The sequence below is a fragment of the Elgaria multicarinata genome, chromosome 18 (genome assembly GCF_023053635.1).
Source record: "Elgaria multicarinata webbii isolate HBS135686 ecotype San Diego chromosome 18, rElgMul1.1.pri, whole genome shotgun sequence".
NCBI lineage: Eukaryota > Metazoa > Chordata > Lepidosauria > Squamata > Anguidae > Elgaria > Elgaria multicarinata.
In genome coordinates, this window is record NC_086188.1 from 1,342,408 (window position 1) to 1,484,382 (window position 141,975).

The following is a 141,975-nucleotide window of genomic DNA, read 5'->3' on the forward strand; positions in this document are numbered from 1 at the left end:
CTTAAGGTGCAATCCTATGCATGTTTAGACAGGAAAAAAAGTCCTTTTCAAAGTGGCCCGGTCGGTCTAGAGAAGCAGTTGCCCCACGTTGGGCCTTCTACGACTATGTCAAGACAGTTGCCATAGTAATGGCTTTAGTGCTCTTCTCCCCCCCCTCCCCGCGCCCCATCATGCCTCAGGCGCGACGGCGCTGCTCTTCACGGCGCCGCAAGGGGGAGCTGCCGGCTTCAGTCTCCTACAGCGGTCGCTCGGCCAGACTCCCGTCGTACCTTGCGCTGTCTCCATAGTTACCAATCCTCAGGCGTCTAGCTGTTGCCTAGGCCGCAGCGGCCTAGCTGAGCATCGGACGCCTGAATGGGGTGGGGGGCCCCACCGCCGCCGCCATTGCCGAGGCCGTTCGCGGTCCTTCTCTTGCTGCTGCCGATTTCCTCGTGTACCGCCGTGCCGACGAGCGCAACCCCGAGTCCCGCCACTCCACCTTCGGCGACTAGCCGGGATGGGACCACAGTTTCGGGGACGGAGTCCGAAGGGACCCCCGGTTCGGGGGCGACGACAGATCTTCCTCTTCCTTCAACCCCCGGGCCCAGCCAGGGCTCCCCGGGCCTCGGCGAAGAAACCCCCAGCGGGGCATCCATCCCGGTCCCCACTAGCCCCATAGTGCCTGCCACCCCCGGCCCCACTGCGGAAGCCGCCAGCTTCGGACCCAGCCCGGCAGGGAGTCCCGGCCCGTCGGGGGCAGCAGTTCCAGAAACGACGCCCCATCGTGGTCCCTGGCCTGCGCCCGTGACCGACGGTGAGCCCCGCCCCAGCACCTCTTGATGGGGTGGAAATGGGATCAGCGCGTAGGATGTAACCCGGAGGGAGGTGCGGGAGGGAAAGGCGAGAGAAGAGGCAGGAGAAGGGAGCGGCCCTCACTGGAAGCCAATGGGTGCTGGGGCAGAGGATGGGAAGGGGCGCTGGCACTTCATGGGCCTTTGGCCTGGCCGGCAGGGCAGCCGGTCCGGTGGCTGAGAAATAAAACGTCAAATGAAAGGAAGGGCTTCTTCACACAGCGCATAGTTAAGTTATGGAACTCACGACCACAAGATGCAGTGATGGCCACCAATCTGGATGGCTTTAAAAGGGGGTTGGATAAATCCTTGGAGGAGAAGGCTATCCATGGCTACTATCCCTGAAGGTTGTGTGCGATCTCCAGTATTCAGGGCAGTAAGCCTGTGTGCACCAGTTGCTGGGGAACATGGGTGGGAGGGTGCTGTTGCACCATGTCCTGCCTTGTTGGTCCCTGGTCAACCGCTGGTTGGCCACTGTGTGAACACAGTGCTGGACTAGATGGACCCTTGGTCTGATCCAGCATCAGGGCTCAAGTTAAAGGAAGCCAGATTCCAGCTGGACATTAGGAAAAACTTCCTGACTGTTAGAGCAGTACGACAATAGAAACAGTTCCCTAGGGAGGTTGTGGGCTCTCCCACAGTAGAGGCATTCAAGAGCTGGACCACCATCTGTCAGGGATGCTTTAGGGTGGATTCCTGCATTGAGCAGGGGGTTGGACTCGATGGCCTCGTAGGCTCCTTCCAACTCTGCTATTTTATTGATTCTATGATTCTTATGTTCTTAAAATGCTGGGGACAAGCAGCGTACACCTTGCTGCCCAACCTCATGGTTTTAAACTCAAAGGCAAGGAACACCTTTGGGAATTGGGAGCATCATTTCATTTATTACATTTCCATATCGCCCAATAGCCAAAGCTCTCCGGGTGGTTTACAAAGATTAAAAACCTTGAAAAAGACAGAATTATGTATAATATAAAAACAGTTTAGCTATAGACATATAAGCAGAGCAGACACACACACACATATCAAACGCTTCATTAAGAGTAATTCCTATCTTATTTTTAAATGGCTTTCGTCCCTTATTATAGAGCAGATTTATATAAGTGCAAAATACTGTTTTTAATATAAGCGTAAATAATTGCATAGTGGGAATTCATGAAGGAAGCCTTTTGGATGGCTATCCTAAAAGCAAGTCCTTGAAACTCCCTGTTTTTGTGGATCTGTACATTGTAGTATAAATCCAAGGTAGGCACCCTCCAGATGTTTTGGATGACAATTCCCATAATTCCCGATTATTCTCCATGCTGGCTGGAGCTGATGGGAGTTGTAGTCCAAGACATCTGGAGGGTACCAAGTTGCTTACCCTTGGTATAAACAAATTAATTTTTGAAACAGTACACTCCTTAAGAATCAGTACTATTTTGCTGTCAAAACCTCTTTGTTTTCAGTGGCTAAATTGTGTACTTGTGACCTCCTGGTGGATCAGTGCGACATAAATTGCTGCTGCGACCCCGTCTGCACTGCTGCAGATTTTAGCCTCTTCACTGCATGTTCTGTTCCTGTTGTCATGTAAGTGTTTGTGGAAATATCATGCAATTTGAAGGTGCATTTTAGATGGATTCAGATGCTCAAAAAGGGTTTGTGGTGCAGCCCATATGTGACTGTACCGCCTCAGAATGTATGGCATAGAGTTCACTTGCCTGCTTAACCAAACGCACAGTATCTTAACCCTGCTGTAGTGCTTCTTGAAATAAAACCTTCTGAATGGAATGGAAATAAGAGCTGGTTCAAGGATACAGCTTTGGATGTGGCACAGTCCTCTCATAGGACTGTGGCACATGTTCTCTATGCCCCCAGAATATATGGGAAGTAATTTCTCTAGAAGATTCCCCACATCAGAACGCCCTTGAATGTGAACAGCCAGGGCATCAGGGAGATGGCTACATTAAAAGGTTTCTCTCTGATGTGTGAGCTTTCTGGGTGAAGGGAGACATTGATGTGGAGATGCTTTTAGAAAAGTGATTCCCCTTCCATTGCACATTCTGAAGTTGCATACAAGCCCATGAGAGTCAAAAGCTACATCTTTGACTTGGTTCTTATTTCTTTTCCATTCAAGAGCTTTTTCTTCAGGGTAGAGACTATGTTTTTAGTTTGCTTGTTAAGAACTGCTTGCTGGATCCATACAGACACCGAGGACTTTATATCTGAAGTGTCTTGATCATAAGATTGTTTTTCCCTGGAGGGCATATTAACAGGAGTGTGTTAAAAAGAAAATCCAGATTTAGCAGCCTGAATTCTGGGCTATAACCTGAATTCCGTATGCTGAAAACCAGGCAAATCCAGCAGAGTTTGCTCATGTATGCGAATGTTGCCAAAAGTCAGCTAACCAGGAGAAGAACGGTGTAGCTCCCTCAGCCTCCTCTCTGGCTTCTGGCCTATCACTGGCCATTGCCCAACAGTTTTCAGTCTTGTCTTGGAGCTGTAATGGGCCAAGAAACTCTATTTTAAATTAAAATGTAAAATTTAAGCTGAAGTTTTTTAGCTGTGTTGCATCCTGTGTTTGCACAATATGATAATGGAAGCACCAAACCCCTTGCAATTAAATGCCTAATTTGATGTTGCTGAGCTTTTTAAAAGTGCATTCTTTCAAGATCTACTTCTGGAAAGAATAATTTTAGACCCACAGAGGTATTTTTAAGGATGTAAAATATATACGGCATGTATCATTCATGTCCCGGTAAAGTCCCCATTATGTGCCAGACGCTGCTCATGTGGAGCTTCCATGTTTTCGTCTTGCGGCATTCGAGCTTCGCTCCTCTCAGCAACTGTTTGTGCTTCTGGTAGTTTTGTGCATTGTGAATTTGACAACCGAATACAGCTATGCTGGCTGGTGGTATTCCTGCTGAATACAAATATGTCAGCGCGTTTCCAGTTGCCTCTTTCACATTGTCTTTTCAAGTGCGTTCAAAATAGCAGTGTGAATTCTCAGGACAAAAGGCCGCCTTTATCAAACTGCTTCCCTCCCCTCCCCACTGAAACATCGGGCCGATCTCGCCGTGGAGGCGTAACCTCCACTCCTTGGAACGTGACTCACTCCATCACCTGGGATTGATACTTGCCTTTGTTAAGGCCCACAGTGCCAATGTGCCACCCACGTTCAGGTACTTTCAGGATTCTAAGAGACGTCAAAGTGAATGCTTCCTGAATTTTAGATGAAAAGAAACGTGGCCTTGCCGACAGAGAGGCAGCACATCACGTTCTGCTGTTCCCTCTGGAAAGCACTGCGAAAATGTGGCCCCTCTATAATGCCAGGGTTCCTTGTTTTCAACCTTCGTTTTACTTACAATTATTTAAGATGTACATATGGCACGTTCCTGCCTGACAAGAAACCTCTGAGGCAGCTGACAATAAAAGACATTTAAAACATAATAAATGTAATGTGTTTTTAAAAATGGCAGTGGTGATGGGTAAAAACACTACAGGGCCATGAAATGTAAATGCTATCTTCTGATTTCTGCTGAACTCTCCAGCGTCCGATTTCTTTAGGCAGTACCTCCCATTTCATGTAAACATTTTACCAAGGATTCCTGTGTGCTATATCATCATCATCATCATCATCTTTATACTGCCCCATAGCCGACGCTCTCTGGGCAATTTACAACAATTAAACCTACAGAGGGAATGTCTCCAAATATGGCTGCTGCAATATTACAGCAAGCTTCAGAAGCGTGGCCCTCCCTGTGTTCCACATTGTAAAGATTTCCTATGTGTAAATAGATTGCATTTTTATAAAAACTTCTTTTCCTCCCCCCTCGCTCCTTTGGAGAGGTGACAGGCAGCTCTGCAGGCAGGAAGAAGCTCTCTATTCAATAAACCCAGCCGCGCACCCTCCTGAGAGGATATTTCAATTAGCCGACAAGGTCAACCCCAGCGTTTTCTGCATTCAGACCGCCAACTGTAAGTAGAGCCAAGTCAGGTGTAAGCTTCTTGTCAGGCTGATTCTTCAAAAGCCTCGTGGCTGGTTGTGTTGAGGGCTGAAATGATGAGGGAGATAGAGAAAGGCTGGGCGCTGCGTGAATTGACAGAGAGACACGTGCGACTCTCCCCTGCGCTCCCCCCAGCCTCGGGCTTATGTGCATCTTGAACAACGGTAAAAGAACATGCAAATGACCACATAGTGACTGAGGGTGCTCTTCAGCAGAATTTAATCTGAGCCTGAAGTATTTTTGGTGTCGCGTCTGAGACTTGCAACATGGAACATAGTACGGTTCATTTTATCTGTTTGGTTGTATAGCTGGCCCCATCCTGAAGGCTTGAAGGGTGTTAAAAAAACCAAGTCTTGGGTCCGGTTTGCACAACAAGCCAACTCACCGTAGGTGATGTGCAGCACATGCCAAGCTCTGTTTTGAATCTGCAACCCCCAATCGGTGGGTTGCTGTATCATGCAAACCTGGTCACTGTTGGTTATTTGAGGGTCAAACAACGCACAACCTTCGGTTTGTAGTAGGGTTAAGCAGTAGTTACATTTAAACGTGGACACCTGGCACACACTGCCGCCCACCAGGGATTAAACAGCGCAAGGGGAGCCCAAGGAAGTGGGTCTCAGTCAAGTAGGATACGACCTGAATGCATTTGTGTTGGCTTCTGCGGCAGTCTTGCAGCCCCTGTTAAGCCGTTTTCCTAGCCACAGATTCCGATTCTGCAAGTGTCCATCGGGATATAAAATAGCACCGCTCCCAGTGGAGGCTGGTGGCTCCGATGTCAGTGGGGTGGTGAATCCACCCTGGACTTCAATCCGAACTCGAAAGGAACCATTCAAGGTGCGGATAGTTCCCTTAAGGGTTCTGACTGAAGCCTGGAGTGGATTCACACACACACACACCACTGACAGGAGCCACCAGCCACTTACAGGTTTACCAGGGAGGGGGCATCACTTACCCTCAGCTTGAGTAGTGTGACCATTCGCATTTGCTTGTGAAACGATCTGTGCCTTATTTCTGTCCCCCTTGTCCCAACATATGGTTGGATTTTCTCCATGTGATCTCAAGCATGGAAGAACTTCTATGGATCCCAGTCTTTTTTTATTGTGAAAATCAGTCCCAGAATGCCATTGTTAATGCAATTAAATGTTTTCCATTGAACTTTTTTCTCTCTCTCTCTCTCTCTCTCTTTTTTTTTTTTTTGGGGTGGGGGGCAGACAAAGCTGCCTTGTCCTTCCAGGATCCAGAAATCCCCACTTCACAGAACTTTGGTCAGCTTCTTCAACAGTTTGGCGGGGACACCTTTGATGCTGAAAATGATCTTGCACCGACACTTGAATCACAAACTCAGCGTGCCGCTGATGCAAACAAGACCAGCAGATACGAAGTAAAGAGGAAAAGATGTTGCATGTTTCCGCTTTGTGGTACCTGCAATTTCTGTAAACCGCCCAGAGAGCCCTGTGTAATAAATAAATAAAATAAATAAAATAAATGTCCGAATGTGTTCACGGCAACTGGAACAGTGCCATTAAAGATTAGAACGTTTGGCTAAAACGTATTGGTGGCCAGAGGCTAACTTGTATCTTGTCACTTCTTACATGGAGGAAATGAAAGCTGTGTGTTTTCTTTTGACAGTTTAAGGATCCGATCCAGACTTCAGATGGGTTTCTAAGGCTCCCGGCGCCTCTCTTCCTCTCCCAGTGTGCTCACAGTAACCCTGCAGGTCAGAAAGGACGCTCTGCCTTGTGCTGGCTTTTTTCCGCGCGACAGCTTGGGGGTGTCCATCTGAGCATCAACTTTGCCCATTTTGGAGAACCCTGTGCTTGTCCAAGCGGGCTCCAGCCCATGACGGCCCCTGCTACAAGTCTTTAAGCTGCCATCGTGGCTGCTCCTTTGAAGCTTTGTATGGGACTGACAGTTTTTTGGAGAATGTTTTCTTTCCAAAACTTGGGATCTGTTCTTGTTCCGGTTTTTTGTTGTGTTAGGAATTTGGAACTCTGAAACTGGGTTTGGTGGGGAAAGAGAGGGGCAGAGGGGTAGAGAAAGGGAGGGAGGTTTTTAGGAGCTTCAGCTTGTTGGTGGAGTGGATGCTTCCCATATAGGAAGTCATGGATTGAGTTCCGGGGTTCATCTTTTGCACCTAGCAGGGCTAGGAAAACCTTCCGGGCCAGTTCAGACATAACAGTAAGCCAGAATTGCGGTGAACCATAGCTCAACACTCATGAAGAGTGCGCTGGTGTGTGCTGCCTGATTGCTTATGCTTGTCTTCTGCTATCTAACGTGCGTTTGTTTTGGGTACCTGCTTTCTGCCAACATATGAAGACTTTCTGGTGATTCTCTTGTGTTCCTGTGGTTTCTTCAGGGTTTTTACTGAACCAGGCTGTGAAATGCAACACGGTGATCGAGTCGGACAAATGCACGGCCATTCCAGCGCTCAGCATGCAGTTCTACACCAATTCTAGCATTTTGGCTGTGAGTGTTGATTTTGGGAGTCCTCAGAAAGGGGGATTTTGTATGTAAAGAAGAGAGGAGCGGCGAAAGAAGTCAGGATCGCGGGTTTATTTGTTTTTCGCTCGGAAAGCAACGCTCACGCCGTTTGCAGCTGTAGGTATAATTAAGACTTCTATAAACACAGATACTTGGGATGGAGGTTTAACTCATTACCACTTCTGCAAAAAGGGTGGGGGGAGAGGGGGAAAGGCCATGTCTGAAATGCTACTGCTTCTTCTGTTCCCACTAGGTACCAAATTCCAGTCAAATGGTACGTGTCTCTTTATTCTGGTTTTTGGCCGATTTGCTGTTTATTTGTGGAAACATTGTATATGCGGTCTCTTGCCACGTGAATGTTACAGTTAAAGGATAGCAGGTTAAATCTCTGTTTCAGCAGATTGATAGTAAACTTACATGTTAAACTGCTTTGCATGTGTGCAGGCAGGTGTGGGCACAAGGATGCACGTAGGTGTGTGTGTGCAATGAGCTAGAGATGTAAGATGCCTGGGAATATTGAAGCTGTGGGGGGAACTATTTATTTCCCCCCCCCTTTTTTAGACCGCCTTGAGGCCCAGTATTGGGCAAAAGGCAGGATACAAATAAATATAATAATAATACCGTATTTCTTTGATTGTAAGACGCACACTAATTTCAGTACCACCAACAGGAAAAAAAGCTTTGATTCGAAGAAGAAGAATTGCACTCGCGATTCTAAGACGCACCCCGTTTTTAGATATGTTTATATGGGGGGAAAGTGCGTCTTAGAATCGAAGAAATACGATAATAAGTGTGTGGGGTGGGTGTGTAGGAAATGGACATTTTGGAAAAGACTGAAATGGAAGTAATTCTTTATCAAACCTAAATTTATTTTACTGTTTTAACTCACAAAATGCAGAATTTGTAACTTAGCATAGAAAATTATACCATTTGGCATATTATTGAAATGTACAGAGCAGCCCTATGCATGTTTACTCAGAAGTAAGACCTACTCTGTTTAGTGGAACTTAGTTCCAAGTATAGGATTACAACTTCAAGAGCAATGCTGTTTTACAATGCTGTCTGATACGTGACTACTCAGAAGTAAGCCTAATTGAGTTCAGCAAGGCTTACTACCCGGTAAATGCATAGGACTGCATCCATAATTTTATATAAGCCAAAGGACAGCAGACAGTAGTTTCTAGCATCTCAGGGCACCAGTAGAAAGCAAGAAGCAATTTTTGGAAAAGGAAGACCCCGTATGCTTTTCCCCTGAAGATGGCAGGACCCTTTCTGCAATGTCATGCACCTTAGATTTGTCTGTGTTGTGTGTCTACAATAGACACAAGTGTTACTGTTCTCTAATGCCTTGCATAGTCTCTCATAGGAATCTTGTTTCACACTTTGAAGGCGTAAAACGTTATCTTAAAAAGGATTTCACTCATTCTAGGATTTTTTTTCCAGTGCTCCCCAAAATGTCTGACTTTTCCATTGGAACAGATTTTTCTGTGGGGTTTTATTGGGACCCCTCGTATCTCTAGTAAGAGTGTGTGTGTGTGTGAGGGGGGCGTGAGGCTGCATGTGTGGATGCATACGAGTGTCAGTTTGGCCCTGTGTGGCCAGGGCTGTTCTAGATGCTTTGGCCACGCTGCTACCAAATAGCTTTCACCCTCCCAGCCTCAGAGCTGGGGATGTGGCAGGGGTCAAAGCTGGGAGGATGCTGGTCACTCCTCATGTTCGCCAGAGGGTGGTGCCATGAGTCACTGTGGTGAGCAGGGATGGCCCTGAGGATGCACCCCTTTACTTTCTCCCACGTAAGCGAGAGGTTGCTGCTGCTGCTATCTATGGGGGAAAGCAAATGGCCACACTAGGGGACACTGCTATAAGGGCAAAAGCGTCTCCTTCCCCCACACCAGGTGGCCCAGGGCACAGTTTGGAAATGAGCAAACCATCACTGCGTCAAGGTCTGTTATCATAGCTTGTGTAGAAGACAGTCAGGTGTCTCATCAACGTATAAGAAAAAGCCGCCGCTCTTTGTCTGGTGAGGCTGCCGGTTATACTTTCAGGTGACCATCACCATCCAGTCTGTCACTGTGCAGACTCCGGAGGGGCTGCGCATGCGCCTGGCCAACGAAGGGGCCCTGCTGCTCCCTGAGCTAAATGGCCAGTTCTGCAACAACTCGGTCCTTGAGGTAGGTGTCCCATTTCCTTTTCCTCGGTGCATGTCTTGAAAGACAAGAGCAGAGGCTCCTACTGGAAGGTGGAAACCGAATGACTTGTAAGGCTGTGAACAAGTCTTCCATCCAATTCAAAAGCTGCGGGAGGTAGACAGGCCAAGAGACTGTCGGATCAACTCACAGGGCGTTTGTTGGAACAGGTGCTCCTCTTCCCCCCAGATTTGCAGCGATGAGCATAAAAACGGCAGGCGCATTGCTAGCAGTGGTGAAGAGTGTCAGTTCCAATGCATAGGAAAGGAAAGGAACCTCTCGTGCAAGCACTGAGTCATTACTGACCCTTGGAGGGACGCCAGCTTTCGCTGACGTTTTCTTGGCAGGCCTTATAGCGGGGTGGTTTGCCGTTGCCTTCCCCAGCCATGATTACCTTTCCCCCAGCTAGCTGGGTACTCATTTTACCGACCTCGGGAGGATGGAAGGCTGAGTCGACCCGAGCCGGCTACCTGAAACCAGCTGGGATCGAACTCAGGTCGTGGGGAGAGTTTCGGCTGCAGAAACTGCTGCTTTACCGCTCTGCGCCACATGAGGCACAATTCCAATGGATAACTGGTCTCTAAAAAGCCCAAACCAAGGCCTGGAATGGATTTCCAGGAAACCCACACTGCCATGCCTTCACTCAGTTAGTGACGTGCCCTTTCTCCACCGGACAGTGCCCAAACCCATTTATAATCTATCAGATTAAGAACAATAAACATAGCAGTTCAAAATCTAATGTAAATGATCAAATGTAATGTAATGTAAAAGAGAGCTCCAGCTATTGGGCGGTATAGAAATGTAATAAATAAATAAATAAATAAATAAATAAATAAGCCCCAGCTGAGAACAAGCCTACCTGCGTCTCCCATGAAGCATTTGCCTTGCCTGCAGCTGTGAAACAAAGCCTGAACACATGGGAGGATCTATGCTTTTCTTTTCATCCCTTGTTACCTGGGCTCCTCTCTCTCTCCCTCCCTCTCCAGCCTTCAGGTCTAACTTTAAATTGCAAGGCCCTTGAGACAGGGACGTGAAGTTTTCTGGTAAAGCAGGATGGACGCTAAGGGCATAGTATCAGCCGTAAGCAGGGCTTTATTATTTATATTCCTAGCTGTTCCAGAGTTGTTGACCTCCCTGCTTATTCATTTGCATAACGTTCTTGGTTTTCCAGGCGCGCTACCTTGTCACCTTCACAGAGGCAGGCGAAATAATCAGCGCAGCTGTGTCTTTGGTCCTGGGGACCGTTAACATGGCGGCATTTTTTGTACAGCAGACCTTTGAGATCCGTTTCATTCAGGTAATTTCCCAAAGTATTTTATTGTCTTCCTTGGGAAGCCAAATTTTGAAAATACAGACTCTTCAGAAGAACAGGTGACAGCGCTGGAAGAAAATGCAGCTTTCTCAAAAGAGGAGGGAGTTCCGTAAACCGTGTTAAAAATTCTCCCGAGTTTGTTCCTGTTTCCTTCACAGCCAAAGTCTGAAAATTGTTCCTATCTGTGTCAAGTTGAAACAACAACAATAATACGAAAACAGTTATTGGAATAGTTCAGTGCTTATTAAACAACGATTGATGGGGTGTTTATGATCCTAAGAGAGAATTTTCATATTAGCTGCTTTGCAAGTAGTGTTAAATGTTGTATGTTGGTTTGTTTTTTGACACAGCAAGATACTCATCCTGTTTCTCTCAGTGGAAGCCCTGGTTATGTTGTCGGATTGCCCATAAAGGCTGGAGTTCGATCAACTGCATATCCTTTTCTCTTTATCCAAGCACGGCTTATAGAAGCGCTGCAAAATTCCCCCTGCCTGGAAAAATGATACTGAGAAACGTTGCCTCGCTCCATCTTGAAGGGATGATGGCAGGTGCAGACGCTGAACAGCCGTTTCTGATTTTTGCCCTGGAGAAGAACGGCAGGGAAGCGAGCGCAGAAACACAGTATCAGCAGCACCCCTGCTGCTGGTCTTCCTGGATTCTGTGGGGTACTTGAATACGCTCTGGGACTTTGCAAGGCTTACAGTCCAGACTTCATTCTCAGCCTCGCGCCTTCCTTTTTCTGAGCTCTGTTGCCAGACCCACCATGCAGCTGGGCTATAGGAACCCACCTCGTGTGCCCTTATTCCATAGAGTCCAGGCTCACTCATAGAAGTTGGGTGGGATGATGGAGAGCAAGCTGGGTATTGTGGGACTGGCCGGTTGTTCCAGCACGGAGCGTGAGCTGGGGAGGTTTGCCCTGCCATAGCTGTCTTCTGCACTCGGGGGAAGGGGCCGCATCTCAGTGGCAGGAGGTCTCCGGTTTGATCCCCAGCATCGCCAACTGAAAGCGCCAGATAGCAGGTGAGGGGTAAAACCCTTCTCTGGTGGACAAACGGGCTGACGACCTGGTAAAGGCCAGCATCTCTCAGTTCAACGATCCAGAAGTTCTCCAGCTTGTTTCCCCTTAACTCTTTGCCTTTACCTCTGGAGTCATTCAGAGTGCGAACGAAGGCGGCCAGCTCACCATAATGAAAAGCACATCCGGCCAGGATTGCTTAGCTGTAGAGGGAAGCAGAACTCCGGTACTGTTCGGGTACAACATGATGTCTGGCTGCCTGCTGCGGTAAGGGTGGACGGATTTTTTTAACACTTAACATCCTGCTCAGCAAGATGGCAGCGTTGCGTGCCAGTGGGGTTGTTGCCGTCTTGAATTTCTGGCACGTATCCGTTGGCTATAACACAATCCGACACATAGGATGACTTCAGTCTAAAAGCCCCAGGCCCCTCCTCCTTCTTCCCTCTCTCTCTTTTATGAACGTGAGACAAGCTGTCAATTGGGGTAGGTCTCACCCCGCAATTTCAGATAGCAATCATTTTTGGGAAGCTAATGGCTAGTAGAGCGTGCACACACACACACACACACACACACCGGGGGTGGGGGTGGGGGTGAAAGCACTTGCCACCCTTCATTCAAAGTGGCCTGCCAGCCAGCCAGTATTATCTTATGTTTGGGCAGTTGCTTAACAGCCCATAGATTCCCTCTTCGTGTTTCTACTCACTTGCTTGAAACAAATATAGCTCAATTAGTGACTCAGGCAAACCAAATGAAAGGCCAGTAGTCCAAGTCCACCGTCCCCAACCTTTCCCACACCTCCCAGCGTGCCCCAGCTAGTTGCAGAAGCCTGGTCTAAATAATTTCCCCCCTCTACCCCGCAAGTTTTTTAAAAAATCAAAATGTATCCCCTCATATTATCCCACTGAGCGGCAGAAGTGCACAAGATGGCATGGCCTGCTAGCGTAACTTCTCTACAGGCTGTGTGTTGTGGCCAGTGGGTGATAGGTTGCCATGGAGCAGGGCTGACTTGGTGACTTCCTTTTCCAAAAGAATTACCAAGGATATGGACTGCAGGCTCGTGGCCCCGGCCCTCCTGGACGTGCTGAAGGGCCAGACCTTTCCGGACTGCGTGGCCTCCTTTGGCGATTCTCTGCCCCAGAATGGACTGGACTGGGTGCAAATTTATTACAATGTCACCAAACCGGTAAGGAGTCACCCACCCTGGCCTCCATTGACATGGGGTGGTTCCTTTCCCTCTACGAATTGTCCTGGGAGAAAAGCACGCCTGATCTCCTTCAAGAACTTTGGCTGCTGGGTTGGAAAACCCAGGATCTCTTCCCCTCTGATTAAGAGACCTCAGATTGAGGAGGTGGTTACGGATTTGTGTGGAGCCCCAGGCTAACCATGACACCCAAGGGTGCGGTGATGTTATTTATGGCTCAGCAAGATTTGAATCTCTTGTTCTCTCTCTCTCTTTCTTTTTTAAAGACCACCTGTGAAATTCCTGTCTCATTTGATTTAGAAGTGAAATGGACTAAATATGGCTCCCTGGTTAACCCCCAGGCTAAGATTGTGAGCATCACAGTGACAGTCGTGACAGCCGCCTTGCCCCAGGTGGGTGGTGATCTCCTGCGCTTGCAGGGAACATAGCAAGACATTGGGTGCATTTTTAACTGAACTGGCTCGTTCCAAGCATGCAAGGAACCGTGGAGGTGTGTACATGTACGAGACACGATGTGTGGCTAATGAACCCCGTTTTTCCCATGGAAAGGGAACCCAGGGAGCATTGCGGGATGCTGAGGGCTTTTTCTGCTTGCTTCGGCTCAAAGGGTGGGATTGTGCCGACTGCCACCCACAAGCTGCGAAGGGAAGCTTCCTGGGCTCCGTAGGCGGCCCGCTGCGAAGCCTTCGTCCGCCTCTGAGCCTGAAGGGGGTCTATAAAAGCCTGACAAGCAGCCTGTGAGCTAGATGGGGAGAGGGAGGGCGGGGACGGGGCTGGAGGGGGGCAGAGCCAGGCTGGCCGGCCCCAGCTGCTTTGGAGTGCACGCCGTGCGCTTCCTTGTCGTGGAATCCGCCTCTGTGCTTCCCCCTTGCAGGTCGATCCAGGAAGCCCAAGAACCATCCAGATACTCAGTTCTGCTACTTTCAGCGATGTCTCCGCACCTGCTGAGCCGGGTTACAAAGCGCGGCCGACCATCGAGGCTCACTTGCCCTTTGACTTTTTCTTTCCATTCGTTTAAAGGAAGTGTTGGGTCAGAGGGAGACGTCCTGCTTTGAAGGAAAAAAAGAAAAAAAGATGCAGCCGGGGGGGACGAGGGGGGACCGCTTTTCCAACCAGCATTGCAAGAGGATTGACGTTTGTCTCCCAAAGGGGATGAGCTGGCTCCGTGCATGCATGTATGAAGGGAAGGATTCCAAATAAAGCCGAAATGGGCCTTGGAGCTAAGGGGAAAATTCGCCCTGCCTCTCAGCTTCATCAACCAAGCTCTCTCATCTGCTGCCGCAGAGAGAGAGAAGCAGCCCATTCTATGCTACCCTGGAAGTCTGCTGCAGAGGAGTTCAGCGTTTCTTGGGCCTCGGCTTCCCCCCCACCCCCCTGCGGCTGCAACACAGCCATTCCTCCTTGCCCTTGTAATATGGGAACTGTCACTGTATTCTGAGGTGCAGGGAATTGTCAAGGAAAGGGCCCTTGTGCCTAGATGGTCACAGACTTCCTTCCTCTGCTGCGACGCTCCAGGTTCCAGTACCTGCTGCATATTCCTTCTGGACTGATTTTTCGAGGTTTACTGTAATTCAAGCTATTACTCCAAACTTCACTTCAATGCTCTCTGCTTGAGAGAGAGAGAGAGAGAGAGAGAGAGAGAGAGAGAGAGAGAGAGAGTGAGAGAGTGAGTGTTCTCAAACACCCATTTGATGTCCCTTAGCAGCCAGCTTTATCCTGTGAAGGCTTTACTGGGATAGGGCTGACGGGCAGGAAGAAGAAGGAACAGCTTTGACAGGACCCACGCCGTTTGGTGCTTTCGTTGCCAACGGTGAAATCGCTCTGTGTTTGCAAAGTGCTTTCCTGTTCTGTAGAATCTCCTCTCCTGATGTGCTGCAATCCCCGCCCCCCCCCCCCCAGGATTACTTCTCCTCATGGCAATTCGGGTTTTGTTTGTGTGGGTTTTTTAATTATTCATGCCACTGTAAGCTTTTGCCAAAGCCAGTTTGAGGGTGGGCAAGGAAGTGTGGGGGGGGGGAGTGGAATGCATGAATGGGGTGGTGGAGTGGAAGTGGGAGAGTGGCTCAGTTATTACCTTCCGGACAGCCGAAGCAGCGAACATCAGAAACCCCAAGGGAGAAGAAAGCCAAATGTGGAGGGGGTGAGATGCTTGGGGAAAGCGGTCTGCCCTTCCAAATGCGCGTCTGCTCCCTCTTTCCTTGTGTTGCAGACCTTCTCTCGGTACTAAGAGTTGTGACTTGAAACTTTGTGAAACCAATCAAGGCCGTCCTGCTATACAGATCTGATTTTATTAAATTATATATTTTTTTGCTTTTTTTTTTTTAAACTGTACATCTGTACAATTAAAGATTGGAATACAAGTGGTTTTCTAGTTTGTGGACCGTTACAACACTGAGTCTCAAAGAGCAATAGGGCAGGAGTTGCCTATACAAAAGCATATTTTCAAAATGTCACAGTATGAAAAGAGTCGGGCTTCTTGGTGCTGGAACTTACTCCTGGGAAGGGGTTCGCTCCAGTCGGGGCAGCCAGGCATCTATCTAGGCTGGCTGAGAAGCCCATGTCGCTTCAAAAGGTCGTTAAGCCTTTCAATTTCTACCTCCTGTTGAACAAGAAAAAATAACGTTAGTTTCCTGCATCTCTCAAGACTTGGCCTTCTAGTTCTTTCCCCAGCTTTGAGGTGCTTTACAGGGTTGGGGTGGAAGCAAAGGTCAACAAAAAATTCTAATAACCGCTGGTCCAACAGCTTTTCAAATGCTTCCGATTACTAAAACAGACCACTCTACATAAATGCACAGCCTTGGGTTCACCTCCCCTCCACTTCATTTAGGAACACTGGAAGCGGTCTTCCACGGAGTCAGACCCTTGGTCCTCCAAGCCCAGTATCGTCGACACCGACTGGCAGCCAGGGCTCTCCAGGGTTTCAGGCACAGGAGTCTTTCCTCGCCTCACCTGGAGAAGCTGGGGAGCTTCCGCATGCAAAGCGTTAAGCTCTACCGCTAATCCACGAAGCCCTTTTTGGAGCTTGCATGTGGCAATCGAGAACAAGCGACGCGCTCGACTGCATCGCCCACCAGCCCCGTTCACACTCTGCAGCACAATCGTAGTCCAGGTTGAAGGAGGCAGCTGGTTAATTCTATGCAAGTCAGAAATGCCCGGCCTGGTGGATGCACATGGGTTACCCCCGTGAGTCCAGCCCATTTCCTTGGGCACAAAAAGAGGTGTGTATTAGCAAGGCCCACCTAACTCCACACCTGACCTACAACCATATGTTGCATGTCAGAACTCTTCCCTGTCATGCAACCAAAAGCTTGCTTAGCCAATTATCCTAAAGAGGTGTTGAGCCTCAGGCCTGTGGGCCAAATCCGCCCAGTCGGGGTTCCCCAGGTAGCCTGGGTCCTCTTCCCCACCAATTGCTGGACTGGAGGATTCCTGGAGGTTGCATGTTTCTCACACACACACACACTTCCTAAAAAGTAAAAATGCCTCTGCAAAGGCTCAGTCCCTGGCACAGAGAGCTTTGCCCGTCCTCCTTTTGCATCCAGCTCTGCCCCACTGGAATGCAGCCTCCCACCCCACCCCCCAGATCTCTGAAACTGAATTTGGCCTTTGGGTGGATAATGTTCCACACCCTCCACCCGAAGGAACTAAATTAAGGAGTTGCTGGGGAGCCCCAGGTGAATTAGGGGCTCTTGCCCCCCCCTCCTCTCACGAAAACATCCCAACGTGCTTATTGTACCCTTGTGTTTTGCTCACTGCCTTTTCACTATCATTTGCCCCCGTTCCATTCCTGGCCTTGCTTGTCCTCTGCTGCACTTCACTGCAGTTGGAAAAAGAGGGCCCTCCGGCGCTCACAAGGGGAAAGGAAAGAGTTTGGACAACAGAGTGACACATTTGGAACCGAATTCCACTGAGACCAAACAGGCCAAGTCCATTGTGACTGGCTGAAGTGCCGTCCGTTTTGCACCCAGCGCATCGGTCCCACCTCAACGGAGCTGGTTCAGAGCCCGTGCCGCTGAAGGGATGGCCTTACCTTCTCCGCACAACTGCTTTCCAGCTGTTCAACCTTTACAGTGAGCTGCAGGTTGGCTTGTTTCAGTTTGGACACCTGTTGCTCGGATCGCGTCTTCACCGACAAGATTATCCCTGCAGATGGATTCGGAAAACAAGAAGTCATTAAGGCTGATCGGTCAAGCCCCAGAGATCCCTTCCGTAGTTGCTTCACGGGAGCTTTGCAACAATTATCCACACATCCAGCCTGCCAGGTAGGTCACCTTTAGCCCCGTGTAGAGGTACGTGACCTGGCAGACATGGAAGCTTCCCAGTTCCAAGTCCAATTCTTCCCATTGGTTCTCAAAAGGTTCAAATATCACAAGGATTTGGGGATTCCTGAGGGCCGTGCTTGGTCACAAGGGTGCAAACAGCAGGCCTGAAGGAAGCACAGACCAGAGGGGGCAGAACAGGGGAAATTGAGGGCAGTGGCAGCAAAGAGCACACAGAAACAAGGGAAGGAGGACATAGAAGGTCCAGTGTTTCTGGTAGGAGTAGCGAAATAAAGAGATTGCCAGGAGGGGATTGACGCGTGGAAGTACGTAGGTGATCCGTGGACAGAGATGTAGCTTGGATCAACTCCCACACATGTGCACAAGTGCCCATGCCAAGCAATCCAGCACATGGTGACATGCATCAATCTACCCCGTTTCAAAGACTTGCCATTTATAATCCTGGCCACTCGCCACAGTCTGAGCAGAATCAGCAGTCCGAGCGCCTCGAACACATGCTCCTTGAACACCACAACGATGTCGAGAACGAATGACACGATGACAACAACAGCGTCCAGGACCTCGAACTTGTGGTGGAAGAACTCCAGGCGGTAGGCAAAGATCTTGAAGCTGACTTCCACCAGGAAGAGCGTTAAAATGGACAGGCTCAGGTAGTGGAAGACCTGGGAAGGAAGAAAGAGGCCAACACAGCAAGGTAGACGTTAATGCCCCACCAGCCTGTGCTGGAGAAAAACACAAGATATGCCACGCTTTTGCACACAGGCCATTAAATTCTGTTACTTGTAAAGAACCTGATGCAACTTTGCAATTCTCTTTATTTTGCAGCCCACGCCCCGATTTTGCAGAAGTAGGAAGGGCACAAGCCTTCTCCTGCAACCACTAAAAATTCATCAGCCACCTCTGGTTTCTGGTTTCAGGCGTCACATACAACCCTTTCAAGTTTATCTTTGCATGCATTAAGGCAGGGAACAGAATGTGTGATCATACAGATGTTGGACTGCAGCTCCTATAATCCCTTGTCCATTGGCTATGTTGTCTAGGGATGATGAGAGTTGCAGTCCAGCAACATCTGGAGAGAGACACATCTGCCTCACCCTTTTTTCTTTTTTTAAAAATGAGACATTGAGATTCTTCGGAACCTGAATACCATGCTCACAGTCACATTCTGCACCTCCACAGAATTGCAAGACACTGAGCTGAACATAAGCACAGTGTGCTGGCTGGGGATAATGGGAGCTGTAGTTAAACACATCTGGAGGGCACCAGGTTGGGGGAAGGCTGGCATAGAGATTCCCTTCTAAGCCCCTTCTTGCCCACCCTTTTTACCTTCAGCACAATCTCATCTTTATCGGGATGGATGATTTTCAAATCCAAAAGCAATTCCCCAAGGACCAGCACAGCATCCAAGATAACTAGACCGACCACTAAGATCTGAAAAGAAAAGAAAAAAGGACCAAACCCCAAATATTATTTGAAACCGTCAGATCTTGGAAGCCAGGACTAGCACACACCAGCAATGGAAAAAGCAAGAGTCAGTTGGAGGCTTTAAGGGGGATTCCTGCATTGAGCAGGGGGTTGGACTTGATGGCCTTAGAGGTCCCTTCCAACTCTTCTGTTCTATGATTCTATGCGGCGGTGGGAGAACGAAGACGATCAACACGTATAGCTTCTTTTGCTGTTTGCCCAAGGCTCAGCAAAGGGAGCTCTAGCATGGTGTTGGGTCTGGAGCTTTGCACTCTGGCATGGGAAGACCTAGAATGAAATCGCCCTACTTGAAAAGAGATCATGGCCCGGCCAGGGGCAGCTCACTATCTTTTAGCCTGGGACACCTGGCAGCAAACTTGTGCAGCTAAACTGAGAACTCCGTAAATCTACATTGAACCTTCTGGAGACGGGTTACAGAAATCACATCTTGTGCTCTCTAGCTGGCACTGAACCCAGAGGGACGGCAGGGCAGTGGCAAAGGCCCTGTTTTGCAGGCGGAGGGTCCTCGGTTCGATCTCCGGCTGTGTCTCCAGGAAAAAGAAACAGGCAGCAGGAGATGGGGGAAAACTCTTCCCTGCCTGAAAGCGTGGCATCACTGCCAGCCAGAGCAAACAATCATGGACTAGATCCGCCTAGCCCACCATGCTGGCTGGGGGTTAAGAGATGTAGTCCAGCACATCTGGAGAACACCAGGTTGGGGAAGGCAGATCATGTTGGACCAATCGGCCTGGCTTGTTCTAAGGCCACCTCCTATGTTCGTGTGGCTACTGCTGTAGCCTCCAGTATATGCAAAACAGAACTCAAGACAACTCCAGGCACTCTTGAATGAAACGGATTATCTAGATCCATTTCATAGAATCATAGAATAGCAGAGTTGGAAGGGGCCTACAAGGCCATCGAGTCCAACCCCCTGCTCAATGCAGGAATCCACCCTAAAGCATTCCTGACAGAGGGTTGTCCAGCTGCCTCTTGAAGGCCTCTAGTGTGGGAGAGCCCACAACCTTCCTAGGGAACTGATTCCATTGTTGCACTGCTCTAACTGTCAGGAAGTTTTTCCTGATGTCCAGCTGGACAATCGGGTTTCAGGCCTGGTTTTGGAACGGAAACTGCCTTGGTCGCCCTGTGGGATGACCTCTGCCGGGAGAGACGGGGGAGTGCGACCCTGTTGGTTCTCCTGGACCTCTCAGCGGCCTTCGATACCATCGACCATGGTATCCTTCTGGATAGGTTGTCTGAGCTGGGAGTTGGAGGTACTGCACTGCAGTGGTTCCGCTCCTACTTGGATGGCCGATTCCAGAAAGTGGTGCTGGGGGATTATTGCTCTGTGCCGTGGCTCCTAAGCCATGAGGTTCCACAGGGCTCTTACCTTATCCCCTATGCTGCTTAACATATACATGAAGCCGATGAGGGAGGTTATCCGGAGATGTGGACTGAGGTGTCATCAATATGCGGATGATACCCAAGCTCTACCTTTCCTTTTCATCAAACCCAGGTGAGGCAGTGGCTGTTCTGAACCAGTGCCTGGGCACGGTAATGGACTGGATGAGGGCTAACAAACTGAGACTCAATCCAGACAAGACAGAGGTACTGTTAGCAGGTGGTTCATCTGTCCGGCGAGGTGATGTTTGTCCTGTCCTGAACAGGGTTGCACTCTCCCTAAAGGATCGGGTCTGTAGTTTGGGGGTGCTCTTGGATCCAGAACTGTCACTTGAGGCACAGGTGAACTCAGTAGCAAAGAGCACCTTTTATCAGCTCAGGCTGATATACCAACTACGCCCTTATCTGGACAGAGATAGCCTAGCTACAGTTATCCATGCTCTGATAACCTCTCGTTTGGATTACTGCAATGCGTTATACATGGGGCTGCCTTTGAAAACGGTCCAGAAGCTTCAGCTGGTACAAAACAGGGCAGCCCGTTTACTAACAGGGACTGGCCGGCAAGACCATATTACGCCAGTCCTTTTACAACTTCATTGGCTGCCCGTCCAGGTCCGGGCCCGATTCAAAGTGCTGGTATTGACATTTAAAGCCCTAAACGGTTTGGGGCCAGGTTATTTGAAGGAACACCTCCTCCCATATGTACCTGCCTGTACAGGAGGGCTTTCTCCGCTGTGGCACCCCGGTTGTGGAATGAGCTCTCCAGAGAGGTCCGCCTGGCGCCTACACTGTACTCCTTTCGTCACCAGCTGAAGACCTTTTCATTCTCTCAGTATTTTAACACTTAATTTTAACTTAAATTTAAATTTTATTGTTCTAACTCTGTATTTTAATCTTATATCAATTTTGCTGCGTGGTTTTATCCTGGTTGTGCTTTTTATACTGTATTTTGTATTTGTGCTTTTAACCTGTTGGTTGTTTTATTATGGTTTTAATTTTTGTGAACCGCCCAGAGAGCTTCGGCTATTGGGCGGTACAAAAATGTAATAAATAAATAAATAAATAAATAAATAAATAAATGTCAGACATCTGGAGAACACCTGCCCTGCCCCCTTACCTGAAATCTGTGTGACTGAAACAACTTCTTCATGATTTCCCGGAAGGTGGGAGGCCTGGGGGCCGAGTCTACTTTAATGGCCGTCTCCGGCGGCTTCCCGTCCCCTTCCTCCTCCATCTCTTCTTCCTCCCATTTCTTGTAGTCATTGTTCCACTGAGCAGGATCGTCTCCCACAACGGTGAAATGCTTCAGGTACATAGACATGGCTGGAGTCTAAATGAACATCACCGCACCGTCAAAACAAGCCACAAAAGCAGATCACAAACCAGCACAGGCTATTAAGGACAGAACTGAACTCGCTTCTAGGGATGACAAAACTCGAGGAAAAGCATGTATGCTCACAGTGGAATGGTGAAACAAGCGTCTCTTTTTGGCTTGGACACACGTGTACCTGAAACGGAAAAATGATACCCACTTCCCCAGTCAGCGGTTACCAGATCAGAGACTGGGACATGTGAAGCAACTTTCAGGATAATGGCGTGTGATTTGAACAGTTTTTGAAACGCATCAAGTTCCCAGTCCTCATTGCTGACAAGGAAGATTCAGTACTGCTGTTCAGTTATGCAGCATTGTTACAGAGGTGATTCCCTGCCCTGCTGCACCAGGTGTTGTTATCTGTCCTTAACAGGTGCCAGTTCTCCATGTTCTTACCTTACTTACAATAACATGGATGTGTTCTGCAATTGCATGATTATACCACACCGGAGCAGAATTGCAGCTTCCTAAGAAACTCTAACCCTCGCTTCTTAAAGCAAGTTTATAACCCTTGAAGGTGGTCGTGTGTAATGAGATCTTAAGAAGTCAGAGGCAGCTGTGGCTCCTTAGCAGAGTGTCCACTCTACAGGGACATGGTCTCAAGTTCGTTCTCTGGCACCTCCAGTTCAAAGGACCTCAAGGATGGGGAAGAGCCCCAGGTGAGACCTTGGACAGTTGTTGCTGCAGCAGACAGCGCTGGCTGCTCTCAACATTCCGAAGAAGGGCTGCTGTACAGGTTTCCTGGGACCAGGAAATAAGTGGTAGCTGGTGGCTCCAGTCTCACCTAAGCCTTAGATACTGGCAGTCAGAGCTTTAATCTAAAACAGGCTGGTATTTTTTGCTCCATCTGCTTTCCCCCACAGACCCACCCACCCCTGGAATGCAGCACCCAAGGGCTTCTCCAAATCTGAACTTGGTGCATGGGCTGAAAGAGATTCCGCACCCCCGGAGTAAAGAGGCAAAGTGATCAAGGCACAAATGCAAACACTGTTGCAGGCAAGAATGAAAGAAGAGCCCAATGGATCAGACCCTGCAGCCCGACATCCCGCCTCCCACAGTGGGCCGCCTCTCTTGAGAAAGTGGGCTGCCTCGCTTTGCCACCATCCCTCATAATACTAGAACCGCCTTTTCCCCCCAACCTGGTGCCTTGCCGATGTTTTGGACTTCAACACCCATCAGCTTCTGCCAGCATGGCCAATAGACAGGAATTCTGGGAGTTGTAGTCCCAAACTTCTGGAGGTTACCAGATTACGGGGAAGGCAGGACTAGAACTTGCGTCATCCAGTGAATCCAGGTAGGATCATCCAGCAAGGTTGTCGTTCTGATTCAAGATAGACAAAAAAGTACTTCCTCACACCCTGTTCAATTAATCACGTGCTGCCACAACATTTGGTGCTGGCCATTATATTGGACAAATTCATGGAGGACGTAGCTCTTATCAATGACTACTAAACCTCCCAATTAAATCAAGCATCTGCGTACCATCTAAATACCCATTATACTGGGGGCAAACCGCCAGGAAACCGTAGTAAAAGTTCTCACTTGAGACCCAACCCTTTGGCAAGCCATTCTCTCTTAGCTTCAGCCCCTGATCCACACCTGGAAGATGGGGAGAATACTCTTGCCCCTCCTTCTAGGGATGTAGGGATTACTTGGGCCATGTGCAAGAACAGCTAGTGCTGCTCAGCACACAGAATGTTGGCCTTGCCCTGGGTTCTAATCTCTGTTCTGACATGGAGCTCAATGGGTTGTGTTGCAGCTATCACTTGTTCTCAGCCCGATACCTCACAGGGTTGCTGTGAAGAAAAAAATGGAATTAACTCCCATTTTTGCTACACTAAGCACCGCAGAAGGCAGCAAAAACCTAAAAATGCAGCATCAAGGCCAAGTATTATGAAGACGCATGGCTGCCAAATCGCTCACAGGACTTACAATCAGAGTAGTAGATAAAAATCAATGATTTAAAAAATTTATATATATAAAAAATCATTTTTTAATTTAAATCGGATTTTTTTTAATAAAATGCTTTTTGAGGAAAAATCTCTCTAAAAATAGTTTTCTATTTAAGATACATTACAGTCCAAAGGTTATTCATCATGAAATAAGGATTAGTTTTTAATTATGTAGCATGAGGCTGTATATTCATGCAATGTTTAATTTTTTTAGTAAATGAATTCCATTAATCCGTTCAGGTAATGATTACTTTTCTCCTTCCAATAAAGTACAGCAGAAAAGTTGTCCAAATATGAATGCTTAACCTAGTAAACTGGAGATAGTTCACCTCGCAATAATTTCATAATTATCTATCTATGATGTGTTTCTAACAGTATAACCAAATCAGTATTTTTTTTTTTGATATGACTGTAACTAATCTGAAAAGTTGTTATTCTAAAAATGAAACCTTCATCTGGTTGTAAATATTAAGATTATATGGAGTCTTTGGTAACTCTGAGTTGTGTAAAACATGTATTAAGCTTATAGCGAGGAAGAGTGCACTTTTTTTGAGGGGGGAACTCATATGATGAAATAGAGTCTTTCTGAGTAGTGATTTTAATCATGATTTAAATCAAATCCACCCTGCTCCCAATACACCTAAAAGGATAAGCAGTCCCTAAAGCCCCTGGCTCTTACCTTTCGGAGTCTCTCTCACTGGAGTTTCTCTCAGCCCTCTCAGCTCTCTCTCTGGCTGTCCTCTGCTCTTCTTCTTGGCAGCTGCAAAATAAATAAGTGACCCTGCAGTCAAGAGCAAGGGAACAAAAGCATCGGCCTTTTCTAGCTAAATGCTTGCAGGAAGGACAAAGAGATGGTGAAGTGAACCACATTTCCTGCCTCCCCTGTATTTTGCATAAGATTGTTCTGAAATGCAGAACAATCCAGCCAGCCCCAAAGGCTTCCTGTCTACCTTGTCTCTACAGCCCACCCCCAAGGAAAAAAACGCAGAGGTGGGGGAAACCCTCCACTTCTGATTACAGTCAATACTTAGCATTACAAAAAAAAAGGTCAACAGCTCCCAATGTGTTTGTTATGGGTACAAGCTGCTATAAGCACATTCTCCTTGCCGTGGGGCACAGTATGGATGTAGGCTGGGATGTAGGGCCGGCTCCCATTGAAAACATTCCCTTGATGAACAGAGGGGAGGGGCAGGGGGCAAGCCAAACCTGGCCCAAAGTAGAACAGATCCGGTTGCAGCGAGCCCAAAGCAGACCGCTTGTTGATACTACTTAAAAGAGAACCAGTTGTCACGCAAGGCTTTCTGTTTGTGTGGCCACACACAGGTCAAGGTTGCTTGTAAATCGCTTGTTCTGGAGTGCTTTGGAAGTGAAGTTTCATTCGTAATAACTCCTATGCCGTTAAGTACCTGGGGGTGATGAGTACCTGATGCATTAACCGGGGCGGGGTGAGGGAGACACCACCACCACAGTATTTGTGCCTCCTGGGTCCCTTAGCCCATTGAAACATTTATAATAATGGCGGCATCATGTGCAGAACCAATCAGTGCTCAGACTAGTAAATCAGCAAATAACCGACACAGAGTTTTAATAGTCAGCACGTTCACAACATATGAATATTGACAGCTGGAGAACAGGAAGAGAGTCCAATGGGCATGACAAAAGCCCATGATGGATCTCCACTCCATAACTGGATTCTCCTGAACGGAGCTCCAACCAGGATCCTTGTAGGGCTGCTTGGGCTTCAGTGATGTTTGGGGTGGGGACGGGAAAAGACACCCTTTTTCCTTTCCCACCCTCATGAAACTTCACCTGTGGGTTACGAAGCGCTAAAGGGCTGTGGTGGAGGCCTGGCAGTCAGTCTTGAACCAAACCACTTTGTTGAGAGCTATTGTAGTGAAGCAGTTCCAGTGTACCGATTTTTAAGAATTTTTTTTTTTCAGCCACAAGAATAAAGTATGTTCCAGTTGTCAGGAGTCTGGGAAACCCTTGACTTTGCTTTAAACAAATGAGAGTCTTGTGCCACCTTGCAGACTAAACAGATTGACCGTAATGTAACAACATTGTTTCATTCTATATAACACTTTTTCAAGTATTCAGAGCGCTTCTCGGCTGTCTTTATGGCAGTCCGATAAAGGATGGCAGCGTGGTTATATTCCCAGACTGCAGACAGTGAGACTGAGGCTGGGAAAGAGAGCAAATTGTTTAAAGCTACCAAGTGAAGTTGTGGTCTTTGTGCAGATTCTGTTCTTCAGTCTGAGAACTTCCTGCTGGATTGTGGCCCCTGTTACTGAACATGTGGTGGAGGAGGGGGGCGCTTGAATGTTCTGCTCCCAAAGCCAACGTCTCTTGGCTCATGGCAACCAAGGATTTCCTTGGACTTTGATACAAATCCCAGGAGTCTCTTCCCTTTCTGCTTCTTTATTAATACGCTCTTGTAGACGAAACTTTTAACTTTGCTCAGCACATCTGAGCACTCCCAGTCTTATTCATACACACACTGAAGCCCACAGAAAGAATCCTGCCTGGTTAAACATTCCCCACTCGCCATCCTTCTGACCTTGCAAAAGATGAAAAATCCAAAATGCAAGTCCCGAGGGTGGCCACACTGATAGTCTCATTTCTGATTTCAGATGTTTCCTATAAAAAAGCCCATTTACCAGTGCTAGGAAATCTTTTTCAAGATGGTAGGACGAGAACTGCAAACAATATTCCAAAGCCATGATGATAAAAACTTATTTCAAATCCATTCCAGTCCAAGTTCTGTCTTTTGCTTGTCTCACGATCAAATTACTTTTCTTTTGTTGATGTTTGTGCTCTTTGTACTTTCCTCACTTGGGCAAGACTTCCACTCTTTAATGCAACACTCCTCATCGCTTCCTGTTCACAATGCAGGCATCCCCCTGTGTTTATTTGCTATTCAGATGTTATCTAAGTGTCTTTAAAAATTGCCAAATGTCTAGATACTCCCTTCCAAGTTCCTTTTATATATGTTCCCTCTTTTATAATTTGTTGGGCTGATCTCATTTCCCCCTTCCAAATACACTGAATGTGATAGTGTTGTGACCACTGTTCTCATGTGGCGTGACTTGACAACTATTGCCATCTTTAACCAGGTCCTGCCCAGGACCTGGTTAGAGTATCCAGCCAAGTCTTCCTGCCATCTGTTCATCTCTCCAATGAATTGTTCTAAGGCACAATCATTCGTCATATCTAGAATGTTCACCTGAAAGTTCATATTCCAGCCAATGTGAAGATAACTGAAAGTCACCCGTTATCATTGCATTTCCTCTTTTGCCTCCCTCTCTGATTTCTTCATTCATCTAAAGGCCAACCCCATACATGTGGAGAGCAGAAAAGACACAGCATATGCACCCTAACATTTCTATCCAATTTGTTCCATAACAAAATATTTTCAATCACACCTGTATTTACTCATGAATTCTCTCAATACTGAAAACTTGGAATGAGACAGGGTGGGGGGAGGATCAACAGCAAATTGCTCTGCCTTCGCTTCTCCCAACATAACAACACCAAGAGTACATCTCAATCTAATGTAAAAAACCAGAAAATCACTCACTGTCATTATGACAGGACTCCACACCTTAATCCAAGTAGCACTAAATTTAGACCCTTAAAAATTGCAAACATACTCAGATGTTTCAACAGTCCTGTTCAAATACAGTGACGTATGTCTCCCATAAAGAATGAGCTTTGCATTGACTAGCAACAGTGCTTTTAACATTTCCGAGCTAGAAAGGCAGGTGAGCATCTTAAGGTGAAGACTGTGGGCCACGGAGAGCGGTGAGTCTATCCCAAGTCCCAGCCTGGCAACACAGCACTTCGTGCAGATGAAAATGAGAACGCCACAATCCTGCTTCGACTCCGAAAGCTCAAAAATAGATCTCAAGGGAGACTTGCGGCATTTCTGTGATGTATAAAGTTTATTTACACACACAGGCTTAGCATAAGATGAGGGTTGCCAGTGTTAGCACTCCAAGCGATTCCATCACATGTCTAAGACAGAGGTGTTGAACCTCCGGCCCACAGGCCAAATCCAGCCTACCTGGAGTCCCTAAAATGGCTCTCTTAAGTTTTCCCTGGCTCCACCCTTTTAATAAATAATAATAATAATAATATATTTATTTCTTACCCACCTCTCCCTTTTCCTCCCAACCACCAATCATTTCATGGTTTCCTGGCTTCTGTGCTATTTATCCCCTCTTTCTAAAGGGTTGGGAAGGTTTCCCCATTCTAAAAGGTAGACCAAAAGCTTCCTATGGCTTAGTGGCAGTAAATGCTTTAACCTAAAATTTGCTGGTATTTGGGCCCTTTTACCTTTGCGTCCCCACTACTAGAATGCAAGCCCCCCAGCTAAGCACATTCCTTAGGGAGGAGGGAAAGCGAAGCCCCCCTTCCAGGAGTATCTGTTTCTGAGCACAGCTACCCCTCCAGCTAATCTCCATACCAGAAGGGAATCTGCCCAGCTAAACTCGCCCAACCAGTCTGACCCACTTTCTTAATCTCTTTTCAATCAGAGTTGGGGGGATCATTGAGAGACCTTTCAGACTAACCCCAAACCCACATCAATATCCCTGATTCAGCAATCCACACCACAGCATTCCTGAAAGACTGGAGTAAAGATGCCAAGGCAGGCATGAGAGAGACTGTTATCACTTGCTGGTCACCAGAACATGGTCTTGTGAATTTAACCTGCAGGAGGGCTGCTTGGATTGTACTGCACTCATCATGACTTAGCTGAATCAATAGCAAAACGCCCCACAAGGCACCCTCCCCACTCACCGGATCAGACCACGCAATCTTTGCTCAACAGTTATGCAATAAATACATCTTCCAGGCTTCGAATCCTAGAAGCCGCCTGAGAAGGAACTAGCTCTACACACAATTCAATTTCCCCAGGAGCCAAGAGTCCTTGAGAGATGAGCATCTAATCCCCTTTGTTTTAGAAATTTTCTGCCTCTGGGGGAACCTTTCCCACATCAGCTCATCTGCTGAGGAACACGCACAACCATCACAACGCAGTCCTTTGGGGCATGCTCTAGGATGCATGCAGATATGCTGAGCTTCATCATTAACTGCCATGCACCCTGGAGCATAAACTCGTCTGTACCTGCACACAGCAAGAAAAAACTGATAAGGCAGACAGATCTTTTGGGATACTCATCTGCCATTATCTATTTTCTAACTGAAGAATCTGGTTGGTTTATATCCCAAAGGCTGCCAAGAAAGGAGATTCCCTGCAGCTCCTACTAAACTGTTTTAACTGCAAAATCTGCTCCTAGAAGAGGAACATGAACGACAACATGCGGGAGTCCAACAATGGTTAGAAAATGATAAAGAGAATAGCTCTCTATACAGGCTCACGCTTTACATTTGCCTTAGACCAAGAACCCCGGCCTGGAAAGACCACAGGTGAAACACCATTTCTGAACAGGCCCAGGTTACATTTATCCCAGCAGCGAAGAACCTACTGCCTACCACCTCTCACCTAGAATTAAGACAAGATAAATGTTTGCAGTGCGAGAAACCTTTGGGTTACAGAGAACTCTTCTATATATCTTGAAGATTCGCATTTTCAGCATTCAGGGCTAGAGGGGAGGATGAGACAGAAGTTAAAATTCTCAGGGCTCGGACTTGAGACCTGGGTTCAAATCCCCACTCAGCTGTAAATCACAGTGGATGGCTTTCCAGTGAAGTCACACCCACATTCTGTCTTTCCCTACTCCAGAGGTTGCCTGTTTGGATAAAATCAGGATAATTCCCCATACACCACCCTGGATTCTTGGAAGATGCCTGGGATGCAAATGTGACAAGTGTTGAACAGAGAAGTCCTACAGTCTGTGACCACCCTACACACAAAAAAGCACACATTATTCATCGATCCTCCATCTCCCCCAATCTAGCCTCCATCGTAAGCATTCTGGGCTTGAACAAGATTGATCCTGAATTCTGTAGCATCCCTAGAAATCGACTGTAAATGGTGATGGGTGGTATAGATATTTTAAAATATTATATCTTAGTAGTCAGCTATTTAAAAAGATATCTCGTCCTGACTTAAGAGCTTTAGGGTAGAATGGGGAAGGGGACCAAGAGGATCCTGCAAGCCCATTTTAGCCCCTCAAGGATATATTTGCACAGGGAGGGAAGGAAAAGAAACTTTTTTTTAATGTTTTGCAGACTTTATGTGAAGACAGCACCCACAATTTTGCTGACTAATCATGCAATCCTACGCATGTTTAGACAGAAAAAAGTCCTACAACTCCCAGCATTACAACTCATCTCCAAGTAGGACTTTTTTCTAAACATAAGCATAAGATGGCATCCTAACCACATAAACCTGCTTCTCTATATACATTTCTCAGTCCTTATCTAAGAGAGACTTTTGTTAGACATTTAAAGGGGGGAGTGTTCTGCGTGTGCGTCGGGGGAGGGGATGGTGGCAGGGATGTATGCTAAACCCCCTTTTATTAAAACCACATAGACCACCCTCGACTTCTTGAGAGAGGGATAAATTAGAAATATGAACCATTACAATAATTATTCCCACCGTCCTCTCTGGATTTTGGGACTCAGGAGATGAAAAGGGAGGGGGAGAAGAAGAAGAGGGAGACTTTGGCTTAATCGCCATGGGCTGGTTCCACTCAGATCATCAGTTTTATTTCTTCTCTTTTTTACGCCCCCCCCTCCATACACACACCCGCAGCCCCCCACCCACCCGGAAACCCTGCCTTCCTCCCACCCACATCGTGGGAGCCAGGAGCGCCGGAACGCCCCCTGCGCTGAAGGGGAAAAGGGTGAGAGGCCTCGGGGCTCAGCCACCGAGAGGGAAAAGACCCCTCCCCATATGCCTTCCCCCTCCCTTACTGGTACAGTAAGAGAAGGGGGAAGAGCCCCTCCCCCCGCCTGCCGTGCAGCTTTAGGGCCAGGGGGAGGGTCTGCAGCAGCCCTTCCCCCTCCGCAAGGACCCTCCGATCTTCTCGCGGCGCCCCGCAAAAAGAGCAGGCGGGCTTTGCTCGAAAGCGCCCCCCCCCCCAAATAGCATCCATCGCAGACAGTACCGTGCCTGGCTGCTGGGAACAAACCGAGAACCGCCAGCCCGGATGCGCGGCGGCGGCGGCGGCGGCGGCTAAGATCCCCGTCGCTGCCTCCGCCTCTTTCGCCTCCTCCGTTCCCCGCCTTCCAGCTCTCTATTGGTGCAAGAAAAGAGAGTTAAAATAAATAAAATAAAAGAGGTGGGACCGGGAGAGCGAGGGGGGGGGGCAGGCAGGCAGCCAAGATGTCCCGTGATGCTGTTTGGGTCTTTTTGGAAGAAGGAGCCAGAATCCCGGGCAAAGACAAATTGAAAACTAAACCAATTAACAAGTACCTTCACACACACCCCCGATGCAAGGGGGGACAGAAGAGTGCAGAAGTCGCTGGGGGGGGGGGGGGGCACGCGGCGGCGGCGAGTAGAATGGGTCTGATCCAGCAAAGGAGCCGCGGCCCGCCTCCAAACCGGAGTTCCTGTTTTCCAGAAGAAATTTCCTGTCCCGTTTCTCCCCCTAGACCGCTTTAGGTTCGTTTGCAAAACCGGCCTTTTTTCTTTTGCCCCGCAGCGGGGAATTGGAGGCGCGGGAAGAAGCGGGGCGGGGGAGCCCTCTTACCCCGGGGCCCAAGGAGGGGAGACTCCCGCGGCCCTTTCGCAGGGGCGGGCTGCTGAATCCAGGCAGCCAGGTAAGAGGACAGCGGCCGGGCGGGTCACGGTTTCTTTGGGGTGGGTCTTTCGGGGGAGAAGCAAGGCCGGCTGCCCCCCCCCCCCGGAATGGATGTAGCGCTTGTGTGTTCAGACGTGAAACCCCGCAATAAGTGCGCACCCCAACCCTGTGCCTGTTTACTCAGAAACAAAAAGCCCTGCTGGTTCAGTGGGGCTTCCCTCCCCAACGAGGGTGCATCGGGCCGCATCCTGCGTGAGCTGATTGCAAACTAGGGAAGTCCCCCTTTCACAGCTTAGTCTGTTAGAAATCTATATTTAAAGTGAAGTTGGTTTCTGCAAACTATTCGTTATGATTTACACATCTTATGATCTGTGGGTGTTCCACGAGTGTCTCTTAACCCCTTCCCCGCCCATGTATTCCTTTCAGCCGGACCATTAGGCCTTCGCCTCTTTCTCATATATACCAAGAACTTAAAATGCATGGACTCAAGGGTTTTTGAAACAGAAGCATGCCATGGCTGCAAAGGTGTACATGCGCCGTCCACACGAATATTGCCTTCTATAATCGCAGCTGTGCAATGGGTTCAACAGGGCTGGCACCAGGCAGTGTGGGAGCTGAAGCTGGAAATTTGTGGGGAGGGGAATAGCTCAGTGGTAAGGTACAGAAAGGCTCAGGTTCAATCCCCACCATCTTCAGGCAGGGCTGAGACCTGGAGTGGAAAGCCAGAGCAGTGTGGACAATACTGGTCTGATATGGCTGAGGTTGCCAACGTTCCTGAACCCAGCCTGGAGCCCTCTAGATGTTTTGAACCAACTCACATCAGTATACTATTCATTTAGCCACTTTCAGATCTTTGTGCCACATCATAGGGCGTCACGAGATCCCGCGGTGACTCACCTGCCAAACCAGGCTTCAGGGCAGTGCTGCTAGTCCACATGAAAACCTAATTGGGCTACATCACTAATTGCAGTACCCACTGCATAGGCTAGGCGGCGCAATGCCAGGCCAACCACAAGGCAGCTGCCAGGAAACAAGAGATCCACTCTCTTCCCCAGTGCTACATGGGAGGCAAAGGAGTGGGTCTTATGTATTCATATTGTGCTCCAGGCTCAGCATGAACTAGGAGATTAAACAAACTAGGCATGCATTAACTGTTGTCAATGGGCTTATCAAGCCTTTGTCTTCGGCCAACAACGGCTTCAGGCCCAGCCTTGTGAAGAACCTGATGACTTCTGGAGAGTCTCTCCACAGACAGAACCCAGCACTAAGCTAGGAAGGTTGGAGAACAACACACAGCTGCAACAAGAGCCAAGAACTCCTGGGAGTACTCATCAATATTTCAGCACAGGAGAAAGTCACGGCAAGAAATCCCATCCCAGCAGCTAACGTGGGTAGGCAGACATCTCTACAACCCTTCCCCTCACAGCTTTGACCTCTAGACTGGATACCCAAGCCAATCCTACGGAGGTATACGAAACTACTCCCCAGGCTGCTTCTCTTTGCTGCCCACAGCAAGGGCTGGAGTGAATAGTGCATCTTGGCGCATGTGTAATAGATTTTCCAGCTCGCAATACAGGGTTGGACTCCGCTGTGTGAAACAAGTCATGCGCACCCCCACATGTAATGCTGTAGCCTACAACGACAGTGACTCTTGGGCAGGGGAATCTTTGTTGATAACCCAACCTGCTTCCTGTGGGAACTGCCACACTTCTGGTGGGCATTCTAAAACCGGTGCCTTTTAAGCCTTAGACACACCTTGGAAAACACCCTCTCCTGAAATACACAGTTCCTTACGGAGCCTCCCATGCAGGCAAGCTGGCCTGCCCTTTACTCATCTGATTTGTGCTTGCATCAGAAGTCATCCCCCCCACAAGGCACCACACAAAACCCACTCTCTTGAGCACAGGGGTTCACTCTTTCCACCAAAGAAATTGCAGGCTTTCTAGGCAGGCCCCATTAGTCATTACTGGGGCAGTTAGAGAACAGGAGTGGTTTAAAGATGTATATCCTGCCCAGTCACCTTGAGCAGCTGCCATTCAGATGTGATTCCTGAAGAGGAAATAACCTTCTTAGGTTCAAGCCTCTATGTTGCACTCTGCATGCATGTGATGGTAATAAAATTTAACACTGAGAATATTTAAGAAGTTATTCATTTAATAAGCATTTTACCACATTGTATTGTACACTGTCATCTGTTCAAAAAGATTACAGTATTTTTTTAAAAACAAAAAAACCAAAACAAGATACTGTGTGAAATTCATAGAAACAGGTGAACAGTGTTCACTGTTGTGGCTGGTTGCTTTCTAAGCTTTGTAGAGCAAATCTTCAGATACAAATAAAACAAAACCTAAATGAATTTTAATTCTCAGGCAAGTCTCTGAACCGCTCTTCACAAGTTACAGCTTTCTGAACTGGCTAAAATAGCACAGTAGTAAGCTTCGACATTGAATATAGTGTAAGTATCAAAAGTCTTTAATCCTGCATTCCAGCTGACCACAGCATTACTCTCTGCTAGTTCAAGCCGTCCTTCCTGCAGAGGAAAAAACCCAACTTAGACACCTCCAATGCATCTCTATGGGCCGTGCTGATACATTCCCCCTACGCACTTTGGTTTCACAAAAGAGACACAAACCTTCAAAATAATGGCTTTTTAATTGTCATTTTAAAATATATGGGAGGAGAAGTGTGCTCCAATTAAAATATACATCATACCAGCAAAACTGGCAAAGGTTGAGAAGTGGTTTCAAAATGTTGACAAGGTAAGTTGTGTACATGACAAGAAAAAAGCAATCCCTCCAAAAAACAAAAAAATTAAAAGACATTCACAGTGGTTTGTATAAACAATATGTAATTTGACAGTAATAAGTTTCCTAGTCTTGTGGGCACAGTTGTGCCTCTTTAAGTCTTAAAAGAAAAGCAGGCATCACACACCACCTGGTCTGTACAGGTTCAAGGAGTCAGTTGTACAATTACCCGGAATGACAGGATAAGTTGCTGTGAAGTACACAGCTGGAACACCGATAAGGAAAAGGGTTTTCTCTCTCTCTCTCCAAACAAATACAGAATCTTTTAAAACTCTTCTTGAGAAGGGAGAAAGTCTCATTTGCTGTTACAACCAGCAAATGCCATCCATCAAAATGAACAAAAAAACCACAAACACGTTAATCTAGTCTTAGCAAGCTGACCGATACACGTTACCGTTTTTCTTAAAAATGGAGATTATATACTATAGTACAAGTCCCAACTAGGCAGGGCCAAGAGCGATTATTTCTTTGCTTGTTTTGTGATCATACCCCTGGGTGGCGTTACAGGTCGGCTAGCATTGGGCTTCTTTTTCTCGGCAGGCTTCAAGATCTGAAATGACAATTGACTGATTTAGCAGGGTAGTTTTGAGCACGCACAGCTAAACAGACGGGAGTACAAGGAAGCCACAATGCACAGGAGGGAATCACAAATGCCTGTCCCAAAACAGAACCATGCGTAAACTTGTTTAAAACCCACATTTCCACCCAACGGGCAAAGCGGCAGAGTTGTAAATCCATTCATCGAAAGCAGGCTTCCCCAGCCTGGTACTTCCAGATGTGTTGTGACTGCAACACATGCTGGCATGGGAATCGGGGTCCAAGGCATCTGGACCCATGTCACAAAAAATGCACACACAAAAGTGTTTAGTTCAACGCAATGCGCTTACGTCTGCAATACAGCATTGTAGGAGAACAATTACTTCCTGAAGGCCGGACTGAACAGGAAGCTCTTGGTGAGCCTCTGGCCAACAGGGAAGGAAGCCACATGGGCTTTGTAGGGGGAAACATCTGACAATGGAGGGGCGCGTCCCTAGTGGAAGCCAGCCTCACATCAGTTCAGGAGGGAGCTGGAGCAGTGCAGGGTCCCAGCAGAACCTTCATGCCTAGGAAGGCTCACACGGGTGAGGACGGTCTAAATTACCTCAGGCCAAGTCCATCTAGGGCTTTAAAGAGCAGCACCAGCCACGTGAATTTAAATGCAGCTCTGTCTTCCCTCTTGCAGTCTGCAACGTTTGATGCCTCCTCCGAGATCACCTACTTTAGAGGCAGCTGGAAGAGCCGTGGTCCTTCGGACAATCCAATTCAAGGTGAAGAGATTAAGGCTGCCCTACTTATTTTATGGCAGACTGGTGCCGCAGCACAGATTAAAGAGAACGGAATGCATTTTCAAACAGCTAGCACTTATGGTTCTGAAGGTTTAATGGAAGGCAGACTAGCTTTGAGTGAAAACATTAGATGCCATGGGGAAAGCAAAGCACCCAAAGCCTTAAGAGTCTCGTACCTGAAAGGAACACATTAGAGTCTCGTCCACACTCATCATGGCGCCCGCATTGTCAAATTCCCCACAGTAATTTGGGGCTGAAAACAGAGTTACCAGCTGCCTTTTTGCAAAGAACTCATATCCATCTTCAACCACCTTTAAAGTAAAGATAGTGCTGTTAAGTTTAGGGAGGGGAGACAGAGAGAGCAAAGTAGCAGACAAAAACAGTATTTTTGTTGTACAATATCCTTTGTAATTCTATCTGCCAGACTGCTTTGTCAAGTGCATTCCCAATTTATAGAGGGGAGCAAATGTTCTGGTACAAGTAACCCTGGCGGGTGGGGTGGAGAAGAGGAAGGGACCGATCAACACCCTGAGTTGTGGACAAGGGAATTCTGCCAGGGTCCAGGAGCTCACAGCTCCTTCCACATGGCTCATTCTTAGCATTTAATCTTTACCTGATGAGCTCGGCATATAAGATCCAAATCATGCTTATGGAGGAACTTTGCAACCACTTCAGCTCCAAATGTGAAAGAAACTCCTCTGTCATTTTCACCCCATCCGAGGACATCCTTGTCAGGGTCAGACCACAGCAGATCACAAAGGAGGCCTTGATCTGGCACATCAGTGGGGCGCATAATTCGTCGGATTTGTTCCATTGATTGGAGGTCTGGCGATAAGCCTGTTGGGGATTAAGATACAGCCAGTTTGGATTTTGTTCATATACTGGGCACTAGGTGCATGCTTATTTAGAGGAGACAGCAGCTATTCGGTTTTATCCAAAGTAATGCTGAAGATGAACTGCCTGACCCTAGGATCTGTTGTTCTGCTGAAAAGCAGGGAAAGGAGTTCTTTGGGTATGTGGTATTGGCCCTGCTGCCATATAAAGAGCTCCTCTGCTGTTAGTGGAGGGTGGATCCATAACTGATTAAGAAATGTAAGGAAGTTTTCACAATGGAAAGAAGCAAACAGTGGGGACCCCCCAAAATCTGTACTGCTCTGGGTACTAACTTGTTCATAAATCATCCAGAGCCCCTGAGGTGAACAGTGTGGTAGCCAAGTTTATATTATATTATTATTATTATTATTATTATTATTATTATTATTATTATTATTATTATTATTTACATTACATTTATATACCGCTCCATAGCTGAAGCTCTCTGGGCAGTTTACAAAGATTAAAAACAGTGAACATTAAAAAAAATACAAATATACACAATTTAAAAGCATAAAAATAGACAATATCCATTTTAATCCATTTTAGACGAGACCCAATGATTCAGGGTGGTAAAAACTCAAAGCAGACTAAAGAGCTCCAGAAGGATCCTTCCAAGATACACACACATGCAGATACGCATGTGGGCACACGCACAAATACACACTACAAACAGTACTGGAATCTGAACTGGAAGTGACTAATCAGAAGAGAGAGGGAGCTGTGGTACACAATTTACTGAAAACGTCACCTGCATGCAGTGATAGGCAAACTAAGTAGCAGGGACAAAGAAGAACAAGGCTAGCATCACAATGACTTCACACAAACCTACGAGGCAGATGCATTGGGAGCACTGAGTACAGGTTTGGTCCACCCTTCTCAACAAGGTTATTATAGAGCTGGAAAAGGTTCGAAGTGCAACCCAGACAAGCAAGGGGTTCATTCTCTTAGCATGCCATAAATGTCTTTCACAGAGATATATAAGCTGGTAAGAGCCTGAACTAATCTGCAGGATGGGTTTGGATGAATCCAGTCTACATAACGGTGGGCTGGTACAAAGATTAAATTACTTCTGCAAGGTGGAGCTCAGTGCTTCCCTTTTCCAGTACCCCTGCAGGCTGGGAATGAAGGAGTTAAGAAGACTGCAGGCTTCACTCCTCTTCCCATCCCAGCCATCTCCAAATCAAGCTGCCCATTCACAGATAGCCAGCCACTAAGGCAATCTAAGCTGCTCTAAAAGTAGGACGTTTTGTTGGGCTTAAAGCAGATGCCTCAAATTAAAGACGGGTGACCCATCCTTTCTGCAAGGCCATAATATTTCATTTTCACATCTGTTCAGCTATAGCCTCCCACTCAACTCCTTCAACACTGTAGTAAGCCTGGTGTTTCTGCCTTTGCTAACACACTGCAGTTTCTTAAGACTACAGAAATGGCAAGTCTAAATATTTAAATTAAAAATGGGGTCAGGAGATGCCAAGTTAGTATAACTTCAGTATTTATATAGCATGTCACTGGGAACTGTCTGTATAATCTGTAATTACACACAAGCGATACACAGATAGCCAGCATTTATAGCATCAGATTTCAGAGGAAAGAGTCCAGGCAGCTACCAAACTAGGGACTTTCAGCAAAGGCCTAGTTCTCACACCCTGTGTCTGTCCATATACTTAAGATGCACCACACAGCTGCATAGGGGAAGTCACGTATGAGCCACAGCATCCATGCCAGCATCTGACTCTCAGGATGCTCAACCCAGATTGAGGGGGAGAAGTCACATAAGTAGGGCTTCCAAAAAGTGGGTGCCTCAGCTCGTACAATGCTCCTCCCTTTGTGCCAAGTAGCCCATACTACATGGGGAGTCCAAGGGTGTGACGTGGGGCACTAACTTCCATTCGTCACCTCATTCTCCCAGGTGGATTCACCAAATCTATTCAGGGTTATCTTATTATTTACTGGAATTGTTGCTCTGTATTCATTCCCCATGACTGAAATCATAGTAATGTGTGGAGGATTTATACCCAGGCCTGCTCTGGCATGTAATTCATTTCCCCACCACTTGGTCAAAGTAGTTTGCAGAGGCTCTCCTACAAAATCACAGGTTCAAGTGAAAGAATTTTAAGCAAGCTGCTTGAACTAGCAACCTCTGCAAATATCCATGATCTTGTTACGCTGCAAACCTGTTGACATCTGGACACATTTCCTCCATTATATAAGCTAGATACGATTGGAAGTGAGGTGTGGTGAACCTGTGCTTTAGCACCTGAAGAACTAAACCTACTGTCCTGCAATACAGAGAAAGCTCCACAGTGCGCAAGTTCACCCAATATGTTCCGTGATAAGGCATCAAGCCAGCATCGCTCCGTAAACCACCTAGCCACTTACCGCCATGGCAGCAAAATATTTTCTCATCCACAATGGCTGCAATTGGTAAACAATTAAAGCAGTCTGTAAAGGTTTTCCACAGCTTGATGTTATATCTTCTTTTACCTATGGAGACATTTTAGTACATGAACTCTTAAAAACAAAGGCTATTGTATTAGGTTTCAATACTTATTATTTTATATTCTATGATTTTATCTGTACGCCACCCTGAAATCCTAGTGTTATAGGGCGGGATTCAAATGTTTTAAATAAATAAATAAATGTATACATTGTTGTACGCCACCCTAGAATCTGATTTAATAAACAATGGCACAGAAACGTTTTAAATCAAAGAAGTCCCACTCTTTTGAAACAAAACTTTCATTTTGAATCTCACACTGGGAGGGGGAGCATGTGTCAAGTTTTTCGCCAATGGGGGAAGGCACAGGATGGGAGAAGTCAGTCCCTGACTGAAATTGCAGCTGGAGAAACTACAGGTGCTGCTTTCGCTGTGGGGCTTTGCCCACCACCTCACCTTCCCAATGGAGGTGAGGTGCTCCTCCACCCTATGCCTCAGCCGGGGCAGCTTTGCTATGTGCTGGCTTTCCATCACCGGGGAAATCAAGTGGCGCTTTGCATGTTGAGCTGGCCGAAGAAACTCCACCCGCCGCTTTAGCTGGCAATCCACTGAAGTCAGGGTGCCTAGCCTGCAGAGCCCCCCCCCCAAAAAAACACTCCAAAATGCTCTCCCACCCTTGCTTTAGAGCATCTGGGGCAAAAATCAGTCATGATCTTGGTGATGATTCCCAACCCTCTGCGCCACTGCACCTTCACCACCAATGACCGACCCTTGGTCCAGGCCCAGCAGTTGCAATCCAACCCCCTGGGATTGGCTTGAACACTACCCTTGTTTTACTGCAGCACATGTGGTCTAGGGTGGTCACAGCTTCAAGAGCAAATCCTCTTACCTCACATGAGGCAGCTTTGTAATTTGCTTACGAATTCATATTGAACCCATTATTACGAACTTGCCGAAGTGTAAAGTTTACCTTTGCACTTCAAACACAAACTGAAAATTCTCAACATGGTAAATTTGAGGTTAATTTAACACTTATGTATTTATTTATTTATTTATTTATTACACTTATATACTGCCCCCATAGCCAGGGCTCTCTGGGCGGTTCACAGAAATTCTAAAATTAAGATAAAAACGAGTATACAAAATTTAAAATTCTAAAACACAGAACATACACACATAAAGCATTAAAACCTGTTAAAAAAACCCTAAACATGTGGGTGATTAAGATGTGCCACCATATGCCTGGGCAAAGAGGAAAGTCTTAACCTGGCGCCGGAAAGATAGCAGCGTTGGTGCCAGGCGAGCCTCATCAGGGAGATCGTTCCACAGTCTGGGGGCCACCACCGAAAAGGCCCTGTCCCTCGTTGCTACACTCTGAGCCTCTCTCGGAGTAGGCACCCGGAGGAGGACCTTAGATGTTGAACGTAGTGACCGGGTATATTCACGTTGGGAGAGCCGTTCCGTCACTTATTGTGGTCCCAAGCCGTGTAAGGCTTTATAGGTCAAAACCAGCACCTTGAATTGGGCTCGGAAACATACAGGCAGCCAGTGCAAGCGGACCAGAGCAGGTGTTATATAGTCGAACCTTCTGGTTCCCGAAATCAATCTGGCCGCTGCATTTTGCACAAGCTGCAGCTTCCGAACCGTCTTCAAAGGCAGCCCTACATAGAGGGCATTGCAGTAATCTAACTTGGAGGTTACCAGAGCATGGACAACTGAAGCCAGGTTATCCCTGTCCAGATAGGGGCGTAGCTGGGCCACCAACCGGAGTTTGTAAAAGACACTTAACTGGAGAGTACCAGCGCAGTGACTAGATGAGAACTGGAATGCAATTGCATCTATGTTTTGAAAAGAACACAAGAGGGACTGAGAGACAATATTTCACCCGTCAGAACAATCCAAGATGCCTCTTACATGTGCAAGTCAGAGCTGTCATCAATACACAACTCACTCCAAAGCTAGAGACCATTTTATAGTTTAAAACAAGCACAACTATTTAATCATGAATCACCCAGGACCCAGAAATACTTACATTCATCATAGAAGCCATAAATTCTATTGATGCTGGCACATTCATGGTTCCCTCTAAGGAGGAAAAAATTCTCTGGATATTTTATCTTGTAGGCCAGTAAAAGGCAAATTGTTTCTAAAGACTGCTTCCCTCTATCAACGTAGTCACCAAGGAATAGATAGTTGCTTTCAGGTGGAAATCCTCCATATTCAAAGAGTCGAAGCAAGTCATAGTATTGTCCATGGATGTCCCCTTGAACAACAAAAAAAGGGTGTTTGCAGAGTTTGATAGTTTGGCTCAACTAAGAGGCACAACAATATTCAATGCATGCTAATATAAGAGCAGCTGTTATGATCATCTGTATCAGTAAAGTCTACTGCAATTAGCAATTCCTGTTGCATTCATTGCAACTTCTCAAAGGATTGTGCCATCGATTTCTCCAACCTTCACAGCATTACTGGTCCCTTGTCATGTTTAGTAACGTAACAAACCAAAAGCCAAAGTTGGCTTGAAGTGTGAATTTCGCTTGCAGTTTTAGTTCTAAGTAGGACCTAGGTGGTCACGAAGAGTCGGAAGCGACTGAACGAATAAACAACAAAGGACCTGTTTACTCTCAGAAATATTTAACACACTTACTTCATAACTCCTGTGAAATGCATAACTACCTCCCCACCTCATATGGATTCTTCAAGATGAACAAAACATCATTTTTGGCATACAAATGACTATGGTAATTACTACCAATACCACACCAAAATAGAATAAGCTTCCTCTTTGGGGATTTGTGCCCTAGTTGTTCTGTCTACTTCAAGCAGCTCCTTTCAGCATTCTATTAATCGCCTTCATGCAATATGATTTGCATAGAATGACTGAGCTTTTGAACTGCAATGTTTTAATGGATTTACCACTTTCAGAAAGAAAACAGCTGATATCACCATCTACGAAGTTTTACCAAATCATTATTAGTTAATTAAAAGGAATAGTTGGAGAAGCCAATCTCAATGCTTACCACATATTTTAAGTGGTGCTTCAAGTTCTAACAGAATGGGTTGACTGAGAAAGATCTCTCGAGATTTCAAGCACAGTCCTCTTATTTCGTTCTCTTGAAGTTGAACATTTTTACCAGGCTTTGACCCTCTTACTGTGAAAGAAAAAAGGATTGTTACTCGTAATAAATGAAGTAAGAGTCACTGAGTTCCAAATCTATTATATTCAATACATATAGATACAATTATAGAAAACTGAAGTGGCCAGCTTTGGGGTATTTTGAGTTTCTTCTGAACGCTTGCTGAGAAAACTCGTAATTACTAAGCCACATCCAAATCAAGCTGAGAGAAGTTCACTCATTGCTAGAGGAAAGGAAGGAACTGGCAAGTAACACAAATACTGCCTGTCAGAATTGTGGCCTTTTCCTAATTTCTAGTGGGCCAGAAAATAAATGCTTCACACTGGACGCTCCAGTGCATTTTATACTGGCAGAACATTCATGATGCGGGACTTACAATTTTGATCATAGTCCTCTGCCAATGCATTCTACAATGGCAGTGTTCTTTTTCCAGGAGCATAATGCATCTGGCCTAGCCCACAGCTCGTGCCAACTCCACCCTCTAAAAAAAGAAAAGCATGCATGCTAAACTCTAAATAGTCATATGGATTAATCAGTGATTTAAGGCACTGCTCCTTCTGATGGGTTAGTAAGACTGAGAAATGCAGCCAACAAGAATTTATCAGAGAGGAAGATGTTTTAAAACAGCACACAGTTATGCTTCTATTCTGAGCTTAACTTGCGCACAACTTCTAAGCTGCAGTCAGCTGACAATGATCACGGTGCATAGGATTCCAAGAGTGTTCTCTAAATGTGCCTTAAAGTATTTCCAATTACGCCAAAGTGAAAGGATTTGCAGCAGCTTCTGATTATCAGAACCGAGAGAGACTTGGAAGCCTTATGGTTTCCTAGCTATACTGGTAGATGATAAATCTAAGGCAGAGTTAACTGGAGATCAATTAGTCCTCCTGGCCATATGCTCCATTCTCATCATTCAAGCCTGCTTCCTCATGCTTGCTGAGCAGTAATAAACCAAACTTTCCCAGCACCTTCCCCAATGATTCTGTCACACCATGTTTTAGGTGCAACATGCGCTATTTCAGTCTAGCTATCACCTGTGCATTGGTGTCATAAAACAAGCTGAACAAGCACTTAAAAGTACTTCTGTTAGCAGCTTCAAAGAGCTCAAAGGTTATATTTTTAAGAAGCTTTATTTTGAAGTTCAGTATCAGAAGCGTGTTGCAATTACCAGCAGATTAGCTGCCGGGCAAAGGTTGTGACCTGAGCAATACATGTTTCAATTATTCTTCCCCATCAGACATGTTAGCATTCATCGGTGACATTATCAGTACCAATAGATATTGAGGGCTCAATTAGAATGCTTAGTACAAGTAATGAAGCATAAACCCATTGAAATCTTTCCCCATCACTGCAGTGCAATTGTTCCATGGCTGAACGGCCTCATGCACAATTTCCCCAAATTCACCTCCTGAGCTGTAAGCAAGTAACCTCAAATGCCAAGCGTCCAGCAGCAACACAGTTTATAGAAAGCAATTCAAGATAATTATATTATAAAAGCCAATAACACAAAATTAAAATGGTTTAACATTTGCTTTTAAGCAGCTAACTGAAGCATGCTGGATCGTTTACAGCCTCCATAGATAAGACACAGATTAAGCCTTTCAGACATGATGTGCCGAATAATCTTTTAAAAATTGAATTAAAAGCCTGAAGGCAAAAGTTTACTCAGCACTTCCATTAGCAGTAAGGTTTGAACAGGAAGGGGCTGAGAAAAATGTATCCTGGCCTAGAGATCTGCATTTCATGCTATTCTAACTTTTACTAGTCATGATCACTACTGAACTCACCCTGTGAGACATGTGTCAAACACCCCTAAAACTGGCATGATGAGACTTAAAATGAAAAAAGATTATCACTAGAAGGCATGTAGAAGGCATGCTAAGATTCACTTGAAAGCAGCATTTCAAGCGCTGGAATTTCATACATTTTTGCAGTTTTCAGTCTAGAACCCTGCTGGATGCATAGCAAACAAATGCTGAACCAAAGCACACTTAAAGAGGCTGAACTCAAAGAAGATCTAGGAGTTCAACAATGTAACACAGAATATGAAATGTGCTCCACCGCTGAACTTCTGCTGATTTCTAGGGCGTTGTGGGGACTATACATATTCAACAGAATCAAATGGCTATTACTTTTCCTAGAATGTGCAAGGGTCTGTTGGGGATATTTATACGTTTGAATCCTCTCCCTATAAAAAAGAAAGCCTTTAATACAGAAATATAGCAAGTGGAGAGAACATCAGACTAAGTCATTCTCTCCAACATGCTAATTTTGAGCGGGATGCATTTAGATGTGTGCTCTCCCCTGCATCTAGAAACAATAGTCCAGGAAGAACATTACTACTTAGTTCTGTTTATATGAAGCTGCCCTATTTCTCACAGGCCACCCAGGACCCACACTTCTTACACAGAGCCTGACTGTTGCAGTGGTCGTCTTTGAACACTAGGTTAAGGAGAACTTGACACTTATACTTCTGTTTAGATTCTACTTGTTAGAGTCTCTACTATCAAACTTTTGATATTTAGCATTTATACAACAGGGCAGTCAGCTAAGGACAAAACAGCAGGATGCCCATGCCATCATGACCAAAATTGCAACCTTGTACTGTATGTGCCTGCAATGCACAGCTAAACACAACGCTAAGAGGTTATTTTAGGGCTCCAACTGGTTTTAGTTGATTAATTTATCAATTAAATGTGGGTATAGGTAGAAATTTCTGAAGCAAGCAGCATTATTTCTTTTAAAATATATGATCAAGAATAAAGGGAATGCCTCTTAAGACTGTTTCCCATCTGCAGTTTTTATAAATTCTCACATTAAAATAAAAACTTGCTTTATAAAAAAAATATGTTGCCTGATGAATTGCAGTACCTTTTCAGTTTATTAAATTCTAAATCCAAGCAATTAAAACCAATTAAACATTGCACCACTGGTTACTTTCATATTTGACATTGACAAGTAATTGTTGAAAGTTTCAAGTTCGAACTAGATCAGAAAAATTACAACTCTGTGTAGTTACAGTCAGTTGTATGTGAAGTTCTTGTAAGCAGACACTCCAAAAATTAATAAATTAAAGAGATTTGTTCTAGGCCCAGCTAGGGAGCATCGATGTCTTGCCAAGAAAAACCTTGCTTAAGGCCCTGTGTAAATAAAGCTTCACTTACCGAATATTTTGCATCCAGAAATATATACAGTGTCAGCAAGAATCTGTTTTACAAGTACATATTAGCTGGGGCTTAACTATTTATAATGAATCGTAGAAATATGTACATTTCAGAAGTTGTTGCATCTTAGTGAGCCTTGGTTTATGAACACACTCAAAACAACAGTAAGGTACAACACCCACGTGTTGGAGCCAAACTCCAAACCACCATCTATGATGGAGAGGGAGGATTTCAGAAATGAAGTAATAAAGACTGATCTATTCCGGCAAGCCTATCCAGTGAAATTTTAGAATGTTTTAAGGATGCTTTAATCATGTATACTATGTTTTAAATAAGTTTTCATGTGTTTTATATTCACTGTTGTTCCCCGTCTCGATCCAAGTGGAAAGGCGGGTAAGAAATAAATTATTATTATTATAATATTTATTTGCTGGCAGAATGGAGGCTGCCAGGTAAGATCTCTCAGGGCAGAGAATTCCAAAGAGAGGCTACTGTGGCAGATCTAACCTCTGTAAGAGAGGTTACTGGGTAAGACTACCTGGCTGCAAGGGGAGGGGGGAGAGGGAGATAGCAGGGCCCTCACCTTTGGCTCAGCTGATATCTAATGCCATTTGACTCCTCCCCTCCCAGAACGGTCTACTCTAGCGGCCATTATATAATTTTTATATAACATTGTCCAAGAAATGGTACCTGAATTCACTTGCTTCCTTGTTCCCGCTCCAGCCTTTCCCACCTTTTGTATCTGCTCTATCATAATGTAAGCCATTATTTTATAAACCACCTTAAATGGATTGGCAGAAAGGTAGAAGTACAGTGCAAAATAGATAGACCTCATCCAAAAAAATAAGAAGGTATTTGCACATGGGAAAAGCACACCACAAACAGGAAAGTGAACTTTGTTTAGTGCAGCCTTCAAACACTCCCATTTGCACATGGGAGACATGATAGCACTCTTCAAGTTCTTAATAGCACTCTTCAAGTTCTTAAAAGGCTGTTACACAGAGGAGGGCCAGGAACTCTTCTCGATCATCCCAGAGTGCACGACACGGAATAACAGGCTCAAGTTACAGGAAATCAGATTCCAGCTGGACATCAGGAAAAACTTCCTGACTGTTAGAGCAGTGCGACAATGGAGTTTGTGGGCTCTCCCACACTAGAGGCATTCAAGAGGCAGCTGGACAATCATCTGTCAAGTATGCTTTAGGGTGGATTCCTGCATTGAGCAGGGGGTTGGACTCGATGGCCTTATAGGCCCCTTCCAACTCTACTATTCTATGATTCTATTGATCATTGGCTCACACATGGTTATAATTTTATGTAGAAACTGCATGGCCATCACATTACACCATTACATGTAACTGTACGAACATCTCCTTCATCACACCCACACACTCTTCTTGTCACATGCACATATGGCTAAGATTATTTATAAGAGTATTGTGGCAGAGATAGTTTCCTATATGGAAGTGATATCAGCATTAAAGTTAAATGATGTAAAGCATCTTTAAACATACTCCTGATTTAACAAAATTTAATCAGCTGAGGGGAAAAAACAGAAATTGGAAAGTACACTAGACCACCTTACACCAAACATGTGATGAACGTTCAGAAAATTCTATCTATGTAATTTCATCTAATAGCAAATTCAGATGTGGATGCCAACAGAAATAAAGCTAAAAGAGGGCTACTGAGAACTAAACAGGAGGTATTAGTGTGGTTGACGAAATCATGAGGGTTTCAGGGGGGGAAAAAAAACCTACGCTGGAAATCCTGCCCTCTAGAGCACACTCAATTAACATAGAATGTTGAGTGTCACTTTGATCAGTACAGTGATGGCTTTCCTCTGAAAAAGCAGATAGTAGTTGTCTCTTGAATAGCAGGAGACTGTTCAAAGACCCAGTTTGGACAATGGAACAACCCACAGTTTAGTAACTATGGGTTATTTGCACGCAGTCGGGAATGAGTGGGCTGGCTCCTACCCACTTGACTGCTTCTGCTTTGCTAAACAACCCAGGGTTCCTGGGTTGTTTGCCATGACATCCAAAACTGGAACTCTGGGTTACTGAGGGAGAAACAACCCAGAGTTTGAACTTAACAATGAAAAACTCCGTACTGTTTCTCCCTCAAAGATTTGTTTAGCAAAGTAGACAATGGTCACTCCCACACACTCACAAACAACCTGTTGTGTGCTTTGTTCAAACAATAAACATCTCTTCCCACCTGAAGAGAGTCTAATCTCTAGGAACTTTCCCCTAGGCAAAACTATGCAAACTAAGTGAGACAATTGTCTTTTCAAGAAGAATGGAAAGCCTGAGTTAACTTCAGAGAGACTAGTTCTGAGGCAGCTTCTGCCAGACCCCAGCCGGGTTGACTTTCTCTCGCCTTCCTTTAGCTCCACCCATTTGAGTCTGTGGCGTACTCTAGGATTGGCTAATCTCTCTGCACTCTCTCCCTCTGAAGAATGTTGGCTTCTCATTGACTGTGTATTATTTGCCCTTGACAAGATAAGCTCTGGAGAGAGTTCACTCCCAGCTGGTGAAGAGCCCGTGAGAGCTTTCTCCCCCACAGTTACAGGCTGGCCTGTTTCTGGCGCCGACTCCTCTACTTCAGAGTCTGATTCTGATCAATCACCTGAAACACCTTCTTCCAACCCAGGCAGAGCAGGGCTAGACATGACACAACCCATAGCTTTCCCCTGAAAAGCAGAGAACGCAGATAGCAGTTCTCTCTTGAATAGCAGGAGACTACACTGGTAAATGACTGCTCGGTCAAAGATGCAGTTTGGACAATTAAACAGCCCATGGTTTGGTAACCATGGGTTGTTTAACTCTCAATGACCTGGTTCAGACAATCACTTTTGCAGACTCAGGTTCACTCCCCTAGCTCACTAAGCACTCTGACTACTAGCTGATGAGCTCTGACAAGCCTAATAGAAAAATGTAGGAAATAAAAAGCTTCACCACAAACATGACATAGCAATGATGCTGCAAGAAGCAAACACTTAGTCACTTTGTCATGTTTGTAGAAACTTTAAGAAAAGCCAGTAAAGTAGTCAGCTTAGTTGATTACTCCTTAAAGCAAGTAAGACCCATTACTAGAAAGAGGTATCTATGGGAAGTATTTGCATGCTTAATGTCTTCCTTCAGATCTTATGAACTTGAACCTTGTTGTAGCAGGAGCATCATTGGCTGCACCAAGGCAATGGCGAATTGGGAACCTTAGTTTACCAACAACGTAATGTTTGTTTTATAAATCTCTCTAGCTGAAACCTTTCCCTTGGTCTTGCAAGCTCACATTCAACAAATGCTGGAGTGCCTGAATTTTACGCCAGAGTCCACAGTTGAGAATATGCAGAAGGTTTGAGGGCAATGTTGCAAAGAAGACTGCAAAAAAAATACTGGTGCATCTCACCACATTTACCTATGTCAGACTTCTGTGGTCCAACACAAAAAAACAACTTTACAAAGCTTCAACTGCTGCTCACCTGAGGCAATTCATACTTAACACAGGGGACCAGTTCCTCCTGACATCCAAATTTCAGGGACTGTGGTTCTTTTAAATATCGCTAGTGAGAACAAAGCAGCATCAAAACATGCTTTTAGATCGTAGTTTGTTCTCATTAACCATACTTTCAATGAACCACAGTTTGAGTTCAAATGTCACAGGGAATTATGGTTAAAAGCAAAAGCACCCAATCTCCTTATTGGCATGAGAGAAAGGAGCTTGCAAGCCTAAGCTCTCCACAACCTTTTCTCATAGCTGGAAACCGTAGTTTCCCATTGAATTGAACTAAGCCTAGGTAATACTAAACTTGTGTCATTCTACTGTATGGTTTCTTTTGTTATTTTAGCATTCACTAATTTACTTCTTAAATTGTATTGGCCATGTGGATTTTTAGTCAGAAAAATGTTCTTTGTAGACCTTCAACAAGCACACAATTCTCACCAGAGTCAGCAGAAGTCAACATTCCTGTTCAGCTGTCTGGGTTGGGAGACCATATGTAAGGTACTCTGAGCTCTTTGAGGAACACAGTATAGATATGTGATCAAGAAATAGCCCCACCCAAGATGCAGACCAACCAAATGATTATAGATTGTCTGACATTAACCTGTTTGAAGTCTTTTTATGCATAGGGATCGAGTTAGCCAAAACTAGAATAAGTGCAGCTATTTGCCAAAGCAGATGAGATACTTTTAAGTTCAAGTATAGAGAATCAATTCCTAGTGGAAATCTTTTCAAAAATCATCTCATTACTGCATCATTTTAAATTATATTAATACAAATGTGGCATTAAATTGCCATAGGATTTCCATTATCTTCTAATAGGTGTCAATGTGCCCCATTTGTCCCCTGAAGTTATGTCTACACAACCAATTCAAAGCTTATTTAGCAAGAAATGTAACATTAAAGCTACTAGAAATCAATCTACACCAAATCCATGTTGTTGGCATTTGAAACTTAAGCTCATTAAAGAAATTGAGACAAATTATGAAATATCTGTTCCAACTGTATCTATTAAGCATGTGTAAAAAAGCCTAATACCAGAACACTGGAAGCAATTTCTCTTTAGTTCTATTTTAGCCAATCCCAAACACTCTGAATTCACAACTGTCCCTTTTCCATGGCCTTTAAGCAAACCAACAGAAAAGGGCTTTTTTGTAAGCACCTTACAAAGAATGGAAGGGTAGATGAGGTAAGAAAAAAGAGCGAAAACATATCTCTTTAATTTACTTTGGACGAAATGAAAAAGTTAATTCCCTGATTGAACTCTTCAAGTGCAAGTCCTGGATGGACTCAGACAAAGCTAGATTAGTGCAGCCTCTTTCCCTAGATAAAGATGATCTTGTTTGCTGCTGCAAGTAGTATTTGTCATAAGCTACTTCACAATGTTTCACCCTAGTTAAGATTAATAAGCAGTTTTAACAAGGCTAACCTCCTGCAACCATAAGTGGAAACAAAAACCAAATAGTATCCACAACTTAGGGAACACTAGGTACAAACAATCCCAAAGCACTAGGGTCGGACAGGCAAAAATGTTCAGATGAAAGGACATCCAAGCAGCCCGCCATTATATTTTAGAGTAATCAAGGTTTCACATGGACGTCATAATACTTGGGATTTAATCTGTAATTTATCTGCAAGGAGACTTTTCGCCCTAGCCTGAAGAAACTCAAGCCTATTTTTAAAGATAATGGTCATAATAGACAGGCACAGGAGGGTGAACAACATTTTCACGCCCTCATGATTCCCCGGGCCAACAATCATGCAGTGTCAGTAGGAAAGCTAACCAACAATCTGTTTCTCTTTCCATCAGACCAAGACTTCACCTTTGTTAAGGGGAGGGCAAAACTATGAAAGAAGACCAACCTAGACATAGCATACTGCTTATGCTTTTACCATAAGAAACAGCAGAATGAAGTATTGTATATACATAGTTCACCCACGTTCACCCCAACCCAAAATTAAAAGCAAAACAAAACTATACACAAAAGTAAGGGAAGAAGGGACTCTGTAACCTGGAAGGAGATCACTGAGGCACAAACAAAGCTCCTCCAGACCCTCCATCTTGGATGCAGACCCTCCAGGCCTGCCTGCCTCCCTCCCACCTCTCCCCAGGGAAAGAAACCCGGGCGCCCAAAGACAAAGCCAAGGCCGAGATGAGGAGGGCGGCACACAGACCCAGCATTACAACTGTGAAATCATCTCAGATACCCTGAAGTGTTCACTTGCGATGCAGATTTGGGGGCAGGGTGGTGGTGGAGGCAGCGGCATTTACCCAAATTATATTCCACACACTTTCTCTTCCCACCCCTAAGTAGTTTGCTTCCCAGTCCTCTAGCTGAAACTGCATTAATCTTGCCCCCCTTAAGCAGAATGACAAAATGACACTTTCTAAATGAACCAGCTGCAGACAGAATCCATTCCTAAATGGGTTTAGCAGTTCTCACCACCACCACCCCCCATCGCGAGACCCTCACAAAAAACCTAGGAACCTCTTCCAACTCTCCTCCCTTATGGGAGCACTTCTTCCATAACAAGCAATCCACACCACCTCCCAAACAACCCCTTGATCTCTCCCCCCTCCTCCTTACCAATGCAAACATTTCCAAGAGACCCCAAATTCCACTTCAAATGCTGCTCCCCACTCTCATTGCCCCCAAACACAGCCTATTAAAAGATCCCCCAAATCCTTCCAGCGCAGCTCACTCCCCAGTTTGCGCTGCAAGACCCCCACCAAAAATCAGTAACACTCCCTAAAGGAAAGCCCCACCACTATACCACTTTGACCTTTGCATCTCCTAAAAGACTCCCCAACATATATTAAAATATAGACCCGCACACACACATGCCTTAAGGTACGACCGCTTCCATTTACTCCAATAATCTAGAGCTCTTTAAATAAATTTAATCCTATATCCCAAGTGATCCACCACACAGACACCCCATGTTTAAAATATGCACTCTCCCTGTGGCACCCTCTCACACAGTTTAGCCATAAATTTAAAGAAAATAAGCACCACAGAAAATAAGCAGCATATATAAGTAAATAGCACAACCACACATAGGGACATTTCTTAAAGCTAAATAATCCCATGATTTACTGACATCCACCCCAATATTGTTGGTCTCCACGACCCCCTCCCGAACCCGCAACACCCCTTACATTTAAAAAGAAAAAGCACATCCTTCCTCCCAGCAATTCCTCCCGGCCCCTTAATGAAGCCTCCTTTGCCCCCATACTTTGGAGTCTGCTAAATAACCCCCTGCCAAGCCCCCCCCCCCACCAAATTTAGGTGCACGCAGATTTTAAGGAGGGGGGGTGTTAGGGTGCCTAGATTAGGGTGCCTTACCCATTCTGGCACCCCACCCCCGTAGTTTGTACTGTAGGAAATTGTTTTAATTTGGCGATGTGTGTACGCAACCCTGGGTCTAATAGAATAAAAATAAACATTGAAGGGCGGGATGTAAATCTCGGCAAGTCCATGACCAAAATAACTCACAATACTCCCATATTTGACATCCCCCCTCACTTTACGACCGACCCTCCCTCTCTTTTCCAGCCCCTCTCCCCGCAGGAGACCCCCCCCCACTGTCGCCCCCTCAAGGCTCTGCCCCCCCTCAGGATTGCGCCCCCTTTACCCCCACCTCATTATTTACGCCCTCCCCCCATATCCCACCACACGCCCCCGCCCCCATTTCTCGGCCCCCTCCTCACCCTCCAGCAGCCGTTGGATGATGCTGTCGATGTTGAGTTTGTCAATATCCGCCATCGCCTCTCAGCGGCTGGGGAGGGAGGGAGGGAGCGAAGCCGGAGCCCCCCGGGTCGACCTCCGCCGCCGCGGCTCCCCCGCCCCCGAGCCGGCCCTTCCTTGCCCCCTTCCCACAGCGCTTCGGCGTCCGCTCTCTCTTTCCCCACCGTCTTCACGATCTCCCTTCCTTTTTCTCGCTCGCTTCGGCGGAGAAAGACCGGCGGCGGCAGCGGCGAACAAAATGGCCGCCTTTCCCCTCCCCTCGCAGGAGTTACCTCCTTCAGGCGCGCACGGATACGAGAGGAAACCGCAGCTGGGGACTTCTTTCTGAGGCAAGAGCGGGAAGATTGAGGCAAGAGTCACGCGCCGCGCTTCTTCGGCTCCCGCCCGCTCGCGCGCCCGCGCACACACAGCTCTAGTACACGCGCGCGCGAACGCTGGTTGGCTCGCGCTCGGATCCTTCCGCATCCGAGAGGTTGAAAGAAAGGGAGGAAAAAGTCCCCCTTGCTGAGGTTGAAGGGCGCCGCTTGTTATGGGGTGGAAAGGGGGCAGGGGAAGGGGGCGACCCTAATAAGAAGGAGGGGAAAATGATGAGGGCTTGACGTGAAGCTTTACGGCTTTCAGTGACAGAGTGCTCTCAGCCATGTCTACTGGGGGATATGAAAAGAAAAGAGCACACTGGAACATGGACAGAGTTCTGCGTGTGTTTTAACGAAGTCATCACAAACAGCCACCCACCTTTGGGCTGCCGCCTTTGCTCTTGAACTAAAGGATGTGGAGACATCTTGGAGGTGTGAAAAGTACATCATTTTTTTAAAAAAAACATTCAAATGAGGGTTTCAAGGGCTCAAAAGCTTTTCTGTGTGAGGGAGAGGAGGTAACAAAGCTTGAAAGCCTTATTTCCCCACTCCAGGTGGGGAAAGGACAGGTGCACAGTGCTGTTGAGGTGAAAGAAAATCTACACATGCTCAGAGACGCTTTCATCCTTAGAATTACTTCCAGTGCAATAGAAAACTATTTTCTGAGGCAGGCCTAAGCTATTATAGCCTTGGCTATTGGAAGACAGATCTATATGTTCTCTTCCTAATAGGACTTGTTCCGCAGTGTCTCATGGAAATGCTGTCTGAATGTGGTACTTCACCACCTTATTTGATTTCTCTTAAGAACAGACAAGCTAGCCGAGCATTTATACTTGCAAGAATTAATGCTCTGGCGTGGGCTGGTCCATGAAGTCATGTCGGAAGCGACTGAACGAATAAACAACTAATGTTCTACCTATACTCTGGGGCAAATTTTCTGAAAATTTAATTTCTATATCGATAGTTTCCATGTAAGGCATGAGTCCCTGAAACTCTGCCCCATGTACTTTAATACTCTTATTTGTATTCTGATTGTATAATATATTCTGTTTTGCGTCCAGATGAAAAACTGGTTATGCATTGTCTATCAGATAAGATCCCATACATTACTGAGCAGATGGCTAACTTTTTTTTCTAACTGCCATGAGCATCATGGCTCAACTGGATAAATTGTGTTGTTATGTTATTTGTGTTCTGAATTTTAACCAGAATAGGCCGTATGGCCATAATAAAGACTGGTTGTTTGCTAAGTTTTGAATCAAAAACTTAAGTCCCAGCACCTGCCTTTTTATAAATTACACATAGATGAAACCCTTTCTCTTAAAAGAGGGGCAGGATTGCCTTGAAAATTGATGAGGTGGGTGTGGGAGAGAGTATGACTACATGCACATGAGAATTTCAGGTAGAAACTTCCCTTAAAAAAAAGTAATGTTAACAAATATTTAACCCTACAGAAGAAATCCTAATATTTAATTTAAACATAAACTTCTCCCCATTTTGAACTATTCTGTTTTAATTTATATAGAGTGCAACAGGGTTTTTTTTCTGTCTTTCTTCTTGGACATAGAGTCAACTGCTTATGGATCCAGGTGGTGGCAGTTACTCTAGATCAGTAAATCCAGAACATATTCCAGAATAGCTGTTAGTGTGACATGAGCTTTTATAGACATCCCTCTACTTTATAAAATGCATGAACCCATGGGGTATTATATATTAGAAATGGGATCACCCAAATGTTCCCCCCCCCCAAAAAAAACCTTTCTTCTTTTGTACCTAGGTATTTCCCCTGATACTACCCTCTTTGCATGGATGGAGATGTTTTGGCAACAGCAGTCGGGATGCATTCGCTATTAGTATGTATGTGATTACAATAACAAAACACGTCAAGGACATACGCTTGTGTTCTTTCAAATTGACCCACTACTGAATATGTTTTTAATCCACTTTGTTTTTATTCTGGAAGCTGCAGAAATCTGTCAGGGACAAGCCAAGGAAAACCCGAAGCAATTAAAATCAGCTGAGTGTTGATAATGAATATATATAATTTCATTGGCAGGGAGAAAGAATGCAATGTTTAACTGCTTCTGTCTTTTTTAATTTTTGGCTTGATGGCGTTTCATTAGCGTATTTATTACGACCTTAATTGGTAGGGTAGGGTGTGTGTGTGTGTGTGTTTGGAATAGAAGTCAAGTCAGCACTGCCTCTCTTTCTCCTCCAGGGCAAATGCCTGTGTACACACACTAGATCCTTAATGCTGGCAGTTATATAATAGCATTAACCATAACATCTCATTAACACTGGTGGAGGTAGCAAGTCTAAGAGTTCAGGATGATGAGACCGAGAAAAGTGCAGCGTCAGCTCACCTTGAAGCAAGTCAGGAAGAGAGAGTCGAAGCCAGGAAGGTGTAGGTTATCTGCAGCTTAGGCAAGCACCACAGAAAATTTACAGATTATTATACTTTCTAGAATCAGAAAATTCTGAAGTAAGGCTGGACCACAAAAAGCTCAATTAGAGGAGGGGGAAAGAGCTCAACAAAAAAGCTCTAATGGAAGAAAACAAATTAGGCAGAGCAGTAGAAAGATGATGCCAATATCTTGTGCTCTGAATGTCAGTTGCTCACTGTAAGGCCTCCCTGTATATGGGTGGGGTTTGACATGCATGAACAGCTAGACTATAGTCCATGAAAATCTTAAACCATAATACATCTGTTAGTCTTTAAGGCACCACAAGGCTCTTTGTTGTTTTGGCTGCAGCAGACGTAACCCGGCTGCCCCTCTGAATTCTAAAAATGGTAAGAGGAAGCCCCCACATCTGATGTAACTCACATCTGATGCACATGTATGTAGCTTCAGGACTTGATAATCCACAGGTTTCCTTTCCGTTCTGCCACACACATGCGTGCACACACACACATACAAACACACTCCTCCTCATTTGGATCTTAAGGAACTGCTGCTCACTCAATCCCAGGACAGCTACACACTTTGCTTCTTACTGCCACTGTTCTTTGCCTGTTGCCTGACTTGCCTTTGATTCTATTGGGCATCCGGTTCTTCAGCTTTCCTTTATCTTCTGCTCTTCCTAAATGCCAGAACAATTTCCTCCAATAATAAAGCGATTCCTATGTTTATTTATCATTTCTGAAAACATTTATATCCTTTCTTTCAATTCTACAATCAGACTTCAATTCAGCTCACCTATTCTGTCCTCTACAATGTAATATCCTACCTATTCACCTATCAGGCCATCTCTGCATGGGAAAGGGGTATTTTTGGTGGACATTGCAATAATATTATAATCCTTGTTACAAAGCAGTAGCATTAGTTAAAATGTTTTGGTCTCAAATAAAAATATGGAATTAAGTATTCTTCAGTGAAGAAAGCTTTTAGATGTTTTTTAAACTGTCCTTAACAAAACAACTTCACAAATTAAGGAAACCCCATAGCACAAGGTGTTTTAATAGCTCCACAGTATTATTATTTATTAATGTTTATTCAGAAGTAAAAAAAAACCTGAGTTCAATGGGGTTTACTCTCAGAGGTGTGATAAAGTGGTAAATTCCTGGACAATCCCTTCCTGAACTCTTATATTTGCTGTGCAAGGCAAAATTAAGCACATATTCCACCGCCCCCACACACAAAAAGTGTTTCCTCCCTCCTCCTTAACATTTCCAAGGTTTGAATTATTATAGAATCATAGAATAGCAGAGTTGGAAGGGGCCTACAAGGCCATGGAGTCCAATCCCCTGCTCAATGCAGGAATCCACCCTAAAGCATCCCTGACAGACGGTTGTCCAGCTGCCTCTTGAAGGCCTCTAGTGTGGGAGAGCCCACAGCCTCCCTAGGTATAGTTTGGCTAAATAGTGTAAGGTGCTGTATTTATTTTGCTCCCTAGATCTGAGTTTTTTCCATAGCCGCCCCCTGCCCCTCTGGGATTTCCACAAATAACCCCTACTTTAGAAATGCCTGCTTGTATAATTGTCCTTTCACATTTTCCTTCACTGATAATGTTCTGTTCTTCTAAGATTGCTGATTATTTATGCTGTTGGGACTTTCTTTATACTGTTGGGACTTTCTTTTTAAAGTAAAAGATATACTGCTGTAAGTTAGCTTGCTTTATCATAGATGATGATATCCTATCAATTCTGTGGACATCATTACATCCACAATTAGCCAACTATACATAATGCCTGTATGCGTGGTATTTAAAATGAAGTGTTATCAACTTTGCAAAGGCATTAAGGGTATCAAAGAGTGTCATGTCCTACCACCTTCCTGGTGGAACCACCTCAGGATTGGATGAGACCTCAGAGAAGGGGGATCCAATTGCTGGCCCTAAGTGTTTGTGGAGGACAAAGGGAATCAGAGGCTGTTGATAGTTCCCCTGAGACCACCACCCCAGATGATGTCTCGCTTAAGGAGGCCGCGATGTTGGAAGAACCAATGTGTCCTGAACGGGTACATCCTCCCGCCCTGGAACTAACCAGGATCAACCCTAGGACTTCAAGAGCAGAGGTGGCAGCATGTACGGACAGAAGCACAGAATCAGAGGTACAGTGATCAAGTGGCAGTGTGTCAAATGTCACTCGTGCAGAGAAAGCATGCTTTGGATCAGGGCCCCATTGACAAACCAGGAGGAGGTGGGGCGGCAAGCTCAGTTACAAAGTGGCGTACTTGGAGCCTAGAGATTGCTGAAACAATATCTTTCTTTCTGTGCTCTACATTGGATAGCTCTTCTGCACGACCTTTTCCCTTGCCCCAGAAGATCATTCCTGCCAGGAATGAAGCAAAGACCCTTCTTTTAAGCACTGAAGGAAACTTTCTGGAAGGCAACAGGAATTTTGAGTGAGAGATGGGCAAGGGAGACCCACACTCCTTTCTCTTTGTATCTCTGTAGTAGGTTGCCATATGGAAGAGGGGCTTGCTGCTCTCTGCTGCAGTTCAGCACCGCCACTTTGGGTGGCCAAATGGTAGTGCTGTAGCTTATCAATTCAGCAGAGGTCAGGTGAATCAAGTGCAGAGATTCTAGAAAAAAGGACTGGGGTCCTATGGACATTGTGAGAATAGTCAACTGTTCAAATAGGAAACAACATTTGGAAAGAACCGGAAAAGCATGTGCTTCCTCTCCCTCTGAGCTTTAGGGAACCTCAGAAGTGTGACAACACCTTTCTGTGCTTTCAGTTTGGTAATGCTTTAGTGCACAACTGAGAAGGCAGGAAGTGACGCACGCGATGAGCATCCCCTTTCTCAGCAAGTTAAGACTGATGTTAAGACATCATCAGCTTTCTCAGCTTTGGCTCCTAAGTGGAATATTGAAATTACCATGTCAGGTAGAGGATTGGGCACTGATTACACAGATAACGGCATGAGATCGGAACACTGTTGTTGTTGTTGTTTTAAAGCAGTGTGCAGTAAGGGCAATAAGACAGGATTCAGGGGTGTGGAAACACAGGGACGCAAGGATCGTAAGAAGAGCAGGAGAACTTTCCACTTGACTGGACAATCTGAAGGTCCACAGCATTTATACTACAAGCAGCCAATCCCAGTTATGCACAGCCTGAACTTCCAGAAGTAAACCAAAAGCCATTATTGGCCGTGTTTTCGTGAGCACAATGGTGTCATTCTGATCCCTCAGCATCTCAATGGTGGAAGATCTATATTTTCATATCTGAAAACAGCATGGGAAATTAGTGCTATATACTAATGGTGAACTCAGTCTCCGAGTGTGGTTCCTTATGTATCCTACAACAGTCCCATCCACCCACAAAAAGGAGGTATCAGCAAACTTCGGGGGATCCCAAGGATTGCAGAAGTACAAAAGCATCTTTGAGGGGGGAACCCTAGAGAAGAGAGAACTTGCTAAACAACCCAATGCAATGAGTGGATGCAGAAAGCCGACTGACTAATTTGGGAGTGGTGGCAGAATAGGGCATGATTAGCAGCCTGGCTGGACTCCTGAACAAGAGCACTACATACTGGAAGTGTCTGTGAACACTGCTTCTACACCCAAGTGTGTAAATTCCAGTGCAATCTGCTATCAAATTGCCTCTTGAGGTGTTCTGACCTGTCATTATTCACATCTACAAACAGTTCACATCTGATCTGGATGAGCAATGTTGTTGGTTATTGCCTACTAAGTCCTAAATGGCTTCTGGGGCGTGATGATATTGAAAGGGTCGCCTATTATCATGTGGCCCAATTTCAAAAGATCTCTTCAAGTGATCAGTTCGGACATCTGGCAAGAGCAATCCATCCCTTCCAAGGCAGCACACTGGCTAGAGAGGGAGAAGGGGTTTATCAAAGAGGGAGACATGCAGAAAATGGGTTGGCAGAAAGAGAGTGGGAAGGGGTGGCCGCGCCTACTTTTGACTGTGACCCCTCCCACCTGACAGATTGCCAGCAAGGAAATCTGCAGCCTTTGAAAGAAAAACAAGGTTGCCCACCCCAATATAGAAGATAGGGAATTGTTCAGATATGGAGTGAGTTGCCTTTTCTTCTACCCACACCTGTGTTTATTTGTTTTTCTTCTCACTTCTTCATGTTAACTCTTCTATTAGGATAAGCTGGCAGGATTTCAGGCAAGATGCTTCTGATATGTAATATTTTCCCCCAGAGGTGCATAGATGAATAGATTGCAGAAGTATCCCTGAATTCAACCAGAAATCAAATCTATTTGCAGAGAAAGCCTTGCATCCATTCCTTGACGTGTTCTTGACTGCTTGGCTCTTTGCTTTCAAGTTGTTCCCGGTTCCTGAAAGATGATTAAATGAGACAGCATCTGTCTGGACTTTTGGATAGTTGCTGAGATCAGAGGAGTCATTCATCAAGTGACTATTTATGAATTAAAGGCCTCACGCAACAGCTGGGAGCGACCACTTTGAGTGGGGTCAGATTTTTAAGGACATTTTGCAAGACTTTTGTGTGTGCGTGTGCGCGTGTGCACAGTAAAAGTCCACTTGTTTCTTTCTTGTCTTCTGTCATCTGATTTGCTTCCTTCCAGGCCCTATGTCAAGGATGTTGAAATTCTTTCAGCCCAAGAACTGAATTCAGTATGGGGGGAGCTCTTGGGGTGAGTGGGGCCAAAGAAAAGGAGAGGCAAAATACCAGCATATTTTAGCTTAGTGGTGCAATCCTATGCATGTTTAGACAGAAAAGAAGTCCTACAACTCTCAGCATTTCCCAGCCAGTAGGACGTTTTCTGACTAAACATGCAAAGGTTTGCACCCTAAAGGTTTTATTGCCAGTAACTAAGGATAGGCATTTCAACCTTTTAAAATGGGGGTGGGGAACCATGCAAAAACTAGGAAATCATCCCATGACTGGTGGTTGGAGAAAGAGTGTGGGGCTAGAGGAAGTGGTTGTGGGCATCTGGCAAACTGCAGAGGGCCAGGTTGGAATTGCAAGTGGGCCACATTTGACACATGGTCCTGAGGTGGACCACCCTTGGCATGTTGGCCAGCTCCTTGCCTGCATGGCCTGAGTTTTCCCGGTCTCAGTCCTGCACAAACTTCCTTCCCAGCCTCGTGATCCATCCATGCACTACAATTTTTTTCAGCGATGCCCTTAATTAAAAAGTTTAGGAACCACTGCTCATTCGGGCAGACATGTCACCTTGGTCTGTAGCTGTAGTGTTCTCGTCAGCTCCTGTCCATTAACTGGATTTTCCTTTGTAGAGAAGGAGCCCCCTCTGGGGAATAACTCTGATGATTCAGTATGCTGCGGTCTTCTCTTTTCTTTGAGTCAGCATCCAGTTCACTCGTTCAGAGTTGCATTAAGATTCTAGGCTGCTCAAGGTGACGAATATCCAATAGATTGTGACCTTCCTAACGGGACTCACTTTTAACAGGAATTAGTCTGGTTCTACTACCAAGTCGTTTGGATTTTGGCAAAGGTTTAATCAGCATAACATTCATTCTAGTTCTTTGGGAGTTCAATCATCAATCATGGTTTCTTTTTTTTCTTATTTTAATGTGTCCCTTTCGAATTATTGTTAATAACTGTGTATATTTTCAGCATGATGGAATGAAACCCTCCATGCATTTAAATTGTTATATAATGCCTGACAGGGTCACTTCATGGAATACGTCTTCTTAAGTGTACACCTAAGATGATTTTTAAGTTTATGCCTAAAAACATACAGCATGAATGTGTAAAACATGATTGCAAGCAAGATGATCATACAGGCAGAATTTTCAGAGAGTGCATGGTTATTTGCAGCAACCTGTCAAGTTTACCCGATAGCAAAACTTGGATTTATTTCTGTGTAATGTATGGTGTTCTCCACAGCTGCAATTACAGCTGTAATCTGGAATGGAGAAAACAATATAGGATGATATCCTGTGCTAAACATGGTAGCTTCCGTAATCTTCTTCAGTAAATAGACTTTGGCCTTTATGCCTCAGATAAGATATCGTTTCTTAAGTGACACTGAGCGCTCGGTTTAATTTGCAAGTCTTCAGCCAAGTTTGTCTAGAGATAAAACAAGAACGATTTAGGTTAAAGTCCAGTGACAAATAGAAAGGATGACAAAGATGAAATGTTGGGGAGTTTCCATTTGATGATAGGAATAAACATTTTATCTTTCTTTTTTTGTACATGAAGATGAAGATTGTAAACAAAATGAGGTATTCTTGGACAATTCTTTACAGAATGTCAGAAAAAGAAGGGAGAAAAGATGTTTAGAAAAGGATTAGTTTCTCTTCTCCCCCCCCCCCCCCGTTCTTCTTAGGTTATTGGTTGTGTTACATAAGGGTTTCTATAGCAATGCCCTACATTCTTACTGAATTTGAGAAGCCATATGGTGCAGAAAGACACCCAGAAGGGCAATGTTTTTAGCCCCTTTGATTGCCATATATGCACACATAAGCATTCTCCAACCTGCCCCCTTCGGATGCTCTGGACTACAACACCCAGCATCCCTGACCAACCATCATGCTTGCTGGAGCTGATAGGAGTTGTAGTGCAAAACCCAGATTGAGGAAGGCTATTCTAAACACACACACACACACACACACAGTATTCCTCCGTGTTTGTCATCTCACTTCCCTTTTCCTGCTATTCGCCATGCTTATATAAAAGCCCTTCCCCTTACTGTGTCATTTCCTGTGCAGGAGAAAGGCCCCTCCTCCTTTCTAGAAAGCAGAGGCTCAGCTACCAACCTGCCATTGCCAGGTAATTCAGCGCTTGAACCAAGGTTGGACTAGTAAATATGCTCAGAGCCTGGCCTTCTGTTCTTGCCTTGTCCAGGATTAGGCAACCTGCTGCCCTCCAGATGTTTTGGAGACTACAGTTCTCTCATCTGCCCCAGTCAGCATGGTCAGTGGTCAGAGATTATGGGCATTGTAGTCCAAAATATCTGGAGGGCACCGTGTTGTCTAGCTAGAACCGTCATCATGGGTAGGTATGGTTGGGCACTTGCTGAGGATCCACATCCCAGCTGGTGGCCACTGACAAGAAGCCCCTGGACTTGCTCTTGCTCTTTCCCATTGAAATCTGCTTGTTCACCTGCCTCTTGCTCTCGCCCAGACGACAGTTGAGGTAAGAAGGAGGAGCAGGAGATGCAACGGCCTACTTGCACCCTGGCTCACTGCCTGTCAAGCAAGCAAGTGGGAGCAATGATGAGAAAGAGGAGGAGGAACAAGTGCAGCTGGTGACATTGGTGGTGAGAAGGTGGTCTCATTGAGGGAGGAGGGGGCCCATGGAGTACCTCTTGCCAAAGGGCCTTCAAAATCCACCTTCCCGGGACCTCCTGCCTGCTGCATTTAATTAACCAGTTCAAGTTCAAGGACCCTTCTCCCCCAGAGGCCACTGGTTGGCGAGACCACAGACCCCAAGTCTGCATTTGGATGTGGCCATCCACAGCCTGCCTCCACTCAAGATGTGGCAATGGCCACCAATTTGGATGGCTTTAAAAGAGGGTCGGGTAAATTTCTGGAGGAGAAGGCTATCCATGGCTACTAGCCCTGATGGTTGTGTGCTACCTCCAGTATCTGAGGCAGTAAGCCTGTGTGCACCAGTCGCTGGGGAACATGGGTGTGAGGGTGCTGTTGCACCATGTCCTGCTTCGTTGGTCCCTGGTAGACAGCTGGTTGGCCACTGTGTGAACAGAGTGCTGGACTAGATGGACCCTTGGTCTGATCCAGCAGGGCTCTTCTTACGTTCTGATGTCCTTGCAGGCCATTCTTCTCTGTGACCCCTCTGCCCTGCCTCCCTGCCTCGTCTTCACAGCTGTGGTGGAGACCCCATTCCACTGCAGCAGCCCCCCCCCCCCCCACACACAACAGGAAAAGCATCTCTACCCATCATAAGCAGTTAACTCTCCCTCACTTATCCCAGCATCCCCCGACACGGAGGACTGGTCTCGTGTATTCCCCCTTCCTTGTTTTAAGCCACTGCTGTTGTGTCATCCCCCCCTCCTCAGTAGCATGTAGGTCACCAGGCAGCCGTAGGAACCCACCAGCTGACATCCGTCTCTTAGTTCTTTTTCGAATCTGCTTGTGCATTGTGCTGACTGGGGGCGATGGGAACGCGGTTGCGTGGCTGCAATTAAAATGTCTTTTCCAGGACGCTGCCACTGCCAGCTTCATTAAACAAAGAAATGTAACTGAATAATAAAAAAGGGAAAAGATTAACAAGTTCCCATCTGCTGTTCTTGCTGGTTCAGAGGGCTTCAGACGGGCTTATGCTTGCGGCTTCTAGGGAAAGCCTGATAGGCAGGGGGTGGGTGGGGGGCGGAACGTGCGGTTCAAGCTGCCCCTCGGCCTAATTTCTTGCAGGTAGGGAGAACCTACAGGAAGAGAGAAGGAAGAGGAGAGGGGGGAAATGGGTGGGAAAGCTTAAACCAGGGGTGCCCCCAGATGTTATTGCAACTCCTATCAGCGTGTGTCAGCATATCCTGATAGTTCACAGTTAAACAATGGAATTCACTTCCACAAGATGTAGTGATGGGCAGCGCTTTGAATGGCTTTAGAAGGGGGTTGGACAAATTCATGGAGGAGGAGAAGGCTATCAGTGGCTACTAGTCCTGATGGCTATATGCTACCTCCAGTATCAGAGGCAGTGTGCCCATGTACACCAGTTGCTGGGGAACATGGCCGGGAGGGTACTGTTGCACTCGTGTTCTGCTTGTGGGTTTCCCATTGTGGCAGCTGGTTGGCCACAGTGTAAACAGAATGCTGGAGTAGATGGACTCTTAAGGCTCTTGGTACGTTCCCACAAATGGGAGTTGCAGTCTAGCAACATCTGGAGGGGCAACATGTACCCTAAATGGACAGAGCAATGAGAAGAGGGAGGGAAAGGGGGTGTCAGAGAGAGAGAGAGAGAGAGAGAGAGAGAGAGAGAGAGGAAAGGCAAGCTCTGCCCACTTTTGGCTCCAGCCCTGTCAGCTGTGGGCATGCGGCCCCCAAGAGATTCCCCCCAACAGGATATGGCCCTCTACAGAAAAACGGTTCCCATTTTTGATACTTCATCCTTTGCTTCCTGGGAGATGAATGGTTGACACTGATAACTATATCCAACCAATACACATCTGGTTGTATTATTAGGGCTATCAATAAGTTTAGTAAGTTGCTTTAGAAACAGCATAATTTCTTGAACTGTGTCTCCCTGTGCAATTGGGCAATGACACTAAATCCCCTGACTACCCGGACTTGACTAGGAGAGAAGCAGGGAAAGATTAAGAATTCCTCACTCTTGCATTATTACTTGCCTGGAAATTACATACAGTCGTGCATTAGCATAACAAGGAAAACACAGGTTGGTGAACCGTATGTTTGCCTTGTAATATACAACTCCAACTGAATGCTCTGCTTCCAGTGTCCATTGATTCTCCCTCCACAACCCCTCCCCAGGGGCATTTTCACCCAGTTCCCACCTGATGTTTCCACAGTTGAGCTCCAAGGTTGGGAATAAGCGTTGTGGGGGTGCACCTGAGAAGCAGTGGGCTGAAGAAAGGTTATGCACCTTGGAATAACATGCCCTTCTTAGTGGTGGCACCCCAATTCTGGAGCACTGTCCCCAGGAAGGCTCACCTGGCACTTACTTTAATGCCATTCCCTCAAGAGGCAAAGGCCTTTTTATTTTCCCAGGCTTTCAGTTTCTGCTAATTTACATTCATCTGTCCAGTGCTCTATATTTTTGGTGCTGCTTTGATAATAGCTGTTGCTCTTAATTTAAGATCAGTTGCTCTTCATTTGTTTTTATGTGGTTGTTCTTATTGTATTTTGTGAGCCGCTCTGTTAATTTTGATTGAAGGTCAGGGTATAAACATTTTAACAATGACTAAATAAATTGTGGCCTTATAGGATCCGTTTCTGCTGTAGTTGTTTGCTGCCCCTGCTACTAAGCTGTAGGAGGAATGATAATGTTTTAAGATGCAGCAAGAATGGGTTTGATATATGTGATGGAGAGAATGGTGTTCTAACCAGGGATAGGCAACATACTGGGAGCCAGTTATGAAATTTGCATGAGGAAGTCAATAATTAGGGTGGGTCGGTGGAGAGATCATAGGCAAATTTATGGAATGAATAATAACGTATTGTTTGCTTTGAATCCAGAGCCAGGTTCAAACAGACAGGAAAAAGGGCAGAATAATGAAAGAAAAATGGACTTACAAAAGTGTCCAACGCGTCTAAGAAATATGATCTTTTTCAGGGGGAATCTAAAACCAACAATACAACTTATGCATATCCATTCATGATAAAATTCTGTAATAAAATACATAAAACTCAATATATAAAAAGACCAAATGACTTATTATAAGTAGTGGCTATTTAAAAAAGGGGTTTGTATCCATATTAAGTTAAGCGTAGGTACGTGGATAAGTTGTCTGGTCTTTTTATCAATTGTGTTTTTAAAATATACTTTTTTTAAAAAAAATCTTTATAATGAATGAGTATTCATAAGTTGTTTAAAGTGGTTGCATTATTTGTTTAAGACTGTTCCTGAAGAAGGAAACAATATTTCCGAGTTGTGTTGGATTGTAATAAATTCAGACACATTTAAGAATCCATTTTCCTTTCCTTTCTCAGTTGCATCTAATGCCTTCCCTCTGTGTTTCTCATTGCCTCTTCTGACAGGGGTTTTCATTGAGGAAAAGAAAAAAGGGGGGGAAAGGACACACCCACCCAGTGATTTAAATGCTGAATTGGGTGATCAGTTGCTGCTTACTTCATCTGCAAAGGTTTCGCCAACTCCCTTTTGAGTATCATGAAAATGAAGTGCATCTCTGCCTATGGTGAATTGCGGTATTTCCATTAAATAATTATTACTTTGTTAGTTTATGAGCAATCACTCTTTTGACACCAGAGACAATTGTGAAGAGCCTGTTTCAAAAGAGATCGCCCCAAATGCCACTCCTCCCTAGGAACACAGCTAATTATTTTTAAGTGCCTTACAGTGCCATTCGTTTATGCCATGATGCTGATCTGGAGATTGATAATTGAAGCGCAGTGCCCCAACGAAGCACGAAGAAGAGTTCCATGGGAGCTGGTTAGCCAGGCGGGCGAGTGCCAATGACATCATTAATACTGACAACATCGGACCAAGGAACGACAGCTCTGGTCTAACGTGTCTGTGCACCTGGTTTGGCAACAACATCTCAAACACCTGAGGATAAATTCTTGCTGCAAGCAGGTATGGGCTGCAAAATCAGAAACACCCAATTTGCTCTGAGCACAAAGAACGTGCGGGGAGCAGGATCTGGAGCCTTACACAACTGTGCTCTTTGAGGACATTCCTGTGCAAACAGGTGCATCTGGACTTAATTGCCATTGTCAGTCACCAGGTGGAAGGCGTGTCTGTGAGAGATCTGACCGAATGAAGACACCTGCCGTATGGTTGGGCAATGCCCCGCCCCTTGATGCTCTTGCACATGTCTTCCAGTGGACAGATTGCTCTGTGGTGCTGGATCTTCATGGTAGATCCAGAGAAGATGAGACAAACTGTCAGAAAAGATTTGTTCATCAAAAGTGTGTGTAGGCGAAATTATTCCATGTTGGGGCTTTCTCTGCGCAAGAAATCTTGTTTTGGGGGGAAATGATGTTGCTCAGGGATTCCTACTCACCCCTTTCAAATGCCCCAGATGGTCACGTTCTCTTCCTCCTGCTGGCTTCCAATCCCTTGAAACACTACTGTTTCCAGATTTCTTTCTTTGAGTTCCTGCGGAACTCATGCATATTGCAGAGGATTCAGGGAAGTGTTAGGATTCTGGGAGAATTCTGTGTTCTTGCTCAAATTGCAGGTGTTCTAGGCTCATCTCCAACCCACTACCTATTATGATTCTTCTCCTTTGCTACTTCTTTTAGAAGGGGAGGGGAGGCATGATTTGGATAAAAGAGGCATTGAGGTGAAGCTTGGAGATTTTCTTACAAGCTCCCTCTATCCATAACATCATAGGCAGATTAGCAGATGTGAAAGCTGAAGGCAAATGGGGTGAGGCCAAAACATCAAACATACCAGCATATTTTGGAGCTTTTCTACCTAAAGCTGCTCACTGGGTGTTAATCAGCTGTATCAACTTTCAGTTTGGTCACAAAACTGACATCCAAGCATTACTCAAGCAGCTTTCTTTTCCTGCTTTTCCACTACATAATAAGTAGGTGGCACTGTGATATAGCAGCATAGCACAAATACACAACAGGAAACTGGCACTTTCACTTTCGGAATTAAATGCTACATTTCCCCTGCTCTAAAAAAAACTTGGCAGAAGTGCTTGTCAGGCACAGAAGCAAACCCAGAGGGTCATGTCACTGTGAGTAGGGAATGACAAGCACACAGTAAGTGCCTCATGTAGAAAAGCCTTTATTTATTATTTAAGCATTTTTATGCCGCCATTCAGCCAAAAAAGGCTCTCACGGTGGCTTACAAAAGTATTTCTTGACAGTCCCTGCCCACAAGCTTACAGTCTAAAAGACATGACACAAAAGGAAAGGGGATTGGGAGGGAGGAGGAGGGGGAAGCTCTGACTTCCAGTAGCTTTCCTTAGGGGAGGCATTTCAACCTTTTAAAACGGGGGAGAAAACTGCACAAAGGCCAGGAAACCACCCAGTGATGGTTGGAGGGAAGGAAGTGAGGCCAGGGGAAGGAGACATGGCCATTTGGGGAACCCTGGAGGTCTGGATTGGGACCCCAGGTACAGTAGATTTGGCCCATGGACTTGAGGTTCCAGACACCTGCTCTCATTGATCAGGGGTAAGATTCCCAGCTGCCTCTCTCAGTGGGCAAGGGAGTTCTCTTCCCTCTTCTTTTCCATTTCAAGTGTAATTTGGGCACCAAGCATTTGGCACTTGAAGCTGCAGCTTAGGCTAAACAGGCCTTTGTGATTCATGAGAGTTGCTTCTTGCATCCCGGCTAATGATTTAGTGCCCTTTTGATTTGGAAGAAGCACAGGGTCTTCTGCCAAGCGAGGCCTTGGAAAGCCACCCGGCTAATGAAGATTAAACTCCATGCATAATGAAGTGAGAAAAGTAACTGAGGCTGGTGACTATTTTGATATTGTGGGTTCCGGAACAGAGTGCTGTGGGTTCCAGAACAGAGCTGATCGTGCCACAGAATGGCTAGGAGGGGTTATTTGGCATCTGGGACGAAGCTGATAATAAAGGCAGGAGTATATCTGAACATATAGAGAGTATATTTCCCCATACAATGTTCCCATAACTTGAGTGAGAAGATGTAGCTTCTAATCCAGCCTGATTTCTCTCATTCCTCTCCCTCCCAGGGCACCTCTTTTTAGGACTCTGATGGACCTTTATCAGTTTGGTACTTATCCTGAGACCCCCAGGGACCTGACACTAGGGGCCTTCCCCTGCTAAACGAAACTCCCACATCCCTCAGAATTCACAGACTGTCCATACGCTCTCTCAGCAGTTAGAATGTTTGCTAGGACTCTGTAATATCACAGAAGCAAAGCCAATAGGTCAGGGAAGTTAGAAAAGGTCCCCCCCTTTTTCTTGTTAAGCCAAAATAGATATTTAAGACCTTTCCTTCCCCCGGCCCTGAAAAAGGGAAACGTGAAAGTAATCCAGACAGAATAGTGGGGTGAGGATTAGAGGAGTCCTGAAGTGCTCCATGGGGATGAGACGGATCAAAGTGAATTTTAAGATGCATATTTGAGGCCTGGGTAGAGAGCAGGGCTAGTAGAGCTTGTAAATTTTAAAACAGTGTGCGTCAGAGATGTTACATAAGTCCTTGGGAGCTAAATATAGTAGCAGGCTCTTTTTTGGATGATGGCTGCTATGCTCCAAAAGGGCATGTAAGAACAAAATGAGACTAAGAGTTGGTTTTGCTCCCAAATTTGCTAGGGTTCCTCTTCTCCCCCCCCCCCCCAACTTGATGAACCACACAATATTTATTTATTTATTTATTTATTTATTTATTTATTACATTTCTATACTGCCCAGTAGCCAAAGCTCTCTACAATAGACTTCAAGTTTCACTTTCTCTTAAAACTGGAAGTATATGAGTGTGGGATTACCTTTGAGGCTGCTCATTCATGATGAACAAAACCTATTAAATCAATATTTTGATGGCTGCTAAATGTCATATAATTTCAGTAAGCATTTGGTATGCAGTAGATGAGACTTCCCTGTCCTGGTACCCTGCAGATGTGCTGGGCTCATCCCTGATGGACACCTGCTTCACCCCTTCGATTAGCCATCTTCACCTCTCAGAAAAGGGACAGCAAAAAGTGCTTTTAAAAATGCATGGCCATCAAATTCTCCTTGGGATAGACTGAACGAGAGAAAATTGCTCTTTCAAAGAAAAAGTCTCTTAAAATCTGTCACCAAAAAATAAATACATTAAAAAGATGATCCCACCCAACACCCATCATGACAGCAGCAGCACTAGATTTCTTGATGAGTTCTGCTTCTGGCAGTCCATTGTGACAAATCAGCTAATTGCAAAAATTAAAATAAAAAATAATATTTTAAAAATATTTGGAGCTTCAGTGAACATTAGGTCATAGATCCGTCTCCCCTTTCCGGCAGCATCTACACATTTATGAAACTGATGTATTGAGACATTCATGGAATCTTACTGGAACAGCAAGAACCCATCAAAGGGATCTGGGAACGCCGAGGCCAAAAAGACATTATCCGAGCTGCTAATCTGCTCCGAAAAACACTAAGTGGAATGAAACCGGCCAAGCGTAAATGTGAGACGACACCACCAGCGCATTCACAAGGATGCTTCTGTCTCCAAATGCTAATGAGTGAATCATTGTCAACCAGTTTGTGCCTCCTGCCTCCCCGTAATCTTCCTTGGACTGTGTTTTTTCTCCATCGTTGGGAGCGATAAGGGTGAATCCTCTTCCTGATCCAAAACAGCACTCATCCTGCAGGGTTTTGAGCCCTGTGGTGTCATCCAACCCAAACCTGTTGAAGGCAGTGGTGGGCAGACTTCAGGCTTGTAGGATCATCTCTGTAATATTTTTTTTAAAGATTAGAATCTTGAGGTCCAGCAACCAGAGTCAGGTGCAAAATGGGGGTGGTGGGTGGAGACATACACAGAATTAAGGAACAAGGCAGGTAGACACCTTGATGCCCTTTTGATGCTTTGGACTACAAATTCCATTTCCCAAACACTGTCCTTTCTGATGGGTCTGATAGGAGTTTTAGTCCAAAAGCTATGGAAGGCACCAGGCTGCCTATGCCTGGAGAGTGACCTCTGAGCACATGCTCGGGCCAGGAATTGATTCCCCTTCTCACACTCCATCTTACCCCCATCATCTCTTGTACACACAAAAATAGGCCTCCTAAAATACATTGCTTAGTCACTTGAATATCATATTAAATAGCTTTCTTAAGGATGCAATCTAAAGTACACTCACAAGACAATAAGACCCACTGAACTCAGTGGGACTTACTTCTGAGTAGACATGCTTAGAATTCAGTGGGGGCTGGGGGCTCCCGTGTCAGTGGATGGTGAATCCATTTCAGGCTTCAGTCAGAACCAGTCAGAACTCTTTGCACCTTGGAGAGCTGTAGAGTCCTGACTGAAACCCAGAGTGGAGTCACCATCTACTGATATCCACTGTTAGAATTAGAATTGCACTGCAAGGCATTATCGTCATTTATTTATATTGTATTTTATATTATGGTTTTATACGGTTATTTTATACTTTGAATGGTTTTAATTTTTGTGAACCGTCCAGAGAGCTTTGGCTCTTGGGCGGTATAGAAATGCAATAAATATTATTTCTTGCATTTTTATACCGCCCAAGAACCGAAGCTCTCTGGGCGTTTCACAAAAATTCCGCCTCAGCTTTCGCATCAGCTTGGCCAATGATCTTAACAACGCAATCCTAAGCATGTCTGGTCAGAAGTATGTCCCATTGATTTCAATGAGGCTTACTCTTAGGGAAATGAGTATAGGATTGCACCCTGTGCGGACACACCCATGGTTCCCATGTCTAGTTCAGTGACTTTTAAAAACACCAGGTATGCACGTACTTATTTCCTCCCCCCCTTGGCGCTTTGGATGGCATCTTTCCACGAGGTCCCATGGCTCCCCAAAGGCTGCGTAGGTGATGCTTTTGTAAAGCCACCTCATTACCTCACCCCAATCCTCCCCTATGAAATCCCCTGTCCAAGGAGTTGCGGGAAGGAAAAATGCTTTGTGACGGGATGGGAATTTGCATCCGGGTTGCTAGGCAACTGGCGATGATACTGCAGCCTCCAGAATTAAGCTGGGTGAAGAGGACGCGCTTCCTTAACCTGGTTTCCCTGGCCAGGTGCCACAATCTGTCCTGCAGTGGCAGGTTGCAATTTAAGGGGCAGAGCAGAGCTTTCCACAGAGCAGTCCTACACATGTTTACTCAGAAGTAAGCCCGGATGAGCTCGGTGGAGCTTACACACAGCTAAGTAGGATTGCTGCTTTAACTAGAGTGGGGATTAATGACTGGAGGCTGGGATGGGGAAACCCAGTCCCAAAGTTTTCCCATACAGTCCCCAGGAACACCTCCTCTCGCGCGCACATGGGCACACATGCACCCTTCAGTGGCGTTCCACCCAAACAAAGGATCTTGAGGGCCAGCCCAAGACATTTTTCTGCCTGATGTGAAGGACAAGATGGCTGCTGCCCCTTCCCCAGTGGTGTGGTGGTGCATTTTGACTCGCGGGCGTTCATCATGGCCATCTCCATAGCCATGCCCCCAAAGGAGAGAGTCCTGAAATACAGGCAGAACCATACCCACAAACCAGTTCTAGCCATTTTCATCTCTTCCAGGAGCAAGTCTTTTGGACAGTGAATGGGCCTTCATTCCCCATTCAAGACCAAACCCACCCCAAAACACATTGCATTACAAAAGGGAACAATATATGGTTGTTGGAAAAATTGTGTTCCCCGGCCTAGGCCCAGCTACTGTGAGGATTGGGGCTAAATTCAGAGGGGAAAGGGAATTCTGAGGGTGATGGCAGATAATGTCAGCATCCCTACTAATAATAAAAGTGCCGGTGCTGCACCCTCATGAGCTCTCCGCACCACTGTCCTGTCTCCCAGCCCCCCCTTCCAGGTCTGCCACCTGAGGCGATTACCTCGCTCAGCTTAAGGGTGGAGCCAGCCCTGTCTCTTTAAGCCCCTCCCCATGGATGTGAACAGGAGATGCCACCTGGGACCTTCGGCATGCAAATGGAGGTTCTGACCCTGAGCTATGGCCCGTCGCATTTCAACCCAAGAGTGCAGGCATCCCTGCAGTCCCTTTGCTTCGCTGCCTGCACCTTGGAGGCTGTAAAAAATATTTTAGGAGTACATCCTGAACAACCCCAGTCTCACAGGAGCGTTTTTTAAATCCTTGGTCTCAGAAGAGCAGAAGCAAAGCAAAGGATTCTGGGAACGAGAGAATGCTGGTGACTGTGTGCCGCAGCTAAAGATCAACTGCCGAGCGCGTGTGAGAGCAGGGACTCCATCAAGCAGGCCAGAACATTCTGAACAATCTGTTCCCCATCTTGGTTAGGAATAAGGGTGGGGGAGGCAGAGAAATGGAGCGGCTTTTCTTTTCCTCTTTGGAATCATCACCATCATTTTTAAAAGTCGAAAATCTGGCGACAAGTAAAAACTGAGGGGGAGTCAAATGAAAGCAGCTCTCTTGAAGGGGAAGCCTTGTGGTTCCATGCGGACCGGTAGCAAGAGGCAAATTGGGTTCTGACTATACCATCTGAGAACGACAAGCTCTTGCATGAGATGGGCAAAATAATTTCTTCCCGCTTTCTCCATGCCATGCCTCATTTCATAAACTCCGGTTCATGCCATTCCCTTCGTTGGCAGGGTGGGCTCTGCTGTAGATCTGGACCCTGGCACGCTGTGGTAGTGCTGGCTATAGGTTTTTGAAGACCCTTGGGAAAGACTCTGTCAATGGTCCCCATGCCTCATGCGTCTCCCTTCTCACTGGCTGGTTAGGTTGCTCCGAAACCTAACCCTTGGCAAGTGCCCAACCTTGACCCTGGCCCTGTGCTTCAGCACTGCCAGTCCAGTCCGAAACACTGATTCCATGGGGCCTACTGAGTCTAGTGCTCTGGTTCTTACCTGGTCGGTATGCTGAGGACAGACTGGTGCCCTCCAGACAGGGATGTTGCGAGGCTCTTAGAAGCTCCAGCGGGGACACACTTCACAGGACACAAATCTGCAAGAAACCTGCACATGCCAATTTATGTCTATTCATGCAAATTTATAAATAATTGCTAAGAGTTATTAAAATTTCACAAGATGCAAAGCCAACCAATTCATTTCCCATACAAATAATCTTAAATAAAAGGGAATATTTAGAAGGCATCAATTTGGGGAAGACGGGTTTAGGTTTACAGCCTAAGAAACAAGGTCAGGGAATAATCCCTTAGTTGCCCTATTGCTTGGGTGGAAATGTTGATGCAAACATCACTGATCTCAAGTGGTTTCACGAGAGAGATGGAATCAGACTCCAATCCTATGTTACCTTGGAAGTAAATCCCATTGGCTCAAATGGGACTTACCTGTTAGAATGCAGAAAGCAACAGCAGCCGTGTTGGCCCATGAGAAAAGTGCCAATATCTGCAGCGGAGTGATGCCTTTATTAAGACCAACCCCCACAAATGTCACAAAATAGTCAATGCTATTTTTGTGAGATTTGGATTGGGCCTAATAAAGGTTTTCCTTTACTGGGGAATTTGGAATGCTTCCTCGATGTGCATTTAGGATTGTAGCCTTGTGGGGTGGGGGCAGGTTTAATGAGACCACAAAAGTGACCAACCCACATCAAATATGACTAGTCTCATGCCTGCAATTACCTACTCATTTGTGGGTATCATTTCTGATGTGGATACTTGGATACTCCTGCTTAAACCTCTGGCAAAAACAAAACAAAATGCACACCAGCGGGTATTAACAGGTGTGCTGGGCCTTTTATCTGGTAGTTCTTATTTCTTCCTTTCTTTTCAGTGGTTCCACCCTTAAAATAGACAGCCCATAATAGCTTCTACTGGCGCCGTGCGTTCTAATATCAGATGTGGATAACTGTTTCTTCCGCCATAAGGATTTGGGTTTCTAATTTTTATCCACATAATTCATCCTAAGAAGCTTTTCTGTCTATCTTCTCACCACGCTTGCATTAATATGCTTTCACTCCCAATTGCCACTTATCCATCTCTGAAATTTCTAATGGTAAATTCCTGCAAAAAGAAGTTTTTTTCCCTCCTCCCTTCTGGATTTATTAATATGAAAACAAGATAACATTTTGTACAGTGTTCAGATAGGGACTATGGATTTTCATGTGGTCCTCCAGATGAATTGGACTACAACTGGGGGATGATAGGAGTTGCACTGTTGGATTACAACTCCAAAGCATCTGGAGGGCACCAAGTTGGGGAAGGTTGCAGACCCCCTCCCAATTGCTGATTCTCTCCCCCACATCTCCGCGTTGCCCCTATATCAGATGCAGTCACTTTTCGTGGGGGTGGGGATGGATCTGCAAACATAATATTTCCACCCAAAAAAGAGACAGAGTTGAATGAATTTTCAGAAAAATTAAATACCATTAGAGAAATGTAAGGAAACTTTTTGACAATTCCATATTTAGCCCTTCTAACTCAAGGCATCATCCTGTGAAAGACAGAAGACATGCGTAAAGGCGTGATTATATCTGGGGCTGCTTCTGCACAGGGATTAAGAAGCATGAATGTACTGTAGTGGTATTAAAAGTCTGATCCTGGTCTTGATCCCTTCTTTACACTGATGTAACTCCTAACTCAGTAAACTATAATCCAGGTCCTTGGAGCTGTTTTCCAAACAGGCCCCAAGAGAGCAATTAAAATTAGAGGTGGAAATGCTGTAACCCACTGGGAGAGGATTTATTTTGCAAGCAGGAGGTCCTAGGGTTCAGTTCTTGCCTCTGTCTTAAACCCACCAACAGTGCAATCCTATGCACTCTTGCTAGTGAGTAAGTCTCACTTAATTCAATGGGACATACTGCCTAGTATGTGTACTTATGACTACAGACTCGGTGGACTTATGCAGACACACACTTCTCTCAGCCTCAGTTCCAGCACCTGAAATACGGGTCTAATAATACTAACCTGCCTTACAGAGTTATTATAAGCAGAATGGAAAGAATGTATATGCAGAACATGGGAACTCCAGGGCAACCCAACCTCCTGCCCCCCAATTAAAATCCTGTGCCCACACAATCTCTGATTATCCCCATTCAAGCCCACACTCTGGCTTCTGAGGTTTCACCAGCATTATTCACCCACTTTCAAACATATCTTCACAAAAGTAAGGACTAGAAAGTTGATTCGTATAAAAACATTGAAAGCAGGGATATGCAGGAAACAGAATTCTGTGGCCAGCGCTCTGTTCTCCGACTTTTTAAGTGCTTCTGTGCAGTGTTACAGAATGAACACATCGCTTCACATGTGAAGAGCCTTGAATCCTCCGAAATGTTCAAAGGAGTATTATATTTAGAAATCAAGCACTGACGCAAGGCCTGCATGAGTCAGCAGCCCTGAAACGTGTGATTTGGATGCCAGGCTGGTGCAGCCTGTGAGACAAGGCGCAATGGGGAGCCTGGGGGCCTCGTCCCCTTCCCCGCCTCAGTGCAGAATGCTGTTGGCTTTAAAAGGGGGTTCGGCAAATGAATGGAGGAAAAGGCTCGCTGGTGGGCTAGTCATGATGGAAATGCGCTACTTGAATGCAGCTCCCAGGCTGCCATGAGTGTACTGCACAGCCTCTGATCTATAACGCTGGATGGCAGCTTACATGGAGTCACTCAAGGGCACAGCATGTGCAGGGGCAACAGAATGAAATTTAATAGGGATAAATGCCAAGTTCTATATCTAGGAAATAGAAACCAAAGGCACAGTTACAAGATGGGGGATTCTTGGCTCAGCAATACTACAAACGAGAAGGATCTTGGAATCGTCGTAGATCACAAGCTGAATATGAGCCAACAGTGCGATGTGGCTGCAAGAAAGGCAAATGCTATTTTGGGCTGCATTAATAGAAGTATAGCTTCCAAATCGTGTTCCTCTCTATTCGGCCCTGGTTAGGCCTTATCTAGAGTATTGCATCCAGTTCTGGGCTCCACAATTCAAGAAGGACGCAGACAAGCTGGAGCGTGTTCAGAGGAGGGCAACCAGGATGATCAGGGGTCTGGAACAAAGCCCTGTAAAGAGAGACTGGAAGAACTGGGCATGTTTAGCCTGGAGAAGAGAAGATGGAGGGGAGACATGATAGCACTCTTCAAATACTTAAAAGGTTGTCACACAGAGGAGGCCAGGATTTCTTCTCGATCCTCCCAGAGTGTAGGACATGGAATAATGGGCTCAAGTTAAAGGAAGCCAGATTCCAGCTGGACATCAGGAAAAACTTCCTGACTGTTAGAGCAGTACGACAATGGAACCAGTTACCTAGGGAGGTTGAGGGCTCTCCCACACTAGAGGCATTCAAGAGGCAGCTGGACAACCATCTGTCAGGTATGCTTTAGGGTGGATTCCTGCATTGAGTAGGGGGTTGGACTCGATGGTCTTGTAGGCCCCTTCCAACTCTGCTATTCTATGATTCTATGACCCATCCCTGAAGGCAAACTAGGCGGTCGCCTAGGGCACCAAGTGAAGTGAGCCACCAAATTCCAGGGAGGAAATATAAATACATAAGGGGGGGGGGAAAATCACACAAATAAGATAACGGAGATTTTATTATTTCAATTCCCCTGTGTGTACAGAGGGAATATGACCAAGGCTTTGGAGGTGAGTGGGACTGACTGGGGATATCCCTCAGGTGACAATGTGGGATATTCTCCGGCTCCATTGCTGCTCCCAGTTGGAGGCAGGGAGCTAGAGGATCTCCCCCTCCCACCGAGAACAGCCTTCCTTTGCCTTAGGAGCCTAGGGTTGGTGGTGCCTCCTTGGCTGTGTCGCCCTGACGATGCCCCCGGAACCCTTCTTCCAGGGTCCTTCCTTGGGCGTTGTGGATGGGACTGCTGTTCCTTCACAGAGCAGACGGCTGTGCTGGTCTCCTTTGTTGTTATCAGACCCGCTGTGCTGATACAGTGCTTCGTTAAATAAATAAACAAATTCGGGCCAGTTGCACGGTTCACCCAGGGCGCTGGTTGCTGGCAGTGAGTTTAGGACCAGCTCTGGGCATGTGTTTTGCATGCAGAAAGGCTTGGCTCACAGCATCTCAAGTTAAAAAAGAATCTTGGGTACAGGGCTAGGAAAGAACCCCAACTCAGGGACCCCTAGAGAGCCTCTGCAAATCAGAACTGACAAATACTAGTCGAACAGGCATGTTAAAAGGTGTTACTTCTCTCTCGGCATGGCTTGTTAAAAGGCAAGACAACACCCACCAACCCACCCCTGGGCCCTGGCACCAATCTGGTTGGATCCAGATTTTTCATTGTCACCAAACCCATTCACTATTTTTGCTGAGTAGCAGCCCTAGGTCTGTTGAAGCGATGAAGTCACATCACTTCCCAGCAATGCCAGACAGTTGTGCACTGTTTGAGATTAAAAGGGAAAGCGTTGGTTGGGGGCGGGGGGGGAGAGAAAGAAAAAGACAAGTCCCTTTTGGTCAAAGCAAATATTTCTGTAGTGCAGCAACATGGACCAAAAGAGATTGCACTACATCAGTTTCTTTCCCAGCGATTTCATTGACTGCTTTGTTCACTGCAGACAAACAATGGAGAATGGGGTCTATAGACCACGGGTACAATGAACAGTAGGGGAGGGTTTAACAAAGCAAAATCTAAGGAGGAACAACCCCAGAACACTCAGAGAAGTGAATTTCGAATGACAGCCCCAAGAAATAAAAGGCCTTTTCCTTCTGAGGGTGCAATCCTATGCTTGTTTAGACACAGAAAAGTCCTGGAACTTCCAGCTTCCTTCAGCCAGCATGTTTTTCTGTCTAAACATGCATAGTATTGTGCCCTTAGGAACTGTAATGGGTTTGGGCCCCATGAGCTAATGACAATAAAGGGGAGAATATCAATCTTTCTCACTCTGATGCCCTCCAGATCATTTTAGAAGAGAATTCCCACAAACTCTAGTCAGCATGGCCAATGTGGCAGGGCGAAATGGGAGGTGTAGTTAATCATAATTTCTTTATGGCAATGTTTCGCATTTATACAGCACTTTGCAATGTCCATAACATTATATATATTCATTGTCCTCCCAATGAGCCTGTAAAATAGGCTGGAATTAATTATTCCCCCATCTTGCAGGTGGGAAAACTGAGGCTTGCCTAAGGCCACCTAGTAAGTTTGCAGCAAACAAACCTGCAAAAGTGTAGTGCAAAATGGGGGTTTCTTAACGCTTAGCTGTTAGCAGTTTGCTGTCAACTGCTTTTATTTAGATATATAGCCCATCCTATCCTAAAGGCTCAGGGTGGAACATAGGAAATAGTCTTATATGAGGTCAGACCATTGGGTCTGTCTAGTTCAGTATTGCCTACTTGGTTCTGATTTATCAGTGGTTGTTCAGAAGCAACCAAAGAGTGACAGCTATTCTATATTTATTTATTTATTTATTTATTACATTTTTATACTGCCCAATAGCCGAAGCTCTCTGGGCGGTTCACAAAAAATTAAAACCATAATAAAACAACCAACATGTTAAAAGCACAAATACAAAATACAATATAAAAAGCACAACCAGGATAAAACCACGCAGCAAAATTGATATAAGATTAAAATACAAAGTTAGAACAGTAAAAAATAAATTTAAGTTAAAATTAAGTGTTAAAATACTGAGAGAATAAAAAGGTCTTCAGCTGGCGATGAAAGGAGTACAGTGTAGGCGCCAGGCGGACCTCTCTGGGGAGCTCATTCCACAACCGCGGTGCCACAGCGGAGAAAGCCCTCCTCCTGGTAGCTACCTGCTCGCTCTTCCTTTGGCAGAGGCTCATGGAGAAGGGCCCCTGTAGATGATCTTAAGATCTGGGTGTTCCTTCAAATAACCTGGCCCCAAACCGTTTAGGGCTTTAAATGTCAATACCAGCACTTTGAATCGGGCCCGGACCTGGACTGGCAGCCAATAAAGTTGTAAAAGGACTGGCGTAATGTGATCTCGCCAGCCAGTCCCTGTTAGTAAACGGGCTGCCCTGTTTTGTACCAGCTGAAGCTTCCGGACCGTTTTCAAAGGCAGCCCCACGTATAACGCATTGCAGTAATCCAAGCGAGAGGTTATCAGAGCATGGATAACTGTAGCTAGGCTATCTCTGTCCAGATAAGGGCGTAGTTGGTATATCAACCTAAGCTGATAAACGGTGCTGGGGCTCATTTCTAAAACCGAAGGTGCTGGGGCTCATATTTGCTTGGAAATGACCTCTGATTTACCCCTTATCCCAAACATGTGCAGTTGTGCTTACTCATTATACAAGGAAAGCCACTTCGTGCATGCTCAGAAGCACTGCTATCATTACCTCACCAGGTCTAAACCTGAGGAACAGAAGCAGATTCCCAGAGCTAGAATAATAAATCATTAATGTTGTTTTTATGTAAAGAATCCTTTCTAAAAAGGAGATGTCCTGAGGGAGCCCAGCTTTCTCCCCAGTACCAAGTGCCTCTGCACCCGCCCAGAGTCATTTCCAGCAGAGAGAAAAAATAGCCGGTTTTGGTATCGAGCCCTGGCTCAGGTTAAGCCCTGAGTCCCGACAAGAAAACGAGGCGCGCTCCCCCTCCCTCTGCTCCGGGGAACAGCCAATCAGAGGCGGCCCGCTCATAAACGGATTCCGCATTGTGCGCGGAATTCTCCGCCGGCCGCGTTCTTTAAGCGAGGCGCAGCGGGCAGAGCCGCGGGGAAGGAAAGGAGAGCGACCCGCAGCCACCCTGCGCCTGTCGCCTGGGGATTAAGCATCGCCGTCGTCGCTGCCCTGGTCTCGGTTCGGGAGAAGAGTCTGTTAGGGCGCAAAGTTGCGCGCCGGGCGGAAGACGCTGCTGGGGCCCCTGCAGAGGAGGAGAGAAAGCGCTGCGGTTGGTGCGCGGCAGAAAGGGAGGCGAAGTCTCTGCCCCACATCGCGCAGTCTCTATAAAACCCTGCCTGGTTCCCTTCTCTCCCTCGCCTGGTGCAAGTAATTTCCCTATCTGCCATCTCGCCTCGCCTCTCCCCCTTTCCCTCGGCGTTTTGCGCCCTTGGTCGCCGTCGATAGGCATGGCTCTCATCAAAACAACGTAACAAGGGGCTCTGCCCCAAATAGCTTACAATCCCATCAGTTCTGACAGAGGTAGGAGAAGAGAGAGGGGCCAGGCCAACATGAGACAAACACGAAGTGAAGTTTGAGATTTATACAAGTTTGAGTTTATACAAACTTTACTAGGGAAAGGCGAGACTTACTTTTATTTTATTTATGTACAACATTTATAGGCCGCTCCACATTAAAACAGATTCCAGGGCAGTGAAAGTAAAAGATAAAACAAATAAAACACCATATTAAAAAGGTTTTAGAAAAACACAAAAACACCTCCAAAAACCGTGGCTGGTCAGTCAAGGAAGGCTTCTTGAAATAAAGATGTTTTCAGCCGCTGCGGAGAATGACACAGTTTTGGCACCTGCCTGATCTCCAGAGGCAGGGAGTTCCACGGAACGGGGGCCACCGCACTGCAGGCTCTTCTCTGGGTGAACGTCAATCCGGCCATTCTTCTGTGTAATAAGGGATTACGTCTGAATAATTTTGCATGAGACTGGTCTGGTGGTGCTTCTGCTGGGGGGTGTGGGGGAGAGAGAGGTCTAGTTAGCCTTATCTTGGAGCCCAGAAATTTTCCTTTGACCAGGTCAGTCTGTTTTTCCATCTAAGCCAGTGTGGTCTACACTGACTGTCAGCAGCTGCTGTGTGTGTGTGTTGTTAGTAATACTTTTATTCCACTTACTATATAATACGACCTCCAGCACCATCCATGTATGTTCGATGGCAGTTTCCCCCAGCCCTACACTCTCCATGCATCTGGAGGGCACCAGGTTGGGCAAGGCTGTAAACTGAAAAGACAGGTCACTGTCCCAAGGAGCTTACAATCTGACACAGCAAGGAGTGGGTGGCTGGAGTGGAAGGGGTGGGCAAAACCAGGCTAGCAAGGGCTGGACTTTGGCTCAGACACGGATGTTTTCACACTTCCCTGCAAATGGGGGTGAAGTCTGGGGGGATTTTCAGCTCCAGGGGCTTCATGTACAAGGTGGGGTTTTAAGGCAGAGTTTGAAGGAGGTGGGAGAGGGGGCACCCAACAGCTGGGGGGATCTCTAGCCATAAGAGCAGCATGGGAGAGTGGGCAGAGCAATTTTAAGATTCCTTAGTATGTCCCTCATCCATTTCTCTATCCATCCGTCCAACCTTCAATAGTGTCCAAACAGTTGCAAGGTGTAACTTTTGAACTGTGCACCAAATGCCTTTCAGGGGTGCATGATCTGAGACAGAAATGCCTCTTCTCCCTCCCCACCCCATTTTTAAAAAAGCATTTCATTCATGGATATTTTAAGGTTTCCTATTTAAATCACTGAGATTTGGATCAAATTGGTCGCTTTCATCATGCAGAATTGAGTGTGTGTTTCCTTGAAAACTTACTGAGGGTTCCTCAATGAGGACCAGTAGTGACACACAACCTTTCCTGAAAAGCAGTAGCCAGCTGCCCTCCGCTTCCCTAGAGGGTTCTGTGGCAGCCGCTCAAGGTACACGGTGTGGCAGTGGTGCAGGACTTGCCTTCCTGGAAATGCTTGGCTGTGTTTTAAAGCAAAAAGGCAAGGTTTTAGCCTTTATGATTTTGATCCAAGATGCGTTTGGAAAAGTGCCTGGGTATTGCCTGATGAGATCAGCAGTAAGTAGACATAAGGCCTTAGCTAGACCTAAGGTTTATCCCGGGATCATCCCGGGGTCATCCCTGTGCATCTAAATGACACACGGGATCCCGGGAGCAGGCAGGGACGACCCCGGGACGATCCTGGGATAAACCTCAGGTCTCGCTAAGGCCTAAATGACCCACCAAATTCTGGGATTGGGACAGGGTGGGGGGAACAGACAAGTTCTTCATTTGACATCCCCACGACTAGCTCCTTGAAACTCCTTCTTGCCCGGACCTGCTAGGATGTTTCATCCAACCCATTTGGCTCGAGGGTTTCCATAGAAATGACGAGGAGAGAGGATGCACAGCACCCTTGTCATTTCTATGGAAACCCATGTCCTGAATGGGTGGGCCAAAACATAGCCATCTGTTCCACCCCCTAATTATAAACCAGGAAAGGGGAACATGGTTTATGATGGCATCATGCAAATGTTCCCATTTTTTAATATGCCGCGAGAGACATCTGGGGTGATTCTGCCCTATAGCAAACAAGAGTGGGGAGAGATGAGAAAATGTGGTGGGGAGGGGAGAAAGCACTGGTGGGGGTCTCACTTGTGAATGGATGGAGAAGAATGGCTGACACAGTGCTTTCATTTGCTGTTCTTTTCAGGACTCGGGTTCCGCTTTGAGAAGGATTATCCTCGTTTACTTAACGGAAGCATCTGCCACCAGTAGAAAGAAAACATGAAGGCCCTGGTAAAAATGGCTCTCGTAATGCATGCCTTGTTAACATTTGGATTAGACTACTGCAGAGTGTTCCCTTTGGGGCTCCCCTTGAAGACAGTTCAACTGGTCCAGAATGCCACTGCCAGGTTACTGCCAGATCACAAGCTGCTGTCATCATCATCATCATTATTATTATTATTATTAAAATTTCTATACTGCCCAATAGCCAAAGTTCTCTGGGTAGTTCACAGAAATGAAAATCCTAACATACAACATGATAAAACATCATATAAACATACTTTTACCTTTAACATACTTTAACATACTTTTACCTTTAACATACTTTTTTTTTTAAAAAAAACAAAACATCCTGCTACACTTTATTACAGTGTCATCCTATTACACTCTAGTGCAGCCTTCCTCAACCTGGGGCGCTCCAGATGTGTTGGACTGCATCTCCCAGAATGCCCAGCCAGCTGGCTGGGGCATTCTGGAAGTTGTAGTCCAACACATCTGGAGCGCCCCAGGTTGAGGAAGGCTGCTCTAGTGAAATGACCATTGGCTACCAGTTGGTTTCTGGGCCCATTTCATGGTGCTGTGTTGTTGTTGTTTTTAATGCATAAAAGCTGCTTTGAGTCCTGGTTATCGTAGCCTGCATTTACCTGCACAAAATTTCAAATGAGCCAATGAAATTTGAGATCACGCTGCTTTGGGTTCCAGGTTTTAGAATTCTAGACTAGTTGCCACTATAGGCAGGGCCCTTTTTGTCACAGCTCTGGAACTTCAGAACGCTGTTCTGAAAGATGTCCGTTTTATCTCCCTCCTCATTGTTCTGCAAACAAGTAAAGGGAGTTGTGTTTTGCTGTGCTATTTGGAATTAATCCACCCCAGTCTACTGTTTCTGTTTCTCTGCTGCTGCTGTTGCAACCACCAAAATAATATAAAAACTCCTTTTTAAATTGTTTTAAGATTAAACAATTAAGAATTAATTCAATGCATCAATGTAATTGTTTGGTCCCTTCCTTGGGATTTTTTTTTGGAAGAATGAGATATAAGAAAGGGGAAGAGAGTGAGGGGTAGAGGGACCAAAGAAAAGAAGTAAGAGACCTTAAAACATACATATATGCAGAGGTTTATAACGGGTGTGCAACCAGATGCATCTTTTGAGAAAGTGAAGACAGGAGTCTTGCTATCTCCCGTAATACAACAACACCCTTTTCCCCCCAAGCTGGTGACCTGCAGATGCCTGGCCTACAGCTCCCATCAGCGCTAGCCAGCATAGCCAATGGTGAGGTCTAATGGGACTTGTATTCCAAAACACTTGGAGGGTCACAATTTGTGCAACCCTAGTTTATAATAAGCAAGCTCTGTGTGTACCATAATAGTACTGAACAAGCTTGGAGCTGGACATATAAAAAGAAGCAAGTTTCTAGTCATTATGCTTGAAACCGGGTGGGTGGTGCCTGGCCTAATCTCAGAAGACAGATGAAGGACTGGGCATGATGTTCATTGAGAGAGTCCATAGCTCAGTGGTAGAGAACCTACTTTGCACGCAGAAGATCCCAGGTTCAATCTCCAGTATCTCCACATAGGACTAGGAAAAATTCCTGCCATTGTCAGTGTTCACAATACTGGACTAGATGGACCAACGGTCTGACTCAGTATGAGAAAGCTTCGTCTGTTCCTAGCTGGTTGCATGACTGGTAGAGGTAGCGTGGATTATGCAGCTAAGGCATGAACTGTGTGTAGGCTGGTCTGCTTTGTACAATTTGTGCCGTTTGCAGAATTTCTTGTTGTGCAGTCTTTGGGTTTTCCCTTGTGGCCAAATGTCGATTTAGTCCTGACGGTGTTGGAAACACCCAGCAGTATTTGGGTTGGGGCATGCAGCTCACCTTGGAGCCACAAGGAGAGATGGGATGCAAAGCAAAGGAGCACATCTGCCCCCTCTGCTCCCACCAGATAGGGCGTTGTGAGCTCTAGGGCAAGCGTGGCAATCAAAGGGGCTAGAGGCAGGCAGCAAAGTCCCAAGATAGGTGGTCGGTTGCTCGGGTGACCAAAGGAGGTGCCAGGTGCTCTGTAGCGCAACGAACCTGGCTGGTGCGTTGCTCGGGCTGGGAAACCAAAGCAGCGATAGCCAGTGCATATGGCCAGCAGGGTCCCTGTTGACTTCCCAGATCAGCTGTTCTGGCTGAGCTGATGAGCCATTATCTATGTGGTGTTGCAGAGCAGCAAGGATCAGATCAGTAGCTCCCTTGGCCTGAATGCCACTTTGATGGCAGAGAGAGGAAAGCGCTGGAGCCCTGTTGCTAAATTCCCTGGATCGAGCCCTGTGGCCCTTTATAATGGCCAACAGCGACCTCGGTTCCTGCTATAGCAAAATTAAAATATCAGTAGGCACACCTGGGTAGCTCAAAACGCAGAACACACAATCCCTTTTGTGACAGAATTTTGGAAGGTGAGAAGGGTGATGCTCAGGAGTGCCCCAATAATGATAAGGTCGGTATTGACGCCCTCATTTTGTCTCATCCTGCTTTCGTTGGTGGAGGGTAAATAGATATCCAAAGGACTGAAGTTTAGATCTTCTACGTTAAAAATGACTTTCCTTCCTTCCTTCCTCCCTCCCACAACCGCAACCTGCAGCGGCGAAGAGGATCCCATTGCAGGAGCGAGAGTTCTGAATTTACCGAAAAAGAAAAAGAGGTGATGGCAGAAATTGAGTTAAGGAAGCTGCAGCAACAGTTCCGGATCATGGTGGAGAACCGCAAATCTTTTCGGGTCATGACTCATCAACAGTTGTTCCAGCAGGAGTAAGTGAGGCAGGGCTTTAAGAGGTGTCCCCAAGGAGAGTCCAAAAGGGCAGGCCACTGTGTTTATCTATTTCGACAAACCAGTTCTACCTATTTTCATTTCTACCAGGAGCAGGCCTCTTGCAAAGCGAATGGGTCCTAATTGCCTATCCCAGACTAAACCGCCTCAGAAGGATTTGTATTACAAAGGGAACTAATATAATGTTCTTGGGAAAATTCATTCTCCCACCCACCTCCATGTCACTAGCTACTGTGAGGAGGGCAGATAAGCTCAAAGGGAACAGGGAATTCTCAGGGGAGTGGCAGATAATGAACTGGTTCGCACAACACTCTGGCTTCACCATGGGTTATTTAAACCACAGTGAGCTGTGATGCGTGCCTGGCGCCATGTTGAATATGCAATCCCCAATGGTGTTTATTTTATTTATTTTTTAAATTACATTTGTATGTTGCCTAATAGCTGACACTCTTTGTGAAACCAGCCATCGGGGTTACATGCAGTTTAAACAACCCTCGCGTCACCTTTGGCTTGTTGTAGGGTCATGCGATTGTGAGTCAACCTTCGCTTAACCTCCAATGGTTGGGTTTGCATGACATGACAACCCCCCAATTGGGGGTTGTCTATTCAAAATGGCATCCAGCCCACACCAGAGCTCACCGTGGATTAAATAACCCATGACGTGCCCGGTGCGTTGTGTGAAATGGATCAGTATCAGCGTCCCTGTTAATAAAAGAAAAACAAGTCTGCATTGCGTTTCTTTGGGCTGTGGCATGGTTACGTCACTGCCTCTCATATTGTGTGAAGAAGCACTTTCCTAATTTCCCTCCTCCCCCAAACACTGCTGCCAAGTTTTTTATACAGTGGATCGGTGGTCTGTTTCTCGGTGCACCTTCTGACCACTTGAGATGAACGGACTCCCTTTTGCTCCACCTGCTTCTCTGCTGCAGAAAACAAATCCACACCTTGAAGCAAGAGTACGACGAGATCCATTTACTCCTGAGTCTCACCAAGTCGCCCCGGAACATTTTCATGGATGACCGGAACTGCATGGAGCTCAAGTTCCTTTTGCAGACCAAAGACGAGTATGACAATCTCATCCGGGCCACCAAAGCTTTGATTGCTGAACTTGACGAGAAGGTAGGGTGTGCGAGACGGGTGCCGGAGGGGGCGTGAAGCCATGCTGCAAGGTTGCGAATCGCAGCTGCTCTTCCACTCAGTGTTTTCGGCTTCCCAGATTGCTCTTGCTGTGAGCATAAACCCATTTAACGTTTGCCGGTTGCTTGATCCTTAGGCAATCTCTCTTGGGGCTCTATCATCAATCATAGTGTATTATCAACTAAATGCGGTCTAGTCGCATTTTCTGTACAACTATCCATTTGCCCCTTCCCACTGGGAATGTAAGGATCTTGATAGATTTTCCCCTCCTCCTCCTCCTCCTTGTAGATTATAGAGATGGAGAAGAAGATTAAAAAGCAAAAAGTGCTTGTGATCAAACTGCGTCAGGAGTATGATGGGAAGTGGTTGCAGAAGCAGATCCAGTTGCTAGATAACCGTCTCAATCACGTAAGCAGCCTGTGTTGCCGTGTGTGCACCTTCGCAACCTTGCACACTTTCCTCCTTTGTTAGACACAATCATTTGTCTGCTCCCGGAGGTGGTGATCAGATAAAGCAACAATGACACAGGTTAAAAACAAGCCCTTGTGAAAGCAGCGGAGATCCACCTCCTAAAGCGCACATCCTCTCAATGGCTCCTTGTTGGAGCACCTGCTTGACATGTGGACGGTTGCCTGACCATGTCCTGGTTGACTTTCCCCATTGGGTTAAAGACCCTTCATAGGGGGAAGGGTTTCCTGCCTCTGCTTTAGGACAATTCCCGATGTTGCTCCTGGACTCTCTCTAGGTGACGGTTTATTTTGACACTGTCTTGACCACCAACGCCAAACTCCGGGAAGAGATAGAGAATCTGCAGTGCCAGAAGTCTGTCTTCGACAACATCTACTTGCGGCTCCACAAGAAGCTAGAGCAGCAGAAGTCGACCATGGACCTGTCCATCGAGCAGTCCACGCAAGCCTACGAGCAAAGGTGAGAGGCCGGGCGGGGGCCGCTTGGGCTGCGATCCTCTGCATGTTTTCCTGGTCGTAACGCCGTAGGACTCACTTCTGCGAAGGCACGCCTGGGATTGCTCTGTTAGTGGGGGATCGTGCAAAGCGCTCTGAAAAAGGCAGATCTCTTTGAACAAGGGTCACCCTACGACAGCCTTCCTCAACCTGGGGCGCTCCAGATGTGTTGGACTACAACTCCCAGAATGCCCCAGCCAGCTGGCTGGGGCATTCTGGGAGATGCAGTCCAACACATCTGGAGCGCCCCAGGTTGAGGAAGGCTGCCCTAGGAGCTTGATTGAGTGCAATAGAATGGAGATGGGAACAAAGGAGCAGAGTCCTTTTGTGGCAGAATAGACTGTGCCACTTCAAACTGCCGTGGGGGGGGGGGAGTGTCACATTTCTGCTCTGCTTGTTGTTGTTGTTGTTTACTGTCCCCATGGGAGTGGGGAGTGCTCCAGAAAGGCAGCCCCCCTGCAACAATCTGAAGTAGAGCCATCCTTACTGCTACTGCCCGTATTCTACCACCTGCTACATGCACAGCCTAGGTCTTCAGTGGGTCGACAGGGAGCACGATCCAGCGGGATGGGATGTTTTCTTTCACGAGCCCCGTCAAAAAGAAGGGCAGCAGGGCAAGAGCGCTCTTGCCCAGCTGCTATTCTTTTTGACGGGGCTTGTGTAGGAGAATGTCCCACTGGGAGGGGCTTTCGCCCCCGGTATAAAGCACAATGCCTCGTAGTCAACCTGCGCACAGGACGCAAAATGAAGTGGTAGAGTCCTGGCAAAACGAGGTAGTAGACGCTATCAGGTAGAGCCTTAGGTTATCAATGGCTACTAGTCTTGATGGCTATATGTTCCCTCCAGTGGGCCTCTTTATACCAATCGCTGTGGGACATGGGCCCAAGGGCCATGACCCTCTCATCCTGCTTGTGTTCTCAGAAGCTTCTGGGTGGCCTCTGTGTGAACGGAATGCTGGACTAGATAGACCTCGGGTCTAATCCAGTCCACTTCTACTTACCTTCTTTCCATTTCACACTGTCCTGGTGCAACATGTGATTTTCTTTCCTCCATCTAGGGTCGAAGCCCTTGCACGGATCTCTGCCATGAAGGAGCGGCGTTGCAAGGACATTGCTCAGTTCAACATTGAGTTTCGGGAGCTGGAACGGATCTACAACCACGAGACCAAGCTCAAGGCCTTCATGTTCATTAAACTGGTGGACCGCTCAGAATTTGAGGAGCAGGCCAGAAAGGAAGAAGGTACAGTGACATGAGGAATTTGCATTGGCAGGGGAAGAAAAGGCCATCTCAGCTGGAGCGTCCTGGGATTCTACATGAAAAAAAAGAAGAACTTAAATGAGCACCACTGAATGCTTAGGTAGCACTAACTGTTCTGCAATTGGAGAATGGAAGTTTAGGCTGAATCCTGTACCCACTTATCTGGGAGTAAGCCTCATTGAACTCAGTGGGATTTACTTCTGAGCAGATGTGTCTAAGATTGAGCCGTTAGGGTCTGAGTCGCACATTTTACCAGGTTCTTCAAACCTTGATGACTCACAGCTGAATATTCCATTGTAGGGGTTGATGACATAGTGCTCTCCAAATATGTTGCACTACAACTCCCATGACCCTCAACCAGGAGGGCCAGGGTTCAGGGATAATGGGAGTTGGTCCAACCTATCTGGAGAGCATCAGGTTGGGGGAAAGGTAGTTTGCACCCTCCTTCTCCAAACTGGCTTCCTTCAGACATTTTGGACATCAACTCCCAACATTCCTGGCCATTGGCCATGCTGTCTGGGGCTGATGGGAGTTGATATGCAAAACCAGTCTGGGGAAGGCTGGTTTATATCACCACCACCAGCACCACCACCACCATCACCCATCATCATGGACACAGTCTTGGAAAAAAATGCCGTTTCTTTGCTGGTTCTTCATCGTTTTTGTAGTCCTCCTCCTTGTTTAGGTCAGCATCCTGTGACAGAACTGGTTCCCCCCCCCTCCCCTTCCAATCCCCTGCAGCTGTCAAGGCGAGGAAGCGGGCCAAGACCAAAGGGGAAAGCTTTGAAAGCTACGAGGTGGCCTACATGCGCCTGCTGAAGCTGACGGAGAACGGCGACATTGACCAGCTGGTGGAGGACTTCATTGAGAAAGAGGAGAAGAACTTCGCCTACTTCAGCTACGTCACCGAACTGAACAACGACATGGAGCGGCTGCAGAAAAGGATTGAAGACATCCAGGTCTCTCCCTCCACGCCCTCTAAACGGCATCCCTTCCACCCACGTGTTCCATCTCCCTTTGCTACGTTGGGCTCTTGACGACCAACCCTTTTGCAAGCTGCTTGTGTTTGGAACCAAATACCAGCAGCCGTGACTGCGAAAGGAAAAAAAAACCCGTAATAATCCCAAACCCTTCTGCTTGGCAGATCTGTCTTATTGCTGCCACCATGCAGCTGATGGAGAGATTGCAGTCTTGGGGGAACCGCTAGTCTCCCCCAGTCATTATTTAGATAGGGATGGAATAAACGTAAACCGCTTGATTTACACTCTGGAAATAACTTGGGGGTGTTTGTTGGGGGGAAAAGCCCAAGAACTCTGGACTGCAGTTCAGAATCTTCCCCAAAGAAAAATTGGTACGTGTGTGTGAGGAGGACACTAGTCCATGTGTGCAGCCTTTGATGCATCACTAAGCTGATGATATCGTGCTACTGCCCTAGGGCAGAAGTATTCTTGCACAGGGTTAGAGAAGGCCTAGCATGGTCAGAGAAGTAGCTTCACTCCAGATGGCTTCTGAGAAAGAAAAATGACAGCCCCTGGCTGGCAGCTGCTTAGAGGAGCCCCTGATGGCGGTGGTGAGTTTCACCCCCTGAAAAACTGCTGCAGTGCCCCCTCCCTGTTCTGCCACTCACAAATAAGCGGGGGAAATGGGAGCCGGGCTGGAGCAGAATTTCAGCTTGGGGCTCTCTTAATGAGCCAAACGAATTTCATTCGATTAACTGATTTTAAATCTGCATAGATTTGCAGAAAAGTGAAACGACGCTTCTGCAGGAATAAGTATACTTGTCTTGTTTTTAGAACTCACCCCCCCCCCGGGCGCCCAACGAGGTGCTCTCCAGATGGGTTGCATGACAACTCCCATCATTGGACATGCCAGCTCGGGATGATTGGAGTTGTAGTTGTAGTCCAGAGTGTCCCAGGTTTGGGAATGCTGTTTTAGATTATGCACATGGTTGTTACAAGAAATCTGCTTGTAGGAAAGGTGCCCCCATCTGTTCTGAGAAGGCCCCTTACAGGTTTGGTAAGTCCTTGTCTTAAAAATAATGAACATTAAAAACCAATTGAGGCCTTTCGGTCAAAGGATTTTAAAGTGACATTAATCAAACTGATTTTCCAGGCAAGGCCCTGCAGCAGCCCTGCTATTTTTACAGCCTAGAGTGGCGTTGACCTTTCATGCCACTGCACCATAATGTGTGCGGGTTTTGTGAGTGCTCTGAGCAAAGTTGCCAGAGGTTCAAAGGCCAAAGGTTGGCGAATCAGCAGTGCCCCATTGTCAATCACGGTCCTGACCTTTTAGCCTTGTGGACTTCTTGTGACCTTATAGAACGAAATCAGCCAGCTGAAATCCCAGCAGAAGACGGCGGAGGACATTACACATGGCAGACTGAAGGAACTGGAGGTACGTGGTGTGTGTGTGTGTGTGTGTGAGAGAGAGAGAAAGAGAGAGTGGGGGCGGGGCTCTTGTTTTACAGCTTGGCTGCTCTGTCGGGTCACGGTGAACACCTTGAGGGTTTCAGGCAGGCGTTTTTCCAGCCCGACCTTAGAACTTGATTTTGATTTTACTTCTACACTGTTAGTTTTATTGTCCCCTGTGTTTGTTTGGTACATTCCCTTCCCTTTCTTATTGTTTTCTTATGATGTTATTAGAAGGTAAACCTATGGGGCAGGGTGTTGCTGTTTTATTCTTTTACTATGTACAGCACCATGTACATTGATGGTGCTATATAGAAATAAATCAATAAATGCTGGGGATCGGCCGTGGGACCTGCCTGCCTGCAAAGCACCGGACTCCACCACTGTGATCTCGGATGAATTGTAGGACCTTGGAGAGCTCTGGGCAGGCTGCTTGCTCCCTGGGATCTGGAACCCCCACCGAGGCAGCCTTTGTGTCCCTTGGGCCAGGCTGCCCCTCCCGCCTCGCCCCTCTCCTTTTGCCTGGGCTGCTTCACACCTTGGAGAGCTCCTTTAGAGTTCTGGCTGGTTCTGACTGAAACCCAAAGCGGATTTATCACCCCACTGACATCGGAGCCACCAGCCAGCACTGGCCAAAACATCTGGAGGGCCCCAAGTTGCCCACCCTTGATCTAGTCCCATATGACTGGGATCTCGAGGTGGGAGTAGCGAAGTGTCTCCTGGGGCTTCTGTCATTCTGCACCCTTCCACAGCTATCCCCACCCTGGCGCTCCCCTCCAGAAGTTTTAGTCTACAACTCCCAGTTTTCCTGACCATTGGCTGTCCTGGCTGGGGCTGATAGGAGTTGAAGTCCAAACATCCGGAGGGCCCCAGGCTGGGGAAGCCTGCCCTTCACAGCCCGGGCGAGCCCTGAAGCCCTTTCCTTGGGCCCACAGGAGAAGCTGCAGAACACCACTGAAGGCGCCAACCAGTACGAGTACAGGCTGAAAGAGAGCAGCAAGATCCTTGACCAGCTGAAATTGGCCGTGGACTTCCTCTTCAAGCAGACCGGCTGCGATGCAACCAAGATCAGGGAGCACCTGGGCGAGACCGGGGAGATCACAGACCAGAACCTGATGCAGTATTTCAGTGAGTGAGCTGACCGTGCCCTGCCACTGGCGTTGTGCTGGCAGGGCTCGCAGGGACACAGCGGCCTTTGGACGGACGGACAGACAGACGGCGCTTCCTCCTTAGCAGGGAGGCTGCTGTCATCTGCCACCTCCACCCCACCCCTTAGAGTTCTCCGTTCCCTCTGAGCTTCTCTGCTATCCCCAGTGTAGCTTGGGTGGGGTGGATGGGTGGGATTAATTTTCCCAGCAACTATATATTGTTTGCTGACATGATGAGTGCCTGCACCACAGGCAGGGCCTTGGGTGCACGCTGGATGCAAAGAGAGTTGTGGAGCTTGTCCCAGAGAGCTTCACGGGGTTAGCAGCCTGCCAGCCCTAGTGCTGAAAAGAGCCCTCAGCCTCATTTCAAAAGCCCTCTGCTTGCGATCAGTTCGGACCTCTGGCATGATGAGTAATCGGTCTGTTCCCTGGGATGGACGATGGAGAGAGAGAGCAAAGGGGGCGGCCCGCCTCCTTTTGGCTCTGGTCCCATTCACGGATGACATGCCGCCCCTGACACATGAGGGAATGTGGCCCTAAAGAGGAAAAAGCTTTTACATCTCTGCCATGGTGAGGGGAGCTCTGATGGTGCCGCCCCTCCAAGGGCAACCAAAGCCCACATTTCTCCTCAAGGCCTTGTTGGCTTCCTGCACTTGCTATGGGTCGTGAGCAGGGGAAAATGAACCTGCAAGACCTGCTGCATCTCTTTGATGTGCTGCCTAAAGCAGCCTGCTTCACTTTGTCTCCTGGTAGAGCCACCTTGGGCTTTAGTTCTGCTTTCCCAGAATCCTCTGGTGCCAAGTTTCACCCTAAACTGCCAGCTTCTCTGTGCAATGGAGAGGGACATCAAGCCCCTCCCCTGACACATTCCAAATTTGTCATCCCCACCCCACCCCCAGGCATTGTGGAGAAGAAGAGCAACGACCTTCTGCTGATCGAATCCTTCTTGCGCTACAAGGAGGTGGAAGGAGAGCTGGACTCGGTCCCCATGCTGAATCCATTTTTGGGCGGTTCTGCCTCACTAAAAAAGCTGGACACCGTTAAAATCACCCCTCCCTCCCTCAGCGTGGATCCCTTTGCAGACACTTTGGAGCCTCGTAAGTAGCCGGCGTCTCTGGCACAGCAGAGGGCAAAGCAAAAGTGGAACGGGAAGGACGGAGGCAGGCAGGCAAAGGCAGACCAGGATTCCTGATTGGCTGAGCCTGACCTGGAAGCTTTTACAGGGGTCAGGGAGACTCTCCTGACAGGCTCTGGCTTATTGGTGTACGGAGACATCCTTAGCTGGTGTAGCCACTGGTCTTCTTGCAGAGCTAGGCGGAGAATATAAGAAGAGCATGTTGGATCCGACCAAAGTTTATCGTGTCCATCATTCTGTCCACACAGCGGTCCTCCTACCCATGTTCCTCAGCAACTGGTGTACATAGGCATACTGCTTCTGATATCAGAAGCAGCATATAGCCAACAGGGCTAGTAGCTATTGATAGCCTTGTCCTCCATGAATTCGTCCAGTCCCCTTTTCAAGTCTTCCAAATTGGTGGCCATCACTACATCTTGTACTAAATTCCATAGTTTAACTCTGCGCTGTGTGCAGAAGTGCTTCCTTTTATTTCTCCTGAATCTCCCACCAATCAAACTTCACAGGATGACCCCTTTGAGTTCTAGTATTATGAAAGAGGGAGGACAAAAATGTCTCCCTATCCACTTTCTCCCCACCAGGCATAATTTTGTACACCTCTATCATGTCTCCCTTTACTCGCCTTTTGCCAAAGTGTTTGAAACTCGATTCAATGAGGCAGGTTTGGAGACAGACCACAAATACCATGCGCAGATTGGGGAGATCTGACAGTAGTGAGTTTGGGTTGTTGTTTTTTATCTGTGCCCCGTCCATGTTTGTCATTTCTTTGCCAACAGTAGAAGGACCGCTAGACCACAAAAGCCTGCGTGCCATGATTCTGGAGAACCAGGAGAAGGACAGATCCAGAAGGAGCTCAGCCGAGAGAATGGACAGCAGCAGGGAAAAGAAGAAACAGTCTCCAACATAGAAGTTGGCATGAAAAAGTGCTGGGTGTGAGAGATGGACTTTTTAAACGCACTATATATATAATGTATAAAATATAAATTTTGTACAAAACGGGATGGAGTACCCAAATGGACTTGCTTTGCATAGCATACAGAAGCCTTAATAAAGGACACGGCCTCTTGCATTTCTACAGCCTGATGTGTCTGGAAGGATCCTTGGCCATGTCTTATTATCACATCCGTTGTTCTTTCAGTGGAAGGTGGGGCCATCCGTTTACCTCTTTGTGATGTTGTTGTTTTTCCCTTTCATGTATTTTTAATACATCCCTTAACACAGAATCTTCTCCTGATGAAGATGCTGCAGAATATTTTGAGTGAGCTAAGTGGCTGGAGGAAAAGTGTTTCCCCCTCTGGAATGACGGATAAATGCAGAGATCCACCTTGACCTAGAAGTGCCTGAAACGAATATTGATTTTTATTTGATTTTTTTTTTTATGGCCTGGCTTTTGCACAGTCAGGAAATTTCCTGGGCTTGGCAGGTTGCATTAGTCCAGGAAAATGAAGAGTTGTTTTTCTGGGGTATTTCCTTCTTTCCAATGCTGGTAGCAACGTCAGGAGGATCACGATACTAGGCCATTTGGGGAAAGGCTGGTGGTGGAACAGTTGCTGGAATTTTGGGTGAAAAGCTAAGGGGTCTCCCTGTAATGAAATCCACAAGCCCCACTACCTGCCTGACTCACACAAATTTTAGCCCCTCCCATTGGTCCTCCTAAGCCACGCCCCATACTCCAGCTTTTGCTTACTTGTTGAAAAGGGAAAACTAAACCCATGATCTTAAGTCAGGGGTGTAAAACCTCCAACCCAGGTCCCAGCTGCCCCCCGCTCGCCTGGAGTTCCCCAAATAGGCATGGCCCTTCCCCACCTCCCAACCACTGATCACTGGACATTACCCCCAGAATTTGTGCAGTTTTGTCCTGTTCTAAAATGTTGAAATGCCTCCCCGCAGATTTCCTTACTGGCAGTCAGATCTTCTAGCTTTTGGGCCATGGCCATGGCCTCTTTTGCCTCCAGCCCTGCCTGGCATTGGAATGTAGCCCCCGAGACCTCCTCTAAAATGGAGCATGGCTGAAAGGGTTCTGCACCACTGGCTTAAGTAAAGAAAGCAGAGCTGGAAGCCAGGCAGCAAGGCCCATGGAAATACATGATGGAGAGAACCAGGAAGGGAGGCCAAATCATGCCTGTGTCTGTAGCCATCTGAAACAGTAGCTAAGGGGACCATTACGCAAAGTAGGAATCATAGAATAGCAGAGTTTGAAGGGGCCTACAAGGCTATCGACTCCAACCCCCTACTCAATGCAGGAATCCACCCTAAAGCATACCTAATGGTTGTCCAGCTGACTTTTGAAGGCCTCTAGTGTGGGAGAGCCCTCAGCCTCCCTAGGTAATGGATTCCATTGTCGTACTGCTCTAACAGTCAGGAAGTTTTTCCTGATGTCCAGCTGGAATCTGGCTTCCTTTAACTTGAGCCCGTTATTCCGTGTCCTGCACTCTGGGAGGATCGAGAAGAGATCCTGGCCCTCTTCTGTGTGACAACCTTTTAAGCATTTGACGAGTGCTATCATGTCTCCCCTCAATTTTCTCTTCTGCAGGCTAAACATGCCCAGTTCTTTCAGTCTCTCTTCATAGGGCTTTGTTTCCAGACCCCTGATCTTCCTGGTTGCCCTCCTCTGACCACGCTCCAGCTTGTCTACGTCCTTCTTGAATTGTGGAGCCCAGAACTGGATGCAATACTCTAGATGAGGCCTAACCAGGGCCGAATAGAGAGGAACCAGTACTTCCCGCGACTTGGAAGCTATACTTCTATTAATGCAGCCCAAAATAGCATTTGCCTTTCTTGCAGCCATATCGCACTGTTGGCTCATATTCAGCTTGTGATCTACAACAATTCCAAGATCCTTCTCCTTTGTAGTATTGCTGAGCCAAGTCTCCCCCATCTTGTAACTGTGCATTTGGTTTCTATTTTCTAGATGTAGAACTTGGCATTTATCCCTATTAAATTTCATTCTGTTGTTTTCAGCCCAGCACTCCAGCCTATCAAGATCACTTTGAAGTTTGTTTCTGTCTTCCAGGGCATTAGCTATCCCACCCAATTTTGTGTCATCTGCAAATTTGAATCCTCGGGGAGGGGGCTGCCAGCCCCACTGTGATCTGAGCCCTGGGTTCCAAGTTCTTTCCCTCACAGCCAGCGCTTTTCCAAGTAGGGAGGCAGGGCCGGATCATCCGTTAGGCGATCTGTTTTCAGGCCCTCCATTTCCCAGCTCAGCCATGAAACGAATTGCACGGCCCTGGGCCAGTCACCTTCTCCTGGGCTCATCTTCCTCGTAGGGTTTTTATCTTGAGGATCAGGTGGGCAGTAGTGCCAGGTATGCATATGCTATCTGAAACCCTCTGGTGGAAAGTAATAAGTAAAACTAATAAAAAAGTCCCGGGGCTTTGGCGCTGTGAGCCTTTATCCCCACTATGCCTATTGCTGCAATTTCCCACCAAGTTTTACTGCATTATCCCGCCACTTCTGCACAGGTCTGCGTTTTGCTTGCTTTTGGGGGGGGGGGGTGTCCCTTGCTTCCGGTTGATCTGAAGAGGGAAACCACCAGAGGGCAGCACCCTCCACCAATTTACTTTTAAGCATAATGTGGGATGTCCGTCAGCCTTGGCACAAAACCCCCCAACCCCACAAATAGCTGGGGTGAGGAGCCAGGTTGGCACTATGGCGTGGGGGTCACTTTAACCCTTTGCTCTCACTGCTCTGTATATGAATACACATATACACACACACTACACATCTGCTGTTTGCAATGGGAGGAAACCTCTCCTTGACACTCGTGGGATAATGGGAGTTGTCGTCCATCTGCAGGGTACCAGGTTGAAGAAGGCTGATGTATTCCCCCCTCCAACCTTCAGATAATCCAAAATCACCCCAGGACTGTAAGAGCAGAGATAACGGTGGCTTCAAGTTGAGGTCCAGATCGGAAGGCTGCGTTGCGGCTTCCCTTTTCTAAGCCCTACTCAGGAAGCAGCAGCCACAAGATTGGATTATAACTCTGCTGTTTCTGCAGGAAGTGGGGGGGGGGGCGTGGGTGTTGGGGCAACTATAACGCTCCGCTCTGGTTGCCCAGCCGTTGCTGATGCAATAGCTGGACTTGCTCAGCTCCCTGTAACCATAGCTGGACAGCTCCTGGCATTGCAAGTTAAAGAAGAATCATCTACGCTACACAGGATGGAACAGTTTTAGAACTGGGATACCTAGCAGTTTGCTGTGAATTGGGCTTCCTCTCCCCCTCCTGCCCCGCACAAGGTTTTGCATAGTCAACTACCTTTCAGAAAGTCATACTTGGATATTCTGAATAATTCAATACAGGTACAATTTTAGAAATATGCTTCTCCAGATATTGTTGAATTCTTTCTACAAAGAGGACGGACGAAGGGGTGGGACGCCAGGAGGATGACGACACACAGACATCCCAGGTAGCATGGACAGGGACAACCAGAAGCGGTTGCATAGAAAGGCGCGCCATTAAGTATCATTCCTGTGGCCGTGCAAATCACACGCCCTTTTCTCAATCCTTTTCTTCTCCATGTGTGATGATGTGGACAAGGTTCTTGTAGTCCAGGTTGCCAGTCACGTCTGGAGGGAAAGCTGCAAACATTTGGTCTACCTATAGGAAGAAAGAGACCGGGGGGGGGGAATTCTCTTGAGTTTTATGATGTTGAATTGGTTATCACTGCTGTTGCAGACTTTTAATTTCCCTGAAGAGTACCTGTGTGAGCCTGTTGCAGCAAAAGACTCATGTGGAACCTTAACCATTTTATGATGACACGGGCTTTTGTGAGTTACAGCCCAATTTCTCAGATGCATGGACAGGAACAACCCTAGAGGAATAACTTACATACCTCTAAGTTATTGTGTTACTTACAGATATATATATATACACACACACACATGCTTGGGGTGGAAGGAGAGATTGTAAACAGACTTTTTTGTGCAGTTAATACATATGTAGCACAATCCTATGTCTACTCAGAAGTAAGTATAATAGAAACTACTCCCAAGTAAGTGTGTGTAGGATTACATTCTACACTAAAGGCAATGAGACTTACTCCCAGGTAAGTGGATATAGTAGGATTGCACAGTTCATCAACTCAAGCTTTAGTTGACTGATTCATGGACAATATTGATTGGTGGTCCTGACTAATAATAATAATAATTTTTGTTTTGGGTTGTAATAGGGGATAAAGAAGAAAATCTAAAAGAATGCTTTTCCTTCTCTTTGTGAAGGGTAGGTTTTGTTTATTTAATTACAAGTTCTCTTCCATTTCCTTCAATAGCTTAAAAAATAAGTCAATGTATTTCCATGTAACTGATTCATTAAATCCATTTTTAAGTAGTTTAAACCCTAGTTATTACTGGATTTTATCACATTTCAAGTTAATGGTATAAGGTTTTAATAATGACAATCTATAAATTCAAAAAAATTGAAATAAATATAAAAAATATCATGTTTCAGTCAGGCAAACTGAAAGAATTCAATGGCTGAGTCAGGTCTCACTTGAAGGGCATTCCACAGAGTGGGTGCTGCAACTGAAAAGGCTCTGCTCCTAGTAGCCTTGCCATTGATGGCTCAGCAATCTGGAGCAGTCCTCAGACATTGACCAAAGTATGCAGAGAGGATGGAATGGAATACAGGTTGCCCCAAAGAATCATAAGAAATGTGATTTGATGAGGATACAGAGAATTCTCTCTTGGAGAATTCCTAGCCTCTCCTCACAAAACTACAATTCCCAGAATTCCCAGAGGGGGGAAAGTGGAGATGGAATGGCTGTTAGAAACCTAGGGAGATGCCTTCATACCAGTTGTCCACCTAGCCATTTGTCCTTGTGAACCACCCAGAGAGCTCCGGCTATTGGGCGGTATAGAAATGTAATAAATAAATAAATAGCTCTGTAGTGTTGACACGGCTCTTTAGGGTTGCAGACGAGCCTTTCTCAGTGTTACTTGGAGATGGCGGAGGTGGCATCTGGGACCTTTTGCATGTAAACCATTTCCTCTTGGCCAGTTTAATGCCTGCAAAACAATGCCCTTTAGGAATTCCTCTTACCTCCTCTTTCGAAAACCTCTCCCCTTGCGTCATGAGCATCTCTTTAATGCTGCAAAACAAACCACAGGATAGATGGGGGGGTGTGTGTGAAGAAAAATTGCTGAGCAGAATTAGTCCTGACTAAACACCAAAATTGTGGGAGTTGCAGAAACCATGACTATATAGTTCTGATGTTCAAGGGTGTGGGAAGCATGCCTCCATTTCATGATTCATGGCCTAAGCAAGTAGGGACGAATCTAACAAATGGCTTTCAAAAGTGGTTGTCAACATTTGTGGCTCTTTGAACCATTCTCTCATTTATACTACAAGGGTTTCAGGGAGGACCACGTTCTAGCCACAGAGAAGCTGGCTCCCACGACTAAGGCAAACAGGCAAGGCCGGCTCTACTTTGAGTGGGGTGGGCAAAGCGTGCCTTAGGTAGCAGACGTTGCAGTATGGTTAAAGGGCCTCAAGTGTTTATATATTTACTACCATGGGTGGTGGTGATGGAGGGCAGCTTTTCACATTTTCTTTCTTAGGCCTCCAAATGTCACCTCTGCAAGTGGGCCTTGTGAGGAGACTGAGGTAAATCTGAGGTAAAAGTTTAAGGCCTTATCTACACCATGCAGGATATTGCACTATGAAAGTGGTATATAAAAGGCAGGAGCCACACTACTGCTTTATAGTGGTATTGAAGTGCTGCTTTATAGTGGTATTGAAGTGCACTGACAACTGTTGGGGCCCATTGACACATGCCATATACCACTTTCACAGTGTTATATCCTGTTTGGTGTGGCTCCTGCCTTTTATATATCACTTTCATAGTGCAATATCCTGCATGGTGTAGATGAGCCCTAAGTGTTGTGTTTTATTTCAGCCTCTGAAGGCCTGAAGGGCTTCACAGTAAAAGAACAACTTGTTTTTTACTCAAGCCTTTTCACATTTTCTTTCTTAGGCCTCCAAATGTCACCTCTGCAAGTGGGCCTTGTGAAGAAACTGAGGTAAATCTGAGGTAAAAGTTTAAGTGTTGTGTTTTGTTTCAGCCTATGAAGGGCTTCACAGTAAAAGAAAAACATGTTTTTTACTCCAGGATTATGCCTGAGCAGAGTTACATTGTAGATATGCTGTGCTGGTAAAAATTAGCAGTTATTGTTACCACTAGGAGGCGAAAATGAAGCCAAGTTCTCTCTATTTATATGGAAAGGCAGGATTGAAATTGGTACCGTCTGATTGGGGGAATAACTGAACATTGTAAAGATGCCCATTGGTCAGAAGACTACCCAGAGATGAGGTGATGGAATGTTGGCTACCCCAAAGCTGATTGGCTGGAGGGTTCTGACTGGAACGAATATAAGGAGCTGTGAGGAGTCTGCTGTGGGGAGTCCAAGAGGAGAGTTGCCTGAGGAGGAGGGTTCCTGAGAGGCTGGGGAACCCGAGGAAGATATCAGCCAGGAGGAAGAGCAGCTTCAAGACTGGGAAGCAGAGCTGAGAACATGGGAGGCAGAAGTTGAAGAAGTGCTGTAAGTGGAGAGAGGAAGACTCCTCCAGCAGCCATCAGAGAAAAGAGCTGAAATCTGAGTGATAGCTAGTGGCAGTAGTCTAGAGACTGAGCAGCTGCTGGACCAGACAGAAGACTTCTGCAAAAGCCCAGGAGCTCTAGGTGGAAGTCAAGCCTGACCAGAAAGAAGACTGCTTTTCCAGCCCTCATGTTAGGACTGTGAGTGAACTGGAGTGAAGCATTAGGGGAAGTGACTTAAGTTTGGTTCAGGCTTTTAACCAGGAGGGAGAGCTGCCCGCCATATTTTCTCTGCCCCCTCTATTTTCTTTAAAAGAGCTGCAAACCAGGTGAATTCTTCCTCCCTAGTCTATTGGTTCCCCCTGCCCCACCCAGAACCTTTAGGCTGGCTATGGGCCTGGTTTGGTTAGGGACAGAAATTGGCTTCTCATAGCTAATTGGTGGCAAAAGTAACTAGAAGCCCTGTTTCATAAAATGATCTTGGTTTTGTTTTAATAATGTAATGTACTTTCCTGGCATCTATGAACTGTTTTGTCTCCTGATGGCCAATTACTTTAAAGGAAAGGAAACTTTTGCTGATATTTTCATGGTAGGCCTTATAGCGGGGTGGTTTGCCGTTGCCTTCCTCGGCTGTTATTACCTTTCCCCCAGCTAACTGGGTACTAATTTTACTAACCTCAGGAGGATGAAAGGCTAAGTTGACCTGAGCCGGCTGCCTGAAACCAGCTTCTGCTGGGATCAAACTCAGGCCATGGGGAGAGTTTCAGCTATAGAAACTACTGCTTTACCGCTTTGCACCACACAAGGCTCACTTTAAAGAAAAAAGTATGTTAAATAAAAATCATTTAGTGGGAGGGGAGGGATTACCTAGTGGTGAGGGGTGATCCTCCACATTTGGTGTTAGGCATGGGTTTGCCCTAGTGTACAGGCCGTACTTCACTACAGGTCTCCTGATGTGTATCACCACATTTCCCCAGAACTCAGTAGAACTGGTTGGATGCATTTTTTTACATGGGTGGGTCTATGTAGCACTGTGGGCTGCCAGTACTTGTGTAATGGTAATGGTAAGTTTCATACAGCAAGAGCAGGGTTGGGGGAATTTTGGCTTGGGGCCCTTTCACAACTGCAACAACAGCTGCAGACATTCACAGCCTACACATTGTAACTGAAAGAACTGCGTATTCCCCTGCTCACTACTGCCTCCCTGATGCAAGTTGTACATTATAAACACCATTAGCAGAGACCTGTCCTCTTGTACTTTGTACAGCGCCATGCTCTTGGTAGATTGAAAATGTCTTATGTCTGCATACCACACCAATGGATTTATATTCCACACATTCAGATATTAACTTCGGGGGTTAGGGGAGAGAGAAGTTATCAGAGTGCTAAGATGCTCCCATTTTACTTCAGAGATGGCATGGTGTTGAATCTCCAAAGACACTTACTAGTTTGCCTTTAGACCTTTGCTGTCTGGATCAAACACTTTGAACGCATTTAGAATAGTCTCTTCTGGATCAGCACCTGAAAGTCACAGAGAACATGTGGGGGAGTAAAAGACTCATGTAGAGGCTGCCCTGTTCACATAACTTGGTATATGGTGCTATGCAACTGAGGCCAACCAGCTTAAAAGCCGGACAGTTGTGCATGGAGAAAGCCACTTTACTTTCATGAAATTACAAGGATGCTACAATTGCAGGGGTGTTTATGAAGTCTCCTCAAGGAGAGTGTTGGGGCTCAAATTGTTCACATGGTCTATCAAGAATGCCCCCCCCCCCAATGCCAATCTAGAACTTGACACATTGTCACCTGGGGTGAGTACCTTTGGAACATCTAGGTGTAAAGTTGCAAGTATCCATACTTTTCTGGCTCCTTATTGGTCTTTGCAGACAGGGCTGGATCCAGATTTAGTCATACTTGAAAGCAAACCCAATGAAATCAACAGGTCTACTCTAAATATGCCAAAATCTGGAACTAGCGAAGGGCAAATGTTAGTAATTATTACATTCCATTGATTTCAATGGGTCTCATAGGCATGACTAAATCTGGATCCAAACCAATGAATTGTTCAAATCAGTTCTTCCTTCAAAATTGTCCAAGAGCAATACCTGAAAACTCCTTATGGTAAGAGCTCATCACTTGAGGACATGCAAAGTTGCACTCTTCACCTCTCAGTTCTCACCTTTAAGTTTCTCTCCAAACATGGTCAAGAACACAGTGAAGTTAATTGGTCCAGGAGCTTCTTTGATCATGTCATCCAATTCTTCATTCTTCACATTCAAACGTCCTGGGGAAGGAGGGAAAGTAGGCAGAGTATAACATAACGAGGAAATTTGCCAATCTGTTAAAAGGTTGCAAAATCTAAAACGATTGTGTTAAGCCTGGGGGCTCACCACCACTAAAACCAGTGACAACTGACCAGCTAACTTCCAGGAGCCAGAGAGCCATTCTCTCTTTTGCTGCTTGGAATGACAAAATGGGGATTGTTGGACACCTGATACACTGTCCCACACAGTCCATAGAACCTGCTGTTTTGGTGGATCACAAGTTGCCCTGGCCAGAATTGCCTCAAACCATTACACTTCTGAATAGTGACATGCCCAGATTTGATCTTAAAATGTGTCTGATTTTCTGGGGGTTTACATTCTGAATTTTAATTCTGACCCTAAAAGAAACTTGGGGTAGGGTGGCTATTTCTGTATTACCAAAAAAGTGGATACAAATTTGTATAAAATGTGCATACATTAATTTATATGTATAAATGCAAATTTAGAAATATACTACATCTCACCACAGTGGCAATGACTGACCAGGAGGTGTGTTCCTACCCACTATTGATGGGCAACTTCACAGCCCCTGCTCTCCATTCTTACAGTTATTTATCTTTAAACTGAACTTTGCCCAAACAACTCTTAGAATAGAAGACTGTCCTTTGTAAAATAGGACACATGGTCACCCTAGCCCGGAGGGTAGAGGCGAACAATCAAAGTAGGATATTTTTCACTGAAATCCTCAGGTATTAAAAGTCCCCCCCAACTCCATTACTGACTTCCATACACTTCCTGAGGATTTGTTTTTTGTGTTACCTAATGCAGCAAATGTATCCCTCAAGTCTGCTTTGTCAATGAAACCATCGCGGTTCTGATCCATTATGGTGAAGGCCTAAAATAGGGGAAGAAGATGGGGGTACAGTCAGGGTTCCTGTGATTTCATGCTACACACGAGATTTGGTTTCCTGACAATCTTGGCTTTCTTTTCTACATTCAGAAGGTTGGCTTTTATGACAATCAGAGGTTTTTCAGTCCTGGCCCTGGAGCTGTGGAATATGCTCCCCCCCCCCCAGAATGCTTCTAATGCTTTTTTCAAGAATCACAGAGCTGGAAGTCACCCAAGAGGGCATCTAGTCCAACTCTCTGTTGATGCAAAAAATCCACTGCGATGCATCTCTGACTGCAGGCTGTCCAGACCTCTAAATAAAAATGTCTTAAATCCTTCCTTTTGGAGACACATGAAATATTTTTATTCTGCCTGATGTTTGGGATCTAGTTGGCAGGGTGCTTTCTACTGTTTATGATGCTTTTGAATAGTTATATTATATTGTTCAGTAATTTATACATATTGGGCTTGGAGCCATAGACTCTCTGAGCCAGCAAAAAATACTTCTTATGCAAAGGAGGAGTCTCCTGGGTTTTGTTTCCCTTACTGCTGCATCCCCCCACCCCCAATCCCAGACTTTTTGAGGAGGGAAAAGCACGAAAGCCCCATGGCATGACTAAGACTTCAACCTTCTGCAGTAAATAAATTTCCAGTGGCCATGATGAGGTGACCTTCTAATGTCCTGCTGGGATTCCTGCCTCTCCATGTGAGCTAGCAAATCCAGAAAAAAAACTATGCAAAAATAAATAAAGAACATTGCAGAGTAAATTCAGGGGGGGAAAATATTGCAGAATAAATTCCAGAAAATAAACAAATTTTGCTTGATTTTTCATCCTCATTTGCACCATTTACACATGTTGGGAGGAGGGGAAATATGTTTCAGCATGGAGTATTCACTGCGTGGCAGTGTTATTGGTGTCCATGTTGCACGCTGAAATTGGCAGCGCTCTTATCTTCCAACATTTAAGCTTGGGCATTGTGAACAGGTTCCAGGACTAAGCCCCAGCTTCCAATTAAGCCCCAATAAAGTCCCTTTTTAATTGGTTTCTAGAACCCTTAATCTCAGAGAATGTCACCTCACCCACAACTTGGCATACGTTTATGTGTTTTAAAAAAGAATTGGCCGAGATTCACCACAGTACACAAGTCTGATTTCACACCGTATGTATCCATGCAACAAACGCACACTGTTTTTATTATGCAGGTGAACCTGCGGCTGGGAGAAGAGCATATTTAGGGACTTGGTGGCAGAAGTGAGATTTGGAATGCTTTCTTAGAAGAAATTGCAAAGATTTCTCTGCCGGTAAGTCTGCCAGCTCTGTTAACATACCTCTTTGAACTCCTGGATCTGTGCTTGTTCAAACATAGAGAAGACATTGGAGTTGGCACCCTCTGCCCTCTTCTTAGCTTTCTTGGGAGCCTTTGGGAGATTCAAACACAGCATTGTTATTGCCTGGGTGCTTCCTTAACACACAAAGTGACCTTTTCCTGACTCAAATGGTTGTTTGTCTATCTAGCCCCCTACTGTCTATCAGGGCTACCCCAAAGGCTTGGACAGAGATTCCTCCTCTGCTCCCAATCCTGCTACTGTAGATACTCTTACAGGCTGGGGATTGAACCTCGGACCTTTGGAATGCAAAGCTTCCACTTTGCCACTAAGCTACAAGTTGCCTTTGCTTCCTGCTGGAGGCTCTTTCAAGGATGGCTTTGCCGGAGGGTTTGTGGGGGCTATAATGGACAGCAGTCTGAATATCTACAAGCCAAGCATTCATTGTGGCAGTCACCTTGTGGGTCATGGCTAGTCCATCTACTAGTAGGATTAGGAGAGAGCAGGAAGGGGCAGGTGGCTGGGGAAGAGAAAAAGAAACAGGAATAATTCTGCTTCCTTGGACATACATATGTGCAATGCTGCTGCATACTGAACTGGACCATTGGTCCATTTAGTTGAGTATCATCTGTACCTGGGGTTTCCAGTGTGACGCCCATGGACTTCTCTCCATCTCTACCCCTCCTGATTTTTATTTTCTTATGTTTCTTAAACTTTTTTTAAAAAAACTGGGATACTGGCATGCTGCAAAGTGAAGAAGTGCTGCCCACCAGAACCCTCTTTATTGGGGTTCAAAAGAGCGGCGTTGTGTTTTGGAGCTCAGCCCCCACCTCTGCCTTATACTTTGGTTCTTGGAAAAGTTACTTTTCTTTTGGTCTCAGCAGTTTGCCGTCTGGCCATGGCAGCCATTTTATGCCTGAGCAAGCTCCCCGCCAAGACAGCCATGTTGGGGGAGCTCCCACAATGCCCTCTCAAAATTCCAAATGTGAACACTGATCCAAAGAGGCTTGAGACTCCTCCTCATTCAGAGCAGACACCATCTTCAGAATGCTCTTTTTCATTCCCAGTGTCAGTAACACACCGTTAACAAAATGGCCTCAAAGAACAAAGATGGTGTCCCCTGAATTCTCAGCCTGCTCTAATTAAAACTGACTCCCAGCAATTCATTTAACCAAATAACCTACCAATTAGTGCTTGCTAGCCTATTGATCCCTCTTGAACATTCTGACACAGTGAAATCGGTCCATCACTTGGTTGCACCAGATATGAGTGTGGCTCTCGTTCTTCTGGGAATCTGTGGCTAGCCAGGATGCGCCCCCTCTTTTATCCACACTGCTTAATTTCTGGACTGCTTCTTGCTCTAATTTCTGCCCTATGCATCCAACCCCCATCCCTGTCCAACTTCTCTCGGTTGTCTTTACTCACCATTTCTAAGACTGAGCTGCACGGCCCACGACGTTGTTCTAAGAGAAATCCGTTAGCTGACGCCCCTTGAGCTCAGGCTGCTGAGACAATAAATACAGCCCATCCCAGATTAAAAATAAACCCATGCCCACTTTTGGCTGTAATAGGTGAGTTAGTCCTCCCCCCCCCCCCAATCTCCTTTCTCCCTTCTTAAATAACGGCTCATTGTCATGCGGTGACATGTGAGACAACGGAGGCCTCCAAGGTTAGCGACATACCAGGCGTCCCGACGGCTTCTCCATTTAAGATGTCAATGCAAGTTCTGCTTGGTGGCCGAATAATAGCCCAGGCACCTGTGTGTGTCAGTTGAACATTTAGGAGTAACAGAAGCGGAGGGTGGTGGTGGAGAAGTACAGACAAAGTAAATTGCATGGAGTGTGTGTGTGTAGGAAGGATGAATCTCAATTTTGGTTTGTCCCAGTTTCTCATTTTTTCCATTCTTAAATTCAGTTCATTCCAAATTATGAGAATTTTAAAAACATTCTTAAATGTTTTCACTAATAGGCACATTTTTAGGGTGCACTTTCTCCTAACGCACTTTTAATAGATTTCCATTGCAAAATTTAGAATGTGCAAATTTCAAAGGATAACCGAGTTTTGGTTCACACATTGAATTGGAAGTGTGAATTTATTTATTTATTTATTTATTTATTTATTACATTTCTATACCGCCCAATAGCCGGAGCTCTCTGGGCGGTTCACAAAAATTAGGTAAGTTCACATTGCTGAACGATTTCTCCCCTATCCCGTATATAGACATTCTGATGTTCTCATCACACTGTAGGATGACCAAGGATGGGATTATACAGATAGCAGTGAGCCCAAGTCTTAACAGCCGGGGGTCTTGGGGTTAGAAAGAATGCTTTGGTCTGACCCCAGCAGACTCCCTCTGAATACACCCCTTGGCTTGCTCCGAAATGAGGGCCAAAGTAGCGGATATGTTAAATGTGGATTTACATTTCACATGTCTTTTAAATTTAAAGAGAACAGTTATGGGGTTGCCTGGATTGGAACTGGAGGGAGAGGGGTTTACCACCTCCCTCGTAGGCTGTGATCCTGGTGAAAATTGCCCTCTTCCAACCTGCTGTTTCCGCCCCCACCCCCCAGAAGGGAGGCAGTGTGACTTGGCACCTATTGCCACTCACCTGCTCCATGCCAGGTGTGATTCAGTCTCGCCTTTCATAATCTCCAGATATGGTAAAGGGCGCACCCCTATGCATGTTTAGACGGAAAAAAGCCCCACAACTCCCAGCATTCCCCAGACAGCCATGCAGGCTGCAATAGTGAAGAGGTGAAACAACTCCAGGCCGTCCTTGTCAGTGGGCCCCTGAGGAGGTGTGGGGCAGTTGCTGAGTGACTACTGGGCTCTGTGTTGGTGAGCTCCCCAAGGGCATCAAGGAGGCCAGCTGTATGGGCAGAACGCTAGACTAGACCCATCGTCCCTCTGAGCCAGCCAAGCAGCCTTTATGATTCTTTGTGTTTATATTTTTAGCACATTCACTCTGACTGTCAGCATCTCCTCCCCCAGGGGCTTAGAGATGCTTAGGCAAGCGGGGAGGGCAGGTTGGAGGTGACACCCACCGCAGCACAAAACAAGACCCTCCATGTCTCCACCCTTTGCTTGCAGCTGTCTTAGCCGCATGTGACGGAAAGGAATGAAGGTACAAACAGCTGCTGCGTTGGGGCTGAGATTTTTCTCCACTCTCTTCCTCTGCCCCCCCCCCGCCCCGACCTCTCCTCCTCATAAGCATGATAGCGTCAGGGCCCGATCCTGCTCGCCAGCCACCAAGACCTGCGATTTATGTATAGCCCCATCCCTCCGCCGCATTGTCACTCTTTGGACGCCGGTTGCCGCCGATGCTTGGAAAGCTGAGGACAGGTTTAAGAAGGAATGAGAACTGTGGCAATTTTCTCTCCATAACTTGGCCAAAACTCTGTCCTGTAAAACTCTTAAGTTTAACATTGTAAACAATTTTAAACATTTTTGTAGGGACTTGGATTTACTTGATACGTCAACTTTGGTTGCCTGTGGTGTGACGAGAATCGCCCCAGGTGCCTAGTCAGGCATGGACATTTTCTGATGTTGATTCTTTGTTATGAACCAGGTTTGTTCCGGAAAAAAACATTATTCAGGCATTGACCAGGCCCCTTGCAGTGCTTACATGGATACCAAAACCCATTAAAATTTATGGTCTAACCCATGGCCAGTAGGATTATGGAAACTGTAGTCCAAGAGATATGGAAAGCACCAGGCTGTGGAAGGCTAGTCAACCACTCTGAGTGGCCACTGGGCTCTAGGAATAATTAAGTTTCCCCCCTCCCCTCCTGCCCATTACAACAGAAAACACCCCTCTTATTTTATTTGTTTAATTCAATCTTGAAATAAAAGAGAGGGAGAAGGAACTGATTTAAGAAAGAACATTTGCAAAAGCTGTTTCTTTTGGGCCACAAATTACTACAATTGGTCTGTGTGGACAGAGGGTTTAGCAAAGTTTTTGGAATTTTTTTGCCAGGCTGTTATATTGAAGGTGAATTAGGTGTCATCCCCTTGCCATGCACACCCAAAAGGAAAAGGGGCATTCAGGATTATTCTTTGCAGCAGAAAGAGAGCTTAATCTAAAGTCTTTTAGAATACAGTATTCAATATCCTGATGGTGGTTTCTCGTCCACATCTCCTTTCGTCTGGATTCTTCCATTGCTGGGTGCTAATTTGTAGGGGCTTTAAGGGCCTGGCTAGCTATTTCAGGTATCCTTGGACAAAGCTTAGTTTAAGCCTAAACTGGAATGGAAGGAGTGATTTGGAGAGAATTGAAAGGAATAAAAAGCAGGTTGTTACTGGTGAAGTGTGCGGTGTCTGGTCATTGCCAGAGACTCAAGAGCAGAAGAAAATATTGCTGCTTCCTTAGGAAACGTCAGAGAGAGGGGGCTGCTGGGGAGGTTGCACCATGGACAGTGTCACCTTCTCAGTAGGAAAAACAAGAGCCAGCATGAACAAAAGAGGGAGGGAGAATATGCCAGTTATTCCGGGAGGGAGAGCCAAGGCATTTTAAAAAGGATTTAAATAGATGAGAGGCTAAACATGTAAGACAAAGAGCGATGGGATAAGAATAAACTCCTGGATGGGTCACTCATGCCAAGCCATGCACTTGTTTTGACAGTCCCGGCTAGCTGGAAGAGTGTGACGGCTTCCAAGCTGTGAGCTGGGGGACCTGCTGGTGTGAAGCTTTCTTCCCAGGCTTGGCGCTGTGGTCAGGCAGGCAGTCGTCCCTGGGAGATGGCTGTAGGGGCTGCCTGTTGCTTTGAATGGGCAAGGCAGTGTCCTTCCAGCTGTCTGGCCCTGTCCAAAGTAAAACACACGCACCAGCCAGCAAGTTACTTTTTACTAGATCAGTTGTTTCTTAAACTGACCTTCAGAGTCTCCTCTTCTGGCTATCCCAATTTACCCCTGCAAATTCTCCAGATTTATAATAATAGCAAGTGGGGACTAGTGACAAAATGTTGTGCTATATCCCCAGCCCTTAACAGGAGTGCACCTGTTCCTGATGCACAACTTAGGGCGCAATCTTGTGCATGTTTAAATGGCTGGCTGGGGAATGCTGGGAGTTGTAGGACTTTTTCTGTTTAAACATGTATAGAATTGTCCCTTAAGATTACAATCCTACACATGTGTACTCAGAAGTAAGGCTTGTTAGTTCAGTGGGACGTGCTCCCAGGTAAGTGTGCACAGGATTGCTCCCTTTTTCCTCTTAGCATCTGGACTGTACCAGCTTGCTTATAGCCGGCTGTATCCCAAAGACGCCTGTTGAGGAAATGGTAGCAACAACCTGCAAAATCAGGCTAGGCCATTACCCTGTTAAAATTTCCCAATCCCTTCTTGATTTGGCCCTGATTCTCAAAGCACAACATGAATAGGGAGGTGTTATGATGCTTCCCAAATATATAGAAGCTACTGGAGAGTGCAAGATAACACAGACACACTTAGGGCATGTCTAGATGGGGTGAGATCCCTGGGCTCGTCCCTGTGAGTCCACATAACGCACAGGGGATCCCGGGAGCAGGGAGGGATGATCCCTGCATTTCCCGGGGATATCGCCCTACCCTTCTATCCCAACTTTTCCCGCGGTCCTGGGATGATCCCAAGACTGTGGGACATGTGGCCGGGCACCTCATTTTCATCCTGGCTTCTCACGAGTAAACGCGAGGAGCTGGGAACTGGGCACAGGACACGGAGCTCTGCAAACACTCGGTGCCCATTGGGGGTGGGGTGGGGAGCGGGCTCGGGGCTTTCCTTTTTTTAAAAAAGACTAACCTTTGCACAGTTATTGAGCTGAATAATATTATGTTTATGAAATGAGTCATTGAAACATTTGTAGTTACATTGTGCATCACTTTACTGTTGTGACTATTTTTGTTTCCTTGCTTTTCAATGAAATGTTTTTATGGAGTGAGCTGTTATCGTATGGAAAACTAGTTAGGAAATTAATTATTATTGCATTTGTTTGAAATACTCACGCTGTACTGGTTATGGATGGCTGTTTTGTTATCGATGCTGTTCAGTTTGTTGTAAACCTCCTTCAGTGCAATATTGTGGAAAGGCGCAATATGAATACATTTGATAGACTTCCCCGAGTGGTTTTATCCAGACAGACTTGATATGTGTTATCTCTTCATCAAGAAATTAAATATACTCCTTCCTATGGCAGTAATAAGATTGTGCCAAATGTTCACCACTTTAATTTGGGAGAGGGGGCAAAATGTAGTACTTCAGAACTAGGTCCCAAAGAGTTCTGCAGCCCACCCCCACCCCCAAATTATGCAAATACGCCACTTGTATGTTAACAACAACCCCTTAAACATGGCCTGGTAGCTCACTGATAGACTGGGCATATTCACATGCACAATCTCAGGCAACCAGGGAGCACACAGAAAACTTGATGATGTCATGGTGAGAAACAGCCTGTCAGAGTTGGCTGCAGGCTGACATCACTGAGGGCAAACCAACCAGCCTGGAGAAAGCTGTGCTCTCCTTGCTCACAGTGGACACTTTCCCCTCCATTTAAAAAATGCCCCTAAAATTCCAAAAAAGGGAGCAGGCTTTGCAGTGTGCCCAAAGCAGCTTATAAATAAATGAACATGCATATGCCTTTAATTCACAGTGCTGCAGATAAAAATGCAGCCCCCTCTGCATTATTCTTTTAAAATCAGAATGACACGCCTGCTGCCAGTGTTGGATTGAATGCTTCTGGGGCTTGTATACCTTTTTTTTTTAAATACAAAATGTTGCAATTGCCAGCTATGTCTATAAATAGGCACTGGTACGTGATAGGCACAAAACCAGGGCTGCTGTTAGAACCTGGCATACTTTGGCAGCTGTAAGGCCCATAAAACCAGCCCCAGACAACCATAATTTTTGGGACCAATACTAGGCAACGTGATCTCATGACCACATTAATTTTTCACAGTGTCCCTTATGTAGCATCACTCAAGAGAATTGTGAGAAATTGAAATGCAGCCACCTGTCACTTCTTGTCAGATTGCTCAGAGTGTAGCCTCAGTCTTCCCATCTGAAATATGGGGAGAATACAACCAACCTACCTTACAGCACTATTTTCTCCTGATTACTGAGAAGGTGTCCATGCAGTTCTAGTTTTCTTTTATTTCTTTGTTTATAGCTTTGTTCTTATTCATTGGGCTGGTTTTTCTTCAGGATTGTGAACTGTTCTGAATTTGTTTTGAAGAACAGGGTGTGTATTTATTTATTTTACAATAGGCAATAGTGCCCCATCACAGCACACATATGCAGGAATCTGCAGCCAGTCAGGAAGCCCTGGGGAGTCCTGTGAAATAGGCTAAAAAAAGGAAGTTTGTGGTGGTGGCGGTGGGGGGTGTGAGGGAGGAGGGAGGTTGTTCCTAGGGCAGCCATGCAAGGTATAGTGTAGTGTGTTACTATACTACCTATATGTGAACATGGAAAGCAAAAGAAATTGAGCTTTGATTGCCCTCTTGTGGTGAAACTTGGGAGAAGTGCCAAAGATCTGCTTCCAGTTTGGTAGTGCTCCTAGCCAGTGCTGGGTTCGGGTTTTGGAGGGCCCTTAGGCAGGACACCCTCAGTGGGCCATCTCCCTGAGTGAGTCTGTCTTCTGTAGATCGCAAGCTGAATATGAGCCAACAGTGCGATATGGCTGCAAGAAAGGCAAATGTTATTTTCGGCTGCATCAATAGAAGTATAGCTTCCAAATCACGTCAGGTACTGGTTCCTCTCTATTCAGCCCTGGTTAGGCCTCATCTAGAGTATTGCGTCCAGTTCTGGGCTCCACAATACAAGAAGGACGCAGACAAGCTGGAGCATGTTCAGAGGAGGGCAACCAGGAGGATCAGGGGTCTGGAAACAAAGCCCTACGAGGAGAGACTGAAAGAACAGGGCATGTTTAGCCTGGAGAAGAGAAGATAGAGGGGAGACATGATAGCACTCTTCAAATACTTAAAAGGTTGTCACACAGAGGAGGGCCAGGATCTCTTGTCGATCCTCCCAGAGTGCAGGATGTGGAATAACGGGCTGACGTTACAGGAAGCCAGATTCTGGCTGGACATTAGGAAAAACTTCCTGACTGTTAGAGAAGTACAACAATGGAACCCGTTACCTAGGGAGGTTGTGGGCTCTCCTACCCTAGAGGCCTTCAAGAGGCAGCTGGACAACCATCTGTCAGGGATGCTTTAGGGTGGATTCCTGCATTGATCAGGGGGTTGGACTCGATGGCCTTGTAGGCCCCTTCCAACTCTGCTATTCTATGATTCTATGATTCTGTGCCATTGTCACTGCTGCTCTTGCTCCTCCTCCTCCTCCCTGCTACCCCTGGCTGGCTTGACAGGAAGAGAGCCAGTGAGCAGGCAGGCCATGGCCTCTCCTGCTCCTCCTTCACACCACCACTGTTGCCTGAGCCAGAGAGAGAGAGAGAGAGAGAGGAAGGTGAACAGGCAAGTTGTATGGGTGAAGAGGAACAGCAAGTTCAGAGGGGTCTTTCTAGTGGGCCTCTGCTGGGATAGGGTCCCCCGGCAATTGGCCAATCATGCCTACCCTTGACACTGGCTCTGCTCCTTATGCTCCCAATGAAGAGATTGTGCACCTACTCCATCTTTTCCCCGTTACACTATTTATTTATTTATTTATTTATCGTAGAAAGAAAAAAAGAAAAGCAGTGGAAAAGCACAGGAGGCAGGATGGGATGGGAGGGATGGAGGAGTGACAACTGCAATCCTGAAGACACTTATTAAGGAATAAGCCCCATCATTCGCAGCAGGGCTTCCCTCAGGGTAGACTTGATGCAGAGAATCGCACCATTAATCAGGTTAGAACAGCCTTGCCTAAGCCAATGCCCTCCAGGGACATTGGATTACAACTCCCACAACCCCCAGCCAGCATGACCACTGGCTGGGGATGGTGGGAGCTGTAGTCTGACCCACTTGGAAGGCCTAGGTGGAGGGGAGCTGCCATACCCCCATATGATGCCCCAGGAAGCCCAGCCCAGAGCCCTGAAAAGGAGGCGACCAAAGCAAGGAGCTGTCCACAGTGCTGGATTTCCCTCGCTTTCCCCTTCCCAATCGGCAGCAGCTTCCCTGCCTTCCCATTAGCCTACTGGAGCAATCAGGATGCTGTGCTGGGAATGCTAGTCTCTGCGCTGCGTCTTCCTGCAAAATACCATGTGGTGGCTCAGATTGTTCATCCTCTGTACGGAAAGGAAAAATACATGACAAACAGCAACAATTAGAACTGCAGAATTATCTACATACAGAGGAGGCCTGAAAAGTAAGCACTGTATTATTTATTTATTATTTCATTTCTATACCTCCCCATAGCTGAAGCTCTCCGGGTGGTTTACAAAGGTTAAAAACAGTGAACATTAAAAACAAATATACAAAAATTTTAAACCATCAAAAGCATTTAAGTAAGGGCACAATCCTATCCAAAAGGCCTGCAAGTCTCAGCAGACCTCTAGCCAACCATGCTGGAATTTTAGGACTTTTAATGTTCTAAACATGCACGGGATTGCACCCTAGGTTTCTAGACCTCGTGGCCTTATCTTTCCCTCTGTCAACCCCCCCCCCCAGCCCAGCCCCCCCCCCCCGTTTTGAAAACTTGACTCATTGAAGTGGAATAAACTATACATAACAAAAGCAAGTGTATTTGAATACATTTCCGTCATTTGTGCTGGTCATTGCAATGCATTGTGGGTTTCCTAGTCCTGCCTTGGGGGGATCCAGGTAACATGCAGCCATGTGGTGGCTCAGCTTTCTGCCCCTTTCCTGGATCATCAGGGTGAAGGAAAAGCATCAGCCAAACACCAGGAGAAAGGCAGGTCTGGAGCCTTCACTTTTAATCAAGCTTCGGTGACTGCTTCTCTCGCTTTCTCTCCTGCAAAGTTCAGAGAAATTAATTGGCCCCGGGTGCAATTACCTTAATTTCCAGCATTAGGTAAAAATCTATAAATGTCAGGATGTTACATGCAGCTGCTTAATGTGGGTTGTCATACAAGCCACCGTGAGGTCCCTTCGGTCCCGCTTTCGAACCTGTGCAGGTAGCTGAATGGCAGAGATAAAGGCAAGATGGAGACAGGTAAATGAGGGCTCGAGGCGGCTTCCCCCTCCCCCAACCCATCTAAAGCAACCAAATAAAATGACAGCTGTACAGGTGAGGGGGAGGGCACACCTTTAAGGAGGCTTGGATACTTTTCACAAGCTTATTAATCCATCATGTTGCTTGGACAGAAGTTTGCAACCTCTCCAAGTATTACACCGCACTTGCTCGCATCGTTCTGTATAAAAGCAAACTCAGATGGTCAGTGCCAATCAGACTGGAAGTGAAATGGGGCCATCCAAAATTTTGGTAAAGGCTTTTAAACACTTCGGGTGGGATGGGGTGGGGTGACTCAAAAGTATCTAAGTTTGTACATTAAAACAAAATTATAAACCCCACAGAAGGCTTGATAAATGGTTGCAAACTGTCTAGAGAGCTTGGGCTATTGGGCAGTAGAGAAATGTAATTAATTAAATAAATAAGACCTACAGAACATGGAGGGGGCTGTTGAGATGCCCGCCCACCCCCCCACCCACTCAAAAGGTCAGGATTTATGAGGCTACTGTCCCCCAGTCTGTCATGTCATGCTTGCCTATGACCTTGTATTTCAGTTACTGACTATGCAAAGCTTTTTCCTCCCAAAGAGAAGCTTTCCTCTTCCATTCAGGCCAATAATAATAATAATAATAATAATAATAATAATAATAATAATATAATTTATTATTTCGATTGCGCTTCTGTACTGTGTGATGGACTATTTGCAAGACCCATTATTGGGATGGGATGGGTCAGGTGCTGCTGCAGCCGTACGATGGCATACGGAGTGAGCTGAGCGACACGGGGTAGGGAGAATAAAAATGAAATCTGGCTGGCACTGGGGTGCAGATGGCGTGGGATAATTCCGGGGCAATTTGTACGGCTCTGCATCTGCTCAGTTGCTCATTTCTCGGCTGTCAGACATAATCCAAAGCATCTTGAGCATGGCACTGGCGCAGAAGCACGGGTGCTTGCCAGGGAATGGAGGAATGGGAGGAAGGTGAGCCGTTCCCTTCTTCCCCACCCCCTCCGCCCTGTAAGGGCACCTGGTCATCGCAAAGGACACTGTGCACAAAAGGGCCAGCCTTGGAGGCCTCAGGGGGAGAGGGAGCAGCCCTGGCTCGGGGGCGGAACACCTGCGCAATTGATTCCTCAGCGTCTCTCTCTCCACTTGAGAAGGCTGCTGGCCATGGCCTGTGGGGTTTGGGAGAGGCCTCTTTTGCTGTGCCAGAGGAGCTTGTACCTGCTAGAGCAGAGAGGGCTCGGCTGGGAAAAAGAAACGTCCCGTTTGGTTTAAGGCACCTTCCTACGTTTTTGGCTTTAGCATGGCTTCTTGCAGCAATGGGAGATGACAGCAATGTTCAATGTTTGACATTGGGCATCTGGAAGCATCCTGCCACGTCCTGCGTTGGCATTCCCAGGGCCTTTCGCCCCCCTTGCAGGCTTTGTTTGGTTGGAGCCCCTGTTCCGCACCTTTCTTTAATGCCATGGGAAATCCGGGCCCCATTGTTTCGGCTGCCGTGTCTTCCATGTGGGTAAATTAACATGCAATCAGGCAAGCTAATTAACCTTGCCGGCTTGCCGGCGTACGACTCCATAGCGGAATTCCCACTCCTGTGGCACCGAGGGATAAATCGCGCGCTCTTTTCTTGTGTGTGCAAGGAAGAAGAATGTTATCGGCTCTTGCCAGAAAGAGTGAGCCGCCTCTTCCGTGCCTCGCTCAGGCAGAACACACCAAATTGAAAAAGAACGTGGGCTAATCAAATCTTTTCTTCCTCCCTATTTTTATCAAACGCAAGAGGGGTTGGCCTATTAATTAGAAAGTCTTTTTTCATGTAAAACACGGAGTACTTTGCAGATAAGCCAAGCAGATCCTTGATTCTCCTGCCGTTACAGCCGTGTTTCCGTTGTTTGGTTACACACCTCTCCTGTGGTGCGGCCATGCTGGGTGGGGGTCCGGCTTTGCTTTTAAATTTCATGGGTTTCTTCACCTCTACATAAATGTTTGGGAATTTTGTGCGGGGTGACCCAAAGCTGCCATTTTTTGGAAGAACAGTCTTTCTTCATAGCACTATCAGTGTACATTTAATAAAAGGGGCATTATTTCCTGCCCCAAGGAGCTTACAGTTTAAATGTCAGTGGTCAGGAAGATAATGGATACAGGGGCTCAAGTCTGTGCAACTGTAAATCTACTTTTCTACAGTGCTACAGAATCAGTCTGCTGTGACGGTTGCCATCTTTCACTTGACACCTGAGAACTATATTCCAGTGTGGTCGTTCCTGTAATGGACAAGGCTTGTTCCTGTGGCAAAACTACAGTTCCCAGGATTCTTCAGGGGGAAGCTGTTACAGTGAAATTGGGCTGAACCACCTGCTCTTGGCCTGTATCACTGCTGTTTCCTGGCACTTGTTTTCCAATTAAAAGATGAACATTATAGTTTTGGTCCCAGATGTGTCTGCAGCTGCCAATTCCTGGACCACAAGAAGATGCTCTTTTAAAAAATAAAATCCAGCTGCTGCCACTGTACTCTCTGTGTTTTTAGCCTCTGATTCCATCTGGATCTTCAGCTGTCAAGATCTCATGGGATCTAGAAAGATGGAGCCATTAAGGGGAAGGACTACTGAGGAGGAAGGCACGCTCTGTGCCAAGGCAGTGGCTCAGCAGGACTGGAAGCGATGCTTCCTTGAGTGGTGCTGTGGCAGATCCTTCTCCTGTCAGGGTTAAGTGGCCGTCATTGGGCTGATGGACAACATAGGACTAAGCCTTTGCCAAACGTTTGTTCGTTTCAGGGGGCCTTTGTTGGATCAGCCTCCTGCCATTTCTGGGGATTGTCCCTGGCCCTGCAATGCCTTTAGAGCTGGCTGGCTCTTTGGTGTTGCATCCCACTTCCTGAATCACACAAGGGATTGTGGCGCAGTGCCACAGCCCCTGCTCTGCGTGCAGAAAGTCCCAAGTTTGATCCCGGCTTCTCCAGATAGGGCTGGAAGACTCCTGCCTGAAACCTCAGACAGCCATTGCTGCCAGTCAGTGTCGACAATCCTGGGCTAAACGTACCAAGGGTCTGACTCAGTATAAGGCAGCTCCCTTATGTTCTTAAGCTGCCGTACTTACTGAGACCAATCACTGCTCCATCCAGCCCAGCACTGCAACAAGCAGTAGCTCTCCCAGGTCCTGTGCTTCTTCGTTACCCTGAAATACAGAACTGCCACTGTTCTCAGTGGTTTTCCCAGTCCATGTGGTCTTTCAGCTCAGGATGGATTGGCAATGAAGGACACAAGGAGGACACGGCAGGATCTGGTTCATCTAGTCCAGCATTTAGTCCAACATCCTCCTGGGAAAAACCAGATTTCCGAACGGGAAGTCCTAAAGAAGGCCCGCATCAGGGCAACAGCTCTCATTTGCCGTTTACTGCTTCTGAACATCTATCAATAGGCCTTCTCTCTTCCACCACAGATTGGTCTAATCCTCCTTTCAAGATAGAGGTTGTCCCTATCTTGAAAAATCCTTAAATTAATTTTGCATTCTTGCCTCCTCGTTTCTCTCTTTCTTTTGCTCCATTTGATCATCTTGCCAGCTTTAGGCATGTTGGTATGTTTCAGGTTTTTCAGGATAGCTCCATCTAGGAGGAATCCGTCTCAAGATTGTCATGGAAAGGGGGCAGGGGTGTGTGTGCTCTTTTACTCTGTGCTGGAAAACAAATCCACTCTTTTGTTAGATCTTAACTGGAATGGGAAAATACCACGGTTCCCTAATCCAATGCATATGTATTTATTTGAAGACACATTTTCCTCTTACTGCAAATCAAAATTTGGTTCACAAAGGACTTGTTGAAATGTACATATCTGGGGTTGTTTGCTCAATTCCCTCTCATTTGACTATGCAGGAATGCATTTTGCATTCTCCAGTATATATTTATATAATATATATGTATGTGTGAGTAATACAGGCGAATGCATTTGACTAAGCTGATACATATGTTGTGTGGTTTTTTGTTTTTTTTAAGGAAATGGCTACATTCCCATTTCAACCAAATATAAATTTCCTTTGACCAATCCAATTTCCCAGGAAATCAATGCATTTTAACACGAGCTAATATTTATGAAATTGAATTTTGTAAGGCAACTAATGCAGTCCTATTCTGCTTTATGCATTTTTATCAAACTAATGCATTTTAAATTTAACTGTCATATATTAACGACAACAGACCGCTCGTACTTACAGTGTAAAATAATATATGTTTGCAGAAATCAATAGCAGGCCAAATGGCTGGGTTTGCACCGAGCCAGGCTGAGACAGATATGACAAATTCATGTAGCTACTTAATTTGCTGCTTATGTACATTAGCCAGTAGGTTTGTTTACCGGTAATGATTATTCTGTTTTTATATATCGGATGGGTTCTCTATAGTATTGCATGCTGACAGGATTTCATAGTTGAATAGGCATGAATTCTTGCTTATACAAAATTCCACTTCATTCCACAACTGGAATTTGGGCTGGAAATCTAGGTTCCAGTTGGAACTAAATGATTGTCTCAGACAGACTCTGTGTTTGGTTAAAACCTTTTTGATTAACCAATAAGTGAAATTTGAAAAGACGAATATCATCTTCCTGAATTGTGGTTCGTTCTAGGGTTAGGGTTCAGAAAATATCACATGAGACTGGGCTGATCACAGTCTGGGTATAATCCTACACCAGGCTGCAACAAGGACATTGCTGTAGCTCAAGGATGTCAATCAATGTAAGACCACAAACATGCAGGATCTACTTCAGTTTTTTTGTTTTGTTTTGTTTTGTTTCACAAGAACCCCAAGATCCATCTGTAAGAGCCTGGTGCAAAATTCATACACTTAAATTTAAAGAATTCTTAGCCCAAGAATTTATTCTGAGTACTGGAACTGAACAAAGATTAATCCATTGCTACCCACCCCCAAGCTTTCTTCATTTCAGCCATATAATTTAAGACAGGGCAAGGGCGGCTCCTTTTGTTGCTGCTTCTTTTGTTAAACAATTGGGACTCAGAAATCCTTGTCAATTTACTTCTGATCAACCAGGGATCTACCAGCAGATCCTGATCTACCTTCTGTTCATCCCTCTCCTAGGCAAAGCCTGCTCTCTGTGTAAGCGCAGTGTGAATTACAGAATCTATTGGGGTATTCAGACAGAGCAGGTGGGGTGTGCAAGGGTGTAAAATAATCTTTTTGGGGGTGAGATTACTTTGGAGGAGGGGAAGCTGGAAGCAAGTGGCATCTCTGTCATAATCTTTATATTTACAAAAGGTACGGAGCCATTTCAAGGCTGCAGCAACAAGTGCACAGGTATTGCTTATTCCAAAGCAGGATCAATCCAGATGTTGACACCACCCTCTTCTCTGCATGTGAGTCCCTTTTGCCCTTTTGAAGCAAAACTATTGAACTGGTGACTTTCTCCTTCCCCGATCCTATGGGCCTCCTCCTCCTCTTCCACTACCACCTTGCCTTCTGCTCTGCTACACGATTGCCGTGGGGTTTTCCATTTGAACATTTGTGTGTGTGTGAGTATATGTGTAGGGGGGCTTGTACCTGAGGGGTAAAGGCAGACTTAATTTATCAGCTATGCCTGATTGAAATTCCATTTTCATGCAAAGGAACGTATCGCCTCTTGCAATAAAAAGAGAGAGAGAGAGAGAAGTATTTGCATATCTTCCTTTGCGACCTGCAAAAAAATCCTTGCCTCGCTCAAAATGGATTTTCAGGAATGTGGGGGTGGGGGGCGGGGGAGAGAAAGCATCTCTGGGCATTAGGAAGCCACGGGAATATCTGAACATTCACAACATAATGAAGGGAGATGTAGATTTGCCTGCTGAGAGGTGGAACTCTATTCCGAATATGCCTAATGAAAGACAATGGGCATGGGGCCAAATTGTCCTGCTAAGCAAAGCAGGTGTAATGTTGACGCAGCTACACGGTTGAAATGCCTCCAGTTCCTCCAGCTTAGAATGCAGTCTTAGGTGTTTGGGATGTGGAAGGAATGCCAAATGCAATTGCACATGTATGGCTGCCTGTATTGTCACGTGTAGTGACGTTGCTGTGGTGTCAGGGAAGGCTCTCAGGCAGCGATTGGTTGGCCTGCCCGGGTCTCACAGAAGGATGGGCAGGCAGAAGGGCGTAGGGGGAAGGGGGGCATAGAAGTGGCAGCAGGATCTAGGAAAGGAGTGTTGACTGTAAAAACACAGTTTGGAGCAGGAATGGGGAACCTTTTTCCGACCGAGGCCCAAATTCCATTTCAGAGAAGCGCTCAAGTGCTGTATTCCAGTGATGGGCAGGGCTGAAGCCAAAGGGGGTGGGGCCAAAGGGAGGGGCATGGCCATTTGGGAAACCCCCGAGGGCCAGATTTGGCCCTGAGCCTGAGGTTCCCCATCCCTTGTTTGGAGGAATTGAAGAGGAAATGAATCAGTCCATAAGCCAAATCCAGCACTTTCAGAATCCTCAGATGTACAACAAGCCCTGGCTGTGATTCAACTAACTTGGATATTTCTGTAATTCCAACCGAACTTGTCTTTTTATTGTGTATGGTTAGGAGTTTAGATTATGTGTGGTCTCTCGCCCTGGCATCATAAGATGAAAAGTGGTATGAAAATATTTCTAATAAACAAATAAATACCAAACCCCACAACCTTTCTCTGGACATAGAAAATGCACTAGGGTAGAATCCTTTCCTGTGCCAACTATCTTCCTGGGGAATCTAGAGATTCAGGGCAAGACGGGTGGAAGGAGTTGAAGGCACTGCTGAGAATGTGATCCAGGAACAGTTTTACTCCCTCGGCTGCTGCTGTTTTTGAGAACTGTCCCGGAGCCCATCTCAGGGGTGAGGCTGCTATCGCCTATGTCACTGTCGAACAAACAGATCCATGGTTTAGATCATCGTGCCGAAAAAGCAAAACAGTAAAACTAATTAAAGATCATGTGCTAATTGTTGCAAGGGGGGCTGCTGAAATAATCACGAGAGGCAGATGGGGGAAAAGCACGTTTGGCATCTGCTGAACGCCAATAAAAATAAATGCAAGGCTCTTGGTGGATACAGGAAGGAGGAGCGCTCTCGCGTCAAACGTTGTGGCAAGGGTGAGAGGCCCCTGGCTCAGAGTGGATGACATAGAAGGTGTGATGATGGCCCATATAATAGGTGGGCAGGCCCCCCCATACACTGCTGACGTGTGTTTTTGTAATGTGATCCCCCCCATTCCTACATTCCTCCTCCACCCCACCCCCCCTGCAAAGAGGCATTCAAAAGCCACCACTGGTAGCAATGGAGGCTTTTTAAAAGAGTGGTTGCAGTGAGGGGAGGGCAATTTTTTGAAGGAGAGATCACAATATTTGGGAGGGGAGGGTCAGCCCCTCCCTCCCTCCCTCTCCAGCAGCCACTTCTTGAAAATGCCCCCCCCAACTGCAATTAAAGGCCTCCATTGTCTCCAAGGGAGGCGAGAGCCAAGACTCTTGTTCATGCATTGGTTATTTCTCGGTTGGACTACTGCAACCTTCTTCTCACTGGCCTTCCTTCTTCTCACATCAGTCCGTTGGTTTCTGTTCACCACTCCGCTGCTAAGATCATCTTCTTGGCTCGCCGCTCTGACCATGTAACTCCACTGCTGAAATCTCTTCATTGGCTTCCAATTCACTTCAGAATCCAATATAAACTTCTCCTGTTGACCTACAAAGCTTTTCACTGTCTAGCTCCTTCCTATCTTTCCTCTCTCATCTCACACTATTGCCCCGCTCGTGCTCTTCGCTCCTCTGATGCCATGTTTCTCGCCTGCCCAAGGGTCTCTACTTCCCTTGCTCGGCTTCGTCCATTTTCTTCTTCTGCCCCTTACGCCTGGAACGCTCTTCCAGAACATTTGAGAACTACAAGTTCAATCGCAGCTTTTAAAGCTCAGCTAAAAACTTTTCTTTTTCCTAAAGCTTTTAAAACTTGATTTTGTTCTGACTTTTATACTGTCTGTTTGGTGCATTCTCTTCCCCTCCTTATTGTTTTATTATGATTTCATTAGAATGTAAGCCTATGCGGCAGGGTCTTGCTATTTATTGTTTTACTCTGTACAGCACCATGTACATTGATGGTGCTATATAAATAAATAAATAAATAATAATAAGAATAAGAATAAGAGCAGGGAGGCTGCCTTATGTCCAAACGGTGGCTGGAGGTAAGCCGGGGCAGCTGTTGGGCTGGATGGGGACCTCCTGCTGGTCCACTCTGCCTGTCAGAGCTCTCTGGGATCTTGGGCAGAAAAGGGTCTTTCCTCCATCACCTGCTCCTTGATCCTTTCAACTGGAGAGCCCAGGGATTGAACCTGGGAGGTTCAGCTGTGGCACCCTCACATTGCCAGCCAAGCATTGGCTGGGACCTTCCAGGAGTGAAGGTTGGGCAGGGGCCTGGAGGAGCTGATCCAGACAGGACCCCAAGGATGACTGAGCCATCAATGCCACTGTTAGTTTAGGAGAACTGCTGCTTCCCGCCAGACGAGGAGGGTAAGACTCACCAGTCAACTGGAGCAATCTGCTTGAACTGATCCACCGTTGATGAATTGGAGCTGCTTCGTGTGGGGTCAGGTTTTTTGCCCATCAAGTCAAAGGTTGTCTGCTGCTTTGACTGGCAGTGGCTGTCTAGACCAGGCTGGCATGGCTGGGTGCCTGCCAAAGGCCCACCACACCCCAGCAGGGGCCCACGGGCAAGAGCCCCCTGGCGTGTCCCTCCTCCTCAGCCTGGAAACCTGCTTCTTCATTTGCTTCTTGCTCTGATGGGGAGGAGGGGGGCAAATGCCACTGCCCACTGGCTCTCCCCTACTCTTCAGAAAGCATGATGATGATGAGGAGGAGGAGGAGGAGGAGGAGGAGGAGGGGGAGGGTGTGGGCCCACAGCAGGGGCCAAACCATGCCTACCCTTGATGCTGGGACAATATATCAAGGGTAACGTACTTGTTCGGCATTTAAGAAGTTCCAGGTTCTATCCAGTTTGAAGGAACTTGGATAGTAGCACAGCAGGGGAAAACCTCTGTCTGAAACCCTGGGGAGCTACTTCTGGTCTCCAGCAAAGCCTAAAGCAACTTAGAGGCAAATCTCGCTGCCTTCTGACCTGCCCAGGCGTGCTAGGCAAAAGGAGCATGCAGAAGCGAAGGTTCTCTGCCGTGGGTTCTCTGGTGTTTCCTTGATTTGCCTCACTCCCATGGGTGGAGGGGCAGGGCAGCCCCCACCCCACCCAGCTTGTTACGATCTCTGCGTCTCAGTTCCGTCTAATCTATACACGGTGGTGGTGTGTTTGTGTAAGACCTTGCATTACTCAACCGTCACCATCAGGGGGCGCCTTTAGCCAACCTGCCTGACTTTGTTCATATTCATGTCAGTGAATCTATTAAATTATTAGTGCAAGTTACGAATTTAAAAGGGGGGGGGAAGAGAAGGGAACTTTGCAGAGGTGAGCAGAGCCAAAGAAGACGTGCAGTAAATCACCTGCCGTAATACGTTTAGACGTTAACAAGCAACAACTTCAATTATTCATGGGGATGCAAAAAAAACAAAACCCAGTTAAATCATTTAATAACCCTTAGAGGGAGGAATTTTAAATCTCCTTCAGATAATGGGTCTCACAAAGTCCAAGGGGGACTCATTCTGTGTCTGCCAGTCAGGAAAAAAAATGCAGTTAGCTATATTTTCTCCCATCCTATGCAAGCTGTTTGCATTTAGGGGAATGCAGGGCCAATTGCTCTGGCGTTAGGGAGAGTGAGGCAGCCTCCTCAGGCACTGGATGTGTGGGGCAGGGTGATGGTGCCCCCCTTACACACTTTCCCTTCAGCCCCCTGAGCTACCAGCTCTCCACTCCCTCAGCTAGCCTTCAGCAATGGAAGATGCTGTCCACCAGCATGAAAGCAAGATACAGTTGCCAGACAGGTTGTCATAATAACATTGGGATGGGGGGCGGGACACTACCCATCTTGTCCTTCAATTCAGGCAGCAAAATGTCTCTTACAAATAATTCCCTTGCAACTCTTGTGATGATTCTGTCTGGATTAGCCAAAATGGATGCACCTGAACAGCATCTAGCTAGTAGGGAAGCAAAAACAGCTGCAAGGAAGCATTCATTCTGGCAACCAAAATGCCAACCTTTTATTTTCAGGTACTGTCGTAAATCGCTGAGTTCCAAAAATCCAGGGCACACATTTCCCCACCCCCCACTCCAACCCCAGGGCCTGTAGAGGCCTTCTCAAATATGTATCGATAACATGTGTTTACATATTGGACTGTACCTATTTAGACATATTAGCATGCATTAAAGCAACCTTCCCCAACCTGGTGCCTTCCAGATGTTTTGGACTACAACTCCCATAAGCCAGCATCAAGAAGTTGTAGTCTGAAACATCTGGAAGGCACCAGGTTGGGGAGGGCTGCTTCATATGTACACTTACAACTCAAAATCGGTTAATCCAATCCTAACGGAAATTTAAGCACAAAAAAATGTCAGAAAGCAAGTGCAAAATGACTAACCTTCCACACATGCACTGTGCCCATGTGCTCTGCTCTCATGCATGAGATTGCAGCAGCAATTAAGTTTGAAAAACTGGAACAGTCTTGTTGAGCATAGTATTTGTTGAATTAAAAACTAATATCACGTTTAAACAACGTATGTCCAAATTTCTGTTTCATTTCTTTGAGCCTGTGTAGTATTATATGTGGCTTAGCATAGACATGCTATTTCAAAGGTCTGGTGTGCACAGCACTGTATTATATCAACCAATTACAGTTCTTTGATTGTTCAGAGCTGTCCAGGTGTATTTAATAACTTTATGGCCATATTATCTTGTTTCACATGTTATACCATGCTCAAGTAGAAACTTTATTTGAATAAGCTGCCATGTACACACATCGGCAGTGTATCAGTTGTAAGTCATTTGTGGCGTTCTGCTCGCCCTCTAGATTTTCCATTTGCAAAAGATTATTTTGTACCTTTGTAACCCTCAGCAACACATCCCTCTTGTTTCTCAGTGGCCCGTTTTGACTCCAGTCCTGTCACCACTTGCCACCTAAGCTTTGAATTATAGGGAACATTGAATGTTTCTTGCTTTAACATGGATGCATCCCTACATGTTAGGGTGGCCATATGAAAAGGAGGACGGGGCTCCTGTATCTTTAACAGTTGTATGAAAAAGGGAATTTCAGCAGGTGTCATTTTTATGCACGCAGCACCTGGTGAAATTCTATTTTCATCGCAACAGTTAAAGCTGCATGACCCTTGCCCTCTTTTGTAACTGGTCAAGAGGGCAGGGCTCCTGCAGCTTTAACTGTTGTGATTAAGAGGGAATTTCACCAGGTGCTGCATGTATAACAATGACACCTGCTGAAATTCCGTTTTCTATCCAACTGTTAAAGATACAGGAGCCCTGTCCTCCTTTCCATATGGTCACCCTACTACATGTGTGTTAGCCAGAGTTACTCCATCTTTATGTGGCCTCTGAAAACACTCTTAAATCTACAGGAAAGACACGGGAGATGCCCCCGAGAAGCTGGAAATGCCATCACCAGCCAGCCTGTCTACATTTTCCTAGCTGTCTAGGTTTTACGAGGTTGTCTAATTTTAGACAATTTTCCAAAATCATTCACAAAATCCCCAACTTTCAGCCACATAACAGCATTCATAGCTTTTCCTAGTTTGCAGGCTTCAGTGCTTCCCAACCTGGTCTTCATTTATTTTTCTTAAATCAGAACTTGCCTCACTCTCCTGAAACTGATATTCTGAGGAGTTTTGCTTCTGAACATGGAGGTTCTCTAGACCTCCTATTATATAGCCAATAGCCATCATTGAGACAGCTCATCAGCCTACCAGAAAGTAAATAACCCTTCTTATCCCATCTAAAACCAGGAAGCCATTTTGGTAGGAAATTTTACAAAATAGTTTAAAAGCCCTGCTCTGGAGATAAATTAAAGATAGCACACCCACGCACCCCTTAAGAGGAGTTTTAAGAACAGCTGTCATACTGAAGTTATTTTTATACCTCCAGCTCCTGTTACAAGTTGATCAACTGAGGTCCAACAATTACTCTTTTTTGTTGGAAACAACAATTAGTTTGTCTTCAGCAGCAGATTTTCTTTCTTTTTAAAATCATGCCCTGCTACCAGCTCCAATATCTTGATATGAGCTCCAAAGATCTTGAGTCCAAATCAATGAAAATGCAGGCTGTTTTTTCATATGTATGATGCACATTTTTGCTCCATCAGTTGACAGCTTCCATGCCTGAGCTGTGGCAGTGATTAATTCAGAGGTGTGTGAAGGTGTATTTTCTTTTAAACTGGACTTCCATATTGCCATAGCAGAGGTAGAGTTTGTGAATTGTCTTGAACTCTCACATCAGGCTCTCACCTGCTCATCACCAAGAGCTGGTAAACACGGATGTCCGTTCAGTTGGGGGTTGGGTTGGGTTAGAGAGTCTTGGAATAGTACTGTGGGAGTCCCAGGTTCAAATCCCCACTCAGCCACAAAGCTAATTGGGTGCCCTTGGGTCACCCACGCATTCTCTCAGCCTGTCCTACCTCGCAGGGGTGTTGTGAGGAAAGGAGCCATGTATGTCAGCCAGAGTAAAGGAAGGATGTAAATATAATAATAAATATTGATTGGCAACGGCAAAGCCCATGGCTTGCATGCGTATGGATGAGCCGCTACGGAATAAACACCAAAGAACTCTTCTATGAATGTATCAAAATTGCTTCCCTGGTGGCCTTCAAAATCCACCTTGTGTGTGAAATGTTTAGCACTATTTTTTTTATTTATCATTGCATTTATATGCCGCCTTTTCCCCTCCATGGAACCCAAGGCGGCATACATAATCCTCCTCTCCACTTTATCCTCACAACAACAACCATTTGAGGTAGGCTGGGCTGAGAGTCAGTGACTGGTCTCTGTAGGGTGAACTTCCTGGCAGAGTGGGGACAAGAATCTGGATCTCCCAAGGCCCAGTCCAACACCCTAAGCCACCTCACCCGACTGGCTCTCACTGATAGCTGTGTAGGAAAAATATTGATAATACCGTTGGCTCTGGATGAAAAAACCCATCCCGCTTGGCTCCTGGGGCACAAGGAAGCTTTTGCAGAGGGCGGTTCTTACAGAAGCGAGAACGAGCCGCAGGCCCTAGGAAAAGCAAAAGGCTGCAGGTGTTCAGGAAAATGGAGCATCGTGCGCTGTATTCCGTTTCGCCCGCTCCCCTCTAAAGCCCTAGTTTTGTCCACCTGGCGCCTTCCTGGAGAGGAGAGGGGCGGGGGGGGGGCGAGGCTTCCAATCGCGCCTGGCCCCTTGGGTGACTTCATGCTCCCCCCCATCTCGTAGCCCAAACTGCGCCCCAGCGCCTCATGCCTGACTCGGCGAAGGTAACAAATGCACCACTCGTTCGCTGCCATCCATCACCGGGCCACAATGTGATAGATGCAGGAAGAGGCGCGCGCGTCAATTAAGCCCAAAGTCAAGCGCAAGTTGCGCCAACCTCCGGCTGCGATCCTACCCGCGCTCGCTTGGGAGCAAGCTCCCGCGGCAGTCGGGGCCATTTACTCCCGTGTGACCACGGCTAGGATTGGGCTCCCGATCCCGTCCAATGCGCCTCCCTTTGGAGCAAGCACTATGGGACTTACTCGCGAGTAAAACGCGCCTAGGGTCCTGCTTCCGAGCCTGCGTCTCCCTACTCGCGAGTAAGCTCCCGTTGACCTCCGTGAGTACGCGCGTGCTTTAGGACGGGGCGGCGAATTCTGCACCCACTTCCTTCGGGAGCAGACGCGCCTCGACGGGACCTACTCCCGAGGGCACAGCGTGGGCTCGCCTAGAGCGGCAGGTGAAGGAAGAATGTCGGGTTCCACGCAGGAATCTCTGGGCGGATCTTTCCCTCGGCCCCCGTTCTTATTTGCGCCCCCGCTTCTCCGCGCCCTCCCCCCCCCGACCTCTAATTTGTGGATCCGTGTTTTATTTTGTTGCCTTGTTTGTGTGCAGAGGAGGGAGAGGAGAGAGTTGTGCGCGGGCGGGGGGGCGGGGGGGGCGATTGTTGCCTGCAAAGCATTGATTATTGTCAAAGCCTCGCCGAGGTGGGAGGAGGAGGAGGAGGAGGAAGGAGAGAGAGAGAGAGAGAGAGAGAGAGAAAGGAAGGGGGGAGATAGTGGGGGGGGAGAGAGAGAAGACCCGGCGTCGATGCAAGCGGGAGAGCGCAAAAAAGCCGGCGGTGGGGAGAGAAGAAAAAGAAAGGCGAAAACTCCAGCCCCCCCCCCATCTCTCGCTCTCCAATATCCCCCAAGATGGCCGCCGATGCGGGATCGATGGTTCAATATTGGAAGCAATCGGATCTCCGCCGGCTCCAGGTTAGTGGCCGAAGCGCGCGGCGGCGGCGGCGGCGGCGCGTCTTTTGGCGAGGTTGGCGCGCCGCGCGGGGCCTTTCGGGGCGCGAAGGGAGGCGGAGGGAGGAGGAGGAGGAGGCGGCGGCGTGGGGAAGGGAGGGGGGCTGGTGCCGCCGCCGCGCCGGGCTCGCCGTGCCCTGCCTCCCTCCCTCCCTGCCTCCCCCCCCCGCCATCGATAGGTATTAGGAATTGATTCGCCGCCGCCGCCGCCGCTGCTCTTTGTTCGGTTCGCGCATTGATCCCGCAGCGGCCAGGAGCAGCGCCAGAGCGGGCGCAGCAGCCGCAGCTCGAGCCGCGCGCTCGGGGCCAGAGCGCAGCCGGCTCGCCGGGCTGGATGGACGCGCCGCCGGGCAGCCCTTGGCTGGAGCCGCCGCCGCCGCCGCCGGAACCGGAGCGGACTCCCGCCGTCGCAGCTTCCCCCGGATTTGCCGCCGCCGCCGCTTCCTCCTCCTGCCCGGCTTGGCGCCTCTCCTCCTCCCCCGCCGGCTCGCAACTTCTCCGGGCTGCAAAGGTGACGACCGCGGACTTCTCGCTCCTCCGGGAAGCTCCCCCCCCCCCACGAGCCTGTGGGAGACGAGGGGGGAGAGTAGAGCAGGGCAGGACGGGGAGGGGGTCGCCGGGGTACGGAGCTCGGTGTTTTCCATAACTAAGTTGGGTCTTGATGCGTCCCAGCGGAGGGGCGGGGGGGTGAATGCTCGGGGAGGCGCCCCCCCCCACTCCCAGCGCACGAGGACGGCCTCTTCCTCCTCCTCCTCCTCCTCCACCGGGAGCTTTCCAGAGCGCAGCGCGGTGAACGATTCCGAGGGCGATCGCGGGAACTTTCCCCGATCGTCTCCTTCTCATTTTTTAAGGGCGGGAGGGGGGGGCGAGGGTTGTGGGCGCAGCGCGTGTCTCGGTTACTATATTAATAATAATTAATGCCTCTGAGAAAAGCGGCAGTTAAGGGAGCAGTTTGTGATGCACACAGAGAAATGACCTGGTCTCGTCGCCCGGGAGACTTGCGAGTTCCCCTTCTCCTTTTTTAAAGCCGCTTTCTCAGTTTGATTTAGACAGTTTTATTATTCCAAGGTATGATGCTGCTGGGAGGAGGGGGCTTAAAGGGGAACACCCCCCCCCCTTTGGATGGTACTCTAATGCAGCCTTCACCAACCTTGTGCACTCCCAGATGGGTTGGACTGTAAAGCCCATGATCCACAGCCAGCATGGCCATTGGCTGGGTGTGTTTGTGTGATGGGATTTGCAGTCCAATCCATCTGGATGGCACCGGGTTGGCAAAGGCTGCTCTGATGGCATTTCCACCTGTGCTTTAATATTCTCTCTCTCTCCCTCTCTCTCTCTTGCCAGCCTTTGGGTTGATGTGGTTTTTTCAAATCTATGCAGGTTTAAGATGCAAATCTTGACGTTTTAGAGGTGCCTTGGTGCACACCTAAGGAGTGTTATTCTCCCCCTCCCACCCCACCCCCAAATCTCTATTGCCCTCCCCTCCCAACCACAATTTTTAAAAGCTATAAAGTCGTTTCTTTAAAAGGGATGATTTAGTCATTTTCACTGGACCCAAATCTTTTCTTTCTCTTCCACTCCTCCCCCACTAACCTGGATATCCAATCTGTGTCCCCCACCTCACTCTAAAAGAAGAAAGGAGCAGGAGGAGGAAGTAACAGAGTTATTTAAAGATTGCTGCTTGTATATACTGGACAGGAGTGTACACCAGAGTGAGCAAGTGAGAGAGGAATTGTGTGTGTGGAGGAGAACTGGTGTCCTCTGTGTGTGTGTGTGTGTGTGTGTGTGTGTTTGAAAAGCTGTCAGGATTTTGAGGGGAACAGATCAAAGATAACAGTGTGGAGGTAGTGGGGGGGGTCGCTTTCTTTAAAACCACCACAGGTACTGAAGACTAAGGCTGAACTCCTTTGTATACTCTCCTCCTACATCGGTGGGGCTTACTCCTGAGTAAACAGGGTCCAGCTGCACGGATGGTTCCCCGGTTTTTCTCCTCGCTCTCCCCATTTTCTGTTGGGTAGTGTTTTGTATTCGTTGCCGGCGTTTTGTAGATCAGACCGAGGCACGCTGTGAGGGCACACGCTGTTTAGTTATGATTGATGCTTCGTAGCACGGGGAACGACAAGAGGCTGCCAAACGGAGGAGGCTGGATCGGATCTCTTCTGAGCCCCCTCTGAAGCTCTCCTGTGTGTGTCGTGTGGGTGGGTGTGGTGGGGTGTTCCTTAGGCTCCTTCAGCTTGGGATGTCTCATCACACACACACACACACACACACACACACACATGTTGTCCAAAGTAGGGCAGTGCTGCATGGGACAATCGCTGGGACTTGGGATTCTGGACACCAGGCTGTGTTGGACTACATCTCCCAATGTCCTGGTTGTTGTAGTCCAGCACATCAGGAGGGGGTGGCAGGTTACGGAGAGTCTCTGTCACGTGTTTTCTGTGAAGGAACACCTCTGTTTCCTGTAACTGTTCTAACATGTCGTCTTCCTGAACATCCAGGTTCGCGTAACGCAAAGTGTGGTTGGACTGTCTGGTCCAAAGCGTTTACAGCTTGTGGTTTCCCAAACGCTACTTCCTAAGTGTGGGATTAGAAGAACCTTTTCTTTGGGCGCCTGCAGGAGGTGTACTTTAATGTACATGTTTTAGAGTTGCTGTAGGAAGAACTGGATTCTTTGCTGTATTTGCAGAAGTCGCTGTTTGGAGTGTGCCTGAAAAGCAGCCACTCTTTCAAGGACACCACAGGCACCCTCCTCTGAGGGCAAGTAAGCCTGTTGTGTTGGGAATGAACCCAGTGATCCTGAATTACCCATCTTTAAGTAACATATGTGTGTGTGTGTGTGTGTGTGTATGTGTATATACTCATTGCATGCTTGTATTCCAGCCCCAACACACAGGCTGTTAAATGACTATTTTTGAGGATGTCGTTGCTGTGGGTGGCTAATATGGGGGTAGTGTGTGACCATACCTGAGCTGCAGCAAAATTGAGGTGCCAGCCAGGATTGTCCTTGTCTGCTATGGGATGTTCATTTGTTGCTGTTGCGAACCGTGTGCATGGAAACGAATGCAAGTTCCACTGGTTGCTGGCCATGGTGGATCGCTGTCTTTGGGCATGTCCAGTTGGGGTTCTCCACGCCCTGTTTGATGTATTGATGAGTCCCGGTAGATTAGACTCCTTGCACGCCATCTCCCAGGAAAACAGGGAATTAAAGGGCTTCTTGGCTATAAGTCTGTGCCTGAGGTAGAGTCACATGGGACTATGGAAGCTGGTGGGTAGAGCCAGTGTGGCCACAGTCCAAAACGTGGCCTCCCTTTCAGGCTGTTTCCGAGCAGGACCACAGCTTTTAATCACTGGTGAAAGTTCTAGCCGCCTATGCAGGCTACATAACTGGATTGATAAATCTAAGCTGAAACTGCTGTTCACCGCTTCTACTACTACTACAAAAGAGAAGAGTTACTCGATTTATATGGGCATTAAAACCGGCTAAAAATGCAGTGTGCTTCCTGGGGGTGGAGGAAGCAAATTTAGGTACAATTTCATGATGTTTCAATAACGTATCAACGGCTTGAGAATTTAATACAGTTCAGCTTTTAAGGAGATTATGTGATACAGCTGCAGTACCGAGGCCTAAATGGATCGCAGGTGATGAAGCGCATTGGGTTGAGAGGGCTGTTCATTGCTGGCTTGTGGGGTGGGGGAGTTGATGATGGGGGATTGTACCTTCCACCCCCTCAAGCACTTGTGACGTGACCCGTCGCATCCTTGGACACATTATGCTGCAGGGCTTACTTCTGAAGAGGCATGTGTCGGATTGTGCTGCCAGCCACCATGAGTTCTGCAGGCATTGGTCCACATTTTTGTGCATGTTCAATAAGGACTAGAGACTTGTATCCTAAAATGAAAAGCAATCTTGGACATTTCTGTACTTCTTGGGATTGCTCCTGCAGTGCCATCCACCAGCCATATCTCCTAATGTCTGTGGAACCTGAAACAGAAAGAACTGACGATTCCTCGAAAAAGGTTTTTTATTTGTACACAGGATTTGGGATGGTGGTGTTTGGACAACCTTGACAAATGGTGGGCATGTGTAATACATGCTGATAACGTGATAGTACCGTAGTGCTTTGATCACGGCGTTTGTACAGCAAGCGCTCAAGGAAATGAGCACAGATAAAAAAAAATCTCTCTGAAATGACACTGGGCATATTTCATTAGGTTTAGGAAACGGGCTTAATGGTATAATATGACTAATGTATTATTTCTGTGACTGTTTTCTAATAGTCACGTAACCAGATTTATGTCTTGTGTAATTTTCTCCCTCTCCTTTTCCGTACTTTAATTTACTCTGCTTTATCGTTGCTGCTATGCGTTCAGCATTTCTTTTCATTGCTTTGTGTAGTATATTCTGGTTTTTGCTAACGATGGGGAGCGTGTCCTGGGTGCGTGTTTTGCAACTCTGAAATGAAAGCTGGTGATCTTGGGGAATGGGTTGCCAGTAGGAGAATAATAGCCACGCATTAAATCCGAGCTGAAATACATCCGTCTCGACTGAATATGGAACAAAGGTTTTTGCATCTGATTGCAGAGCCCAGTGACTGTTGACAGTGGGCTCTGAGAGCGAACTCATTAGGCTAAAAGAGGCTTTCATTTTACATCAGCCGTGCAAAGGAGTGTTGGGTGGGATTAGCCACTATGGCCCATTGGAACCTGCAGCCATGGAGGCAGGAGACCTCCTCAATTGCCAGATGCAACTGCCAGGAGCCACATCCTGAATGCTCTGTTTGCAAGGTGCCAGGGGCCTTGGTTTGGGGGAACCTGAAGGAGTCTGACCTTTGGTCTCCTCCGGTGAGGCAGTTTTCAGGAAACAGCGCGTTACATTTTGCATGGAGATTTCAGTGGCTGCATTGGCTTCCAAGGATACCTATAGATTACATACTTAAAAGATATTAATGCAGCGTCCCCCAACCTGGCCCTATATATGTGTTTTGGACCGACTCCAACCAGCCCCAGCCAGCAGGGATGCTGGGAGTTGTAGTCTAAAACATCTGGAGAGCACCAGGTTGGGGGAGGTTGCTTTAATTCATACTAATATGTATAAATAGGTAGAGTCTATGGTGGTTGGGGGGGGTTTACTCCTCCCCCTTCTTATGATGGAAGCTTCCACCATTAGTGCTGTAGGATGCAATAGAAAGCAAGCAAAGAAGGTAGACCTTGGGTTGGCCTGGTTGGGACGCTGCTGAGGCCCACACTCTTGCAGGGGACCTGCAAGGGCTCCTCCTCCTTGCTGTCATGGGGCTGGTTCTCATGTAACATCAACTCAGAGTATGAGATGTTGTTGAATCACGGATTGTTGTTACATGCAAACCCTGCACTATGGTTTAACTGTGGCTTGTTTACCACAAACAACCCAGGAAGGGAATCCATGGTTTGTTCTTGGGTTGTGAACTGTGGACATGAAGGCATGACATCTTCCACCTGTTGTTTAGGGGCAGACTCTTTCTCTACATGGGGATTCCACATAGTAAACTCTGAAGTTCCTGTTTGCTCATGTGTGTGTTTTAATTTTCTTTATTTCTTTCTCAACTATTTGGGGCAGATTGCATGTGTACGTCCCCTCATGTCTTAGGATGCTGCTGGAGAGTGTGGTGCCTGATTGAATGTTTTCGGAATGTTAGTCTGGAAAAAATGTGGGCTGTTGATTAAAATATTGTCTCCTCCTGATATTCTGGAGTGCATAAATTTTACATACGTATGAGCTAGTTGAGACATCCATTAAATGCCATGACAGCTTGACTTATCTAAACGTGCTATCATTTAACAAAGTGTCAAAATTCTTCTTTATCCTCAATGACAGCAGTAAATAAGCTATCAGTTCCATTAACTTTGGGTAAACTTGGGGGATACTTAAGATAGAGCAGTCTTCCCTGACTCTGTGCCCTCCGGATGTGTTGGACTACAATCCCCATTGTCCCCAGCCAACATGGTTGAGGTATTGAAATCATAGCTGGGAGGATGCATTGTATTCCCTCATTCAGTGAGTTTTTGTCTAGATTCCTCTCTGGGAAAACAGTGAGTTGAACTTGAGTCCCTTTTCTCCATAGCTGTGGCCACTTCACTACCTCTGCCATCATTTCCATCTATAAAACGGGAAGAGCAGAAATCACCTTGCAAGATGGTTGTGATGGCATGCATAACAAAAGTCTGAAAAGTTCTTTGCAAATTATGTGTTTATTTAATAATTAGTGTTACACAAGTGAGACTCCGAAAATGTGCTTGCTGTTCAGGATTCCAGCTATTCCGTTCCATTCTTCCCTCCAATCCACTCCTCTAGTTTCTACACATCTCAGCAGTCAACATTCTGTGGTCAATGACCGTTCCATTTTTTGTAAACCGCCCAGAGAGCTTCGGCTATGGGGTGGTATATAAATGTAATAAATAAATAAATGAATGAAATTCCCAGGCGTCAAGAGGCGAGAATCATATAGAGGTGCAATAGAGAAGATGGGTTTTTATTTGGGCTCATGGAAGCCACTAACTATTGAACTAAAGTGCCTTACAGTACCCCAGCATACAGCCTTTGCAATATGGGGTGATATACCTGAGTTCACAATAGACCGCTTGGTCAACGACTATCTGTTTTCAGCCCCAATCATATGTTTGTTTGTTTATTTATTTATTAATTTTTTTATACTGCCCAATAGCCAAAGCTCTCTGGGTGGTTCACAAAAATTAAAATCATGAAGAGCATAAAAACAGAGGAGAAAAAAGTCAATTCTTGATTGTGTGCAGTCTGCCCTCCACCCTTCCAGTCTCCTTACGGAAGTTGATGACATGTCAGAATAGATTTGTACAAGAATTTTGTTTCAGTTCACAAATCTCTCAAAAAAACCTTCCATTTGCAACCCAGAATGCAAACGCAAATGGGAGGGCATGTTCTCCAACAATTGTTAGCAGATTAGCAATCTGCCTTCACCAGATGTTTTGGGCTAAACTTCCCATCTGGGTAGTCCAAAACATGTGGACCTGGAGGCTGAAATATCTGGTGGGCACCAGGATTGGGAAGGATGGGTTAGACGTTCTGGGGTGAAGAAAATCTGTGTAATACGTGAGGATGGGGGAAAGAAGGGGTTGTGGGAAGGCCTGGTTTTCCTGCTTCCTGGAACTTCCTTCTTTTGGTTGGAGAAAAATTGGGCCAGTGAAGGTTTTACTGATCTCTCTCTCTCTCTCTCTCTCTCTCTCTCTCTCTCTCTCTCTCATTCTCCTCTTTGTGGTTTGCATAATTGAGATTCTGCCAGATGAGATCCCTGCAGAAGACGAGGAGGAGGTTTTTTTTTATCTTTAGCACAGGCTGTTCTTACTTTAGAAACTGATGACCCCAATTGCAGCCCAAAGAGGGATTTCTTTCCTAATTAATAAACCCATTAATTAATTGTGTGCACACCGCAGCCCATTAGAGAGGGGCGGCGGGGCGGGGTGGGGGGCTGGTTGGCCTGGAGATTGAGGTTAGTGAATTCTTCCTGCCCTCGGCTGGAGAGACTGAGCCAAACAGATGGGCCATTTAGCTTAGAATGGTCTAGGTCAGCCTTCTCCAACCTGGGGCCCTCTAGGTGTGTTGGACTCCAACTCCCATAATACCCAGCCAACATGGCTAATGAGGAAGGCTGGTCTAGTTTCATGCACCGTGGCTCTCCAAGGACCTGGCTAGAAGTTTTTCCCAACCCTGTTAGCTCAAATCTTTCATAACAGCAGTCCCTGGGTAGCCCTGGCCCTTTCCCCAGACCATTGATCATTGGGTAGTTTCTCAGCTTTGGTGCAGTTTTCCCCATTCCAGAAGGCTGTAGTGCTTTAAGCCAAAAATAGGCTGGTCTCTTTGCCACCCCCCCCTTCATTTTGCCTTCGTCTCTGTCCACTGTTGGAATGCAGACCTGGAGAGGTCTCTGCCACTGAGTTTGGCTCTGAGGTGGAAAGAGGTTCAGCACCTCTGCTTCATGAAATAGCTTATGCCACAAACTGATCTCGGGGCCTTCTACATCCAGTGCTTTGTGTCTACTGCACTGGTTGTTTGGGGATAAAGGTGCAGTATAGAAAGTGTTAACATAAGAAATAAACAAATAAAATGCGTGTCCGGAAAGCATCATGGGAGCACAATCAAGTGACACGCTTGGCAACCTTATTGCCTGGAAAGGACCTTCTGCTCACCAAAACTGGCCAGCTTGCGTGAGTCTAGGTTTGAATACAACTGATCCTCTAAGCCCCAATCACGAAACTGCAAACTCGTATGCATGGTGGTTAAAGAAACTCCAAGGAAACAAAGTTTGAGTTTTGCTGTGTGATCCTTTGCTGTGAGCTGGTGAATGTGAATCGGTTTGGCAGATCTGCATTGATAGCAAGGAACGGGAAGCACCTGTGTGATGCAGTTGCTCCACCAAGGAGCCTTGGAAGCGCTTGCACACCTCGCTCTTGGCGTCTTTCCAAAGGGAGGAGCCGTGTGTCCTCCCAAAATAAATTTGTTTTATTTTGAGATACTGTATTAAAATTCTGAGACCCGGGCTGTCTCTCCTGGGTCCATTGGTGTGGTCCGTATTAATTGTGAGCTCTTTAATTTACATGGACCTGTATACTGACCTGGAAGAATTTACACGGATCAGGGAGGATAATTTATTTATTTACTATTTATTATTGCATTTATATCCTGCCTTTTTTTCCTCCAAGGAACCCAAGGCGGCATACATAATCCTCCTCCTCTCCATTTTATCTTGTGACAGATGGGTGTTAAAACGCTTCTTGACAGGACGGCTAAATTCCCTGGAGTTCTCTCCTTTGCCCAAAGGGGCACGAGCCTGCAGATTGGAAGGTTCTGGGTTCAAGTCATTACTGCTCCTGGCAAATATCGGTAGTGCACGTATCTTGTACTGAAATGTCTGTACCTGAGTACCAAAAGGAAACTTTAAAAAACTGATGAGAAGCAATGCAGAGCAGGGAAGCTTTATGTATAGTTTTGGTATTGTTCTTTTTTTTTTGCTGTTCATATTAAATATATTGTTAACTGCCTGGCGTCTCCAGGGTGGGTGGAAGCTATGAGCTGAAAATAAATTTTAACTGATTAGTCTGCATGACCTATCTCTGCTTTTCATCTATAATCATAACATTTTACAAGAAGGAGAGGGAGGCAGGAGGCTCCAGACCAACCCCCTTGTGGGGGAGCTGATGGAAGGTTTCCTATGATTCATCATCATCATCATCATCATCATCATCACAAGGCTTGAAGCCTCTGGGATGTGCAAATAAAAATGTTGGGATTTGGTGGTTTTTATGTGCACTGAAATATGGAATATTAGAGATGTACAAAGTCTGGCCATTTAAAAACATTTTTTTAGTGTGTCCTAGTTTTATTGAAAAGCTTTTGGTCTTCCATGAAATCCCTCTAATGTTTTACTTGAGAAGACACTCCCCCACCCCAGTTCTCTTTAAATTTTACTGGAGAGGAAATCCAGACCGCCCCCATCCTGAAATTGTTTTGCTAGCCTTACCAAAACATCTTTTGTTATAAATTCTAGATGGCTAGCTATGCCTTTTTTTGCAGGAAAAACAGAAGGAATCTTGTGGCACCTTGAGGACTAGTAGATTGATGGTGTCAGAAGTTTCCTTTCAAAACCGCTCAGGCTGACCTGAGGGATTTTTGCCGGAAGAGGAGCCACTGAGTTTGCTGGCGGAAAGTTTTGGCGTTGACCTGATGAAATGGGTTTCTCATGTTGTGTCCATAATAGTGGCACAAAACAGAAATGCCCCCCCCTTCCCATACTGACTCTGTTCCAAGACCTGTTTTCTCGATTTGTTTTTTGTTTTTAGTTTCCTCCCCACCTTGTTGGATGTGAATGTTTTGATGCTTGGTTTCGCTATGCCTGCTGAGCTGGAGTAATTTCTGCTTGTTGGAAAATAAGTGAAAGGATGGAGAATGTTTATCTCGCTCAGCAGAGATTGGTTATTGTGTGCTGATCAAATTTGTCTCTCTGACTTCCTTTCTTTGCACATATACACACCCGTCCTGCGCTATTCTCCTGTTTTGTTGGCTTGAGCCATGCATGTCTCCACAACTGCACATTGCAATTGTGAAGTTTTGCTGAAGATGCAGAGTTTCATCCTGAAAAAGTCAGCTCTCCTTTTTACTAAAATAATCAACTTTCTAGCCCTCAAGGCTGTGAAGGGTTAGGCTGGTGAGAACTTGGATGCTGGATTCCATTCTAGTGGATTTTTAGGAAGTGGGTTTTACTTATGTGGGGGGAAGTGTTTAAGTGTGGTGTAGTGGCTAAAAGTGTTGGACTGGGAGTCGGGAGATCCGGGTTCTAGTCCCCATTCAGCCATGGAAACCCACTGGGTGACTTTGGGCCAGTCACAGAATCTCAGCCCAACCTACCTCACAGGGTTGTTGTTGTTGTGAAGATAAAATGGAGAGGAGGAGGATTATGTACACTGCCTTGGGTTCCTTGGAGGAAAAAAGGCGGTATATAAATGCAATAATAAATAAAATAATAAATAAAAAAGAAAAGAAAAATGATTCTGTAGCCAGCAAGTCGAATTCATGCCAATTGCTGATGAAGACTTACATAAGAGGGAATGGGGTAGTAGGGCAGAAATCCCCATGTAAGGATTTGATTGTGACCCAAAGGTTGTGTTAACCTTTTTTGGGTATTAATTTTCCATTTTGGCTGGTAGTACAACAGCTTCCCTATTAGCCAGCATGTTGAGCCACAGGAAATGGGTGTCTGTGATTCCCCCCCCCCCCAAAGTTTAGGTCAGTATTAGGCACACAACAATCCCATTTGGTAACTGTGTCATTGTTTCTTTCTTGACAAAGCCATGCTGTTTTAATACTGCATTGCTATGTAATTATTGGCTTTGGCTTTGTGTGTGTGTTTGCGTGTGTGTGTGTGTGTTTACTAGTTTGGTGCCATTGTTTCTTACTTGACAAAGCCATGACGTTTTAATACTGCTTTGGCTGTGTAATTATTGGGTTTTGTTGTCTGTGTGAGTGTGTGTGTGGTTTTTTTTTTTTTTTTGGTTTTTTTTTACTAGTTCGGTGTAACATTTAATGATTTCCCCATAGCTCCAAAAGGACCCTGGAGTATTGCTGCAGTTTAAAGTGGCTCACAGCGAACACAGGGGCTGCTTTAATATTAATTGCTCGGCGTGGCGTGCACTCGCCGGCAGTTCTGCGGCGCAGATCCCTAAAAGAAGAACAAGAAGAAGTGAATCACCAAGCTGGGCCCATGTAAATATTGCCCTAGTGGGAGCTCTGCCGCGCGTCATTCACACTGCCAAGTGAATCACGGTTGCGGTTCAGTTGAGGCGCTCCCATTGATGCTCAGATCTTGAGAATGGGAGCTGCCTTTCCACAGTCCAGAGAAAGGGAAGCTTCTGTGGTTTCTGGGCCACCATGTGGGCCATGATTCCATGGGACTGTACAATACGAGCTTTCTGGGAATCTTCCATTATTATTATTTTTAAAAACAACAACAGGTGAAGCACTTAGTCTATGGGTGGGCTGCATGTGGGCTGTGTGTGTGGGCAGGGTGAATTTCTTCCTGATGTCCTAACCCCCCCTCCCATAAATATATGGCAGGTATTTCAGGATTTGAACCAGGAACCTTGTGGGTAGGACAGTGGTTCCCTGTGCTGCTAGGCCTGATGGGTCATTGAAGGAAACCGCAGGCAATTCCTGCTGGAATGCGAGCAGAACAGTTCAGAAACTTCTTGGCTTCGGGAGTCAGGTGACGCCAATGGACCAATCAGCTGCCACTGTGTAAAATAAAGGGCCCAGTTCCTCTGTTGTGTGGGCAACGTGCCACGGAGGGAGGCCACTGGGCTCTCCTTCTGTTCCACCGAATTACTGGTCTTCCGTTTGACCTCTCCCAGGCCTGGCCCAAAACATTTTGCTGCCTGAGGCGAAGGGCAACACGGCACCTTCCCATTCCAAGTACAGAAGCTAAAGGAACTGGCAGTTGAATCTTTAGTACAGGCAATGGGACAGAGGCTAGCTGAGGGGGCACACATGGCTCTGTCTCCCAACAGCAGGGAATGGCCAGTGGGCTCAGGAGGAACAGCCAGGGGGCTCCTGCGGCCACCCAACAA

General features: G+C 46.4%; 5 protein-coding genes across 6 annotated transcripts; 2 read left to right on the forward strand and 3 right to left on the reverse strand.

Moving 5' to 3' along the window:
• The first annotated feature begins 326 nt into the window (after positions 1 to 326).
• On the forward strand, positions 327 to 15,287 carry TCTN1 (tectonic family member 1). Its single transcript, XM_063143794.1, has 14 exons — positions 327 to 793; positions 2,279 to 2,399; positions 4,657 to 4,787; positions 6,028 to 6,197; positions 6,446 to 6,533; positions 7,173 to 7,282; positions 7,551 to 7,571; positions 9,343 to 9,468; positions 10,655 to 10,780; positions 11,146 to 11,227; positions 11,936 to 12,077; positions 12,840 to 12,993; positions 13,278 to 13,403; positions 13,886 to 15,287. Exons 1-14 carry the CDS (start codon positions 355 to 357, stop codon positions 14,027 to 14,029), a joined length of 1,980 nt encoding a protein of 659 aa, XP_062999864.1. The 5' UTR covers positions 327 to 354; the 3' UTR covers positions 14,030 to 15,287.
• Positions 15,288 to 15,322: 35 nt separating this feature from the next.
• Positions 15,323 to 30,637, reverse strand: HVCN1 (hydrogen voltage gated channel 1). The gene is made up of 7 exons (XM_063143795.1): positions 30,554 to 30,637; positions 24,157 to 24,237; positions 21,271 to 21,483; positions 18,618 to 18,722; positions 17,722 to 17,953; positions 17,042 to 17,154; positions 15,323 to 15,610 (listed from the first exon to the last, which is right to left on the reverse strand). The coding sequence occupies exons 3-7, from the start codon at positions 21,472 to 21,474 to the stop codon at positions 15,545 to 15,547; spliced, it is 720 nt and encodes a 239-aa protein (XP_062999865.1). The 5' UTR covers positions 21,475 to 21,483; positions 24,157 to 24,237; positions 30,554 to 30,637; the 3' UTR covers positions 15,323 to 15,544.
• Positions 30,638 to 33,325: 2,688 nt separating this feature from the next.
• Positions 33,326 to 52,267, reverse strand: PPP1CC (protein phosphatase 1 catalytic subunit gamma). Of its 2 annotated transcripts, XM_063144406.1 has the most exons (8): positions 52,149 to 52,267; positions 41,652 to 41,783; positions 40,664 to 40,894; positions 38,574 to 38,678; positions 35,932 to 36,155; positions 35,495 to 35,629; positions 34,483 to 34,543; positions 33,326 to 33,719 (listed from the first exon to the last, which is right to left on the reverse strand). In XM_063144406.1, exons 1-8 carry the CDS (start codon positions 52,201 to 52,203, stop codon positions 33,706 to 33,708), a joined length of 957 nt encoding a protein of 318 aa, XP_063000476.1. In that variant the 5' UTR covers positions 52,204 to 52,267; the 3' UTR covers positions 33,326 to 33,705. The 2 variants fall into 2 exon arrangements, with proteins under 2 accessions (XP_063000476.1, XP_063000475.1); XM_063144405.1 differs by having other exon boundaries at positions 33,326 to 34,543; positions 52,149 to 52,266.
• Positions 52,268 to 85,212: 32,945 nt separating this feature from the next.
• CCDC63 (coiled-coil domain containing 63) lies at positions 85,213 to 94,294 on the forward strand. Its single transcript, XM_063143804.1, has 10 exons — positions 85,213 to 85,300; positions 86,249 to 86,438; positions 86,745 to 86,864; positions 87,202 to 87,383; positions 88,476 to 88,657; positions 89,417 to 89,634; positions 90,995 to 91,069; positions 92,019 to 92,211; positions 93,131 to 93,328; positions 94,143 to 94,294. Exons 1-10 carry the CDS (start codon positions 85,242 to 85,244, stop codon positions 94,271 to 94,273), a joined length of 1,548 nt encoding a protein of 515 aa, XP_062999874.1. The 5' UTR covers positions 85,213 to 85,241; the 3' UTR covers positions 94,274 to 94,294.
• A 3,459-nt stretch (positions 94,295 to 97,753) lies between these two features.
• On the reverse strand, positions 97,754 to 106,949 carry MYL2 (myosin light chain 2). The gene is made up of 7 exons (XM_063144380.1): positions 106,807 to 106,949; positions 105,385 to 105,474; positions 103,985 to 104,060; positions 103,081 to 103,185; positions 102,347 to 102,422; positions 99,407 to 99,455; positions 97,754 to 97,966 (listed from the first exon to the last, which is right to left on the reverse strand). Exons 1-7 carry the CDS (start codon positions 106,807 to 106,809, stop codon positions 97,868 to 97,870), a joined length of 498 nt encoding a protein of 165 aa, XP_063000450.1. The 5' UTR covers positions 106,810 to 106,949; the 3' UTR covers positions 97,754 to 97,867.
• Between the last annotated feature and the right edge of the window lie 35,026 nt (positions 106,950 to 141,975).

Excerpts from the sequence above, each read along its gene's own strand:
- TCTN1 (XM_063143794.1), top strand. The coding sequence starts at position 355 with ATGGGGTGGGGGGCCCCACCGCCGCCGCCATTGCCGAGGCCGTTCGCG. Across the intron at positions 7,283-7,550 it reads CCAATTCTAGCATTTTGGCT|GTACCAAATTCCAGTCAAAT; the intron begins GTGAGTGTTGAT and ends TGTTCCCACTAG. Across the intron at positions 7,572-9,342 it reads TACCAAATTCCAGTCAAATG|GTGACCATCACCATCCAGTC; the intron begins GTACGTGTCTCT and ends TTATACTTTCAG.
- HVCN1 (XM_063143795.1), bottom strand. The coding sequence starts at position 21,474 with ATGTCTATGTACCTGAAGCATTTCACCGTTGTGGGAGACGATCCTGCT. Across the intron at positions 18,723-21,270 it reads TTCAGTCACACAGATTTCAG|ATCTTAGTGGTCGGTCTAGT; the intron begins GTAAGGGGGCAG and ends TTTTCTTTTCAG. Across the intron at positions 17,155-17,721 it reads AGTGGCCAGGATTATAAATG|GGATAATCTTGTCGGTGAAG; the intron begins GCAAGTCTTTGA and ends ATCCATCTGCAG.
- PPP1CC (XM_063144405.1), bottom strand. The coding sequence starts at position 52,203 with ATGGCGGATATTGACAAACTCAACATCGACAGCATCATCCAACGGCTG. Across the intron at positions 41,784-52,148 it reads CATCCAACGGCTGCTGGAGG|TAAGAGGGTCAAAGCCTGGT; the intron begins GTGAGGAGGGGG and ends TTTCTTTCACAG. Across the intron at positions 35,630-35,931 it reads TTATATGCCGAGCTCATCAG|GTGGTTGAAGATGGATATGA; the intron begins GTAAAGATTAAA and ends TTTACTTTAAAG.
- CCDC63 (XM_063143804.1), top strand. The coding sequence starts at position 85,242 with ATGGTGGAGAACCGCAAATCTTTTCGGGTCATGACTCATCAACAGTTG. Across the intron at positions 85,301-86,248 it reads CAACAGTTGTTCCAGCAGGA|AAAACAAATCCACACCTTGA; the intron begins GTAAGTGAGGCA and ends TCTCTGCTGCAG. Across the intron at positions 86,865-87,201 it reads TAGATAACCGTCTCAATCAC|GTGACGGTTTATTTTGACAC; the intron begins GTAAGCAGCCTG and ends GACTCTCTCTAG.
- MYL2 (XM_063144380.1), bottom strand. Across the intron at positions 103,186-103,984 it reads GGATACATTTGCTGCATTAG|GACGTTTGAATGTGAAGAAT; the intron begins GTAACACAAAAA and ends CTCCTTCCCCAG. Across the intron at positions 99,456-102,346 it reads AAAGGTCTAAAGGCAAACTA|CATTAAAGAGATGCTCATGA; the intron begins GTAAGTGTCTTT and ends TTTGTTTTGCAG.